General features: G+C 41.7%; 2 protein-coding genes and 1 long non-coding RNA gene across 7 annotated transcripts; 1 reads left to right on the plus strand and 2 right to left on the minus strand.

The window, feature by feature from the left end:
* Positions 1 to 20,565: 20,565 nt before the first annotated feature.
* Positions 20,566 to 54,990, minus strand: MND1 (meiotic nuclear divisions 1). The gene is made up of 8 exons (XM_083756061.1): positions 54,831 to 54,990; positions 50,117 to 50,182; positions 48,992 to 49,049; positions 45,592 to 45,740; positions 33,922 to 33,996; positions 32,677 to 32,791; positions 22,299 to 22,343; positions 20,566 to 20,799 (listed from the first exon to the last, which is right to left on the minus strand). Exons 1-8 carry the CDS (start codon positions 54,831 to 54,833, stop codon positions 20,693 to 20,695), a joined length of 618 nt encoding a protein of 205 aa, XP_083612187.1. The 5' UTR covers positions 54,834 to 54,990; the 3' UTR covers positions 20,566 to 20,692.
* LOC310852616 lies at positions 47,921 to 48,202 on the plus strand. The gene is made up of 2 exons (XR_014568323.1): positions 47,921 to 48,073; positions 48,108 to 48,202. It is a non-coding gene; the product is annotated as an uncharacterized lncRNA (long non-coding RNA).
* A 1,371-nt stretch (positions 54,991 to 56,361) lies between the features above and the next one.
* Positions 56,362 to 109,155, minus strand: TRIM2 (tripartite motif containing 2). Of its 5 annotated transcripts, none has more exons than XM_083755637.1 (12): positions 108,865 to 109,155; positions 77,873 to 78,054; positions 75,592 to 75,829; positions 72,436 to 72,587; positions 71,380 to 71,560; positions 69,836 to 70,559; positions 68,491 to 68,594; positions 68,045 to 68,212; positions 67,175 to 67,343; positions 65,549 to 65,619; positions 62,272 to 62,412; positions 56,362 to 60,818 (listed from the first exon to the last, which is right to left on the minus strand). In XM_083755637.1, the coding sequence occupies exons 2-12, from the start codon at positions 78,004 to 78,006 to the stop codon at positions 60,666 to 60,668; spliced, it is 2,235 nt and encodes a 744-aa protein (XP_083611763.1). In that variant the 5' UTR covers positions 78,007 to 78,054; positions 108,865 to 109,155; the 3' UTR covers positions 56,362 to 60,665. The 5 variants fall into 5 exon arrangements, with proteins under 5 accessions (XP_083611763.1, XP_083611765.1, XP_083611761.1 ...); XM_083755639.1 differs by lacking the exon at positions 108,865 to 109,155 and adding an exon at positions 108,253 to 108,540; XM_083755635.1 differs by lacking the exon at positions 108,865 to 109,155 and adding an exon at positions 95,648 to 95,957.
* Between the last annotated feature and the right edge of the window lie 35,024 nt (positions 109,156 to 144,179).

Consider the following 144,179-nt stretch of genomic DNA (forward strand, 5'->3'; position numbering starts at 1 on the left):
TTTTTTTCCTTCTTTTTTAAAAAGCAATTATTGTTTCTTCTGCCAAGATATATTAGAATTGTGGTTTCTTTTCTATACACTGCGTAATTACGTCGTATTTTTACATATTTCTTAGACTTTTTGTTACATATATGTCTCTCAAAGTTTGCAGAAAGTAGTTCATATGATTCTATTTTTGTGTGCATTTGCCATTTTTAAAATGCAAAGGATAGAAAGAAATAGAGGGCAGTCACACAATTAGGTGTTTAGAAATGTTTTTTAAAATAATAATAATATTGTTTTACTTAGAAAAGCATATATAAAAGCTCTATTTCCCTTCTTTAAATGCACCCATTATCTGATAAAAGAAATGCTTTGTGCTCTGTTTTGTGAACATTCTGTATATTTAAAAATATAGTTTTGCTTCAAGGTTTAGCCAGGGAGCACCTTGCTTTCTGCAGAGTAGCGTGCATCAAACATATAGCTGTTTCCATCCAGTATCGGGGATTCCCCTGACTGATTGTGGAGACTTAACTTAATCAAGCAAGGCACAACCTGCAGGCTAATCACTTTCCCCCAGCCTAAAACAGTGTCTCAATTTGTATGCACCTGCAGCAATGCAAGAGTCACTTCCCCATTACATAACTCCACATCTCTCTGAGAGCCTAACTACATGCTACTTTAACAATCTGATTAGCAATCATGGCCTGGGTGTTTTGAAATGAAATACTTAAGCATGGGGACCCCCAAGGAATCATCATCTGCTATACTGTTACCACCAACATCCCCAGAGTGGCAATTAGAATGGGAGGGGGCTCCCAATGACATAATTTTTCCTGATACCAATTGCTATGGGGGATTTTTTTACTGAGATCACAGCAGAAGAGCGGAGGCTTAAACTACACCTCTCTATGCACTGCAGTACCAATGGCTGCCACTTACACCTAGTATTAAATTTCAAAACACCCGGGACATGATTTCAGTGTGTGATTGAAGCACATAGGTTGGGGCGGGGCCAGACCTCTAATTATGTGGTATACTCACATGACTGTCTACTGGCCATTAGTGTATTTATGTTTACTGAAAAGCTTATACCCCATGTTTGCATTCAATTTACATCACATTCCAAAACAACAATAAAATTGACTGACATGCCACACAAACCCAGGGCCAAAGAGACATGCAGTCAGTAACATCACAGGAAAGCAACTAAAACAACTGGCAGTATTTGGGAGAAATAATAGTTTTCACTTGAAGATTTAGGAGTAAGAAAGTTCTGATTTGCAGAAGACATTGAGAATTTGGATGGGGAGCCCATGGAGTGGAGATGCTTTCAGTGGGGGATAGGAAGCACTGTTCACATTAATGCAACAGCGGCACTAAGCAAACGTGTGGAGAAGGCTCTCTACAAGGTTGCCTTAACTGACAAGGCAGTGTTCCTGGTTCCACAGCCCTCAAATACCCTTTTAGGATTTTAAAGGCTAAATCCAGGACTCGGAATTGTGCCAGTGGAGGCTGGTCCATTAGAGTAAATGGGACACAGTCCCACTAACCTCTGCCTGTCATCAGCCGGTCACCACCTGCCTGCCTTCTTACTTACTTACAATCTAGGAGGCGATCCTGCTTGCTGTCTGCTTCTCAGTTTTGCCCTTGTTAAACTCAAAGGGAGTAGGGTGTCCTTGATTCTGGCACCAAGGGTTACTCCCCTCCATGCCTTCCACCCTACTGGTCCCAGAAGACACCCAGCCATCATTGGTGCCAAGGAAGAAACAAAAAGCCTGTGGTTAACACTGTGTAGACATGATTGGTGCAGCACAACCTAGTTAGTACCAGGGTGCTGTATCCTGAAAAACAGCTGCTTTTTATAATGTGTGACAGTAATTAGATATTCCCAAGGCATGTACGGCTGTGACCTCTTAGCTCTATTTTATTTATATTACAGTGGTACCTCAGGTTAAGTACATAATTTGGTATGGAGGTCTGTACTTAACCTGAAACTGTTCTTAACCTGAAGCACCACTTTAGCTAATGGGGCCTCCCGCTCCTGCCACGCAGCCAGAGCACGATTTCTGTTCTCATCCTGAAGCAAAGTTCTTAACGTGAAGCACTATTTCTGGGTTAGCGGAGTCTGTAACCTGAAGCATATGTAACCTGAAGCGTATGTAACCTGAGGTACCACTGTATTGTTATTTTCTTTATAAAAGCACTAATTAATAAATAAAACATTGAAGCTGTTCATGACAACTGTACATGAAAACCATACAACTTTTTGAAAGTAGAATATAGTGGTACCTCAGGTTACATACACTTCAGGTTACAGACTCTACTAACCCAGAAATAGTGCTTCAGGTTAAGAACTTTGCTTCAGGATACGAACAGAAATCGGGCTCCGGCAGCACGGCAGCAGCAGGAAGCCCCATTAACTAAAGTGGTGCTTCAGGTTAAGAACAGACCTCCGGAACGAATTAAATACTTAACCTGAGGTACCACTGTACCCTTTGACAGTTAAGAATGAATTCACTGCAATTTTATAATCTTCGTAGCTTCAGACCATATTATCTTGCTTTGGTACACACACCTACTTGCACACGCACCGAGGGCTGCCTACTCACTGTAGGCACTGGAAAAAACAACGCCTTCTGCTTGCAAAAAGTTATCTGCTCGCCTTTTGCCTCCTGCAAAGCATACAGCATTGGGCGAGCCTTTAAGAACTCAGGTGTGACTTCCTGTTGAATTACAAGATGAACTTTCCACCCCTTAAGTAACCCCCAGTTCACTAACCACTGAGTCATGTTTTATACACAATGCTTACATGGCATCTGTCAATGCCTGGAAAGCTGACCAGTCCAACTGGAAATATTTGAGTCAGCCATACTCTTAAAGAGCCTGGTCATTCCTGAAATCGTCAATTAAAGCTTGCTCTTTTCATCCTGAGGTGAACGTCTGCTTGCTGTTTCGCTAATAATTGCACGATGTGTCAGGTATGAAAAAGCAAGGGAGTATATATTGTTGAGCATAACAGGTGAAACTTAAAGCCTATAATACTTCTGTGAATACCATTCTTCATCGAAAAACACATACTGAAACCCCTTTAATATATGTCAATATCCATTATGGTGGTATCGCTGATGCTCCTACCAACTCATGCAAGGCCACTGTTCAGGGCCAAGAAAGACAAACTGTCCTGTTCACAGTGGATATGTCCTTGTGCGTACCAGTCCTTTTGACGTTCCCAGGCTAGGTGTTCCCTTTCTCTATAGTTGCTGCTGACACATTTGAGAAAACAGCAGCAGTCTGACCAATTACTAATGTGGCATAATTTGATTATTAGAAGAAAATGCTGATACAAACACACCATGTGTTTTTCTTTCTGCTCAATCTACATTGTTCAGCATAAGTAGTCCTCTGCTTAAGTACCACAGATACTTATCCAAAGCATAATTTTGGAGTCCACTCCTGTCAGGCCTACTGCATGATAACAGCGTTCCAAGCTTTGTAAGCTTCGTTGAGTTTTGGGAAGCCTGTTTGAGCATTGTCCGTGCTTAAAAAGGCATTTAAAACTGAATGCAAAGCTTTGAAATCTTCCAAGACAATGAAGCTGGATGGATTCCCTGAAGTCATAAATGATCTCACAGCACTTTTAAACACAGCAACAATAAGCATGGAACTGAACTGAACCCTGTAAGACATAGGTCCAAAAAGACTCTCAAGAACTGACAGGTAAGAATGGATAAAGTTTCTTGCTGGATTTAATTAAGAGTTCTGTTTCTGCTAAGAAATTAAACAAATCCAAGCTTGAATTGTCTTTTTTAAAAAAGAATTCTCCTTATTCATTCCAGAATTCTAGATGAGGTGCTAGATTGTTGCAAAGCGTCCCGTGGCAGCTTAAATATTGAATAACGTATTGTGAAATGAGCTTTTATGAGATGTAGCCACAGAATCGTAGCGTTGGAAGGGACCCCAAGGGTCATCTAGTCCAACCCCCTGCAATGCAGGAATCTCAGTCTACTACTTCATCATAACAACAACAACAACACACACAAAAAACATGGTAGTCTTAGGGTTAAACTAGATCTGACATGGAGGATATATGAATGCATCCTCAATAGCTTAAGAAGGGGTGAACAACATAGGGGGGCAATATGCATTGGGGAATTAGTGTAGAAGAAAACGATTAGACTCACTTCCAATGCCATAGTCCCTATTCAAATAACAGAGCTGCTTTTAGCCATACACAGAGATGTCGGAAGATGCATTCATGCATCTTCAACGTCATGTCAAGCTTGGCCCATGTGTACATTTAGTGGAGAAACCTTTCCAGCGCTGCATATAAAAACATTTCTTTCACTGTATCTAAAAACTTACCAAAATTCATATTGGAGGAAGCTGAAGTAACGTCCAAAGTTCATGGTACCGTAACTCAGCAATCCTATCCAGGTTTAGTCAGAAGTACTGTATTTTTCGCTCCATAGGGCGCACCTAGTTTTTTTTTGGGGGGGGGAAATAAAGGGGGGGGAATTATTCCCTCCGCCGCCCCAAAGAGCAAAGAAGGCAAGACAGCAAGCAGGATCCGTCCCACTGGCTGTCTTGGCTTCCTCTTTAGCCACGCGCAACCTCTCCAGCCAGAAGAGGCTGCGTGCGGCTTCGTTTTTAGCCACGGGGCTGGGGACGAGGGAAGCCCGAGCTTCCCCCGACCCCAGCCCCCAGAACAGGCTGCTATCCGCAAGCCTTCGGAGCCCGGCGGGAACTCCCGCCGCGCTCAGAAGACTTGCGGATAGCTGCCTGAAGCCGGGCACCGACCCCTCTTGCTCTCCAGGCTTCAGCGAAAGCCTGCATTTGCTCCATAGGACACACACACATTTCCCCTTCATTTTTGGAGGGGGAAAAGTGCGTCCTATAGAGCAAAAAATATGGTATGTACCACAATGCTAAATGAGGCTTTCTCCCAGGTAAGTATGCATAGGATTGTAGCCTAACTTTTCTCCTGTCTTATTTCTATTCCACCATTCCTCCTAATTCCTCCTTTTACCTTTACAGTAATTCTGGAAATAATTCTGGTTGGCCGAGGTATAAGGACCAGTCAAGGTCACCTGCTGAGTGGTGTTATGATCTTGCATCAGACCTTCCAGGTACAAGGAATTCTCACAGTGGAGCTCACTAACCACATTGGCTTCGGCTACTGCAGCCATAACAAAGATAAGTGAGAAGGACTGCATCGAGGTTTTTACTGAGGCTGAACAGACCAGCTTGCCTATTTCACTGGCAAACAAGGACAGTAAAAATAAATAAGAAGATTTTGCTAGTCATCTAGTTAAGAATTCTAACTTTTCCTCGCTCCCATGGATTTACGCGTAGGGGGAAACATATTCTTTCACAAGGATCTCAAAACAAACAAGCTTGTAATTTTAAATAATCTAAGCAGGAGGTCTTCAAATATGTATGACTTTTCTAATACATTGCATTCTTTTTTCCATTTCCTTTCATTTCAACAATCTTGCAGTTATATGCACATTAGCACAGGCCCAGAACTCCTGAGCCTATTCACTGGCATTTCTTGTCGACAGTTGAAAACCAGCAGCTGGGACAGAAACAGTCGATCTTTAACACAGCACTGGAGGATTAGACATGCAGCTTCTGTTCCTAAAAAGAGCCATGTTCATAATGCTTAGCATGCCGCACGGACATTTTATTCAACAGGGAGTCTGGAAGTCAAAACAATTGTTTCTTTTTAATGTTCTTCCATAAAACCAGAAGAGCAAGAGAAACAGTTGTGATATTGCTATAAATGTGGCAGTGTTTAAAGAGTTCCATTAAAAAAAACAATAAGGTTTGGAAACCTTACTGATTGCCATGTCTGCCCTGAATATCTATTTGTTGTTGTTACAAACCATTAGTTTAATTCTTGACTGTGTGTTTTTTTTTAAATGAGACAGACAAACAAAAATCCCACTAACACCTCTGTGCAGGTACTCTGGCATAATGTCTCAGCAAACGATAAGCAGGTAAGATTGAAAATACCTATTCTTCTTTCTTTTTTGCAACACAACTGTATATTTCTCTAACGGTATGCAGGAATGCTATTGCTCTTTTTGCCCTGGACAAATATTGGATGCCACGGCTAAGCACATAAAGGTGGAACCAATGGATACTGGATCCAGACAACACAGAGTTGATGCTGGTATAAAAACCTAAGACATAAATATGTCTGTCACAGAACGGGTTAAAATATCTCTATTGAAGCAAGTTTGAAGCCAAGGGTTTCTCTCCTAGATCAGGGGTAGGGGGTCATTTTCAATCTGAGGGCCCACATTGCCTTGTGGGATCATGAGAAACAGTTATCAGAGTTATCCCTGCAGCATTTAAATTTGAATCAGGCTCTACTGTGTGTATACTCCCAGTACATTTGATTAGAATATCTACCACCAGGACCATAGATTTTAAAATAATTTTCCCAAGGGTTATATAACTAGTATTCCTCACTGTGATGGGAGGCTATTTGCATATTTTGAAAAGGTTGTAAGAGTCTTCCCCCCCCCCTTTGGTCTTAATGAGCCTTTGGTGAGTCTGCTTAATGTTGCCCACCTGCATACTGAATTTGGTTCAATTTGTTGATCCTTGCTGCCTGATGTTCCAGCTTATCGTTTTATTACATTTTGCATTTATTTTATGTATGTAAGCAACTCCTTTGAGTAAGTTGCATAACAGTTCAATTAAGCAGCATGATATTACAACTTTGGAGCTATTCTCTGCAGAGGCAAAAAACAAAAACAAATAAACAGGGTTGTCTAACCTCATTGCAAAATTATATTGGAAGAAACAGAATGATGGAGCGGTTCGAATGTTGGACTAACGTAAGAAGATAAAGTCTCTGCTGGATCAGGCCAGTGGCCCATCTAATCCAATATCCTGTTCTTGCAGTGACCAATCAGGTGCCTGAGGAACTCAGTGTTACAGGAAAATGAGTGAATTCGTTCATTACTCCCATTCAGGAGCATGTTCCAAACCCAGATATTAATTTACTCCCAGATTCAGAATCCATATGCAATAGTAGATACTATAAAAACAAGTCCTGCGGGACTTGACATCTTTCCGCAGGGCCTGCAAGACAGAGCTGTTCCACCAGGCCTTTGGCTAGGGCACAGCCTGACTCCCTCCTTCGGCAATCTTCTCGGAGCTCCGGCCCAATGGTTGCCATTGGTTTGATTTGAATTAATTTTATAATGAATGATTTCAGAGTGTTGTGTTGTGTTGTGTTGTACTGTTGTACTGTTTTATTGTGGTTAGCCGCCCGGAGCCCGACTTCAGCTGGGGAGGGTGGGATATAAATAAAATTATTTATTATTATTATTATTATTATTATTATTATTATTATTATTATTATTATTATTATCAATGGAATGTGCAGCTATATATTCCTTGTTGGTTCAAGGTGCAGACAGTTGCCAACAAACTCCTCGTACAGAATATGAGTTGTGGTAGGGGGTACTATATCTCAAGGGAATTGCATGTATTTTGAAAGGATCCCTGTTTCAATCCGCAGAATTTTCAATTAAAAATGGATCTAGGATAACAAAACTGGGAAATACCTCTGACAATCAGCACTGTACTTGGCTAAAAGGACCAAGGGTCTGATTCAGTATGTGGAAGGCTCATATTATTTCTATATAGGACCAGTTTCATAGCATCTTAGACACACTGGGCCATTAGCAGCATACAGTATATAAAACCTGGTGCTGACCAGGAACTTAGGAAAATGCCTTACAATCAATCCTTCTTGCTCAGTGTAGTCAACTGAACTGGCACCACCACTCTAGGAATTTAAATATTTAATTTGTTTCTGGAGATGCTGCGGGATTTAATCTTGTGCATGCAAGCAATGTGCTTTACCACTGAACTATAGTCCTTACTACATGCAAACTAATTAACCACACACCATTTTTTAAAAAGAATTGTTTTTTAGTTTTAAATGAATACTACCAGTAAACTTGTAAGCTTTATTATGCATGTATGCATTTTGCATATCCTCCTTATATATCCATAAATAATTGATCAAAGGGAAATGTAACATCTGTTCTCTATCTGTTAACCTTCAGATACACATTTAAGCATATTTATAAAAATCCAACACTTACTCTTTCCATACACAAACCCACCTTTTTATATTAACTTTTGGAATTAAAATCAGCATTATAGGTGATTCTGACTACATCCTTGGACCTAAACATTTGCTGCTTCTTTTTTGCTTGCTAGAGCAAGTAATTTTGCTCTTGCCTCATTTTGTCTGTGAGTTATGTTGTAGTATGCGTCTTTGCCCAGTGTCTCATCAAAATGCATATTTTCAAATTGATATTCACCTCAGCAAATAATTGTGAACGCTACTTTCCTTCCTCTGCTTTGTTAGGTACAATGGACAGATAAGAAGTTTGTCTATCCCAAAATAAAAAAATGTACTGCATGTTTAATATGCTTAAGCTTTTCTGACTAATTGTAGCCACCTCTCTCTTACTGGTTACATACACAGCAATTCATTTTTAATTAGATATATTTATATCTTTACCCTGATGCCAGAATTTCTTATAAACTGATTGTTAGAGGAGGTAGGTAAGCTTCAGTGGAAAACATAATACAGCTGCAAGCATTCCCTTGCTGCTGATTCAAGACATATGTTCTCTTCTCATACAGCAGACTCCAATTCCTGCTAATGGGGCACAGCTACTTTTCCAGGCATTGTATGAAAATAATCAAGTAGTGAGTGAACTACAGATTAAACCTTTGTGAGCCTTTTATCACAATTTAGCCACAGACCTAGAATTCAGAACCTGTAAGTATACCAACACAGTAAAAAAAATTCCTTCCAGTAGCACCTTAGAGACCAACTAAGTTTGTTATTCATATGAGCTTCCATGTAAAGAAGTGTCCATGCACACAAAAGCTCATACCAATAACAAACCTGGTTGGTCTCTAAGGTGCTACTGGAAGGAATTTTTTTATTTTGATTTGACTACGGCAGACCAACATGGCTACCTACCTGTAACTATACCAACACAGACATTGTAGAGTTCCTCACTATTTTGTTTGAAATGTGCATGTTTTCCTCTGAAATAAATATTTCTCAAGCCGATCAATGGTCTTTAAATTTTAGTAAAAGGTAAAGGTACCCCTGCCCGTACGGGCCAGTTTTGACAGACTCTGGGGTTGTGCGCCCATCTCACTTAAGAGGCCAGGGGCCAGCGCTGTCCGGAGACACTTCCGGGTCACGTGGCCAGCGTGACAAAGCTGCATCTGGCGAGCCAGAGCTGCACACGGAAACGCCGTTTACCTTCCTGCTGGTAAGCGGTCCCTATTTATCTACTTGCACCCGGAGGTGCTTTCGAACTGCTAGGTTGGCAGGCGCTGGGACCGAGCAGCGGGAGCGCACCCCGCCGCAGGGATTCGAACCGCCGACCTTTCAATCGGCAAGTCCTAGGCGTTGAGGCTTTAACCCACAGCGCCACCTGCGTCCCCCTTTAAATTTTATGAATAACTAAATTCAGGCTTTTTTTTGGGGGGGGGGAGTAGGGAAACAGTAGGGTCACATGCCCAGGGCTCACACATGCAGAGAGAAACATAAGTACTGACAAAAAGTACATTTTAACTCAGAAGGAAAGGACAGGGAAGGGTCAAATGGACAGAACAGGGGCAGCCAGAGAAAGCACTGCTCCAAAATATTGTGGAGTAGACCTGATATTTTGGGGACTTTAAGGAGAAACTCTCCTGCAGAACATAGTGACGTACTGAGTACAGTGGTACTTCGGGTTACATACGCTTCAGGTTACATACACTTCAGGTTACAGACTCCGCTAACCCAGAAATAGTACCTCGGGTTAAGAACTTTGCTTCAAGATTAGAACAGAAATTGCGCAGCGGCAGCGAGAGGCCCCTTAGCTAAAGTGGTGCTTCAGGTTAAGAACAGTTTCAGGTTAAGAACAGACCTCCAGAACGAATTAAGTACGTAACCAGAGGTACCAGTCAGTCTCTCAAGTAACCTAGTCCTGAGGTGTATAGGGATTATTATTATTATTATTATTATTATTATTATTATTATTATTATATTGAATACCGCCCTATACCTGCAGGTCTCAGGGCAGTTTACAGAATAAAATCATATGTCAGTACCAAAACCTTGATAAGCAGTGGAAGTCCCACAAACAAAGTGTTATGTGCTAGGAGTAGTTTATCCTCTCAGGCAACCTAGCAACCATGTTCTGTACCAACAGCAACCTCCAGACCAACCTCAAAGGTAGCCCCACAAAGAAGGCATTGCAGCGGCCTAGTTGACATGCTCTATATTAGGAGTGGGGAACCTGAGGTCTAAGAGCCTAATGAGGCCCTCCAGGACTCCCTCCATGCCAGCCCCCTCACCAGCCCAGCTCTGCATCCTCTTCATGTGCTTCTGCCTGACTGAATTGTGATCTGTCTATTTGTTTGCTTTAAATTCATCACCAGTCTACTTAACAGATGAAAATATTGAACAATAAACAGTACAATAAAAGCTAAGATACAGTAAACAGTATTATATGAACGGGGGGGGGGGGAATTCCCAAAAATCTTTTGCTTGCCTGGATGGAGAGATGTGGGCAGAAATCTCTGACCAAATGTAACCTACTATGCAAAATTCAGATCCATAGCTCCACCCATGTTTGCCTCTGCCCCCACCCACCACTGGAAGGTTCCTCACACGGAATAAAAAGGTTTCCCAGCCCTGCTTTATGTTCCCAAACTTCTCTCTCTCTCGCCATCCTTGAACTGTTTCTTCTTCAGACCATAGTTCCTGGCTTTGCAACTTCAGTATGGAAGGAATGCTTGGTCCCTGACAACAAACTAGAAAGCGCTATTTTGAAAGAGAAAGAAGCTCATCAACTTTATGCTTAAGACTGGAGAAAGAATCCAGCATGCACACTTCCAGAGCTGGTGGAGACGTCACGTCTTTATAATAAATAGAAGTACACACACACACATCTATATAAACACACACATATACATATATGCAAACATACGCACAAACACCAAAGGTATGGCAAGGGAACTACTATATTCTCTAGACAGCTGTAGAAATGTTATGACTGAGTTGCTGGGGTTGCCATGATATTGGTAACCTTCTCTTGGGTAAGGTCAGACAGCAGTCTGACTTCGAGGCTTGACACAAGACTAAGCACATTACATCCAGTCGTCATCAAAGCCCCACAGGCCTAGTGCTATGTTCGACACACTAAATAAGTCAAGTCAAGATCATGACCAAAATACCAGCTGTAACGTGCCTGGACTTGTTGGGAGTTAAGAGCACCGACATTGCAGTCTGAGAGGAAAGATTGACAGGGTTGGTGAGGCCTTTGTTTTTATTCCTCCCCCTGCCCCACCCTGTCCCGGGAGGAATCCGAAGCCCATCTATAACACTGAGAGAAACTGTAAGGAGCAGTTTCAGAGACATGGTGCTATAAGGCCAGTGTACTTGTGTAGAAATATAGAGCTGAAATTACATGGCCTCAGAATTCTTCAGTCTGTAATATATTTCAAAGACTCTCTGCTAGCAAGAAAACAAGCCTTCGAAAGGTACTTAAAAAACTTATCATCCCTGTGGACCATGGGGAACAGTAAACGAGAAGACCTCAGCCTAACAGCACAGAGGGAAATAATTAGTGAAACTGAAACAAAAACATACAGAGGCCGGGATCCAAAGAGCTACTTGAAAGCATGCCCAGCAAGAGGCTTTTCTTTTCCTTTGAACAGTAGATCCCAAACATTATCTGATAAAACTGCTTTTGAAAGGCCTCTCAGAGTTAGAGGGACACTGATAGTGTACTGCACTCCTTGGATGTCCTACTTTCCTAGCTTACGGCCAGCCAAATAATTAAATTTTACTGCCCAAAGTGAAGGACAAGACAGCACCCCACACTGTTAGACTTTGAAACACCGGTGAAGAGACAGCATTTTCCATCACATTTGAGAGCAGCAAACTACCTTAGCAGACACAGGGCAAACTGCATGGCAAACACAGCTCCAACAACTCACTGCTGCTCGCCACCCAGCATCCACTACTTCAGATGGTCACCTCGCTGTGCCTGACCCAGACTGCTTTAGACAGTAAAGGAAGCAGGCATATCATGGACAGGCTAGTCCATCACTCAGAGATTATTAAAGCTTCATACAGAAAAAAGAATTTGGGTTGTCCGTAATGGAAACCCACAACAGTGGTGGAAATTATGAGGGTGAATGTTGTCTGCAGCAGCAGAGGCCCTAGTGATGGGGAAGAAACTTGGTTGAGTTTGCAATTTCATGTGTGCCTACCTAATCTGCATGTACAAAAACAGGACATGCAGTACAGCCAACTTGAGAAATTCACACTTTCCCCAATTTTGTAACGCAGCTCTGTGAGGTCAAAAAGGGGTCTTCAAACCACTCTCAGCAACTGCAAGAAACAACTGCGCCCTGGATCTGTTGGCTCTTCAAAGTGGCATGATACCACTTTAAATCTATACAGTGGTACCTCGGGTTAAGAACTTAATTCGTTCCGGAGGTCCGTTCTTAACCTGAAACTGTTCTTAACCTGAAGCACCACTTTAGCTAATGGGGCCTCCTGCTGCTGCCGCGCCGCTGCTGTCCGATTTCTGTTCTCATCCTGAAGCAAAGTTCTTAACCTGAGGTACTACTTCCGGGTTAGCAGAGTCTGTAACCTGAAGCGTCTGTAACCCAAGGTACCACTGTAGTGCAAATAGGGTCAAGATGGAATAATTGTGCACCACAAGCTGAGTCAGGACTGACAGATCTAGTACTGCCACTTCCAACACCAGTGAGCCACTTAGGAGATAAAAGGAAAGAGGGCACTCGTTGGCAAAGCACAGATATGGCTCAGTCAGCAATGGAGCGCCAGGCAACAACTTACTCTGAAGGATTCCTTGAGATGTATGGGAATATCTTCTAATGGAAAAGACAGCCTTTTAAACTAAAATAGCAAAAAGGGGAGAGGCCCAAACAGAAACTGTGTAATAATGTCTTATTTTTCCCATGTTTCTTTCTGCCTAGTGATGTGTGTGTGTGTGTGTGTGTGTGTGTGTGTGTGTGTGTGTGTGTGTGTGTGGAGTTTACAGCCAAAACCTGTATGAGCCTGTATCTACCAATTCTTTGCCATATTACATAACAAAACCTGTGGTTTTTCTATTCAAAATGTGCCATTAAAACGGCATTTTTGCCTATTAGCATCAGCTTTCTAGCGTGGAGCCAAATAATCTATTTTTTGATTTTTTTAAAAAAAATACTGCTGAAAAAAATGTAATCACCTGTATACACATATATTCACCATCCTTGCAATTATTTAAAATCAGGAAATAATGAAATGCTTTAGTGAGTAATAGTTATTCAACTGACAGATACAACAGTCAAGTACACAGCCATGTATTTTAAGATGAGGGGACAATTTCCTAGTAAGCATTATTTATAACAAGAGAATGGACCATCTTTCATGCTTAAAAAATAAGGATTAGGGTTCTTGCCCACACCGATGCAAGATTCATGGCTCACACAAAGAAAGAGTGCTAAACCTGTAAACCACAATTGGGAATAATCTTTTTAGCAATTTACTATGTTTAGGCTTAATGTTGTTAAGTGAGGTCTGTGCTTTCTTAACATACAGAGAATAATCAAAAAGAGCTTAATGTTTTATGGAAATATTCAAGTTAAACGTATGTAATTTAGGGAGCAAGAGGTCAATCTCTAATCAAACATTTGATACTTGGGACATTTGGATACAGTTAAGGACTGTAACCTTGATGTGGGGAACACATATGGAGCTAAGCAGTAAGGAACTTTTAAGGCTCCAATAAACTCTCTCTCACTCGTGACTTACTAGTGGGATTTCTCTATTTGCAAGACGCTGACTGGAGGGGCAACATCCATTTGATCCCCATAAACACTCCTCTATCCATCATTAGTAAGATTTTTTCCAACCAAGAACTGGTCAGATGAAAGAGTGTTAATTAGTGTTTCATATCACTAGTTAAGAGAAAAGAAAGGGATTTGGGTGAAACATGAGGTAGATGAAGCAGACAGGAATTCTAGTGTGTCCTAAAGACAATGAAATCTGTGAGATTAAATTCTTGTATATATATAGGGGTATATGAGGGTTTTGCTTTTGTTTTTTGACTGTTATTTCTTCGTGTGTGTAGATATGCAGTCAGGGGAAAAAGAAAGTACACCCTCTCTGAATTCTGTGGTTTTACATATCAGGACAATAACAATCATCCGTTCCTTAGCAGGTCTTAAAATTAGGTAAATACAACCTCAGATGAACAACACCACATGACATATTACACCGTGTAAATAAATAAATTGTTAAAACACTGTAAATGTCATCCTAGTAAACTTATATCTGGTTTGTACTTATACAAACTTAACGTTGGCACATTAAGAACAACATGTAGAGAATTTGTGAGAACACTCATGTTTTGAAGTTTACATAACTTTTATTTACTACTGATGTTTATAAATGAAGTAATTTATAATTAAGATGTGTGCTGCTTACAGTACTTGACAAAATGTATTTTTAAAAGACCAGCATTTGCAACATATTAGCTGTTTCTGAAGTTATTGCCTCAACTGCACTGTAACTCCATCAACTGAAGAACCTATTATAAGTCAATAAGAATCTGATTCTAGTGATTTGACCAACTCCGAACCAGGTGTGAAAGTATCCGAGGATTTTCCACATCCACGCTAATCTCCGTGTGAAGCATTCTTGCATCAGGAATGTATTTTTTTTTTATGGATAACATGATGTGTTACCTGGAATCCATATGCACCTGCAGCTTCCCAGAAACCGTTTCTGTGACCATATCAGCTGAAAAGTCTGCTACTGTGAAAATGGAAAGTGCCATCACAATATCCAAGAACAAATATTACGTTTTTTCCAGGGACAGGTGGGACACTGAAAGAACTGTACCTAAGTATAAAAACATGAGCAGACATGGTAAGCCAAGAGAGTATTTTTCTTTCTCTTTATGATCCTTTCAGAAACTTATTTTATCAGCAGACGTGTGGGATAGTTATCACTAACCACACCTACTGAATCAAACGTGGTCCAGAGGGCTCTTGTTAGTTTACGATCCCTAACTAGGGAGCGAGTGGCGCTGTAATCTAAACCACTGAGCCTCTTGGGCTTGCTGATCAGAATGTGTGCAGTTTGAATCCCGGCGACGGGATGAGTTCCCATTGCTCTGTCCCAGCTCCTCCCAACCTAGCAGCTTAAAAGCATGCCAGCACAAGTAGATAACTAGGTACAGCTGTGGCAGGAAGGTAAATGGCATTTCTGTGCGTCATAGTGTTCCGTTGCACCAGAAGTGGTTTAGTCATGCTGGCCACATGACCCGGAAAGCTGTCTGTGGGCAAACGCTGGCTCCCTTGGCCTGAAAGAGAGATAAGCACCGCAACCCCATAGTCACCTTTGACTGGACTTAACTGTCCAGGAGTCCTTTACCTTTTTACCTTTTACCTTTATGATCCTTAACGCTTTGCAGTGCCAGGGAGAGGTATCCAGATATGGCCCTTGACCACTGATGGTCAAGGGCCATATCTGGACAAGGAGCATCTTTGGTATCTGTACTTTATTTGACTATCTTTTGACTATCTTAATCCCCTCCCCCCAATCTCTAGCTCATTTCATCACACTGAAGCACAATCTGCATGCATGATTTATCTCTGTCCTGTAAGATGACAAATTGACAAGCCTGGATCTGATCACAACCACTCACACATGTACAGAGTTTGTTGAATGAACACCAATATAAGAATATCCCCCCCCCCCCGCCCCAACAGTAACAAACAGAACATTAAGGGAACACTAGTCTCATGAGTTAGTCTGCCAGCTTTGCATGAGAAGATAAACTGGCTGAGTTCTTTGTTTCAGCAGTTAAGTGAACAGGTAAAATCTGGTCATGGAGTTAATCCTTCAAATTATAATTAAACAGAGTATCTATCCAAGAAGGCACATAAGAAATGGTGTGAATTCAGGCAATAATTTACCAATTGGCAATTTTATAATCATTGGGTAAGCCAGCAGAAATTCACTATTTCTCATTTTCTGCAGATATCTGGAAATGCAGTAGATTTCTCACCATCTCTTTGGCAAGATACGGCTGACAAACAGCTTACCGCATGTCAAGTTATAATTTGGTACATGGCCATCTGTATCCAACCATCACCACCAGATGTTAAACAAGCAGCAAAAAGGCAAAACATCTGAGAGCTCCAAACAGAGGGCAGCTAAAAGCTGCATTTTTCTCACATCTGGCACTCATTTATATTTCCTGTTGGTTTTTGTCACAAAGAAGCTGAAAAAGTGGATTTTACAAGTTCATCTTAATACCCATACTTCCTTTCCTTGCATGACCAACTAGTAGTGAACTGTATGTGCTTACCCTAGATAGATACTTATGGCAGCCATTTGGAAGTATAATAACTATGCTTCTACATACTGTTCACAGGACAGGGGATTCAGTTGTAAATATTGTTAGTAGATAATCATGAACGACAGTCACCAGTTTTTAAAAATATTTTAAATTTACTGAAAAACCTACATGTGGAATCAACATTATTTAAACATAGGACAGGTGAATATATATTTTTGTGTATGAACTTTTTGACAAGCTAAATGATTCCCCAGTGATATAATAATAATAATAATAATAATAATAATAATAATAATAATAATAATATAGCTATACCCCGCCCATCTGGCTGGGTTTCCCCAGCCACTTTGGGCAGCTTCCAGCAAAATACTAAAAATACAATAAAACATCAAACATTTAAAACTTCCCTAAATATTCCACAACGGTGCAAGGACTTGATTTAAGGATGCAAAATCACTAATATTTGGATTAAAACGATATCAGAGTACCGATGAAATATATCCCAATTAGCCCTGAAACTTCACACACACACACACCCCTGCACAAGAACAGATCATGTTCTGTATGTCTATGCGTCTTAGTTTACTTTTCAAATTCAAACTTCAGGTAAATAGCAATTTGACACTGATATCAGTTTGACACTTATGCGGTTACACTTTAAGTTACACTTCACCTTTTGTTATTTAACGAACAGACCTGAGGATAATTTTGCTGCAACTTAATTCATATGAAACTGAAAAAAGAACAAGACAGTGCATAACTCAAAGAAAGATAACTATGAAAAGAGTTAAATAAACTGCTTGTAAAAAACCCCCCACACCTGAACAATTAACAGGACTTTGAAAACACAAGAAATCAAGTTATAGCTTTAGAAGTTGTCCAAAGGACTTGAGTAAGACATGTAGACTTTCATGTTTAGGGCTGCTTTCACTTTTATCTCTCTTTAAAAATATAGTTAAGCACGATTGTACAATGGAATTTTAGCAGGAAGACTTATTATGGAGATACTCTAGTCCCTGCCCCCCTACATTTGTAGTTGCAAGAGTCAAGCAGGAAAAAGCCTATGAGTAAGATAAAAACTGAAGATAGTGCAACAAAGCCACAACAGAGGAAACATATATATTCTTTACCAGCTTTTCTACAGTTCTGTTGCACAGAATTTTATAGTACCTTTAGCCTGGCTCCAACTGGAGGATTATGGTCTGTGTCTTTATATTGTTCTACGGATTATTTTTCTAAGTGGTGAGGCTGCAGTTTAGTTATAGTGTTTTGGTTAGATATGATTAATGTAATTAAAGACGCATCTAGCTTTGACCCTTTGACCATTTTGCTAATTTGTAATTTTATGTTTTCAAGCAAGATACGAAATTGATAACAAGTTTCTTCGTAACTGCCAGGCTAGGGTTAGCATCTGCATCAAAATCAGGTGACTAGTTAGATTTTTTGAAAAGCACAGAACATATTGTTAACATTAAGTTGTGGGAAAGAATACAAAAAATAAATAGCTTCCAGGAAAAAAATGTGGTCAGAATGCATATTTTGAATTATTGCATTATTAAGGCTTCAGTGGAGTAATATTGTACTATGTTTTGTTTACGTTTTGGATGTCTTTCATCTCCTTGCTCTTAAGGAAGCACATATATTACTAGCATTTATCATTTCACAAAGCACACTGCAAATCAAGAATCTGAATTGTTTATTTTTCACAATAAACACAGAGCCTGATAAGTTACAGTTGGGTGACTGAAGCTGAAAGACATTTGACTGGTCCAAGGCCAAGGTATATGGTCAATGGGAGAGATGAGACTTGTTGAGGGTTTTCAGGATTACATGCCATTTTCTCAATAATAGCTAAAATGTTGGCATGCAAAGATAGGTTTATTAAGAAAAAATACTGCAATTTTTTTTAACGAGAGAGATCCCTGATGGCCTTGTGGTGGTAGACTTCCCCTATTCATTCAGTCCGCTCTATTTTGCCCTGTTGTTGCCACCATAAAGTCCACTGGGCTCATATCCTAGGGCTGCAAAGAAGGGACAATATTGGGAAATGTGCATACACATCAGCACTCGGTCCACAGGCGGATGCCTGGGAGCTGTGTATGCACACATCCAACCAGAACCACTTTCCACAGATCTAGCATGTGAAACCCAGCCAGCTTTGGCAGCAAAGTAGCATCAATGGGAGAAATGCAGGGGGGCTGACCCAGATGAGGTGCAGCTAAAGGCAGCTGCCAGGTGACTTCAGTGCAGGTGGTGCTGTTTGCCGTGGGATTGTGAATGACTGAATGAATGAGAAGCAAGAACTTGAGGAAGATGCCACAGCTGTGTAGCAACTGTTTATTTCACGTCTTGTAGAAAGGCCATCAACGAGTAACACAATATTACAATGACTGAAACTGAAGTCATGGTGGGTGTGAGGATAATTTCCAGCACTTGTGTTATTTCGCACTATTGTCAGTGAATTGTGATTGCTACATTTTACTAATCTGCTGCCTCTTCTGCTTATCCTAGGAAAATATTGTTACTGGCCACCCCAATCTCTGCCAAGTGGTCTTAGCACTCAGTCAGGGTTTGGGTTTCCTTTGGGAAAATGTGGCACAGCAGTTTCTGCAGTGTCTTTAGGAGGTGTGGTTTATTCGCACATATATACACCTGAGGTTTATGGAGAGAGAGTTCACAGCATTCACATCTAAAGGGGCTTGTCCTTCCCAGCTGTGCAGTCTTGGATTCAGAGGCATCCTAAGCATCATCCCCATGTCTCTCTGTAACAACCTGCTTCAGCCAACCAGGATGGCTCATGCCCTTCAGCCTCCATAGATTTCTCCCCACTTCCTCCTCCTTCCCAGCAGCACTTGGGAGAAAACAACAACTCCCCTTCTGCTTCCAGCATCGTCCCCCACTCAGTCACCCTGGCAAGCTGTTTCTCAAGCCCTTAGCAAAATGGGCAGAGTCTGATGTTTTCCTGATGACTTACCTTTATCAAAGGCCTTTTTAAGTCTTTTGTTTCTTCAACAATACAGCTGAATTCATGAATTTGCTCAAATTCTAACCCTTCACTGAATGTAGAGATTATGGGGGGTCTGGTTCCCCCACCCCAAATTTTAACAATATCTTCAGGATCATGTACAGCCCCATTATGCCTTTTATTTGGGTCTACCTGGTTTTTCAAAATTGCTCAGTGATCCTAGACCATAGCTTAGGAAATCTGACTAAACCATCAAGAGATTACCGTATTTTTCGCCCTATAGGACACACTTTTTCCCCTCCAAAAATGAAGGGGAAATCTGGGTGCGTCCTATGGGGCGAATGCAGGCTTTCGCTGAAGCTTGGAGAGCGAGAGGGGTCGGTGCGCACTGACCCCTCTCGCTCTCCAGGCTTCAGGAACACATCCGCAGCCTAGGCAGCCCTGCGGGAGTTCCTGCAGGGCTGTCTAGGCTGCGAATAGCAGCCTGCTTCCCGGAGCGCTGGGCGCGCTGAAAGCACAGCACCCAGCACTTCGGGAACACATCCGCAGCCTAGGCAGCCCTGCGGGAGTTCCCCACAGGGCTCCCCACGCTGTGGATAGCAGCCCGCCGGACAGACATCGGCCAGCCCCACAAGCTTGGGGGACAGCAACGAGGCGCAGCAAGGAGGCGCCGCCATCCCACTGTTCCTCGACCTGGTTCGGTTTCCCCGACCTGGTTTTGGGGGGTAAATAAAGGGGGGGAAATTCCTTTATTTTCCCCCAAAACAACTAGGTGCGTCCTATGGGACGGAGCGTCTTATGGTACGAAAAATACGGTAACTGCATTGCCTATTATTTGCGCATATCTAGTGCACTGCATGAAATGAATATAGCTGTTCTTTCATATCTTCCCCCAAAACTTTTAATTACAGATGTAATTTATTTCACCGCCTTATTTATTTTCCAGCATAAAACACGGTTTCCAGTTTCTCTCACCCACGTTTTTGGCCTAGGCCGCAACACTTTCTGACATAATGCAGCTAGCAAAATGGACATTATAGCATCTACCTTAATAATAGATTATAATTAGCTCTCATTTTGCATTGCAGGAGGTTGGACTAGTTGACCCTTGGGGTCCCTTCCAAGTCTGCAATTCTATGATTCTATGAGATAAAATTACTGGGTCACAGAGTGAAAGCAAAAATATATTTTCAATATATTTTCAGATTTTATTAACCAAAATACAAATAATGGTAAAAGAAAAAGAAACTTCGGAATGAAAACAAAATCTCTTGAACAATATTAAATTACTTGCCATTTTTACTAAACCTTTCTAATTGATGTAGTCAAAGTCTTCAGGAATGCCAAATGTTTTGTCAATTTTACTCTCTTCAAATGCAAACTTCCGTTTGGCCCAAGATTTTGCTGCAAAGATATTATCTGTGGACAAAATAGGGGTGGGGGGAAAAAATTAAATAAGATGGGTTTTTGTTTTCAAGAAATAAAGTTTTTAGAATTTCAATGATCAGGGATTTCTATTTTATTTTTTTAAAGAAGACCCACTGCCAGTGTGAAACAGCAGGGCCAGTCTACACATTACCATTCTATGCCAAGGTCTTCCTCAAAGTGATTTTTCTGCCTTTCTGTTGCAACACCTAACACTGGTTACCATGAACTTGTCTGTATGTTACCCATAGAGATTTTTCACCAGTCTCAAACCTCCAACAGGACATCTGATGGGAGGAAACTCTCCACAACAGGAGTTGTCAAGTGGTAACTGGTATCAGATCTTGCAACAGAACTGGAAAATCACAAGGAAAGGGACCAGGGCACATTAGTAGTCAACACATATCCAGTTCTTAAAACAGCATTGCTTGCAAACACTTAAAGCGGCGTAACAGAGCAGCTCAACAAAAAACAAGCAAAAAGGAGATTTGTTATTTTTATCCTGCCCTTCAGCATTGCTGCTCTGAAGGTGGTTTTAAAAGGTCTAGGAAAATAAACAAAGAGTTGATGCCTGCTAAGCTTTCCTGGCAAGGACATTCCAAAAAGTGGAATGGCCATTCTCCAAGAGCCACCTGCCTAACTTCTGATGGTGGGGGCAGGGGGCAGCTGGAGAAGGGCTTTGGAAGATAATCATAAAAGAGAACTTTATGTGGGATAAGGCAATCCATCATATTTAGTTATACTTTGCACCTTCTGTGATGCATGTTCAATAGATCAATTTAGTGAGTGGAATGTGCATGTTTTATTTTCTACTGGACTTTATCAGGGTGAAGAAGTGATGCAGCTGAATCCTAGACAAACATCAATTGCTTTAGACCTGATAACAAGGTGTCATGTGAAGCAGTTGTGAAGTGCAAAATTACATTTATATGGTACCGTTGATCCCCATAAACGTGGATATCTGGTGATAACGAATAAGAAGAGCTTGCTGTAATCTAAGATATGCTGTGGAATCAAATTTAAAAGGCACAATTGTGTCCTCCAGGCTCACTGCATCAGTCTTTTACTGGCTGAAAGTCAAGCACTTTGCTAGTTTGCAGAGAAAGAAAGCCCCCCATTATAGGCTGTGCAGAAATGAAATGCAAAGAACAAATTCTCCTACTGCGCACATTATTTGCAGACTGGGTTTGCTTAACATATACAGTGATTTGAAACTGAACAAAAATGATAATGATATGTGGCAATGACTGCAGCTGTTAAGAACACATGAAATAAATTTATAATGATGAATACATGAGAAGTAGCATTCATGTGCAGTATTTTCCTGAGCAATGGCAAACACTACCAGTTAAATAATATTTTATGAATTGTATAGCAGCTCTGGTAAGAGCTAACAAATGGCAAGTTTTATGAATGATTGCTTCTTCTCTTGAGTTTATTTTTCCTCAAGGAAGGGACAGGGATGTTGCTAAGGAATGCAAATGCAGACACACCAGTCCATCTGTTGGCTGCTTCCTTAGCCACTTTATTTGCTTGACCTGGAAAAAAAAAAGAAACAACAGGAAATCAATACCAGCAATTCCTACTCATGTAATGCAACAGCCTTAAGGGGTTAAAATGGCATTTAAAAGTGGTTTTGTAAACACATAGCACAATTCTTATTTTGCAACAGCTTGAAAATGTTTTATTGTTGAACTTATTATTCCACCAAACCTTCAAATAAGATTAACATAGCTATATCAAACTGAATCAGCATGTTAAATATGTGGTTTCTACAAGTATGCTAAAAAATGTCACGTAGCAACTTTAGAACTGCAACTTGCTATCATGCACCAGAAATGGCTCTGCACACAGGTTGGGAAAAATTGGGCTCAATAAGATTGGGATCTAACTGTTCACATCCCTCTTGCAGTTCTGTTGACCACATCCCCACCTGCTTGCTCAGCTTGCTTTTAGGACCACATATTTGTGGCCCTCAACACATCCTATTCCAGAATCATGGCACCTGACTTTTGTGGTGCATCACTAGAAATGTCTGCATCATCATCTCTCTTGATGCAGCCAAAGAAAATTATACGGTTGAAAAAAGGAAATCATGCACGTGGTTTCTCTCTCTCCCTCCCTCTCTCTCTCTCTCTCTCTCTCTCTCTCTCTCTCTCTCTCACACACACACACACACACACACACACCAACCACAAATTCACACAAAAAGAAAACATGGACAAATTAGAGATTCTTTCACCTCCTGGCGAAATTTCTCTTTCTTTCTTTTTAAGTGATTGGAGTGACCTTGCTCATGGGCCACTTCACATGTTCTTTCCAATCACCTTCCTCACTCATGAGGGCAATTTATTCAAGTGACCAGCATTATATGGGAACCAGTTGCTATCAACAACAAGGACTGCAACTTTCATAACGGAAGAATATGCTTCCTAGACTGAGGTTTATAAGTTCCATGCTGACACACTAGCCTGCTTGTGCAAACAGACAACTTGTGGAAGTAAGGCAAGCACTCCAAGGAATGTATAAAACAGTAGCTTAAACATTTACCCAAATAATCCTTTTAAAATAGTCTTAAAATCAGTCCACAAACACTGTGAAGCGGGATGGTGGTGGGGAACTGTATACAAAGCAAACAACTCTCTTTCAGATCTTTCAGCTTTCCCCCTCTGGAGTGTATACTGATGCAGACTCAGATTCCCATACTGAAAGCCTGAAAGAGCTGTCATGTTTCTCACACCCACACACACCCCTCTGTCTTGCCAGTGCTTGCCTATATTATTTATTGGCAGTGGTCAATGCACAGCCTACAGCTTGTCTCCAGGGACGCTGAGAAATTAAAGAAACATAAAATGTTTCATTGTTAGGATGTTTGCACCGTAGGCAAGACTTACTCAACTTGCAAAATGAGCTGCCGTCAAACTCAAGAGGAAGGCTAATGTACATTATCTGAGTCTAAGTACTGTTCTCAGCTCGGTTCACAAGGTTTTTGCATTTTTTATTTCTTAAAAAACCACAATGAAAATGGGCCTCTGCGCTTTTGTGTTTTCCAGGACATAGAAATAGGACGTTTAGATTATCTTTCTACATTTTTTTATTTTAATTTTTAAAAATAAATAAATAAAATAAGCTCAATATAAAGAGCATAAGGAAATACTGTTTCAGCAGGTTGAAAGGTTGCACGCATCAGACTTGTTGTTTCAAAACAGTGGTTTTGATCCCAAACATTTTCTTTTAAATCAACTTTTTTTTTTACCAACACTTGTTTTAAGTTTTCAGAGAGGGCATAAAATAAGCTTACTTTTTAATGATGCTGCAAAACATTAAAAAGTCTCCCAGTAGGCCTTTATTTTCAATGTGATTATTAGATAAGAAGGTGGTACAGTGTGGGTCCACAACTGAATCCGACAAAGAGTATAATTATGCACTGCAACTGTCTTTAGGGACATGCGGCATCTAAAAGACAATACTTTACCCCAAGTATTTCACACGGAGGTTTTGGGTGCACCCCAAACTGTGCTTTAATAGGAAAAAATATTAAATGATTTCATACTCTCTAGTCTAAATAAGGTTCTAAGAGCCACTGGAGTTTTAACTATGTGTCAGAGCTGCCCGAAGTCCCAGCTCACAGAGGACCAACGCCAGGTCGTTGTTATATACAAAAGTCTTTATTGAAGTTCAGTCTCTATTTCAAAGCCGTGGCGCGCAGCTCTACGTCTTAAACCCTAGACCGCCGAAGCTCCGTCTGAATCTCCTCCCCCCAGACACCAGTTTAAGACTCTAGCCCTGCTCCACCTCTTCCTCTGCTCTCTCCTCCTCTGGGTCCTCCTGTCCGCTGGGGCATTCCCCTTTCTGGACTCTTCTGACGCTGAGTCCCCTGACTCCTCCCCCTGCCTCCGGCGGGCTTTAGGACCTGGTTCCCAATCCGGGTTCTCTGCTGTCCCGCGCGCCTGTACATTTGAACTTGGCACTCGCGCCAATCCAGTGACCTTCCTCCTGACTGTTACACTGCTTCTGTCACTGCTTCCCTCTTCCAGGAGGCTAGCTGGACCTGACCTCCCCTCCGTTCCCTGACTCTCCGATGGAGGCGTGGTCAGCCCTGACTCATCTTCTCTCCCTGCTGGGGGAGACGCTGGCCCCGATACCTGGGACTCTTCCCCCCCACTACGCTCTGGTGGGGAAGCTGGTCCTGATCTCCAACTGCTGCTCTGGGAGTCCCCGCTGGCCCCTTGCTTCTGGAGTATCCCCCTTGGGACCCCCCTTGCCCTGGCCACCGGCGCCCCCTTCTGTGAATCTTCTGATTCGCTGGAGAGGCTCATGGAATCTCTCGGGCCACTGTCATCTTCTCCTACGCTGCCCTCAGATTCTTCCCCTTCGCTCTCCATTTCCTCTCTTCCCGGTGCCTCTGCTCCTGAGCCCCTGACACTATGTTTACCTAGTTGCTATCTTACAAGTTTGGAGACATGGGAAGTATCAAACCTTTTCACATGCTGCTGCCAAAACAGTGACATTTCTTTGTAGTCTTCACTCCCTATATTTTACACAAGCTCCCATAATTCTCTCCCCTACATACACACCATTGTCTTATATGCATCAGACAGATAGACAGATAGATAGATAGATAGATGATAGATAGATAGATAAAAACAACATTGCTACTATTTTCTGCACTTAGTCTGGAACAAACACTGCCAGCAAAACATTATCTGTACTACTCCAAGGCACACCTGCAACTTCAGAGAAAAGTCTTGACTCAAAGAAAAGATTGTCTAAGGCACAGACGGAATCACTGCCTGCAAATGTGGACAGGATGGAGTAGCAGACACCAAACTCAATAGAGCAGGAACCTGTAGACCCCCAAAGGCTGTTCGATAACACCTCCCACCATACTTAACCATGCTGGCTGGAGCTGATGGGAGCTGGAATCCAATAACATTTAAAGAGCCACAGGTCAGTCATCCCTGCATTAGAAACTGAGAGTACTTCTGTACAGGGTGTTTCTAGGTTCACATCATTTGGTGGAGCTTAATGGGAAGTTGCTTGTAAATGGCCTTTTGCAAACTTAAGGGATGTAAATTCTGGGATTTGACTGGGATAATTGCTGAGAGTAAAGCAGTAAGCATTTCGCAAGATCTAAGAACTGGATACCTTGGAGTAAGATAATGTCTCAAACTGTTTGTAGAGTTGATATAAAAGATCAGAAGAAAATATTGGGAAAAGTTCAATAATCAACGGTTATAAACAATGATAGGACTCTTAATCCTCAGTAACCTTATTACTTCGCGTTGAGGATTTGACAGCCTGGGTTTTTGCATAGTCCTACTAACAGCAAGCATCATTTGAATTTTCAGCAAGAAGTATCTGCAAACAATACTAGCCCTTTCATCTTTTAAGGCAACTTGACAAGATGTAAAATGAAACCCTTTAGAAAACAGGAACCTCAAGTTCTTGACCCTGAAAAAAGCATCAAGTATGTTCAGATAGAAAGAGTATCTAAATTTACAAAACAAGAAGTGGCTCAGGCCAGTGTAAGCTATCAGGTTTCAAATATCTACCAGCAAGCAGGATTTATGGATTTCTTTTAGCCAGCAATGGTCCAATCTCCTAGGAGAATTTCAAATTAGTTACTGTTAAAATAGCACATAGTAACTCACATTTTTACTCTGATATTCCTGAGCAATTACTTCAGCAACATTTGCAAAGGCTGGAATGACTGTATTCCAGCACCGTTTAAAATCAGGGTGGAAGCTGTAAAATTGCAGCTGTACAGTTCTACTGAATCATGCTTTGCACTTAAATAGTGAGATGATTACAGTAAAAAGCAAAGTATGTTCTGCAAATCATGAGAAACATAACCTACTCTACAGGCCATCACTAACTTCTGAAACAGAGAAATTACTATAGCAATTCTAGAGCAGAACATTTTCCACTTTCAGTTACTTATACATTCACTCAATATATGCCCACTTGACTGCTTCAGTCTGAGGAACTGGCATTGTTACAAGTGCCACATAATACTTGTTCCACACTTGGAAGATTTTCTCTCTTTTTAGCTTGGCAGCACCTACACTTTGGAAAACTTTGCCTATTGACATCAGACAGGCACCTTGGCTGCACACTTTTTGGTGTCTACAAAAAAAAAATTGTGCAGACAAACCTATCCAGACAAGTAGAAGTTAGCATGTGTTTCAATTGTTTTTAGCTTAAGAGCTGGTATTCAATTACCGTATTTTTTGCTCTATAAGACTCACTTTTCCCTCCTAAAAAGTAAGGGGAAATGTGTGTGCGTCTTATGGAGTGAATGCAGGCTGCACAGCTATCCCAGAAGCCAGAACAACAAGAGGGATCACTGCTTTCGCTGCACAGCAATCCCTCTTGTTGTTCTGGCTTCTGAGATTCAGAATAATTTTTTTCTTGTTTTCCTCCTCCAAAAACTAGGTGCGTCTTATGGTCTGGTGCGTCTTATAGAGCGAAAAATACGGTATATTCTGATTTTTTAAGAATACATTTGTCTTTTATTGATGATTTCAGTATGTGGCTTTTTTTGTAAACTACTTTGATGTCCTATTTACAGTAATAAATTTTGTTAAATAAAAAATAAAGATGTAAAATGAGTTTCCTTGACAGCGTTCTTCAGATCCACTGAAATTATTGAACATAAGTTAGTCATATACATCAACTTAAACAGGTCCAACTTGGAGTAGAGATAGCACTGGCTACCACTCCCAAATAACGTGTGACAATACAAAACAACATGTGATAATACTACTACATCTCTGCTTTTGGAAAGAGCTCTTTCATGACTCCACACTTGAGACATACTCTGCTTAAGAAGGAATCAACTTTCTATGCCAATCTGCAGTGAGGCTTCTTTGTACACATTCGTTACCGCAGTACAGCATTTTCTAATCTGGGGTCTTAAGTGACTGCTCTTTGTTTCTGCTATATATTATGCTACATACATCTTATATTACTCAAATGTGATGTTAACTCTATCCTTTTGGTAGCTGGGTGAAGCACCAAGTTTCTTAAATATCAAAGCTATGTTAAAATTAAGAAAGAAAAGAAATGATTAATTCTGCATCAGGGTCAAATTCTGTTACAGGAAAAAGAAATACAGTGGTGCCCCGCAAGACGAATGCCTCGCAAGACGGAAAACTCGCTAGACGAAAGAGTTTTCCGTTTTGGAGGTGCTTTGCAAAACGAATTTCCTATGGGCTTGCTTTGCAAGACGAAAATGTCTTGCGAGTTCCTGCAGGGTTTTTTTCCTCCCCCCCCCTTTTTCTAAGCCGCTAAGCCGCTTATCCGCTAAGCTGATAAGCCGCTAAAAGCCGCTAATAGCGCTAATCCGCTAAGCCGTCAATGGGCTTGCTTCGAAAGACGAAGAAACCGCTAGACGAAGAGACTCGCAGAACGGATTCTTTTCGTCTTGCGAGGCACCACTGTATGCAGACCATGCCGATATATGCAAATATGTTTTGCATCATTCTACAATAGCATGAAAATAACAAACTGAAAAGACCTACTCTGACTGCTAACATGTCACTAAGCATGCACATAACTTTATCTTTACACAGGAAATAGGAACCTTTAAAAATAAAAACCACTATTTTTAGGATGCTAAATTCTTTGACGATACCAAGTGTGGTCATAAAACATGCAATGGCTAGATCAGGGATGAGGAACCTGTGGCCCTCCAAATGTTGTTGGACTCCAACCCCCATCATTCCTGAGAAGACCAGGAAAGACCTTTCTTCCTGCCCTCTTCCATTTTTGGGATGACCAAGAGGCAAAGCCAACTTATGTCCAGTTGTTCTGCTGTCCACACAACAGAAAAATCTGAGAGGCGGCTACGTGAAGACGACTGGGAACTGCTGTGGTGGGGGAGAGGCTCAAACTACAAACAGCAGATTTTCAGCCCATCTTCTAGTGCTGACTGTGGAGCTGAGTTAGGAGCAAAAAGCTCTTTTATTTCAAGAGCGAGAAAGAAACCCCAAATAGGTCAATAGTGTGTGGGCAGTACAACTAAGCCTAGCGTATGGTTGTAGACAATGTATTTGTGTGGAGTTGACAGAAGTCTTTTGTTACATAGTCCTGACAAACCCTATCAGACACTTTTTGGAGAGACAGTACTTCTGTACTGATGAGATTTGGCAGTCTGACCTTTCCATAAGGGACATGGGAAGCCTGCATTGATGGGACTTGACAGATTTCTTTTTAAAAAAAATTAAAAAAACAGTTCACAAAGATCTAATGCTTTAACAATGCAGCCCCACAAAGGCACAGCTAGCACAGTAGTCTTTAATATGCACTGTTCTTAAGTGTAAAGGCAGATGCAACATTGTTTTATGCACTTCCTTAGCTTTACAGAAGGCCTCTACAGATGTTGGGTCAAAGGAAATGCATAATTAATGTGCACAATGGCATTTGTTCAAGGATTTAACTAAGACACAGTCGCAACAGAGATCCTCCAAAATTTGCATTGCACAAAAAGCTTTATCGCATTGCAGAAGCGGAAGCAGCCCTCACTCAAAAGGGCAGGCCAATTTACTCACATGCTGGATCAATGCAGGAGGTACATTTTAAATGGTCAACTCATGGACTTTGTGTCTGTCCAGAAGATCACACCATGGGTATTTTGTCTGTATCATACCATGCTGGCAGGAAGGATGTGTGTTATCAGCATTCCCTCCATTTCTGATGTTCGTTTTCAAACCTCGATACTTATGTAGCCAAAACAGCACCAGCAACATGCAACAGGGAGGCATCAGCAGCCTCATGAGAATTGAGAGGTTTGCAAAAGTATGTGTGTGTGTATATATATATATATGTGTGTGTGTGTGTGTGTGTGTGTGTATGTATTTTTAAAAACAGCTTTTGAAAAAAACAAAGCGAAGAGTGTGAAAGTGTATATGAGTAATCTCCAGGGTGGGGGCAGAAAGAGAATGCAGATAACTATCGCTCTTCAAATTGTGTGGCTTTCCTGCTCTGAGCAACCGGACTACTTTGAAGATGCAGATTCTATCGCCTGACAGCCAGCCTGATCTGCATTTTCAAGGTCTTCCAGGTGTTCCCATTCAGGAACACCAGCTGCCTTTCTTTCTGATAAGGGAGAACTTTGAAGCCCGCCCCCCCCCAACAAGTTGTTGCTGGGCCCCATTTGTTTATTCAAATACAGAAGCATCTGTGTATAATCATTACCACCTTCCTGCTATGAGGAAATTTAAACCTCCAGACCAGGGTTTCCCAAACTGTGGGCCACAAGCTTCATTCAGGTGGTCCACAGCATGCCTGTAGATGTTGAAGATGGGAGACGGCACATACATTGCCCTGAACATTGATACTGATTTCTAATTGTATTTCAGTTGCTTCTTTTAGTTCTTATATTGTATTTCATTTGAATTTTGTGGAATTAACAATTGCTACAGCAGGCAGAAAAATTGTCATATGGTTCGCTAAGACCCTCAGCAATTTTCATGTGGTCCTCAGGGGAAAATGTTTGGGCTACTAATCTAAACAAGCAAAGGTAAAATAGGGATGGGCGGAAGTAAAGAAAGACAACAGTTGTGGAAAAAACAAAAAAAACAAAACTCTAACAAAATAATGGCAACTAGGGAATAAGCCAAAGAGCAAATTCTTTTCTGAGATAGATGAACAAACACTGAATCTTGTGCTTTCCTATTCAGTAACTATTATTTGACTCCTCTCCTTCTACCAAAGAACTGAAAGCAACATTTTTATCTGTACCACTAGCCTGTAAGACAGGTTAGGTTGAAAGAAAGTGACTTCGCTAGGACTACCCAACAAGTTTAAGAGATGAAATATCTTGTTTTTTAATCCAAATCTACTCTTCTACTAACTGTACCATAGTGGTTCACACACATATTCAAGCAAAAAGTTCAAAATATATGTACACACTCACAGAGTCTGAACTGGTGGTGATTGACTAACAGGAAAGGGTCTACCCTTTCTACTAAACAGGAAAGGATCAATTAAGTAGGTCTACCAGCAGATACTTTGTCTACACAACAGAACTTTTCTGTTTTCTCTTTGGCCTTTGCCCCCAACCATAACCCCTATATCTATTCAAGGGGTTCCTCCCAATCCTAAGGAGCAGGGTTTTTTTTTAAGTGACAACCCAGCAGAAATATATTCTATAAGGTTATAAAATTATTCAAGGAATATTATTCAAGAAATTATTCAAGTAAGTGGCAAGAGAGAATTTTGTCTCTCTCATTCATGATACTAACATTTGTGGACATCCAATAAAATTGATCAGCAACAGTCTCAGGAGGGGAAAAAATCAAAAGTGCTGTATTTTTCGCTCCATAAGACGTACTTCTCCCTCCTAAAAAGTAAGGGGAAATGTGTGTGCATCTTATGGAGCGGATGCAGGCAGGAGGCTCTGCTCGGCGCTCCCTTTAAAGAGCCGTGTGGAGCGTGTGTGAGGCTCTTGCGGGCTTTTCCCCGAGGAGGGAGAAAAAGGGAGTGTGGCTCCCGCTGCCCGGGAGAGGCTGCATGCGGCTATCCCATAAGCTAGGACAGCAAGAGGGATCGCTGCACGTGGCTCTGTCCCTTCCCCCACCTCCCGCAAAAGCCCCCAAGAGCCGCGCTCCCTTTAAAGAGAGCATGGCTCTTGCAGGAGGTGGGAGAAGGGACAGAGCATGCAGCTCTGTCCCTTTCCCCACCTCCCAGAAAAGCCACCAAGAGCTGCGCTCCCTTTAAAGAGCCGCGCGGAGTGTGTGTACGGCTCTTGGAGGCTTTTCCCCGAGGAGGGAGAAGCGCAACTCGTCAGTGACAGGCTGCCCTTCTCCCTCCTTGGGGAAAAGCCTGCAAGCACCGCACACACGCTCCACGCAGCTCGTGAAAGGGAGCGCTGAGCAGAGCCTGGGATGAATACAGTCTCTGCTCGGCGCTCCCTTTAAATAATATTTTTTCCCTCTGAAAACCAGGTGCATGTTATGGTCAGGTGCGTCTTATGGGGCGAAGAATACGGTACTTCTTCACACAGCCCATAAGCAGTTCATGGCATTCACTGCCACAGAACATGGCAATGACCACTAGCTTAGATAGCTTTCAAGGGGATTAAACAAAACGTATGGAATCTGCCAACAGTTGTTAGAACATGCTGCGTGCCACTGAATATCAGCTGCTGGGGAGCAACAGTAGGAGAGGGACATTGTCTTCATACCCTGATTGTGAACTTCTTAGAAGAATCTGACTGGTCAATGTGGGAAACAAGATGCTGGACCAAATGAACTTTTGGTTTGATCCAGCAGGACATAATCTTTTTTTCATTTATATAGCGCTTTCTCTTCCCTTCCCATGTCACAATCCACTCATACTATGTCTACAATATTTATCACCCAGCTACGTGTAAGTTACTTATCTAGATTACTCGTGGTGGGCCATTTTTAGTGGCCTGCCAACCTCTTTAAACAAGGCACTTCTTACCCTTTGAAAATCACCACATCTCACCTTGGTGTGGTGCCATTGTTAGGTCTTAGAGAGAAAACAGGAAGGAGTGCTGATAGGCAGCCACCAATATCACACTTATTTCCTAAACAACCCCCCTGCTCTGCTGAGTGTGCATGTGCATCTGCCTGCCTGGTGAGCATGTGTGGAAATGTGCAAGTGAGCATGTGCTGTCAGTCGCGGTCACCACTGGAGGGGTGGCCAACCCACAATGCAGAACTTGGGCTGAGAAAGGTTACCCACCCCTCATCTAGATATTAGTTTCCCTGCCATTGACAAGCTAACTGAGTTATTTAAAAGTTTTGCTAATGACTGAGGTTTCAGACGACACACCTGATATGTTCCAAAATTTCAGTTACTACACAGTGTGCTAAAATAACTCTAGACACAACTTACGGATTTCTTCAACAATATCCGGATCACATTCTTTGTATTTATCTATTTCTGCCTTTAATTGGTCTCTCTTCTGACGAAGGGCAGTAAGTTCCTTTATGAGTGCCGCACGTTCTGCCTGTGTTCAAAAATTAACCGGTATTCTTAAAAGGTGTCAATTACAACGTAAGTGTTTCACTCTACCCTCTTTTCTCTCTAAGGATGCAAGCACCAGATCTAGAGCTATGACACTGATTCAACAAACCAGACTTTATACATATTTGGGCTAAGTGGCATTGCCTGTAAAAAGTTCAAGCAGTTTTCAGTACAGTAAGGTCTTATCTTAAGTGTGATTAACTTGTGTGATTTCAGCCTTGCATGGCTGAAATCCCAGTGATTAACCGAATGCAAAGGTGGAAAACTTAAAAGCTCCTTTTGAGCTGGGTTTTCCCAGCACAGAAAGAGCCTTCCAGATGGTCACACAGAGGTGGGTCCAAGGCAGTGGTTCAGGTATATATGATTTTGCATATATGTGCCAACCCTGGAACCTAACTCCAACGCAAAACATCATCATACTGCATTATACTACTGCATTTGCCAGCAACGTTGAAATAGCATCTAATAACATCATAGTTGCGAAAATGTTCTGATGCAGAAGTGGGCATGTCCCGCCCTGAACATTTAACTCTTATTTGCAAGTGCAGTAAACCTTAGTAAGAAAAGCATTTAAAAAAAATAACAAGATCAATACAGTGGTGCCCCGCAAGACGAATGCCTCGCAAGACGGAAAACCCGCTAGACGAAAGGGTTTTCCGTTTTGGAGGTGCTTCGCAAAACGAATTTCCTATGGGCTTGCTTCGCAAGACGAAAATGTAATGCGAGTTCCTGTGGGGGTTTTTTCCTCCCCCCCTTTTTCTAAGCCGCTAAGCTGCTTATCTGCTTATCCGCTAAGCCGATAAGCCGCTAAAAGCCGCTAATAGCGCTAATGGCGCTAATCCGCTAAGCCGTCAATGGGCTTGCTTCGCAAGACGAAAAAACCGCTAGACGAAGAGACTCGCGGAACGGATTAATTTTGTCTTGCGAGGCACCACTGTACAAGACTTCCCCCCTTTCTTCCTATGCTTCTGCCCCCAATACACTACAAAGTTTTGCCTTATGCCACCTGCTGCCACAAATGCACCCCAATTTAAGAAATAACACCCACCTTTAACACCCCAAAGTTTTCAGATTATGTTTTATTGTGGATACTTCAAATTCAGTAAAACTTACAGTGTCTTGGCGCCCAATTTTTGATTTCTCAATGCTTTCTTGTAAGCTTTTTTTCTTTTGGCTATATTCTGAGAACTGAAGGGAGAGAAGAAACAGAAGTCAAAACAATTTATTTTTAGTAAAAACGTCTTCATCTTTATATTTGACTGTACTGTTACAATTTTTCAGCTCAAGAAATAACAGAGTAAGTCTGCTACAGGCCTAACCTTCAGTGATAAATCAGGATTCTGACCAAGACATGACTATTTCATAAACTCTCTTTAATCTTGAAGCATTTTAAATAGCAAAATAGGGTACAGGGAACATGACCAACTTCTTTTTACACCCTCCTAAAGGAAAAGGCAGGGATATTAAATGGGTTAATTTGATGCACACCTAGTGTCAAGAAACAAGGCTAGATAATCCCAAATTCCAAACACCCATCCTAGAGCTTGAGGAGCACTTCATTTCTTATAGATCAATTTCAGTATTTTGTCCTAGTTCTCACAAACAGCAGATGAGGAAGGAAATCTAATTCTGGACTGTAGCACTTCAGACCGCAAGTGCATCTTTAAGTTTCCAAGCATGCAACATCAAGTCTCTTGCAGTGGTGGTGGTGGGATACCCTCATCTGCTTCAGATCAAGTGGTGGATCACGTAGAGATTTGCCATCACAATTTCTTTTCATGAAAACTCCAATATGGGAGGAGGGGGTTTGCCTCTCCCACAATGTGAAATTTGCACATATAACCATTTATGGATATGACGGGTCTGCTACACTGAAGCAACACATTTGTTCTGGGTGAAACAACAAAGATACCTACATACCAAAGGGGTACAACAACTGAATCACCAAACTGAATACAACCCTCCAGCCATGTACTTAGGCCACTGAGCTTTAAACTTCTTGCTATGGTATCTTCAAAACTGCATCAAGGTGGTTTATGAAACCACTGAAAGGTCGCCATAAACAGCTGGTGGGTGTCAAGCTGTGCAGGCCTTCCAGATACCATGCAACAAAGACAGACAGGGTTTAATGAAATGAACAGTGACTATATTTATTATGAATTCAAGTAGAGTTCATGTGAATACACTTACACAGCTCTTTCCAACATTAAACAAAAAGACTAGATGGGATTCCAATGCACATTCATAGTTTATTAGCAGCTACTGTCAAAAAAGCACCATTGGCTAAGCAGTAACCTTACATGCTCCTAAGTTGCCCAGCAATTCAATTATCAACAAAATATAGTGAATATAATACTTATAATGCAGAGGCTATTGTGTTTCTAAGGTCTCAAGAAATCCTGCTTACATAGCACTTTTTCAGATTCATTCTTCCAGCACGACTAAGAACAGTTCGCAACACATTATTCAAATGACATTGCTAAGGTTCTCTTTTGCTGACTCACTGACAAGTACTTACAGCTCCCACTCTATCCACATCGCCTTTTATGGTGAAGCCCTTTTAAAAGGTGTCCTTCCACTGCAAAGATTTGCAGACCTCATCTCCTGTTTTTTTTTCTAGTCAAATGCAGAAACTCAGATACCCGCTTTCCAGATTCCAAAACTTTAAAGCAGACGAACATGAAATCTTCCCTTAAACTTGTTTTACAACTCTGTTTAGTAGTACAGTGGTACCTTGGTTGTCAAACTTAATCCGTTTGACTCCTGGAACCGTTCAAAAACCAAGACGCAGCTTCCAATTGGCCGCAGGAGCTTCCTGCATAATAATAATAATAATAATAATAATAATAATAATAATAATAATAATAATTTTTATTTATACCCCGCCCTCCCAAGGCCGGGTTCAGAGCGGCTTACAAGCAATAATAAAAACAAGTTGAATGATTACAACTTAAAAACAAAATTAAAATACAACATTAAAATAATGAAACATTAAAATATTAAAATGTAGCCTCATCGCAGGAGGAGAAGGAAAAGAAAAAAAGAAAGAGAGGGAGGGAATCAAATTGGCTCCAAGCCAAAGGCCAGGCAGAACAACTCTGTCTTACAGGCCCTGCGGAAAGAAATCAGATCCTGCAGGGCCCTGGTCTCATGAGGCAGAGCGTTCCACCAGGCCGGAGCCAGAGTTGAAAAGGCCCTGGCTCTGGTAGAAGCTAATCTAACTTCCTTAGGGCCCGGGACCACTAGGGTGTTGCTATTTATGGACCTTGAGGCTCTCCATGCGGCATACTGGGAAGAGGCGGTCCCGTAGGTACAAGGGTCCTAGGCCGTGAAGGGCTTTAAAGGTCAAAAGCAGCACCTTAAATCTGACCCTGTACTCCACTGGGAGCCAGTACAGCTTGAAAAGCACTGGATGAATATGCTCCCATGGCAGAGACCCCGTGAGGAGCCTCGCTGCAGCACTCTGCACCCGCTGGAGTTTCTGGGACAGTTTCAAGGGCAGCCCCGCGTAGAGCGAATTACAGTAGTCAAGCCTGGAGGTGACCATCGCATGGATCACTGTGGCTAGGTCGGGGCGGGAAAGGTAAGGGACCAACTTCTAGTGGAAGCCGCGTTGGAAGTTCGGCTTCCAAAAAAAGTTTGCAAACCAGAACACTTACTTCTGGGTTTGCGGCGTTCGGGAGCCAAGCCGTTCGACAGCCAAGGTACCACTGTAGTAGAAAAGTTTCTACAAACCTCACTGCAGTGCTAAGAACACATATTAGAAGAAGAAAAAAGTTGTGATGAAATCAATGACCCTTTCTCCCAGATAGCCATGTTTACAATCATGGTGTTGCTCACGCAAATGCAAGCCCTAATCATAAAATATGCACTGGCTAGAATTCAAACCAATGTCCTTCAAAGTGCAGGCACTGAAAAGTATTCCTTGCTATAATGACCTTTTAATGCTGTAACACACTTAATATTTTATAGCCAGGAAAACAATGTAAATATGGCATAAGGACATATTAAAAAACACACAAACTGCAATGCTAAAGTAATCACAACTGAGTTCTGACCACTGCTTTTTTCTCCAGGGGGTACTCATGGCCACGCAGTACCGGCACTCCCCCCCCCCCAAAAGAAAGCTCTGGTTGAAAGTGTGGCATTTATTGTAACAACTTCATGGTGAGTACTGGCACATTTTTTTCTAGAAGCAAAGCACTGGTTCTGACCACCATACAAATCCTATGTTCTTAACCACTTATAATGGTTTGCACACCTGCAATCTAGAAAGGCATGCACACATGCATACACCATAGAAATAAAATTAAAAAACTGACTGTTATGCCATGAATCTGGCCACATCCTCAGGAACAGGGAAATGTTAGTAGCCTGGTTTACACATTAAATCTAAACCACAGATAAAGCAAACTGGTTTAAAGTGAACACACAGGGAAACAAGCCAGAATCTGGTTTATCATGATGTCCAAACGTACTCCTAGTTTGTTTCTCTCCAAATAAACCATGAACGTTGCCAAAGTTTGTTCTTGGCTTAATGTTTGTGGTTTGTTTGGGGAAAACAAACCACAAGCCCAGGTTCCAATGTCACAACAAGCCAGACTCTGGCTTGCGTCCTGGAATTCCAGCAGAGGCAGGGAAGGACACATGCAACAAGTCTTGGTGCAACCCAAATAACATCTAAGAGTTTCATTTTCATGTCCGCTGCTACTTTCCCTTTCCAGCAGACTCCACGACTTCAGTGTCAGTCAAAATCCCTCACCCCATTAGCTTCGGTTTATGTTCTATCTAGCCAGCTAATGCATTCTGGAGAACTCAAAAGCTTGCACACTATTTGTAACATTTCGGTTGCCCTAATAATGGTAATGCCCTACCATGTATTCCAAAAAAGAACCTGGCTTCAGTATTTAAATGCTAGTTGGTAAATGTAATCTGGTTTACAAGGAACTGTCTGGATCTATTGGGAAGAATTCAGTGCATTCATTTCATCAGCGCAAGGACTTTTGGCTGCAGAACAGACCTTTCCCCCTCTCTCCTCTTCTCCCCCCCCCCAATCTGTTCCGTTTTGAGGGGTTGTCAAGCCTCTGGAGCAGATTATGGGAGGTTGCACATGGAGAGAGCAAAATAAAGGAAGTTCCTGTTGCACAAACAGAAATCCTTGCGACAATGGAGCAAGTACACTGGATACCCATAGTTCTGCAAGTAACTCTTAGACACCAGCTGCCCTCTACTTGTAGCAAGCAGACAATAACATCCAGATTGATACACTAGATTTGATGAGCGGTTCTGTCATAACGCAGTAAGATTTTTGATTAACTATATAGTGATATTCTACAACAGATCATTTTATCAGTGCAGTGTATCTCTTATTTTCTTATTTAATTAATTCTGCTCATGGCAATATATATGCAATTGCAAAAAGTGTGTGTGTGTGTGCTTTGCTTTGCCAGTTAGAAAACCTTACAGCTAGCAAACAGAAACTAATTAATTCAGGCAAAGTACTGCTTTTTATAGTAAGACAAAATTGGAACGGGGACATTTTTGTATATTGAAAAGGCAGAGCAAAGCCTCAGTGCCTCATAACTGAGCTCTCTGGCTTGGCCTGAGGGACAGATGGTTGGCTGTGGAATTCTACATACACCAATTCAGTTTTAAAGGAGGCAGCAGAGAATAAAAAGGAGAGCTTTAACTGCATCTACCCAAAATCTGCAACCATGTGTGATTTTGCATATCCATAATCCTCCCACATGCTTTACCTGGCACCAAATCCCATTTAGCATTTTGATGAGCTATTTTCTGTTCACTAGAGTTCCATAATCACCAGTCCATCTCCTCAGAAGTAAATCCAATTCAAGCTGCTATGGACTTACAACTGAAGACATTTTTGTTTCAACAACCTTTTTTCAGCTGGATTGGGGGGGGGTGTTGTTTTTAAAACCTATTTCAGTTGTTTTTATTGTAAATCACCTTGAAATCTATATATGAAATGTGATTCATAAAATCATCACCATCACCATGAGGATGGCCGGCTAGTTCTTGAAGCTATGCATTGGAGCAGAGGTCTAAGTCACAAGAGGTCTTAATGTTAGGAGCAAAGTGAACAGGTGTAGAACTTAAGCAATAGATATTATGCTAGAATTTTGTTAGGGGAAGTCACCTTTGTCTAGGATTATCAGTCGCTCTACAGTAGGTACCCAATTTACCAAGCAACCTGGAATGCAGACTGTGAATGAATTAAGCAATGTCTTCTAGCTCATACTGACAGCTGCAAACATGATGGAATTCTGCAATCCTAACTCAAATTGTCTATTCACAGTACAACTATTACAGACCAACTAAACAGAAAAGTTTCCTATACTCTTGGGCTTGCTACTTTCAACATTCTAGACATTCTGGCCCAGTTCAAAGCCCCCTTGAGAGTGAAAAAAGAGAAGCAAGTAAGAGATCTTGTATGTGAATTAGGCAAGCACCACGAACACAAATGTTAGCTGCCCAGCTGTCATCTAACTTGAGCTTCAGTTCCCATGTCCTCCTGGGCATCGTCTTCTCTGTGTCTTTCAATGTTTGGTTGCAGTGCTCCTGATCTGCCCCCTGTTTATGGTTCATTTTCACACTGGTATATCTGCTTCTACTGAAAATGTACTTGCTACCCTGCACCCCAAACCTACAGCTAATCAGTTCACTCAAGGCTGTTCATGTGCTGGCTAGCCTCAGCACAGTCTGCTGTTAACTCCAAATGCCTGGGGGCAGCCCTCCTTTTCCACTTACAAACTTTTTTTTCCTGGCAAAGCTCCTGTGCTTTGAGAACTACAATGCAGGCAGAAATCCCACAATTAAACCTGTTCCCAGCATGAAGAAGCTATGACTGGATAAACATGACCTGCAAAATGTATGCCTGCGATGCAAGTGTTAAAAGCACAGAAACAGTGCGAAATCAACGACTGACAATACATTTTGGCATCTGAGGTGAACCACAAAATGGTCTTAGAATTAAACCCCAAAGTATAATTCTAAGACCCAAACAGGCTGTTGGCCAGCTATCTACACTGATTACAGTTTGTCGTCATTCAAAAGTAGAATAATCCTAGGTTTTGTCTGGTCTTGGGTGGAATTGTGTTGAAGTATCTCATCTGCCAAAGGCTCAGGAAGGATGATTTGAGCTTAGTCACTTTCAGTCTCAGTTTCCTGTAAACGAAAGTGATTGTAATGTTTCTGAATACTCTTGAGAAGAGAGGCAAGATAAAGGTCTGAAAAACACATTTGTAACAAAAGTTCCATGTAAATTAATTAAAATGGATGGATGTTGTTGCTTAGTTAGTCGTGTCCGATTCTTCGTGACCCCATGGACCAGAGCACGCCAGGCACTCCTGTCTTCCACTGTCTCCCACAGTTTGGTCAAACTCATGCTGGTAGCTTCAAGAACACTGTCCAACCATCTTGTCCTCTGTCGTCCCCTTCTTCTTGTGCCTTCAATCTTTCCCAACATCAGGGTCTTTTCCAGGGAGTCTTCTCTTCTCATGAGGTAGCCAAAGTATTGGAGCCTCAGCTTCAGGATCTGTCCTTCCAGTGAGCACTCAGGGCTGATTTCCTTAAGAATGGATAGGTTTGATCTTCTTGCAGTCCATGGGACTCTCAAGAGTCTCCTCCAGCACCATAATTCAAAAGCACCAATTCTTCGGTGATCAGCCTTCTTTATGGTCCAGCTCTCACTTCCATACATCACTACTGGGAAAACCATAGCTTTGACTATACGGACCTTTGTCGGCAAGGTGATGTCTCTGCTTTATGGGTGGATAGGGTGCTATATTTCTAGAGTAAGGCTCACTAATTACCAGAAACACACAAATCAGGTGTTTTTTTGTGCTATTACCTTCCACATCACAGATGGCTTGATATAGGACATAATGCTCCAAAAATTGTGATTCTCCAGGAATATAGGGGGCCATTTCACTAAGTCAGAATGCACCCAGGTTTAGTCATACTGTTAAAAATTCCAAGGAGCAGAAAAAGTCTTGTTTTCCTGGTTGGGTGCAGATGAGTCAGACACCACTGCTGGTCCAAAATGTGCTGGGTGTGGTTCAGCAATTCCTCAAAGGCTAAAAAAACTGTAGGGTTTTATAACAGCAGTTGCTGAATGGGTGTCTTTGAATACTGACAGAACTTTCTTTTGAGGAGAGAAAATCTTCCCAGTCTATGTATAAAGCATGAATTTGGTTGCATGTGGATAAAAACACATTTTAGCACATGTATCTTCTAAACCAAAGGCAACACAGAAATTTGTTGGTATGCCAAGCAGAACATTAAGGCCCAATTCAAATGTGGGGAATTTTTATTTTATTTTATTCTGCATATTGTACAGTCCTTTTTGGACTGCCACTTCTGATTGTGAACTGCAAGATCACATGTTTGAAAACTACCTTACAAAAACGATTCCCTGTTTGTTGAAAGCTTGCACATCAGGGCAAAACGAGGCCAAGGGAATCTCTGACCAGACACTCTGGGAGTTTAAATATTTCAGCCCCACACCCCCAAACTCCTTGGAGCCAGTTTGAAACCTTCTCTGTAGTTTAGGTCCAGTTTGGTTTGCCAAGTCTGCAGCTCTCCTGGCTCTTTAGCCCACTAAATAGCATTTCCATATTTTCCTACATCCCAAGGCCTCGTGCACAGCAGCAGCATCTCATGTGCCTGAACCTCTGCAAAATGTACCTCCAAGGGATCCTGGGTGTTTACTAGTGTTGTCAGGAATTCTGGTGCTTGGGATTTTGCACCAGTGTTCTAGGACAGCATAGAGACTATGCTGCAAGGCTCTTCCAAGCTCCTGTTTGGACTACTGCAATGCACTGCAGGTGGGACTACCTTTGAAGGCTGCTGACAAACTTCAATTATTTCAAAATAGAGCTTTGATTTTGCTAATTGGGACTGGAAAGTAAGAGTATTTATCAACTTCACTACTCCCACTCCACTTCCAGGCCCAATTTAACGAACTAGCTTTGACCTTTAATGCTTTGGGGGAGGGCCATAGGTCAGTGATATTCACCAGCAACTTCAAGTAGGCCTGGGAATGTCTTCTGGATGAAATCGCAACATCAATACGAGGAACACTGATCTAGAGCAGGCATGTCCAACCGGTCGATCACTATCTTGGTTGATCGTGGGGCATCCCTGGTCGACTGTGTGATCCAGATCAATTGGCCAAAAAAAAGGTCAACAACTGTAGGAGTAGATCGCAGTCTCTTGGGAGTTGGACATACCTGATCTAAAGAGACTAATAGGTCTGATTCCATATAAAGCAGCTGCCCGTGTGACAAAGGTACCTTAAAGATCACCTGTCTCCACCTAATCTTCTGTTTAGCGAAGTTTTTTAATGTTTGATGTTTTATCACATTTTTAATATTCTGTTGGCAGCCGCCCAGAGTGGCTGGGGAAACCCAGCCAGATGGGTGGAGTTTTTTTTTTTTTTTTTTATTATTATTATTATTATTATTATTATTATTATTATTATTATTATTTTACTGAGGTCCTTCTCCAGGTGCCATCAATGGATGGCAATTGGTATAATACCCTTTTTAGTGGTGGTACTTTGAGTTTACTTTGTTGTCATTTCAGCACCAGGTAATTTTATTCCAGCCCAGGTTTCTATTTCCTGATTTTTTACAAAATAAATTGTTTTACCAGAGCCCATTCCAAACTGACCTGTGAGAAGGAGGGTGATTTAAGCATGCCTGGTTATAGAAACTGGTTATCAACTGACATTTATTCTGATATCAATTTACTATGACAGCACACTTCAATAAAGACACAACCAGCATACTAGGTTGCTTGTTATGTCAACATGCATTGCTTTAAACTCTCACTCCTGCCTTTGTGACTCATACACAGCTGTCCCCACTCCTAAGAAAAGTTCCTTTTTCTGTCCTTTAAGCAGTGCCCTATGAGTGGAGACTAGATTGCATTCTGTGTTCTGTACAGCATGTTGTTTATGAAAAGAAGTGGTAAATAATAAAAGCTGCAACAACGGAATCTTTGGGGACACCTGTGCCATAAATCCAATAAGCATTAAATAGAAAATAACACAGTCACTGACATCTCATTAGACTATTTTACAATCCCGTAAGCCATACTCAAATGAGGCACACAATTAAGTTACTTTTCTGAAGAATTACATTGCGAGCCTGCAGGCAACACCAGTTGTAAAATTATTTTTGTACAAGGCTTCGTTAGAGCCCGTATATAAATATTATGACAATCTCCTCCCCCACACTAGTAACTAATAGGTATACCTTAAACCTTATGTAACCTGATAAATACATACTTAAGAAATGTTGTAACACTCCTGTCTTCTTGAACTCTGCAGGATAGCGGAGGTAGGTGGGGGTGGCCAACTGTTCTAACACAACTCACTATTCACAATGAACAAATCCTATATGCATGAATCTAATACAGGTTTTGCAGGAGCTTAAGGAAACCTTTAATCAAGAGAAACAGCAATATTAAAACAACAATGACACATTGGTCGGAACATTTACTCTTGAAGCTATAGCTGATCAGGCTGATCCACAACCTGCTGAAACTAATAGCTGAATACCTAGTCCTGTTCTGTTAAATAAAATAACTTGAAGTATATACAAAGTAATGCATAAATGTATTTGGCATGTATTTAAAAAGCACCTGCTGCATTTATATTCTCCAACGTTAAAGAATGATTAGCCATGACAGCCCACGGTTGGTACCCTATCCCAGGCATAGGCAAACTTGGCCCTCCAGATGTTTTGGGATGACAACTCCCATCATCCCTAGCTAACAGGACCAAGGAATGATGGGAGTTGTCGTCCCCAAACATCTGGAGGGCCGAGTTTGCCTATGCCTGCCCTATCCCAACACAATCTGAAAGCATGCAAGACCGTAAGGGAGCAAAAGAAGAGCCTTGCTGGATTAAACCAATGGCACCATCTAGTCCAGTATCCTGTTCTCACAGTGGCCAAACAATTGTCTACAGGAAGCCACAAACAGGACACCAACACCAAAGTACGCTCTTCATTTGTCTTCCCCGGTTCCTGGTATTCGGTCATACTGCTTCAAAACTGGATGCAGTACACAGCTATCATGGCTTGCCTTATCTTCTCTGAACTTGAACCAATACATTTTGTTCAATACTCTGAAATGAACCAATACATTTTTAAAGCCATCTAAGTTGGTGGCCATCGGTACATCTGAAGGGACTGGATGCCATACGTTAACTTTGCACTGTCTGAATCTTTGCCTGTCCTGAATCTTTAATTTGTCTGTCCTGTATATATTTCAACATTTGTGAAATTTTCTTTTTTGTTGCAGTGGCTGCACTCTACATTGACATTTTCATTGGGCAGCCACCATGATCCCAACATCTCTTTCTTGGTGCAGTCATGATCAGGATAGGTTTTATAGGATGTAAAGTTCAAAGATTTGCAGCGAAAGCGCACTACAGCAAACACAGCAAAACCTTCATCAAATTCAATCAGTCAAATTTAAATCTCTCACTTTTTAACAATTAGTCAACTAAAGCTTAACATTTAATCAAACAACCACCACGAAGCTTTTTGTATCCAATAATCCTGTAAAAGAAGACTGGAGAGTGGAATAATTGTAGGCTACAGGATGGTGGTCTCTTCCCCCACTCACAGAGAACAAGAAGAAAGACCCCTAAAGCATACTTTCCTCCAAGTTCAGAGCACTAAACAGATCCTCGCCTCCCTGTGACCAGTATCCCTTTCCTCATTTTGCCACAGACAGTACAATGAACAGCTGTTAAAATATAGAAAGAAAATTCAGATTTTTTTTCATTTCTGAAGTCACAAGAGATTTCTAAGTTGTTAGGAAGTAGTTTGAGCAAGCACTTAAAATGTCCCATTCTACAGGGCATTCATTCACTGAAAAATTAACTGTATTCATTCCATATGAATCTTAGAATTTCATTTCCTTAAAGGAACCAATACACCCCTGTATATTTTTCACTAGATTCTGTGTTAGTGGTGCTTTGTAATTACCAAAGTAATTTGGTTTAAGCTATCAATGCTTTACTTCAGCTTGATTAGATGGCACACTATCCACGACAGGGGAAAATACGAGTCTGAGATCATTTCCCAGAGAGAGGAATATTTTAATTTAATAATTATTTCATTGAAGAATCAACTAATTCTGTAGAAGGGTCAGCACAGATGGAACAAACTGTTGTTCCTTCACAGTAGTAAATAAATCAAGAACAGACCATGGGATTGTGTATTTCCTCCAACCTTCCCTAAGGTACAAACTCTGCTTTTTGAAAAGAGACCATACATTGGATTATTCCTCCACCCCACGCCCTGCTGCCCTTAACTATGTATGCATCTAAGTTAATCATAGTTAAGGCTATGAATGCTGAGGTCATAATCTAGAACTTAAACATCTTGGATGCAAAATGATTATTACGCCCAGTAAATATTTTAAGTGCTATCTATTAAGCATACAGCTCGAAACATATGCCTAGGGCCAAAGAACTAGGTTACATGTAGAGACATTCTGAAAGTCTTTGTGCCCTGAAGAACGGATTATAAATAGTTGTAATGAATAAATATTTGAGAGAAAAGGCCAGTGGCTTCAAATTATGTAACAGGCCAGGTTTACAACCACCAACATGTTGGTTTATTAACTGCGAGAATAGAAGAGGGGGAAATGTTACTTGAAATGATGCTGGCCAACAGCCATGGATGGAGGCATCCCTCCATCCATGTGTGGTGGATGGCAGGTAGACTACAAACCTTGAATTACCTGATTCTGCAGTTCCTCCAGTTTACGCTTTCTTGCATGAAGAGCTTTACTTGGAAAAGCCCAAAAATAATTTGAAGTCCCAATCCTGTCCGTGTCCACCATACTATCATCGACTAAGCTCTGTAAGACCTCCTTCACCGACATAGCAGCTGTCAAGGACACAAACACTGCATTACAACACTTTTACTGGACATTGAGAACTCTGGCTAATTCTGAAACCATACTAAATACTACAAGTATTGTACTTGGGAAAATTCTGCCAGTCACTGCAGGACAGTATGGATTAAATTAGGGTTGCTGAGCATGAGCAAATACAGGCCCTACTCTTGAGCTTCCCATAGGCTGGCAACTGTGAGAACAGGATGCTGGCCTGACCCAGGAAGCTCATATTGCACTTCTAAGAGAATCTCTGCCACAAGGCATGAAAATTGTCACGTGATGGGAAAATATTCATGTGACATATTCCTCAGAAGATGACATAAGACTCTACTCTAGCGGAATAACTGAGGGTGGTTCTATAGGGTATGCTACTGTCAGTACCAGTACAGTGGTACCTCGGGTTGCAGACGCTTCAGGTTACAGACTCCGCTAACCCAAAAATAGTACCTTGGATTAAGAACTTTTCTTCAGGATGAGAACAGAAATCGTGCTCCGGCGGCGCAGCAGCAGCGGGATGCCCCATTAGCTAAAGTGGTGCTTCAGGTTAAGAACAGTTTCAGGTTAAGAACAGACCTCCAGAACGAATTAAGTTCTTAACCCAAGGTACCACTGTACCTTCTTTTTAAATTAATGTTTATTAAAGATTTCTTAGTGTACAAAAATATGTGCATTGTCTCTTTTTTCAAGTTGTGTTTTCTACAGATCACTTACATTTGTTGTGAGACATTAGTGTTGCATGCAGTATTTAGGTTGGGAAGAAAAGAGGGGGGAAAGAAGGGGAGGGAGCAAAGGGTGGGGTGGAGTGGCAAAGCTTCTATTTTTCTACTTAGTGTATGTGTGGGGTTCTGTGTCAGCGTCACGTGTGTGGGTTCTCTTTCTATTCACCTGATATATTTCCTTGGTGGTGAAAAAGGTTGGGGTGGCTTAGGATGTGCTTGGTTGTCTTTGGTTGGCTTTGTTTATGTGTGTGAGTGTGTGGGTTTTTGGGTCAGGCTAGACCTATTGATTTGTATGCTGACAGTGAATTATTGTTGTTGTCTTCTTGGGCTATGTATGTGATAAAGGGGAACCCAACCAGGGTGAAGGTGTCTTCTTCTATTTGTCCCCATGTCAGTTATTGGTTAATTTTTCTTCTAATAAGGCTGTTTCCTATACTATTTGATACCATTGGACCATGTTTACTCCTGACAGGTCTCTTCAGTCTGGCTATGATGCTTCTGGCTACTGAGAGTAGATGGGTTATAAGCTCTGTATAATGTGAGTGGGAATTATTATCCTGGAAGATGTCAAGAGGCCACGTCTGTAGTTTCCAAGGGACTTATTGAACTCATTCAACAGCCATCGTTGCGAGGTCATGGTATTATTATTATTACTATTATTATTTATTAAATTAAACTGGAAGGGGTATTGTTTTTATATTCTACCTGTTCCAAGATAATTCTGAATAGTAGCATGATGCAAGTTTTATTTATTTGGGTATCTAGCCCTTGCCATCTTAAATCTCACAGCTCATTATAATTTCTAAAATAAACTAGTCAAAAGGAAATGCACACAAAGTCTCAGGCACAGAAAACTTAGCTCTAGTCTCCAAAATCAGCCCAAATAAAAGTTATTTAGTGTATTGAATCAAGTTGTACTCGGGGTCGCCCACTAAAATGAATGATTCTACATTAGTAATTTTTAATAATGTCAATTGGATACAACTCATCATATCTAGAGCAGGTTTTGGGAATTTCTGGCTCTTGAAATGTTGTTGGCATACAATTCCCATCATCTCATCTCTGACTACTAGCCATGCAACCCCTGATTTAGATGTTGTTCAGAATACAGAAAATTTGTAGAGTAAAAAAATTTAAGACTTGTTTAAGCATTGCTGAAATTGCCTCTCTGTGTCCCCCTGCTGCCCAAATCTGGCACACAGATGGCATAACCACAGCTGACATATTGCAGAGGAACACAGGGAATAGAACTGGTCTCTTTGGCAGGTATGTCAGAAACAATTATACTTTGAATTCCTAAAATGGCTACAGAACCAAAAAAAATTAAGCATTCACCTTTTATAAAAAAATAAATAAATCACTTGTCTGGCCAAAGAAGAAAACAACTCCCTCCCCCCACAGTCCATTTTTAGCATTTCAATTATATATTACAGTGGTGCCCCGCAAGACGAATGCCTCGCAAAATGAAAAACGTGCAAGACGAAAGGGTTTTTCGGTTTTTGCGTCGCTTCGCTAGACGAATTTCCCTATGGGCTTGCTTCGCAAGACGAAACGTCTTGCGAGTTCTTGCGAGTTTTCTTCCTTTTTCTTAAAGCCGCTAAGCCGTTAATAGCCGCTAAGCCGTTAATAGCCGCTAAGCCATTAATAGCCGTGCTTCGCAAGACGAAAAAACCGCAAGACGAAGAGACTCGCGGAACGGATTAATTTCGTCTTGCGAGGCACCACTGTAATTATGGAGCAAGAAGTGTTATATGTGTGTAGAAATTCCACACAAACAACAAGGTCAGTATGTTTTGATTCTCCCTTGTTCCTCCCTTATCAGCCTACAGCAACTATGGGGAACTGTCCAGCTTGCAGGCCTAATTCAGTCCACTGGGTCTCTCCATCTGGTCCATCAGGCTGTTCTAGCCAAGCCACACCCACATCAGGTATGAGGCATGCAAATAAGTGGTTGGACCAAAGGGAGTCTGCAAGCACCACAGACCAGCAGATTGGCAACTCCTGCAAATACCTGTGCATAGCTTTCTGCAAGCACCGACAACCAGGTAAGTGTCAAGGCTTGCATAACTCCATACATGGTGCTGTGCAAATCCCAACAATCAGCTAATTGACACCAACACAAAAATGGGTTTCCTGGTGTGATTGTGAAAACAGGTGATTGATATGTGGGCACCCACATCAACCTGCCAAACGTGGCCCATGGGGCAAGGGGTGGAAGGAAGAAGTAAGGATCTGCCTGATGGTCAGATCCAGTTCCCTACCCCTCACCTACACCATGAAGAGCACAGCACTCGTATAGTTCCTTACAATACTGCTATTTAGATCACGTTCTTAAAGTTTATGCGTGAACAGGATGTGATACATAGCTGTCAACGTTTCCACTTTTTTAAGGGAAATTTCCTTATTCCGAATAGGATTCCTCGCAAGAAAAGGGAAAAGCTGACAGCTATGATGTGATTCCCTGGCAAAACTGTTTGCTATTATGAGTAAAAGGTTGGTGGGAAATAAGTCTAGGTACTCACTGATTCCTTTCTCTTTTGGAGCAATTTTCTCAATGTCTTTTAGTTGGAATACATCTTTCTGTCACAAATAAAATAAAAACAACATACACATCATCCATAATCATACAGTGACTCTGAAATTCCTTCAATTAATCTAAGGGCTTGTGGTTTTAAGAGTAACATTTATGACTCAGTGCTCTTTGCAGCTTACATAAGTTACTGCACCACATTACTGCTTTCACATATGGGAACTGGTTATCCTTCTGATTAATTTCCTACCTGCGCCTTTCTGGGAGCAACGAAAGCTCCCAGGAATTATCTAAGGTCATATTCCATACCATACTGTACATTGAAAGCACTCTCACACCATTTTAGCAGTCATAGCTTTTCCCCAAAGAACCTTGAGAACTGTAGTTTACACACATACATACACACACACACATATATATACATATGCATACATATATATATATATATATATATATATATATATATATATGAAGTCTCAAGCATGAAGACATTTCTGCATTTTGGACAAACACCGACTCCCTTGGCCTAAAAAGTAAGATTAGCGCCGCACCCCATAGTCACCTTTGACTGGACTTAACCGTCTAGGGGTCATTTAGGTTTATGCAATTCAGAGCTACATACAGATTGATTTCTGAAAACATCTTGGAACATCTTACTTTAAAGAAAGAATGGAAAAGCTGCATCCCTTCAAAATGCTGCTGTACTCCAATTCCCACCAGTCTGTCAGCATGGCTAATGGTTGGGGATGATGGGAGCTGTAGTCCAAGAATGTGTGGGGTTTAAACATCTCTGCTTTAATTAATGCGGTCCTGGTTGTCAACCACACAGGTAGCCATCTTCAATAGGTGCTCACCATACCAGAAGGAGAATGCAGGTCAAAGGCTCTCATACTGGTTTTGATACAGCCAGCTCTCTGTGCAAGCTGAGAGTACACCCCACTGTAGTACACATCCTTTCTGACATTATGGGGGCTTCTGGCACAAGCATTCAGTTTGCAGCAATCAGTTCTGGGCCAGCCCTACACACATTTGGCAACTGTATGTTTCAATTCTGGGTCAATACATGCTCACTGTGAAACATTCATAATGTTACCTACAACAACAAAGTATTACTTACTGTTTCAAAAAATATTTCCATCATCCGTGTTCTCTTCTCTTCAACACTCAGCCCCCTTTTCTTTGACTGAATAGGGGGGAAAACATGTTATGTTGTTGTTTATATAAACAGAGTGCTTTGGCTCAAAAGCCCCCAAAGCAGTGAATAGAATATAAATACAAAAAAATAAAAGATACAATAAAAGATACAATAAAAAACAACAATCAAACTGCTCAGTAATACACATTAACTTCCTATGCCTCCCATATGGACTGTAAGTAGTGTTTTAGTTTGGGTTATAGTTATAAGCCTACTATGCAAGAACCTTCCACCTTGGCTTGAATCCAAATGAGTGAATTGGCTAAATCTCTGCTGGAAGGATAAAGGTCATAAATGGTGCTGAATTAAAAGATGGGAAAGAAAGGTGGCATGAAACGTTATGAGGTCATGGTGTTGCACCTGGTATGGGTCTGACAACATAAGTCCATTAAGACTTTAATTGGTATTATTAGATTATATTGATTTTGGCCTATGTAGTCGATGAACTACTAAGACCTAATTACCAGGATATGCAGAATCAGTTTCTGTTCATGTTCAGCCCTTCAGAAGAAAAGCCTGCTGTGACAACCCCCCTTGAATAAAAATTGCATGCAATTCTGAGAATATGAGTGGGAATGCACATTCAGAGCGATCTCCTGGGTTTTATTTGCAACAGTTGTTGGCACTTTTAATTTTTTTTAAGAAGCTTAGCAATTAGCTGTTACAGGGAAAGTCAAGGGTCGGAGGGGAACCCATAATGGTATGCCCAGGACTCTTGCTGCAAACTACATAACCTCTCCTTCCAAATACATTTGAATGAATCCTAAATATTCCTAGCCTGTCCTACACTCAAACCTATACATGTCTATTCTGAATTCTGTGGGACACTCTTTCAGGTAAGCATATGATTCCACCATTCATTATGCACCACAAGCATTATCAAGCATGATGACCCACATTCAGAATATTGGCAGGCAGCACATTTAGGATGAGTAACAACATTTGAAACAATGACTAACACCACCTGCAGTATAAGCTTCTTCTTTTTAAGTAAACTACCACAGAAGTAATTGTTTGCTTACTCCAAGCCTCTCTTCCCTTGCCTTTCTCATCTATGCCATGCCAAGAGATGGCATACAGTAGGAAAATCTGAGACTTCCCAGAATAATCAATACATTTTGAATACTTGATACTTTTGCATCTACACGTCTCCTTAGAAGTCACACTTCCTTCAGTTGGATATATTCCAAATTAAGCATGCACAGGGTTGCTATGCACAGCTCATTTCCAGTACAGCGGCACCTGTTTAGAACTTAATTTGTTCCGGAGGTCTGTTCTTAACCTGAAACCGTTCTTAACCTGAGGCACCACTTTAGCTAATAGGGCCTTCCGCTGCCGCCGCACCGCCGGCGTGTGATTTCTGTTCTCATCCTGAGGTAAAGTTCTTAACCTGAGGTATTACTTCCAGGTTAGCGGAGTCTGTAACCTGAAGTGTTTGTAACCTGAAGCATTTGTAACCCATTGTACCACTGTAATAGAATGCATATTTTTTAAGCAAGAGGGCTGCTCCCCCCTCCCCCAGCAGCAACATCCTTAGTAATACATAAATGTGTGTCACAGTGGCCTTGTAAATGAGACCACAATATACTTGCCAGCAAACAAAACAAACCATAGCCCTGAAAGAGCTTGTATAGTCTGTGTTTCCATCCTGCTTGCAGAGTAGGTGGAATCCCTTCTCTATGACCAGCGTGGAAACACAAAATAATGGCCTTGGCTATTTTTTTATTTAAAAAAAAAAGCTTTTTCTTAAATAGGCTTGGAGAAAAGACATAGCCGAGTCTACTTAATCCACAGAAACCAAGTGGACTGGAGGAGAAGAAATGGAGAGAGATCTACCCCTCTTCCATCAGCCAATTCATTCACCTGCACAAAATTCCTAGTTGCCCGTGGCTACCAGGCAAAATATTAAATACATGGCTGGGACACATGCTCTGTTATATGTGTTATATCTGGGGAGCATAACACAAAGACTCAAATGCACATGGGAGACATATTGCATAAAAAAGTCTCAAGCCACAGTGTGGAAAAAAATCCTTTCAATCTCTTGGGGAAGCACATTAGGTAAGCATGCCAGGACATGGGTTTCCAACTCAAAGCAGTGACAAGATGCAATATTAAGTTTCTGTCCTACAGAGAGTTCTGTTATACATGCCTGGAAATGCTGACATCTACATGCTCTTTAACCCAGCGTGGTTTTACTTGTGATTCTCAGAATGTGTGAGAAGCAAAAGGTGTTCTAAGTGTTAAAAACTCAGCAGCATGAGAACTTAAGCGGAGCTGGAAGAGAGGTTGTGGTAACTGACCTGCTCAACTCAAACAGAGGTTTTTAACCCCTCATTTCATTTACTGAGCGGTGCTAGTCTGCAAGGTATTTCCTGCAGGTTCGTGGCACTGCAGTGTGGATAAGCAGCTGCATCTCTACTAGTTGTGCGCATGAAAGCCTACTACTGGTACTTGCAAACCAGACAAAGAATAAGAATTAAAGTTTATCATATAGGATGCTGGTATTGTAAGTCAGCTTCCCACATCTTCCTGCGTGTCTTCCTTTTCATTGAAACTTACTTGTTGAGTATGTGCACTATAATCAAAGGCTATGGAGAAATGACCAACTGGTCATTCAAACTTATGCTATAGTCCATGCACAAAGACCAGGAGCTTGCTGCCTTTCGCTAGTATGCAAGCAGGTTTTGGGAGGAAATTTAAATATTTAGCCCACTCCCATCTCAAAAGCTTAACGTGAAAATATCATTAGAAATCCATACGAACATTTCACACATTGGATGAGCAGTCTTCCAGCCATAAATCCACAGACCTTCCGGGGTCCCTCCAAATGAAACTAACTGACTGCTGGTGGTCCCCTGACCCCTTATACCTTGTCTGGTATAAACCACTATGAATGCCTCAATGGCACACTGCTGAATACAACTACAAAAAGGACACCTATCTCACCTGTTTATCTAGCTAATGTTTGCTTATCTCCCATCAAAATCAATGGCTGTCTTCAGAGAGACGTCACCCCCCCCCCGCCATTCTGACCGCAGGCACAATGACACAATTCACTATCACTTTCAGCCCTAGCCTACCTCGAAGGGTGGTTGAGAGGACAACATAGAAGATAGTTCGGGGGGCTATCTTGGAAGAAGGGTGGGATAGAAGGGGTGGCCGGCCGCACCGGGCGCAACATCTGGGGGGGGGCGCGCTCACACTCGCAGCTCTCTGCCCCTATCTGGCTCACTCACTCTCTCTCGCTGCAATGAGCCAAGAACGACTGAGTAATCTAGCAAAACTGTCCATTGAGAGAGACTTTAATGTAGATTTCAATTCTGTTGTTGAAAAATTTGCGCTAATTAAAAGCAGGCGAATTTAAATTAATCTGTATATACAGATTGATATCTTGCACTTCTATTAAAGAATTACAATTAGAGGTACAGGATTGAGGAAGTTGGCTCCACCTAGCCCAGTCTTGGATCATCTCCAGGGTATGGTTCCATTTTGATGTTTAGTTTTTGTTCTTGATATTTTTTTGTCGTTTACGATGGTTGTGAGACGACATATAATAGCATGGCCCATGCTAGGTTACTACATTTGTAGATTTGTATTCATAGACCTGCTGAAAATGTGGAGAATGTGTAATGCATGTTCGCACTCAATAAAGTGTTTGAAAATAAACTTGTATTTAGATGCATTTTACTTTAATTACATCAGTATTTTCATAACAAACAATACATGTGCTTAGGGGGTAAGGGTTTCTTTAACTAATCTAGTGGAAGAGACCCGAGTGCTAAAATCCACGGGTTAGGGGGCGCAAATTACTTGCCTTGCCCCGGGTGCTGACAACCCACGCTACGCCACTGGTGGTACCTGTTTATCTACTTGCACTTTGATGTGCTTTTGAACTGCTAGGTTGGCAGGAGCTGGAACCGAGCAACAGGAGCTCACCCCATCGTGAGGATTTGAACTGCCGACCTTCTGATCGGCAAGTCCTAGGTTCTGCGGTTTAAACTACAGCGCCACCCACATCACTGCACACCAACCTAGATTGATTTAAAAAAAGATTGGACAAATTCGTGGAGGACGAGAGGGCTATCAATGACTACTAGCCACAATGGCTGTGCTCTGCCTCCCGGTATTCAGAAGAATGACTATTCAGGAACAGAGCAACGGGAGCTCACGATCGGCAAATCCTAGGCTCTGTGGTTTAACCCACAGCGCCACCTGCATCCCTTATATATACAGTGTGTGTGTGTGTGTGTGTGTGTGTGTGTGTGTGTGTGTGTGTGTCTATATATATATATATATGTATGTATGTGTGTACACACAGACACTATATATGGGATAGATGTCCCACAAATATATGGGAAAGAAGTCCATTAACGTGGACTTTTTCTGAGGCAGCTGTGCTCTCATATAAAGCAAGGGAGCAGGAGAGCTACTTTAAAGGGTCGCCCCCTCCTCGCTGCGCCTGCCGAATAGCCGCCTGCGCCGACCCCGCGAGCAGCGCATTCCCCCCGCTCCACTGCAACCTGAACCCGCCCTCAGCCACAGCATCCCCGCCGCACAGGGAACCGGTTGGCAGCGCGGGAGGAGCCCGGCACGAGCGCGGAGAGCCCAAGAGGCGGCGGCGGCGATAGCTTACCATGTCTCTTCCTTCCCTCCCCGGATGGCGGGAATTTGAGTTTGAGGGGGAAGAGACGCCGACGCTGCTCCGCCCCCTCCCTCCCTGGTAAGCTACCGCCACCTGGCGCCTTTAAGGAGGTACTGCAGCCCCGCCGAGCCGGCCCTGCCCTTTATAACTCGCCGCCGCCTCTCTCGCTCCACCCTTATCTCCATAGAGCTAGGAGACAGAAAAGTGGGAGAGGCGCGCGCCAGAGAACACACTTCCGGGAACGTTTTCACCTGCTTCCCTTAATCCCCCGCCCTCCCAAAATGGATGTCGCTGTAGCCAAGCTTTTGGCATCTCAGTTGCTGGGTTTGGATTGCAGATACGTTTGCTTGCTTGTTTTCCGTGGAGGGTTTGGGGGTTTTTTTTCCCGTTGTTGATTTGCTCTTTATTTGTTAGTACGTTTTTAATGACCGCTGTTGGAACACAGTATCTTCCAAACTCGCAGCGTTAGTTAGTTAGTTAGTTAGTTAGTTAGTTATCTAAATAAAGTTATCAATAAGCCCACAATATAGACGTCTGAAACAAGGAACAAACGCGCAGCAAGATAAAACAGTAGCGCGTTTTCAGTCTGGAAAATAAAAGGACCACGCTTCAGCCGGCTTCCGGGACTCTAATCTAACCTCCCCCCCCCCCCCCCAAGTCTATGTTCCGCAGCATTTTTTTGCACGGGGCTTTCTCCCTGCTCCTCACTCTACATCTGACAAGAGCGAGAAAACCTATCTGCAGTATTCTGCTATGCCTCCAATGCAATCCCGCATAAGTAGTATGTCTACCTGCAAAGATTATGAAACACAGTTAATTCACACGAGAACCTTTGAAAGGATGTGGTGCTTCTTTTATTTAAAGATATTTGGATACCACTTCACTGTAAATAAAACCTCTAAACAGCCGCAAACGCAGCTTGCGTCACTACCACAAATCATGCAGTAGGTTTTTCTGCATTTGGAGAACCGAAGGGGTCGCTTAGTCAGAATTAGCAATAGTACTATCTACAGCATAAAAGTCTGTTTCCACTACATGCTTCCTGTACATTGGTAAACCAACAAAGTAATCCTAAAAGTCTCAAGTGCTACTTTACTCTTATAAAGAAAACTGGACTCTTGCAGAATTTTCGCTACTTGGGCAAACAGGACACATAAAAACACTATCAGCTACTTACTGTACTATAGACCTCCAGTAGGTGCACTGGTAGCAGAGTTTCTCAGCCAGTTCACAGCTCCTATTTCAAATTTCATGCTGAACATGTGGATATCAGGGCCTGAAGTCGGGATTTTAGCACACCCTCTATGCCTTGGGTGTACGTATGTGTGGAGATGACCTAATGTTCATTAGAATGCCTTCCCCTCTGCTTCTTTGTATATGTGTTATAAAATTATGTTCTTCAGTATACTGTATATTCTTCTGCCCTATTAACAAGAAGTGCTCAACAAAGCAATACAAACAAATCAATACAACATTGTAAAAAAAAAAAAAAGGAAATGTGGGGGGAAAAAGGAAACACACATTATTCATTTATTTTTATTTCTGGGGTTTGTGCATGATAAAAGATACACATTTGACTGAATTTTCCTATTGTTCCAACACAAGGTATTTTCTTTTCAGCTTTCTCTGTTAGATAAAGCATAAAAATACCATGGCATACACAAAGCTAAACCTACACACAAACACTCTTCAATGAACACCTTTCATCCTCAGCCTTAACTAGACATAGTTTATATTTCTTCTCATCAAGAGAGGGTGCATGGCTGTGGTGGGAAAGAAAGAAAAATTGACTTAAGATACTTCAGCATCGTTTTCAGAGAGTGCAAGACTTTATAGCATTCTTTAAACAAACCATATGAAACTGGCTTACAAAGCTGGAATGTACAAAAAAAGTCGTTCACTCCAAGGACTGGAAAGGTACAACATATTGAACAATTCAGTTTCTAGCGCAGGGAGATTACAATACACGATGCACATTATGGAACATTCCCATGTCATAAAGCAAGAAAGCAAACCACCAGGGTTAAGGCTGTGTTGCTCACAAACATCCACTTAAGCGTGGTACATTCATCGGAAACTACCACCATTTTGGAATCATCCTATGCTAAATACAAACATCTCCCATACATTCTCCAAACACAGACCTTGAAAATCATTGCTCACAGTTCATCTTCAACAGCATTTTCAATGGACATTAACATTTTGTTTCTTACTGTCATCCATTAAAAAGAAAATTAAAATAGTCATTTCCTCACACAACAAGCATAACTTAATGGGCACTTGTTTTCATTATGGCAACACTAGATCCTTAGTCATCAAAGAAAAAAAATCAGCTGTAAAGTTGAAAGCCCTGTAATGTTTACGAAGGACAACAACAATAGACAATATTTTTCTTGCTACTTTGCTGAAACTTTAAATCAGTGTAAAAACTTTACTAGTATTTATCAGTTTTCCTTTTTTACAGTTTAAAAAAATCATTCAATGTACAGTTTGCGAGTTTATTGAAAAATGAACTGACAACATTTTTAGGCTTATTTTTAGCAAGTGTTTACCTTAATAAACACATGTATTTGCACTGCTCGTGATGCATTTACTACTTATTACTCTATCTTTGGGCACCACTTGACAGAAGATGGACACTGCAAACATAAACCAGAATCACCAAAAAAACACCATGGGGCAACCTTTTACTACTAATCCATTTTAAGTCTGCAGTGCAGCTGTGTCCTAGGGCTGGGGGTTTGGCAGTGTAAGTGGGGATGGGTCATGCCTTAGATCAGGGATTGGGAATGTGTGGCCTTTCATATGTTGCAATACAGATTCCATCATCTCTGATCACTGGCCCATGGGGCTGATCGAAGTTAAGAGTCCAACAATATCAGCAGAGCCACAGGTGCCTTATCCCTGCCTTTGTAAACTCTGTAATTCTGGCAAATGTTTGCCCGGCCCCCCAAAAATGACTTTAAAAAAAGAAGTTACATTTATACAATGGTTATTTTTTCATTTCTTCCATCAGCTAACCAGGTAAAGGGCAACAATTGTGAACAACTGGAAATTGGTGAGCAAGAAACATTTTGATTATTGCTAGCTAATTTTCAAACGCTCATTTTGCCCCCTTCTCAGTTAGCTGATGTTGGTAAGCTTTCAAAATATCATCTGGCAAAAACATGAAATTCAACAATGCTCCAGACTAGCACCAGTTTGTAAATAGTGTGCATCACCAACAGATTATAAATCTTAACAATTCGTCAAGGAAGAACCAGGATCTTTTTTATATAAAAAAAAGTTTGATATTGAGGGAAAGGCCACATTACCCTTAACATATGTTAGCTTTGTTGTAAAGGAAATAAGCAATCATTAAAATTTGAGTTGGTAGTACATACAACATTACTAAGGTATTACTTACTAGGATTAAGAAACAATTACTTTAGGAAAGCATTTGAAGGACAATGTCCGCATGCATGAAATGGTCTCCAAGTGTGAATTTATAACAATTTAAGTTTGGATGCTTCCCTAATACAATTCACTGGGAAGGGCTCCTACAAAAATTCCATTGAGATGTGAGCACAGATCTTCACTTGAAGTGAGAAGTTATCATGATGGACAGTTGTGCTCCTAGATCCAGTTTAAGAAATTGCCGAACTAAGAACAGTAACATTCAAGTGAATATTTCCTTTTGTCACAAGAACATGTTTATAAAAGCATAAGCATCTAAAATTTTAAGCCAGATTGGTTTGACAATATGTCGTGAATTACGTCTATAGTAATAACATACCTAACAGTTTGTGAGTTCCTTTATATTAAAAGTTCAATAACAATTACGAGACAGCTTAAGGTTTTTTTGTTTTGTTTTTGCTTGCATGGCTTAATAAATACATATAAAATTGTAAATAGGATATCCCTTTTCACAAAGAATTTAAATAGATTTCAAGGTGGTTCAGTGTCTGAGACTAACAGCATGTAGTGTCTGTCTATTGCCTTTGCAGACACTCAAAAATATTAATCCAGGAACCATAAATTTAGATTCTTAACATTACTCATTTAAGATGTTTATTTTATAACAGTAAGTGAGAAGGAGTAAAAGCCTTTAAACAGTGTTTATCTATTCCTTAGTTTAAAACAACCAACTTTTTAGTTACTGTATTGTGGGAAAAAGTAGGTAATAATCTTCATTTTTGCAAGTCTTCTCATTGTACTCATTATTTAAATGTTTTAAGGCTCTACCCACCCCAAAAGTGCAGGCTGGCTGATATTAAGATTCCACCCTGACAGGTCAAACCAAAGATCAAGAAGAAAAACGTAAAATTTGGGATTCATGAACCACACCATCAGGAATCTTCTTGCATAAGGCCGGAGGCAATTCGTGACCCCACACTGCTGTCAAATGTATTTTTCTTCTCACTTGATGTAACAACGTAGGCAAACGTGTATTTGATGGAAATAACTTAAGCAAAAGGAGAAAACACATTGCAAGCACTGAGGTGAATCTGATAATTATAAGTTGCAAGACTTGTATGTGGGAAGGGGAAGAGAGGGAAATAGACCCTTTCAGAACATTCTCTCATACACAGGGTTATGCACATTCCTGTTTGTTATCACCTACATTTATGCTCCTTGTTCTTTTGTTCCCCACACTACATGCGCATATGATGGAGGAACTCATGAACAGTTTTTGAAATCCCTCTGTAGAACACTCTCGCACTCATAAGGATCTTCCAAGACTTGTTCAATTAATTCTGGTGCTCAGTCTTTCTGGAATTCAAACAAATGCACACCTGCTTTGGTAACCCTTGGTTTTACCCAAAATGAAAGAAACAAACAAAATAAACTGTTGACCACCAAACTCTCCTTTGGTTGCACAAGGCAGGCCCTCAGATGTGGTACATGTGTGGCTTATTATCCTATGTGAAAACGGGCAATTGGAACAAAGCAGATTGCTTTCATAAACCATAGCAAGAACCTGTCTGAAACATGGGTGTCAGGTGTGAAGCTAGCGAGGTTGACATAATGGCAATTAACTTCCTAATGAATCAGTACAGCGCTAATAGGAAACTGATTTTATGAAGTGCCAGCAGTAATCTATCCCTATTGGAATATATTCCCATAGCTTTTTAGAAGTTTCAGGTTTCTGGAAAAATCCCTACAACACACACTGAGCAATAGGAAAATTGATAAACATGTACATCAATCCCACAGAGGGCAAGAAGTTTGCATTGATTTTTGTAGTGCTAGAAGTTAAGCTGTGTTAGGTCTGACAGGAAGGGCTAACCATATCTCTTTACTAAAAGAAACTACTCATTACAGTTACTAAGACTGAAGTATGTTACAAGTGTAATACTTACTAGCGCTATGCGATCTAGAAGACTCCCAGACTTCCTGCTGGGTTAAATAATGCTCTACATTAACAATTTCCAAAAATGGAAGCTTTAAACAAGTGCTCCCATTCACATGTTAAATAAACGCTTTAGATCATGTTGCTTTTAAAATTATTTTCCCTCCTTCAGAACCTCACCCCCCCCCCAAGTCAATTACATGAACGCCTGATCTACAAGCCGCAGTTCACATGTCTAGTATCCCATTGTCTCTAAATTCAGTGGGGAGGGAAGAGGGTCTTATTTGTTAATCCTTATAATCAGTTCAGTGCGTAACGTATGAGGTGCAAGTCCTATGTAAACAAGGTAGGTTTGGAAATTAAAAAAAACAAAAACTGGAGACTCCTTCAGTATTAAAATTGAAATATTTAAGAAGTAGACATCCTACACACAAAAAAGATCTATGTTGGCCCTCAGAGGCTAGTAACTTCTTGAGCAGGAGCCGCCGCAGTTGTTACTGTAAGTATCGATAGACTTTGAAGCAGTGATTGCCAGAGTCTGCAACTACAACATGACCATCTGAAGTAAGGGCCAAACCTTGCGGACCATAAAGTGGATCGGCAGATGTGTTAATATAGGATAAAAAGGATCCACTCCCATCAAAAACCTGTGAAAAAGGCAAAGAGAGAATGTCAGCCAAAGACAGTGAACTGTGGATACCTAGAAGCTAATATGCATAAATGCAGGCAGCCACACAGATTCACATGAAGTAGATAGAATTGTAGAAGGTGGCAAAGTCACCAGCTATGACCCTATCTGCTGAAAGTCTGCCATGGTCACACCCAGACTAGACTGACATAATTTAATCTGCCGGAGGCTGTAGAGATAGTTCACAGCCACCCAGAGTGGCTGGGGAAACCCAGTCAGATGGGCGGGTATAACAGCAGCAGCAACAACAACAACGACAACAACAACAACAACAACAACAACAACAGGAATGCAGCTGCAATGATGCTTGCTGGGACCTAGGCTCAAAGCATAGACACACCAATACTTTCTAATCATTTTCAGGCTTAATTTAAAGCACTGGCATTGCTCTTTAAAGCTCTAAACATTTTGGGAACAGGTTACCTGAAGGGCTGTCTGCACTCATAGAAAACTCTCAGACCTGCCTTTAAGAGCCACCAGACTGGTGGGCATCAGAGAAAGAGCCTTTTCAACAGTGGCCCAAATAACCTTGGAATTCTCTCTCAGTATGCATGGCCCATCTTTATATAAATTTTAAAAAACTGTTTTGAACTCCATTCTCTTAAAAGTGCCCTGGGTTGGGTACTAAATTGCTTGAAACAGCTGCTGTTGTTCTTAAGTTTTTCTGTAATTGGGTTTTATAGGTATATTAGAACTTGGTTTATGGAGTAATTATCTTTTGTAAATTGCCTTAGGAGGGTTTTGTCCTGAAACGCAAAACATCCAAGTATTTTAAATTGAATCAAACTATTATCTATGATCTGCCCTATCTAGTTGTCTGCTACCAGGTTAGAACAGGAAACACTTCTTGCTGTTGTTGTATTTAGAGGCTTGGGGTTCTTAGAAATAAGAACCTGGACTCAGGTTATGCTTGTTAAGACTTAAGAGGTTTATTTTAGAATTCTTTCCTAACATACAGGCTGGCATTCCCCTTACGTTAAATCATTCTTTAATTCAGATCTTGTGTGTGAGTCCTTTTATTGGGTACAAGGGGAGATAAAGGGTAATCATGCATTCAGACAATGCTTTGGGGTTTCCACTCCTCTCAGAAGGATGTGTTTAGATCCTAACATGGGCACACCTTTAATCCTGACATATGCTTCTTACCAGCTGAAGAGCCACAAGTTTCCCTTCCCTTAACTACACAGCTACTCCATTACTCATTGATATTTTATCTCCTGAGCACAATAATCTCAGAGGAAGACTGAGTTGGAAAGTCAATGGGACTCTTACTTCATTTGTAAATATGCAAGAGACTGTGTTGTAGTTGAACATTTTGGAGATGGGATGCTTGGACCCGAAGATGAGGAAACATCCTCATCCAAACAACATACATCATACTGAGCCAACTGACTTAAAAATCACTTGTTCACCTGTATTCGACTGTTTCCCCAGTCTGCTACAATAATATTTCCATTAGAATCTACAGCTACTCCTGTTGGAGCGTTGAACTGTCCATTCCCTTCTCCATTAGATCCAAATTTCAACATGAATTCACCTTCCTGGTTAAATACCTGAATAAATTAAAAAAAAATAAATCAAGACACAAATTATATAGTACTTGATGATGAAGGTTAAGAGCCTAAAGCCAAAACTAAACAGTTATCATCCTCAGACGTATAAATCAAAACTTAATGGAAGACAAACATTCCCTTTCTGAGGCAACAGGAAGAAACCAAGTCATAGATAAAAGTATAGTTAAACCAACCAAAAATGACAGTACTGTCTGCAGAAGAAAATTATAGCAATCTGTGCAAGAAGGAACCAGCAAGTTGTTGTTTTGTAAAGCCTAAAATATTAAAGCCATCCTAAGCTGCTGACACACAATGGCTTAGCTGAACAAACAAGGGTCTTAAGTCTACTGCTGCTGTGCTACTGGGAGCTAAGCCATGGTGGCTTCTGAACCCAGACTCATTGCTTATCTCTCCCAAACAAAGCATGTGTGGTAAGCCACAAACAAACCCTGGTTACAGTTCATGATTTGCTTGCAAGAAGAAATTATTCTCTCACACACAAAAATCATTTTTTGTTTTTCTGTAACAGGATCCTATTGCAAACACATATAGGATTCCACTGCACATCTCTGGATCAGGTCACATGTAGCAGAAAGCCATTGTTTAGTATTGCAGGCAGAAGCTGGAATAAGCCATAGTGACTCAAGCTCACGCATTCTCCCCTCCCCTCCTTCTGTGTGGCTGGGAGAGTGGGTTTCCATCAGAATTGACTTTCACTTTCTCCTAATCTTATCATTGCAAGCAAACCAATGATGGTGATTCAATGAGGGTGGGGAGCACCCAGGTTAATTTAAGAAGCCAGCTTCAAAGGAGCAGAGTTTATAGCTGGCTTGTTTTGAAACAGGCCAGAATTAGATATCAACCACTATCTTTGGTTTGCATACAATGGCAACCCAATTTAGGGAAAGTAAAGCTGCCAAAGTCCTCCTCCCAACTGCATATGAAGAGGGTGGGCATACAAGCCACTCATGCTCACTCCAACTCATGTCCATAGTGCTAAACCATGGTTAGCATTACACAGTCATTTGTGCAATGCAGTTCCTTCTTATTCTCCTCTTCCCAACAGCTCTCTGTATGCTCCCAACATCTGTTCTGGAGGGTTCGGGAGGTGTTGGGGGGCCTGGAGGGTGGGAAGAGAAACTAGAAGTCCCATCATGCAAACATTTTTTTTTCAGTTCCAAAAATTGAAAGTGTGTGATGCCCAGTACTACAGAATTAATGTCATGTATGCCCATTTTTAAACAAGAGCCCCAAATCCAATTTCCTAGTGCATTCTCCCTCCCACGTGGGGGTTTCCTTTCACTGTAATCAGTAACAGTCCCACGCATGGAGAGCTGAAGGGGGGTGAGGATTTGCTTTCCTAGCAATTTTAAATTAAACTGTTTCTGTTAGCTAATTGTTTTACACACACACACGCACACACACACACACACCCATAAGTATGCTTGAAAGCTTGGCTTCATGACAACTTTATAATACAATCCATGCTTTTCAATAAAATTATATTTGCATGCTTCCATTTCCTTGTATTTTGGGCATGATACATAGTAGACTGTCCTGTGTAAACGAAATGTGGCAACATTTACGTAGGAGTTAGCAGAAGGTCAAGGCCATTTTCTAGTTATACTACAAATCAGTGTGTCGAAAATATTCCCTGAGCTGCAAGGCCACAACAATTACAGAGAAAGGTTTGGAAAGTTGCCCTTGCCCATTCCAGTATTGCTAGGGAAGCTAGAAGGAAGTGGGGATGTTAGCTACTATCCTGGCCACAGTGTATTTTGAAAACTATGTGTTGGGCCATACTTTTGGAACCAGGAGCTTAATCCAGATTGGCTTTGAGTTCCCTTCCATTTTATTAGCAGGATGGCAATGAAATTTCTTCCCCATTTTCAGTCAAGATTTCTAACATATTTTATTTCCTTGTTTGCCAGAGCCTGGCCATAGAACTGAAAACCTCTGTTGTCATTAGGAAATCCTGCATTGCTGAACCATTGCTGCTTCTCAGGGTATATGTTTATTAAAAGAGGAGCCCCCCTGCTGCTAAACAATGCCAACAATCCACTTAGGGTCTCCCCTGTGGTCTTACTTCCTTAATTGTAATACAAAACCACAAGAACAGTTATTTCCTGCCTAATTCCAGAAGCCTATGAAAAACAGTCTCAATTCAAAATTGCCCATTTAGCTCCAACTTAAGAGTTATACTTCTCAGCTGTATGTACAGTGGTACCTCGCAAGACGAAATTAATTCGTTCTGCGAGTTTCTTCGTCTTGCGGATTTTTCGTCTTGCAAAGCACGGATGCACCCTGGTATTAACGGTTTTAAGAAAAAGGAAACAAACTCGCAAGACGTTTCGTCTTGCGAAGCAAGCCCATAGGGAAATTCGTCTTGCGAAGCAACTCAAAAAACGAAAAACTCTTTCATCTTGCGAGTTTTTCGTCTTCCGAGGCATTCGTCTTGCGAGGTACCACTGTAGATTGAAAGAAGCCCTATAATAGCCCAAGGCACATTTCACTTGCCCACGTGGGACTTGTGCCTTCCTGCTGCTCTTAGCATTGTTCTACACATTACTTTTGTCACAGAACCCACTTGGAAAGGTCTCTATACATCTTCTGTAGGGTGTAGCAATGGTCACTGAGCGCAGGGTGAGCAGAAGGCAGACTGAGATCTATTCGTAGATCTCTGGGTGATTTGCAGTAGATGGACCAGGGTCCATCAAATTCCTCATTCCAGCTTTGTATAATGTAGCTTCCTATGCAGTCAATGGCACACATGGCTTACTTCTAAGTAGTAATTTTGCAATTATGTTAAGTGACCCAGAGTATCCTGAATACTTGGCACAAGAGTAACCAGGGAACAACTAGCATGTCAAAATGATGGTGTGAAAAGACTCCAAGAGCTCCTTTCTAGAGATCCAACTTCGTACTTCTTGAATCAATTTAAAAGAAGATACACAGTTTTATTTTAAAAGAGCAAAGCAAGAGACTTAATCCAAGTATTTCCCCACCTCTAAACGTAAACAATTATTTCTTGTTGGCTGATGCACAACACCTGTGAATTTAACTACATATTGGAGTAACGGCTTCAATGCATTGTCAATGGGATTTTACAATTTATGAAGAAGTAACAGCATCGTACCTTGACTGAGTGGTTGTGGAAATCGGTAATAATAATTTCATTATTGTGGTTGACGGCTGCAAAATGAGGCCCTGTGATAAGGGAAGGGAGGAAGTTCAATGCAGGAAGAAAGATAAATCATGACAAGAATATTTCAATCCATGTGAAGTAGCAGTTTGCATGCGGGTTCTGATCAAAATGGTTGATGTGGACTAATGCGCTAGCAGCATGCCTGACTGGAGGTGGCTCTGGAAAAGGCAACACCAGGTGGTGCTTCAAGGTTCCATTTTGAACTCTACATGTTGCTGCATTCACTGTCACACGTTAATGGCTGAAGAAGAACATAATCAGCTATGAACTCAATAAAATTATGAACTTGGGCACAGTACAAGTACTCTAGAGAACAATAAATAAAAAGGTTTCTATCTGGCCAGCTTCAAAACCAGTTTGACTGGTTTCCACCCACTAAATGTTTAGTACAACTTTCAAGTTGAACAATAGACAACTTAAAATTTGTTTAACATTTGCAAGTGAGCATGCTTCTTGTTCTTGGTCATGCTGGCTGGGGCTGATGGGAATTGGGGTCCAGCCAGATGTGGAGATCATCCCATTGACTCCCTCCGTTTTAAAACGTGACATGATCAGCAAGCCACAGGAGTCAGACCAGAGGAGTTTTGTTGTTCCTGAAAGACTGCCTCCCCTCACCCCAAAGGCCTAAGGAACAACTAGAGTGAAAATTACACCCACATTTCAGGGTTTTCACTGATTTTATATGTACTGCTTTTTGTATTTTTACTGTTGCTATGATAATTGCTTTTGTTGCTGATGTTTTTGATCTGTTTTATATTTGTTTTATGGTTCTCCTTTGCAGGCTATCTTGAAAATCCAGATTAATAAAATTGGGGGGGGGGGGTTTACAGTTCTCAAGACTGTTTGGGGAAAGCAGTTTACCCCCCACATAACTACAATTCCCAGCATCCTTAATAAACTGCAGTTCCCATTATTAGTTAAGCAAAATAATGTACTTTAAATGTATGGTATGCACTCAACCCATGTGTTTACTGAGCCCCTGTAGTACCTTTTTTAAAAAAGAAAAAGCAATTGTATGTCTCCTGTTTAGAAAAGCAAATACAACAGTCTCATGACAAACAAATTTATATACTATTTTTGTACTGTGTATTTTGGGTCTGTGGACCACAATAAAGCTGTGTGTGTTTATTACTACATAATTGTTCATGTACTAGAGCAGTGGTGTCCAAACTTTTTTCAAAGAGGGCCAGATGAAGTAATAGGCTGTGAGGGCCAACCAAAGTTGAAAGTTCAAGGGTTTTTTTGGATTTCACCCCAGGAAATAGACTGCCACAGGGGCCAGATTAAACTGACCGGTGGGCTGGATTAGGACTTTGGACATGCCTGGACTAGAGGGTTGCCATATTTCAAAATGTTGTTGAGCTTTTCTTGGCAAAGCTGTCAAAGTTTTGGCAATGACCAAGAAATTATGGACGTGTGACAGCACTAATGCACTACAATCTACTTATTGTGTCTTGCTTACTGTGGTGAAGTTAGAGTGATGCTTTTTCAGCATGCTCAAATACACACACACAAAATCTGGATAAAAGAAAATGCATATTAGACAGCAACTGATACCTGCAAACTGCTTATCTCCATTGCCTCGGCTTCCAAACCTGGTTACTATTTTTCCATTTGGCTGGAAGATAAACACACAACATGCTTTGTTGTCCACCACAATGATGTGCCCATTGCGATCCACAGAAACACCTTTTGGTCCCATGAGCTTTCCAGATCCAATTTTTGTCTACAGGAGCAAAGAAAGAGATTAAAGTTGCTTTAAACATACACTCATTTGGACTGCTGTAATGTTCTCTGGGTTTTTAGCATTGCCAATATTCATACTTGGGAGAAGATTCTGTAGTAAATTAGTGCAAGAGATTGGTAGTAATGACTTTCATTGTGATCTATATCAGGAGTGGGGATCCTCATGCCTCTCTGCTTGGCCCTCTGAAATCCCCTCAGGCCACAACACTCAATATCCCTGCTTTTGCACCCTGTTTTTTTGCCTGGCTAAAACACAACCGTGAACTCTGTTAATGACTCTTGTGGGCCTGGATGGAAGCAGAGAGGGGTGTGAGAGTGTTGTAGAAAGTGTCCTAGTATACAAAGGTAAAAATGTATATTTGTTACATTATCCACTTTTGTTTCTGGCACTCAGAAGGTTGCCCAGAACGGAATGAGATTCCCACCCTCTATGATTTTAAGTCAATACCAGAGCAAATATTTAGAGTCTTCCCCCCACCCCACCCTTCCCTCCATCTCAGAACAAACAAAATAATTTCATCTGCATGAATTTGTCCATCCTTTCCCTCATCACCAACAGTTAGTTCTTCAATCAAGAAATACAGAACCAATTCCCCAAGCCTTCAGAAAAATCATTGGTTTACCAAACTATTAATTTTAAAATGGCAATGAGTTTCCTTGTATTTTTCTATTTGTACTTACCTTAAATTTTCCATCAGAGGAGAATATGCTAACCCACTTATTGTCATAGTCGGCAATAATGATGTCACCACAAGGATGCACAGCCACTCCCGTAGGCCGCTGCAACTGACCAGGGGACCTTCCCCGGATACCAAAACGACTCTTGAACTGGCCATCAGTGGAAAATATCTGTAATTTTCAAAAACAGTTTTTTCACATAAGGTGTATCCATGTATACACATCCATGAGATTAAAGGTGGGGTGCAGATTTAAATAAATGATTTTTTAACTGGAAAATGGCATTTGAGTCATTGTGTGAACTTAACGTAGAAGCAATTATGAATCCTTCACTATCAAGATCTTATAATCTTGACACTTCCGAGAATATGTTTCTTTTCTACATTTGATCAATACTGTGTCTTTCCAAAACAATCCATTATGGGTAAAGAGAAGAAAAACGAGCATACCTGCACACACTGATTATTGCTGTCCGCTATTAATATTTTTCCATTTGTAGATGCAGCTACTCCCTGAAGATTTGTAAACTCCCCTTTGTTTCTCCCTTTGGTACCTAAAAGGAGATGTACATATAAAAACAATTAGGAAAGAAGTCAAGTACATGGCTACAAAAACTCATTTCAACTCTCTAGGTCCAATCAGCAGTTTCATCATTAGGAGTCTAGTTGTATTGCATGGAAAGGGGCTTCACAATGGTTGGGGTAGAGAAAATAAACCATTATCATGAATATACAATATAAAGATCAACAGGGGAAGGTCCACAATCTCCACAGCAGGGGTGTCTGGGACTCTGGGGGAGCTGAGTGTGTTGCTCCCTCCTTTCTCCCCCACTATGGGCAGGGACTTCTGTGTGCATGAATGTCCAAGAGGGAATTCCAGCTGCCTTTCAAGATAATAAGGTTTTGGAATACGCCTTTGAGGGATGAGATAAACAAGCAGTCTCGTGACAGAAATATTGTTTTTGAATTATGAACTCCATAAGCAATATAAATGGGATGATTTCCCCACCCATTCTCAGAAGTGCATACAGCAATGACTAAATACAATACTGTTGGCACAGAAAATTAGAGGGAGGGCCATCTAGTTAGAAAAGTCCAACTACAGTATGACTAAGGCTCACTTACAACAAGCTTAATGATATTATGTGTACTTTAACAAATCAAATAGAGTGAGATTACGATTTTAGGGGAACATGAAGAGTGTGTGTATGAACTTAACAGTGCTTAGCTTACTTTTTGTTGCTATTTTTTAATGTTGTTAGTATTGTTTTACAGATTACAAAAGCCATACTGATTTGTTAATTATTTGACTTTTGCTGTAATTTTGATGTTCAGCTTCTTTTTTAGTTGATGTTTTGTGAGTAGCGTTTTGTAGATTGCATCTGTTTTATTGATGATTTGTTAATTATTTTATATGATTCACACTGTATCTGTGGTGTGCTATTATGTTTTATTGTGTTGTTGTTATTTATTGTTTGTAGGCCACTATTCATGTCTATGCCACTTTTCATTCAAATGAATATCCATCGATCAACCAACACCTCTGAGCTAGATAATGTCCTAGGGCAGGGATGGGAAACCAAGGACTCTCCAAAGGTTGCTGGACTACAGCTTCCATCATCTGGTCATGCTGGTTGCAGCTGATGGGAACCAGAGTCCAACAATTGCTTGAGCGCCACAGGTTCTTCTCTCCTACTTAGTGTTGACATTTATCCCAAAACAATACAGTTTCACACACTCTGTTTGCAGCTGGACATTGCAATCCAAATAATTTAGAAGGAAATGCACTCCATACCTACTCTGAAGATCAGGTCATCTTCAATGGGATTCTCTTTCCTTTTGCCAGTGCTGTACATACTAGCTGGTCTTTTCACAGCTTTCTGCTTCACATGTCCACTGCCAGGAGACTTCACACGCCTCTTAACTCCTTCGGTGGTAGGAGACACATCGGCCGACCTGATTACCTTGAGTTTGAACGGGCTGCCCCTGATATGCTGATCATAGAGTCTCAAGGAAAGGGTAAAGTCCCCTTCTTTCTGGACAGTATACAAAAATTCGTAAGTGCCATTTTTATTGTCAAGTATTTCTCCGTCCGCCACACTCCCATCGGGCGTGCTGAGCTCAGCTGTGAGGTAAGCGTTCCCGGATTTACAGAGCTCACCATCCTTGTCCTTGGTAGTGATGGTGACCGACATAGGCTGTCCTATCACCGTCTGCTTCAGTCCTTCACCCGTGGCCACTGTTTCAGAAGCGACAGCATTTGTGGTTAAAATAGTACCAAGATTATGAATGGACTTCTTCAGCCCATCCGTTTCCACTATGAAGTCCAGTTGATCATTCTCACGAGGCTGCAGTGGGAAGTCGCGGACAGCCAGCTCATTCAGCTTATCACTCATCTGCTTCTTAACAAGCAAGACTTCTGTCTCGGTTCCATGGTTGAGTGCTTGGGCTGTAAAGTTGCTACAGCTCTTTATGTTTTCCTGTCCTTCCAATAGGCTATCAAGCTGAGTCTGCAGGACCTGGATAGACAGAATGCTGTGGTTATATAGATTTGAGTTTTAAACCAAGTAGCCCAAAAAATAAATGAATGAATTCCCATCTATCGTGGGAAATGTAGAGGTATGACCTTGAACGGAATAATGTTGCAGAAAATTTGTTGGGCTCTATTAAAACAAAACAAAACAAAACAAAACACATGAATAGCATTGATCAAATAAGTGCTAAATTCTCTTGGATGATTTTTTTTTTTAAAAAGCTTCCAGTTTGGAGAGCTTTTGTTCATGACATTATTTTGACATAAAACTAAACTGTTGTTGTTTTTTTGTATTACATGAACAAGCCTTGGGCCAAACTGAAGACAGATAAACTTTTTCATATAAGGATATATGGAAAACACCCAGAACACTGTATTTCCTCCACTCCCCAAGATAGGGACACTTAGCTTTTATAAGATTTTTACAACTATTTGACTAATAATATCCAGAAAAGAAAAGTAAAAAATGAAAATACAACCAATAACTATGAAACAATGATGCAATATAAAGTTGTTGTTGCCATAGTTTTTGTTTTTTTAATAAAAAAGTTCGTAACAATTAAAAATATATCTCTGACTCAAGTGTTACATATCACTTCCGCATTTTTGTAAGGAAATTTTGTTGGATAAAATGAATTTGTTCAAGGATGTGCTGAATTAATTGTGTTCCCAATTAACCTTACATGGCAAACATGCCATTTCCTAGCCTGTCTCTCAGCTAAAGATTAGATTTCAGACATTGTTTCTCCCAGTAGCATTACCCCACAAATGAAATGAAATATGACTGAAAAGAACAAGGGTCTTACTTTATGTTTAAGGCCATAATTCACTTCCAATTCCATGAGCAACACACTCTTGCGGACATTTAAAGTCTTCTGAAGTTCATCAAAAGTGGAATGAATTTCATCTACGATGCTGGTCTTTTGGTTGGTCAGCTGATGTATAATTTCAGATAGGAAATGAAGTGCTGTATCTATCTCTGGAAGCCTGTTGGAAGCGTAAATCACAAGTGCTGTTTGAAATAGAATTGCCATAGTTTTTCCTTGTGACATCATGCAACAAGATTTTTATTATTGGTGATTACAATGGGATAAAGATACAAATCAGATTTCAAGTGTTTCTTAGAAGAATTCTGTTACAGAGACTTTATAGCACAAGGAAAAGGATGGGGAAAGAGGCAAGAGAAAGCAAGCTCAATCACCCCTTTTGAAATTCTTTATATAACATAGTTACAATGGTACCGCAGGTTGCATACGCTTCAGGTTACAGACTCCACTAACCCAGAAATAGTGCTTCAGGTTAAGAACTTTGCTTCAGGATAAGAACAGAAATTGTGCTTCTGCAGCACGGAGGCAGCAGGAGGCCCCATTAGCTAAAGTGGTGCTTCAGGTTAAGAACAGTTTCAGGTTAAGAACGGATCTCCGGAACGAATTAAGTATTTAACCCGAGGTACCACTGTATATAGTTCTCTCTACAGTGGTACCTCGGTTTTTGAACGTAATCCATTCTGGAAGACAGTTCGACTTCCAAAACATTTGAAAACCGAAGGCGGTCTGCAAATTTAATTGAGAAAATTGAGAAACACTCAGTGGAAGCCATTTGACTTCTGAGGCGCATTCGGAAATGGATGCATTTACTTCTCAGTTTTCGGCAGTCGAAAACCAAAATGTTCAACTTTTGAGACGTTCGAAAACCGAGGTACCACTGTATTCTGCCTTGGAAAGCAGAGGCCCCTGGGAAGAACCCCTCCCTTGGAGATCTCAGAGCAGAGAGAGCAGGTGACAATGTCTGGGGTGTGAGGTCGGGGCTACTCCTACCACACTGTGTGTTAAAGCATGCACATTGCAGAAGAGGTTCCATACCTTTTGTTGACAGCATCTAGCTGTGCTTGAAGCGAAGCCTTGTGTTGTTCTACTACATCTTTGAGAGGTACCGTGGGGTGCTCTGCATGCTCGCCTTCTGTACATTCCCGGCACATGGCTGTCTCACAAGACTGGCAGTAAAATTCCATCAGCTGATTACAGAGAGGGAGAGTGTGACTATCAGCAGAATACCAGTTTTTCCAAATAGAGACACACCCTTTTGAATACTGAGCCTGTCTACTCAGATACAAGCCCTATTGAATTCCCAGGTAAGCAGGGCAAGGATTGCAGCCTTAGCCCCACAGACTTCCATGGGCTTGCTTTTGAACAAATGCACATTGGATTGTTCTGCTAATGCCCTGTGCTGGGGAAAAATTCTGCTACAAATCCTGCAAGCAAAAAAAGTCAACAGAATGGGATTTATGTGATTAATAGCCATGTGAGCTGATGACTGGAGTTCAAACCTATTGCACCATCAGACAAAATGTTTGCTTGTGATTAAAATGTTATAAAGCAGTGATTATGTTTAATGCCATGGATTTATAGCTGTGGTTTGTATGAACCATTATGTTGAATTTTTCCCTACTTTTAAGAATCACAAATAAATACATACACAATTTAGGGTACTTTAAATTCCAAAAGGTACACTCACGGCTGTCATGTTCTTTCTCATGGCTGTCATTTTCTCACTATTTGGTTTCAGATAAAACTGTCATGCCTTGTGCTTTAGGAGTATTAAGTTACTTCACAAATGCCTAAGGCATTAGTGATGTACTCTGAATTACAAAACAGAATGGCATCAGGTTTGCATATAATGAGGGCCATATTTTTGGCAGCCAAAAGCTTAACAGAGAGTGATCATTGCTGCTTAGGCATTTAAAAGTTTACCAGAGGGAGAGGGCATCAGTTATTTTTCAAACTTAGCAAGAGAACATTAAAAGGAATTATATAAAAAGGACTCGGTGAGGCCAAGAAGCTCTTGCAGATCCACACAAATAGAAGCTTTTCATCTAACAAAGGATAAAACATTTTCACTTTCTTATTACTAGTCTGCAACCTACAAAAGAAAAAGGACTGAAGACGTTTCCACAATCTGTTTAAGGTCATTTTTGAACGGCACTACTGTTACTTAGTGGAGTCTGGATACTTCAGAAAGATAAAGATATTTTGCGCTCCCAAGATGGTTTGGATACTTCTTCAAGAAAGAAAGAAAGAAAGAAAGAAAGAAAGAAAGAAAGAAAGAAAGAAAGCAGGCAAACTCCATGAAATGAAAAACTGTCTCATTGAAGGAAAGCCAGGAACTTATTGCTTAAAACTAGGGTGTCATGGTCACAACAAGAATATATAGTTTGTAAGGAGTGGACCTTACTGATCATAAATCTTCTGTTTTGCAGATGAAAACCAGGTACATATGCTACCAGCTTACCTACAAAAATGTGTATTTTTGTCTTGTAATACTGGATCTGTTTTTTTAAGTCACGTTCATAAATTTCATACACTATTTAATTGTAAAAAATGGTTTACCGAAAGATTAAAAAATAAAATCAAGAAAAAATCACAATCCTGCTTTGAGTGATACATTAGCAGAAGGGGGGGGGTTTAGGAACAAAGGAGAACAATGATCATAATTGGAGGAGAGGAAGAGGAGAGAGCAAGGGAACATGGGGCTCTCCAGATTTCTGGCCTACAGTTCCCATCTTCCTTGACTGTAGGCCATGTTGGCTGAAGCTGATGGAAGCTGGAGGCCAGTGACATCAGGAGGGCCATAAGCGTATAGCACCGTGTGTTACATCCAGGAGTCATGCTGCCAAGCACTTGATTGCATTTCAATTTTACGAAAAGCTTCCTAATCAAGTGCAGCAATGCTTGCAATGCCGTTCACATTATATTGGCACACATTGAATGCAAGATAGTGCTTAGTGATGCAACAACAAAGATGCCAACCCACCAGTTCAAGTGGAATAATGACATAATTCTGCCCATATGCTCCATTTATTCCCAAGGACCCTTTTTAGCATATGTGCCCTATGCAGATTTTTCATCTTTCAGTGCCACTGATTACCATAACCGGAAAACAATTGTGCCAGGTGGTGTAAAGCTGAATCTAATAATATTTCTCTTGAATGGTTTTTGTCCAAATGCAGGCTATGACCTGCTATCAGAAAGGAATACACCTCCCAAACCTTGTACCTAGGCCAGATTAGCTAAGAACTTGCTGGGAAAGGGAATATTTTAAAATATGAGCCCAAAATTGGCACCCCCAAATGGATCTTCTCAGTTATGGAGCTTATCAATTTTTCATGCCCTGTACTGGTGAACAGCCCACCCTAAATCTGATGTTGTTCTGTTTTGTTTGCTTTTTTGCTCTCGAAATATTTGCTCTGTAGACACCTCCTGCAGTTCATTTGCTCCCTAATTTACCTATTATGATCTGGATTGCCTAGGTCAGCCTTCCACAGCAAAGTGCTTTCCAGATGCTTCTTAGGGTCCCACCTCCACCCACCCTGATGACTGGCAATGCTGGCTGATGGGGAGTTGCAGTTCAACAACATCTGAAGTGTACCAGGTTGGTAAAGATTGAAAATACACTGATGATAGGAAGGGACTCACAACAGTGGTGGTAACGGAGAAGGAAATGGAATTTCAACTCAATGAATACTTGATTTCATTTATGGGTGAAAAGAAGAGCAAAAGTAGCAATACACCTTCTGGATTATAGACAGCTGCTTTCACTTAAAACTAAAATGGATGTACAAAATACAGCTTAAATGAATTATAGAACATTAACATCTCATCTTGATAGCCAGAAAGCACATTTACTAACCACCATGATCAATATCATGACATGTCAATGCAGTGCCCTACAAAACAAAAAGATAACCAAAACTATCAATATTGGGCTGACTGAGAGTTAATTTGATGTCACACACAAATTCATCCCAATTCACTCTCTCTAGTACAGTATCCAATGAAAGCATTCAATCGATTGAATAAAATTTATCAAGCAAACGATTTATGTTGACATTGCAGAAATTAATAAATCATTTGCAAGTCCAATAGTCCCCAACTTTCATTTCAGGGGGAGCCATTGAAAACTGCCATTTCCCTGCCAAATAAATTGATGAAGCCGTATTTATAGGCGCCTAATCCACTTACATTTCCTTCATGATTGGGGCAGGAGAGTGGCTTCCCTGCAGCAACAGCTGTGACAGTCTCCAAGATGGAAGACTCCTCAATGCTATTGTCTGGAGTTCGCTGCAGGACATCCATCAGGTTGGTGATGAAGAAGTTGTTCTGAAGAGCAGAAACCCCTTTCTCTGGCAAGATGGACGTTTGGCGGCACACTGGGCAAGAAAGGGTTAAGCTGTGGGCTGGAATGTAATTCTGTAGGCACCTAATGAGGATGGTAAAAAGATAAGCCAGTATCAAAAGCAAAAAGTAAACTGTGTTGTTTGCGATTTCCTAGTAGGGGAATAGAAGAGTAATCATGAACACAGCTTTACTTTTTCACATTTTGCAACTCATATCAAGAGGGAAGAACACTCTGACAGCCTTCCCAACATGTTGCCCTCCAGAAGTTACAGGATCCCAACTCCCATCAGCCCCAGCCAGCTTGGCCAATGGATGGGAGTTGTAGTACAGCAACAACTGGACAGCCACAGATGGGGGGTGAGTGCTAGAGGGTTCTACCTAAATAAAAAGGCAATGATGTAGTGAAATGACTGGAGACAGTCTAAACCAGAGAAAAGGCAGGAAGGCATTAGTGCAAGAAGAGACTGCTTCCAGGCTGCACTATCAAAACAACAACTTTTTCCAGAGAGCAGATTTTGGTATGACAGAAGCTTTGTTTCTTGCGGTGTATCCACTCATTCTTATTAGGACACTGTCATCTGTGGCTTATATATATACCACCTAAATCTGCACAATCTGAGAACAGAGATAAGTGTGCAGAAAACAAACAATGCATTTTAAACACTCCTTTAAAAAACATGAATGATTATGACTCCTGTAGACAGCCTTAGCTTCTGCTCACAGGAATTACTTCCTGACCCTACAGTCTTGCGCTGTGAAGTGTGCTCTTCTCCACAACCATTATAGGTTACAAGAGCATCTTTTCATCTGCTTGTTCTCACTCTCTGCTCCAAAGCTTGGGGGGGAAACACTGCAAAGTATCATTTGCCATTTTCATCTTACGTTAATAAAAGCAACAACAGCATTATGGCTATTCAAATTGTTTTCCAGGCTCCACGTCACAGAGGTTGATGAACCATTCTGGAGTGTTATTCTTACAGTCACCTTAGCTTTTGTGAGGGAAAAGCCCAGCCTTTACTGACTTCTAAGTGCTGCAGCCCATGGTGAGGCAATTATGTGCATCTGTCACCACAGGCTGTTTTAAGCCCAGGTTTGGCTTGGGGCCCATCACTCTGAGCATTTGCACTAGCGTGCCAAAAGATGAATCCAGACAAAAATCAGCCCATGGCGGCAAATGCATATGACTACCTTTCAGGCTGAAGCAGATTCTAATGTAATACACCAAGAAAACATGAGCTCTTTCTAAAATGTATAGAAAGATAAGGGTCATTAGCAGCGCTGCATTTGAAACATTAAAAAAGAACAAAGCAAATGCTTATGGAACATGGTAGACTAAGCAGTTTAACAAAATGAAAACAGACAAACCATGAAAAGCCAAAAGCAGAAATGGTGGAAATGTTGTTTCCACTTTCAGACAGCGCTGCAGCATTTTTTAAAATGACAAGGCTTCTCTGCTTCTTTTCCTGGAAAGGAAATGCAACGTAGGGAAAAATGCCACCGGTTCAAGTCCTGCATATCTTCTAGCTGAAACCTGGTGCCCTCAATATGTTGTTGGATTACATTTTCCATCAGCCGCAGACAGCAAGACCATGCCAGCTGGGACTGATAGGAGTTGTAGGCCAAAGTCCTGAATCATCTAATCTCTGGCACGTTATGTTCAGATATTGCATCCTTCAGTTCTGAACCTTTTCCACTTAGAACCAAACTCTACTCATGCTGAAGAAATCTAGTTTTAAGCTAAATGGGCTAAGTTTCATTGCCTAAATTCAGATCAAATATCCCAGTAAGAAATTATTGCTACCACCCTTTTATGTATAATTGTATTGCTGACATGAAAGGACATATCTTAAAAATAAAAACAGGCTGAACATTCACAATAAAGACAGAATTGTTTACCAAAAGAGCACAGATTACTTTTGCATTACAGTAGTATCTGAATCCTGTCTTTCTTCTTATAAATCAAAATGAAGTTTGTATTTCAGGAGAACTTGTTGACTGGATTGAGGGGTTCATTGAATTAACAGTGTAACCCTAGACATCTGGGAACAGATCACTGTGGCAATCCAGACAGACAAGCCAGCTGTAATGCACTTTTGGCTGGGGGAAACAGAAATCATCCTCTTACCTCTCACAGAAAGTGTGCAGACAGGGGAGTACTTTGGGGTTCTTGTAACGGTCCAGGCATATGCTGCAGATCAGAAATTGTTTGTCAATCTGACGCACCACAGGACTTGGGATGTTGGTGCCTTCACTGGCCATCCTAGACCACTGACATGTGGGTCCTGTTCTCTTTTGCCCTGCACACTGCTGAAAGGTTCAAGCAAACAACAGCATTTTAGAAGCCGTGGGGAATTGACTTCCTGTTAACAATGGGTCCCAGTGGGTTTCATCCCAATTCAAGATTTATAAGAAGGCAGTGCGTAGTGCTTGGAAATGCTACACTAGAAATACTTGCTTTAAAAGCATCTGGGCAGATTGCCAAGGCAAAAAACCTACTACAATGCAGTAGCTTCTAAAATTCATTCTTTATATTTATATCCTGTTCCCACTATCTTCCCATCCAAGAACTGACAGGGCTAAAACCTGGCCATACTTTTGTGATATCGAGTATAAGAAAAAGGGTGCCCTAACCAACTGAACAAGCTTTCAGATCGGATGGGTGTACATTTCTAATGCTATAGAATGAGCATAGCTCACTGGTGGAGCACATGAGTTGCATAGAGTAGGTTGGATTTCTGCCATCACCACTTGAAAGAATCGGGTAACATGTGCTGCAAAATACACCTCTCTGTTTTTGACCTTCCCATATTTCTAAGACACTCTCACCAATATAATATTGCATACATCATCAGCTACAGCTGTACACCAGTGGTTGGCCATGCTGTTAGACCTCATAGCCTGCAGTTAATAGGAAGAACATAGGTAGTCAGACCATCTATATCAGTGCAGTCTAAATCTGAAGTAAGAAACCATTTTCATGCTGAAAATCACATTACTGCCGCTGTAGAATGTATTTGAGGGCCACATTCCATTAGCAGGAAGGTAAGACTCAGTCACACAGAGTTAAAACACAGATCTCTTTCTCACACAGCTTTTGCCCATGGAAACAAAGGCATATATTTGACTAAGTAACTCCACTCATATGCTATCTTTCATTTCCCCCATAAACCCTTCTTTTAGACAAAGCTAGTTAAAAAATAAAGGCAAAAGCTGTCCAACAGCCTTTACTGCACAAAAGCAAACAGGACTCAGTAAGAAGAAAGCAGAAGAAAGAACCAGCAGAAGAAAGCAACATCATCTTTGCACATATGAACTGTAAGTTGTTCGTTGGATTTATAGAAAGCCTCAAACTTCAAAATGCAATTGCATCTCAAAAATTGCATGCCTGCAATTGCAAAGCATCAATTGCAAACCACATAAATATTTCATTTCCATTCCACAGCAAGTGCAATTAAGCAAAATAGGCATAATACCGTACATTCAGAACCTAACAAGACACATAATGCTTTTCAACAAAGACAACATAAATTCCCTATACCAGCTAGTGGTTAGCATGTTGAACTAGGAATGGAGAGAGAGACGGGTTCAAACCTCTACTCAGCCATCAAGCTGACTGAGTGGCTAACCTCTTGATGTTGTTGGACTCTCAAGTCCCATCAGACCCAGCCAGCATGGCCAATAATCAGGGATGATGGGAGTTGTAGTTCAAGAGCAGATGGAGGGTCACAGGTTAGCAAGGGGAAACCACATATGCCACTCTGAGCTATTGGAAGAACAAGATAGAAATGAAATGAATACTTTTTTGCCTGTGCACAGAAGCCAACACCTTTTTCTATTTCCTTCTACCTAAGTCACATTCAGGTTTTGTTTTAGCTGCAGTTGAAAAACTTGAGTAGGGAAATGAATGGATGCACATGCACCAGCCACACCCCCAAAGTCCCCATTGACTCAGCTTTTGACCTTTCCACAATCAGCTTCACCATACAGCATAGGTTTTCATGCACATTCAACTGAATTACTTAGGAGCCTCCCTCCAGGGAACCCTGAGAACATAGAGCTACCGATTAGAAGGATGCTTTTAAGCACACGCACCCAAACATGCCCAGAATCCTCTTTCAGACTTGAATGGATTTGACTGGGTGGAGACGTTCAAACTGTTCAAGCCTAGTGACTAGGGTGTTTGTTAATGTCTTTTTCTTATTACACAAAGAGGATATTATATTAGGCCTCCTACTATACTGCTGTTGGGGTCTGCGAATGTTCTGATACCCAAGGTCCCAGTCCAGATAAGATTTATACATACTTAGTCATGTATGTAAAAGAAGAAGGAAGGTAAAAGACAAAAGAGTTACAAGTGTTGCTTTGTTCTCTGGGCAAGGAACTCTAAAAGGTTCCCACATCCCCACTTAAATTTCTATTGGCTAGCCCCCTCCTAAGCATGTTTAACAAATAATAATAATAATAAGTTCAACCTGGTTAATGGGGTTTACTCCCAAGTAAATAGGTGTAAGAATACAGAAAGCGAGTTGTTAATAGCTACACAATGGCTGCATCCTCCAAACAGGGTGTGTGAGAGAAGCCATGAGCTCAAACACTCCTTCCTGCCCTGACACATGTGGCTTAATAGGCAACCTCCAGGTCTAATCAAACCATAGTTGTGCATCTTATCAACACTACAAAAATATGGTTTGAGCAAGCTCTGGTTTGGAGGATCACCTGAATGCAGTGAGTGAGACCATGGATTGCACAAACTAGAACCCATGTCTCCTTGTCCCAAGAAGTCTTTCTACTGTCTATAACAGATTGGTTCTGTTTGCTGAAACTCATCTTAATGAACTTCATATGATAAAGCAGGTAAGTTTTATGTTCAGAACACAATTTATTTTTCCAGATGTTACACAGATTCACCTGAAAAGCACATACTGTATATAATGTAGTATGTTGCAGAGGTGAAATAGATTTGGTTTGAAAGGGCTCTGTAACAAGGAAGGTTTATAAACTGTGCTAAAAATTTAGTGCAAAGCTATAAAAGACAAGCTGTTATCTTTAAGTTGGGAAGCAAGTTCTTTTCATCCATTTTTAAGACAGGCAGAAGGGGTGACACGTGCACTCTCTGGATGAACAAACCTACAAAAATTCTCACCACTGACTAAATAAATGCCTCCAGAGAAAACCAAAAACCAAATCCAGAGTTCAAGCTTTAAATACCTAGCAGCCTTTGATGAGAGATCAATGCTTGCATCAAGCAGCCTCTCAGAAAAATGACATCATCATCATCATTCCTTCTTGCAGGTTTCTAATTACAAAAGATGTACAAAGCAGTGCCCAATTTCTAATCAAAATTGTCTTTAAGAAACACTGCATAAGCGTGTGCACATACTGCGAGAACACTAATATTAAGTGTATATCAAGAGAGAAAGGAGGGAAGAAAGAAATCAGTAGTGTGTGCAGCCACACCCATCTGAAACAAAACTCCTAATAAAATAAACCATTTTGAGCTTTAAAAAGAAATATTTTACAGAGTTTTAATAAACATACTTATCTCAGAATTATGGCTTTACACAATGAAAGTATAAAGAAGATTGAGGGCAGCCTGTTCAAGAGGTATAGGGTTTTCAAATAAAGGCAGTGCTCCACCCAACCAGAGCTGTGATTAGACTCTGAAAGATCAGACTGAATCGCCTACGACTTATCAATGGTGAGCACAACCCAGAGGGTCTAAGCCATGCATTATGAATGAATAGGTTTCCAGTAGCAACGTTTGCAATGGAACTCGCAAGCTCCAGAACTGCAGGCAAGGGTGGGACTCCGGCTATATAAATGCTGCTTCAAAGACAGGATAAGCGATAGGTAGAATTACTCAAGCACAGCACGGCAAACCCAAACCAGAGAGACAAGGCTATAAAAAGAGTCTGTTTCCTCTCAGAATCAATTATATATTCAAATGATTATTATTATTAATCATCATCATCATCATGAAGTAAGACTATCTTGTACATATGTACACGCCCCTCCGCATTTTTGCTTTCTCACATTGTTTTTAAAATCATCTTGCTCACATATGGTTTAAATAACTTTTCTAGCCTTAAAGCATGCATCATCATCATCACCATCATCATTATGTAAAGCAAGGAGCTGCAATGGGGGATGGGAGCAAAAAGGCATAACATTACTAGCCACCAGGCACAATACTGAACAAACAAATGCTCGAGACGTACCCATCTTCACGAAAAGAAGCTTAAATCAATGCACTGCCAAGTGAAAAAAGGGAAAAGCCTTTCCAGGATGGAGTTGTGTCCTGCAGACGTCCAAATGAGCCAACCATAATTACAGTGATGTATCACATCTGAAAGCCTCACGTGTGAAACTCTTAGAGAATTCCTGTTAGCCGTTACTAGAGACGCAGCGTTATTTTCTTGCTTAAGCTAACAATGCTCCACCACTCCATGGAGAATCCTGGAAGTAATAAAAGGAGGCCCAGCCAAGCAGTCATTAATTTCCCTCCCCCCACTCTCCGGGTCACTGACAAAGTGGGAGACCCCCCCACCACACCCCCCGAAAGGATTCCAGCCAATCAATCTTTATTTAGTACATCTTTCTCACTCAACCCGTAGCTGAAAGACTGCAGCAAACCGTGCAAGGGATTGTGGGATAGGGATGCAGCATAGAGCTGCAATGAGATTCGCCGGGTGGATTTTTTCCTTCTTCCTCTTTTCTAGTCAGCAATCAGCTGTTTCAGGGCTCAGATGCTGGTCCGCTGAATATGGTCTATATGGAATGCTATTACAGGATTAGCAAGGCAGGGAAAGCTACCATTCTGGTTCGGCAGCAAAAAACACACGTAAGTATTTTTCTCTCAACACTGAAGTATAGATCCAGTACTGATGCTCTAATTCAACACACATTTATTTGGAAGGAAGTGTTATTGGTTTTTAATGGGATGTAATCAATGAAAATGAGAGAGGGAGAAATCTCTAATCGGCCTCTCTCTGCTGCTCATATTTTTATGTCATGACCCCCATGTTTAATGCGATAATCCTTTTGTATCTACTTAATGTGTAATGTGCAGAATGAGATGAGGTCACTAATCTGCCCCAAAGTGTACTAAGTTTCTAAGTACCAGAACCATCCCCTGAAATCACCTAATATTTCTCAACTCAGAGAAAGCGAATAAGACTTGAGTCTATTCAACTTCATCATAAAGTAGTAGTTGTTGCTATTATTATTATTATTATTATTATTATTATTATTAAGTTATGCACAGGTTGCCTCGTCTCAGGACCCCAAATTTAAGCAGCCTAATTTGAACACAAAGTATTTGTCAATTATAAAAAAAAATTAAAGTTCCTTTTGGCAAGTACTCAACCAAATTGAGCAAGGAAAACAAAAACAGTGAGTTGTATCCAAGGCTATATGAAATTTCAAGAGTGAAGTGGGACTTTCATTTCCTCCCCTGCTTTTGTGCATCTCAGATTTGCTTCCCCAATTTCTAGCCTGTGGGTCTAATGAGGCGTGGCACAGGTCCTAATTTGTCCCATGAGGCAGTTTTCCTGAAACCTGTGGCACTAGGTGAGAGGGTGGTTAGGAGATGGCTACAAAGTTGGGAGATTAAAATGAGCTCCCAATTGTTCTCTTGTAAGCGACACTCACTGACAGCAAATTCCAATGGGAACTCCCTAACACATGGGTAGGCAAACTAAGGATCCGGCCCAATTGCCTTCTAAATCCGGCCTGTGGACAGTCCGGGAATCAGTGTGTTTTTTACATGAGTAGAATGTGTGCTTTTATTTAAAATGCATCTCTGGGTTATTTGTGGGACATAGGAATTTGTTCTTTTTTTCTTTCTTTTTTTCAAAAAACAGTCCGGCCTCCCATAAATAACACATTCTTTCATTTATTTAGCAGGCACAATTATAATTATTCACACTATACAGTGGACGCTTGGGTTGCGAATGTGATCTGTGCAGGAGGCACATTCACAACCTGCAGCATTCGCAACTTGCAGTGCCACGTCTGCACAGGTGTGGGTCGCGATTCGGCACTTCTGCACATGCGCAAAGCACAATTTAGTAAGTAACCCAAAGTAACCCGTTCCAGTACTCCCAGGTTCGGCGCAGTGCGCAACCTGAAGCATCTGTAAGCAGAGGTATGACTGTATTAGTGACTATGTTCTAGCTCCAAAGAAAAAAGAAATGAAACCACACACCCCACAACCACCAATGCATATACACTGATTGTTTAGGCATGCTTTTCTCAAGCTTAGGGATTTGCCTTCGTGCAGAATACTGAACGTGCTTTGCATCCCACACAACTAGTAGGGATTCCAGAAGCATATGGCTAGTGAGAGCTAATCCCATTTAGAGTTACACCATCAGCTTGGGTGATGAGCTGGGTGCACAGATCAGGAAAGAAAGTTGCTATGTAAGGATTGAAGAGACCATTCACAATAAGTGTTTCTATTCCTAAAGCTGGGGGAGAGGAAGAGGGATATTCAAAAATCTCCCTCCTGGCCCTATTCCTTCCAGCAATACTCAGCAATCTTCCTAGCTCTGTGAATTATTTGTGGACATAACAAACAGTGAAGCATCCCGCGAGGCAGAAAATAATTGCATAAAGTTTGAAACACCAAGTTTTTGCCTGGTAGCAAGACTTGCGTGGCCTTCTGAAAATGCTTGTTTTGTAAAGCATTTTGAGTTGCCTAATGACATATACTTTGACCCAAAATACCTAGAATGCTAGGTAATACAGTCACTTGATAGTACTGAGAGTTCAAAGAACAGTTCCTTGAGTAGCATACTACCAAGTAGAAAATAAGGGTTGGGAAAATTCTTCTTTGGTGATCACTCATAGCCGAGTAAGATTGTCTTCCATAAACATGGTTTTAACAATGAGTCCATAATTGACTGTGGAGGCCAATTCTGATCCACACGTCCTTCCACAGTGGGGACATTGGTTTCTGGGCGGGAGTTGATTACAGTGTGGATTTGACAAGCGTGCCTTCCTCTTAGCACGTTTCTCCCTTGCGTCTTGAGTTCGAGTGTCTTCAAAGCCCATGACACCTTTGGTAAAGGCTGTTCTCCAACTGAAGCGCTTGCGGGCAATCTTAATTTGGACCCATGTCAAAGACCAAATAATTTTCATTACATGTTACATTAGTGCTCTGGGACTTTCAAAAACAGCAAGGCACAATGAACTAGTTAAGGCAACCCAGATTCCAACATTACGGCAAAAGGCCAACAGCAGTTATTAAAAATAGGACTCTTCCACTCCACTCCACATGAATGAGAGCCAACCCACCTCCCAGATGAAAACTGATACAATTAGCAAACAAGCAGCCCGAAGCTACACTACATGTCACAGTTCTAAGGTTAGGCACACACTTTCTGTTTTTATTTACTGGGTCTGTAAACTACTTCAGAGGCTAGGTCAGCAAGCAAGGTAATAGCAACAACTGTTTAGTTTCTCAGTAAAGCAAAATCTAACTAGTTCTCTCTATACATATCTTATGTATGGATATAAAATAACCAGAATAGGTAGTTATGCCAATTATAGAGGCTCCAATTCAGAGTCCAAAGTGAGATGATGAAGAAGAAATAAACCAGGAGGTAATTATATCTGCATCTTAAAAAGCAGAGACATCACCTTGCCAACAAAGGTCCGTATAGTTAAAGCCATGGTTTTCCCAGTACTGATGTATGAAAGTGAGAGCTAGACCATAAAGAAGGCTGATTGCCAAAGAATTGATTCTTTTGAATTATGGTGCTGGAGGAGACTCTTGAGAGTCCCATGGATTGCAAGAAGATCAAACCTCTCAATTCTTAAGGAAATCAGCCCTGAGTGCTCACTGGAAGGACAGATCCTGAAGCTGAGGCTCCAATACTTTGGCCACCTCATGAGAAGAGAAGACTCCCTGGAAAAGACCCTGATGCTGGGAAAGATGGAGGGCACAAGGAGAAGGGGATGACAGAGGACGAGATGGTTGGACAGTGTTCTCGAAGCTATAAACATGAGTCTGATTCGACTGCGGGAGGCAGTGGAAGACAGGAGTGCCTGGCGTGCTCTGGTCCATGGGGTCACGAAGAGTTGGACACAACTAAACGACTAAACAACAACAAATTATATATATTTTATGCTCCGTCATTGTGATACATGATAGTATAACATTGACAAACAATGGCATTCATTCGTGGAACAGGAGACTATTTTAATAGCAGAAAGGACGCACAGGATAATTTGTCTACATCTGGTATATTGCTCACAAACCATCACCACTATGAAACTGACAGGCAGGATGATGCAGCAGGAAATTCAAAGTGAATTCCATGCTGCAGGTTGGAATTAAAAGGTGACTCCTGAAAAGGCAGATGATTACTTGACATTCAAGTAGCTTCCAACTCTACAACTCTCCAGTTTGTTTTCCTGTCATGGAAAACCAGGGCAGACTATGAGCCTTTTGTCATCTGATGCCTCCCATGACATCAGAGCGTCAAAGAAAGCATCATGCCTGCTTGTTTATAAACTCACCCAAGTAATAAAACCAGCAGCTGAGACAGGAAGTTCTAGATACATCCTGCATATTTTGCATGTCCTGAGATTAGCCCTTGTCTTAATTTAGCTATGCTTAAAGACACTGCAATAGATACACAAAAATACAGTGCTCACTCACTCAGTGTAACAATTCCTAACGCAATGCCAAGTACTATTCAGAAGGCTTTGGCACTTTTCTTCGCTTTAGATGGCTTAGCATTAGAGTCTGAGGATTCCAGGCTTAAATTAAGACATTTGCTTTTTATTTGCCTTCACATCCACTGGGTTATTCATCATAACCACCTAGGACTCTAAATCTAACAGGTTTGGTTTACTTATTCCAGAAACCTCTGTGTGCTTGGGACTGACAGTGTGAATGCACTCCAACCTCCTCTGTGTCCAAGTGTGTGCAAATGTCAACGACAGGATACAATTTCTATACTACGTTAAGTTCCTGAAAGACAAAATAGGCTTAATCTCTGTATTTATGCCACCATATTGCTTGATTTTTCATAAAGTTTGTTGTTGCAAAAATGTAAACCTGGCCAATAATTTTGTGAATGCTGTATTGTTGTTGTATCAGTTATTATGCCAGCTCTTCCAATCACATTTGAAAGCGTTTCACTAGTAAGTGAAATGGAGATGAATTGGGCTAAAAAGGAGATAATGTGGGGAAATCTGAGTTTTAATAGTGCAACACTAACCTAGTACAGTGGTACCTCAAGTTAAGAACTTAATTCGTTCCAGAGGTCCGTTCTTAACCTGGAACAGTTCTTAACCTGAGGCGTGCTTTCGCTAATGGGGCCTCCTGCAGCTGCTGTGCCGCTGGCATGCAATTTCCGTTCTTATACTGGGGCAAAGTTCTTAACCTGGAGCAACCACTTTCTGGTTAGTGGAGTTGTAACCCAAAGTGTCTGTAACCTGAGGGACCACTGTACTGAAAAGGACTAGTAGATTTAACGCAACTTGCAGCAATTGGGAATAGTGTGACTCACTTCTGAGCAAGCATGCAAAGTATAGCATAGTCAGGCCCAGTTCACACACATTACTTGGTGTGCAGACGGCTGCAATGTCACTATTCCCAATCACACAAGGTGGCTGAACAGGATTACAATTTTTGTCTCTACCAAAGCAAAGTAATCTCTACTCCCCACTTGCCTTTCCCAGCCAAGCAACAAGAGGAATATACCAACATGGATGCAGTGCCATAGCTACCCGGGGGATGGGGACTAGTGGGGTTCTTTGCCCCAGTGAATCCTCCAGAGGGGCGTCATTGAGGCTCCCAGCCAGTATGTGTGTATGCAAATGTGTGGGGTGTGTGCCAATCTGGGTGAAATAAAGCCTAGTTTTGCCCCTGATGGACAGCACTGCTTGAAGGCATGCTAATCTCATGGCCATTGCATTTTGCCTTGCCATAAAACCCCCAGTTTTTCTTCAATCTTTGGAGCTGGGAATGTTGTGGGGATCACCACACAACTGCCAGTGCAGCTTCCACCTACTTCTGCACCTTCAAAGTTGGAGGGGAGAGCTGCAGATTTACTGAAACCTGACCATTAGACTTGACCATGGTCCATGACCAGCTTGACACACACACCCCCCCCGGCAGGTGGCGCTCACATCCCCGGCGGGCAGTTTTATGCGATCAGTGGTCGGATTTTGGATTTTTGCGATCGGTGGGCGTCGGTGGCACACCCAGCAGGCAGTACTTGTATCCCCAGCTGGCGGCACTGACACGGTTTTATGTGATCGTTGTACACTCCCTAAAAAAAAGGTCAACAACTTTTGGGGCATCCTCCCTAAAAAAAGCTCAAAAATTGCAATGTGGGGGTGGGACACAAAAAAAAATTCACACCGGGTACCACCTGACCTTGCTACACCTCTGGGAGAAGCAGCCATGATACAGCAGCTGACATGCAGCTGAAAACAGTATCTGGACTAGGCCTCACTACCTATTAAACATGCATAAACAGACCTTCCTGAAACCATCCAGCCCCACCCCATGTTTCATTCTCTTCTAGTAACTTGGGCTTTCAGTGTGTGCACTGAAAGTAAGAAACGAAAAGTGATTTCCAAAGTTGTGGAAACAGGAGAAGCAGACTGTGATAAAATAGAACAGGGCAGACTGTGATAAGCATATCCACCTCCTAGTTTGGTTCCCAAGTATGGGTAATTATTTGGCATGATAAAAAGAAGCATTCCTGCGATAAGTGATTGCATAGCAATGCACCACAGTAGTTTCACACATTCTTTATAGCAAGCAATAATGACACTGGTCATAACAATCGCTTAACCTTTATATCTGGCCGGATAAGACAGCTCCACCCCCCACTGCAATCTCAAATGAGCCTAGTATTCTAAAGGCCTAGTCTTTGTAAGTTGCTTATAAGGTTACATTTTGGCTAAACAAAAAAATTGCACAGGTTGTTTGTTTTAAAAAAACCCCTCATAGTTCCCTAGAACATTACAAATTATATTAACTGCTAACTGTGAATATCAGAAACTTGGGGTTTCTCACTCACTGACTTCACCTGATTCAAGTATTGTCAACATTCAATGAATGCCAACAGTTTCCAGTTGCCATCTGCAATAATATTACTGCTTGTACAATAAGGTTAACGCAAGCAATTAATTTACAGATTTCATTAAGGCTATGTAATGTGCTCACAGATATTTTTTTTAAAAAAACCTCTGATCCAAACACATGAGAACACCAAAACCTTCTTTCCCCCACCTCTCTCTGTGTGCCTATAATCCTATATGTGCTTATCATTTGAGATCCAAACCCCTAGCCTAAGTAATAAGGTGTTATTGAATAACTGTACAAAGACAAAAGCAGATCAAACACCTTTAAATAAAGTCACTACTTCCACACTCAGCAGACATGGAATCATTTCCTAACATTTAAAATGCAATAAGCTTTTTAAAAATAAAAATAAAAAATCTTGCACTTCTAGTTTGCTGACTTACCTTATCTGTTGAACATCTTCTTTCCACCAAAAGAAATAGAAGAGGGGTTACCACGCTTGGGTTTGGTTTAAAAACACGCACAACAGGAAATAACAAATGATGAACAAACTTAGAAAAAGTTGTTTAAAAGCAATTATGTTTTTTTCTCCTGGAAAATTTGACTACATTCCTCTTTTAATAAAGACACTTTTCCACATTTCACAAGCAAGAAGCCTGGCATTGAGCCAGGATTTTTAAAAAAAAAAAAAAAAATCAGGAAGTATTTGTTTTCTTTCTCATGGCTCTTCCAGCTTACAGAGTATCCCACAATCTCTTCCGAGAGCCAGACAACTCCTGACATAGAGAACTGGGCAAAAGTCCTTTTTCCTTTTTGTAACTGTCAAGCTGGTATTCTGTACTCTCAAGATGCAATGACTGAAATTCTAAAATAGATGTTCTGCAGGCAGCAAGCTATCAAAATGCCAGCTGTTGACCTCACACATGGCCAACACCCTCTCCTCCCAAAACAAACTTGGGGGGAGGGGCACTGTGCTCCTTCCCCCCTCCCTCCCTCCCTCTCTCATCTTTCACACTCCTGCATCAACACAGCAGAACTGCTGTTAAGAACACACTTCTGCTGAGATTTTTAACACTTCAACAGAAGCTTCGTAATGAAAATTAATGCAAAGAGTTGTAGTAAAACTTAACCAGTAAAAAACAACAACCCAGTAAGAACTTCCTTCCAAATACCATTGCTCCACTATTCCATGGTGGGCTATACGGAATGTTACGACATTATCTCAAAATTCTACAGATTAAAAGGCTGCCACCACTTTCGACGTGCACCAGTGATGTAGTGAAAATGGAAAAGGAGAAAAAGCAAACAATATGGATAAAACTTATTTACTCAAGAGTTCTTCTAGGGGTAGAATATATTGCGTTAAACAGCCAGACTATTCACACACCAGTTATTCGTGAACTATCAGGAACACAAAGGCACATTCTATCCGGTTGTCAGTAGAATTTCACAAGTTTAAGTACATGTCCGTTTCAAACCTGCATTTCTTTAAAAAGAAAACGACATTGTTTCAAAAAGACGACTGCATGTTTAGCTGACTGCCAGGGAAATATATCTTAGAATTTCAGCAGTGCACCTTGAAAGCAGCATTAGATCTCACCAGTGGCAATGAATATATTCCTACAACCAGACCCAATACAGATCCACAGCCTGTCTCCAGTTTTGTATCAGTATGCAGGTCTCTATGCCTGGCAAACCACGCTTGGGGAGGGGCGGGAGGGAATTGAAAGAACCAATGAAATTCATGCTGAGAGGGATCAAGTGCATGGCCTACACACCACGTTTCAAACTGGTCAAAATGCCAGGATGACAGAAGCTTACTCAGAAAGCTAAATCCCGCACACCCTCCAGCCCGGCTCCAGCTGACCTGATTCATAGTCTGATGTAATCACAGAGGAGAGAGTGAAGCTTGCAAACACCACATCCCCCTAGCTGCAGATCATACAATTCACTGCAATGACACCAGCTGACCCAGGTGGGGCGTTAGGACTGTCACAGGCAGCCCTGTCACAATATTATTCCTTCCAGCTGGACTGGCACATGCAGACCCAACATAATTGTGCAGAATTTTGACACAGTTCAGTCAGTTTCTACGTGGAGATTTGCATGCAGATGTGCAGAAAGCGACCAAATAAAACACACACAGACACTGAAAGTGAAGCATGCCCACTTTCAAGCCAGACAGGGGCTTCGTGCAGATCTTTGTGCTGCCATCTGCTAGTCCAAACCGCAGATCACGGACTGGCAGAATAAACACAGGTGGCCCGGCTCAAATCAGCAACTGTAGCTCAAAGCCCATCAGATTAGTTTGCATTCCAACCCCTCCCGATTTAACTCTACAGCACCAAATTAGCGCATTATCTGTCATCTGAGTGCAGTAGTGAAACTGGAAGCAAACAATGGCTTTGCAATCTCAGTTTATTCCTTGCATACACCCTCAGCTCAGTTCTGAGTGAGCCCAGGATTAGCTTTTCCTAACTTTATATACTCAAACCACGAGCCATAAGAGTTATCCTTGTTATTTGCCATGCTTTCCTATTTTTCATCTGAAGAGCCCAGTTCACACATGCACATAAATAGCACCCCATCACATCATCACTCTTACAGCACCATCCACTAGACATTTACTCAAAAGTAAGCCATTTAGTTCTGTGAGTCTTCCACCTAAGAACCTGGGTACAGAATTGCAGCTTCATTGTCTGAACACAGGAAGTGCTTTCATTGAAAAGTACTGTCTTCAAGATATTATGAGGCAATATGGAAGCCCTCCAAGATGATGTCTGATTTATGAGAGTCTTATCACACATCATCAGTTGATAGTCAACGAAGACTGGGTAGGCATGTTCTTAACTATGTGCCCAGACATAATCAAGTTTTTAAAAATTATTTGTAAGCTATGTTCTTTTATGCCTTGAACACTATTCTAAATATAGCTCACACAACTGCAGATTATTCTAGTGAAAGAAAATCTCTCTTGCCAATCCTAAATATCACCAAGGAGCAGAGAAAAGGACAGGAGAAGATATAAAGAGGGTAAGGATAAAGGCATTCCTCCCTGGGCTGCCAACTCATCCTTGACAGGGTTGCAATAATTTAGAAGCCGGGTTATAGGTCGTTCACATTTATAAGACTGTCCAGAGTTCTGTTTGGATACCTGGAAGATGTCAAACTACAGATGTTGGGTTAGATCAGATGATCACTCTTAGTACCTCCTATTCTAAGGAATGAAATGTGTGTGTGTGTGTGTGTGTGTGTGTGTGTGTGTGTGTGGTTATATGAGCCACTAGCAGTTTCTGATTACAGTATGTACAACAAAAGCTTGCTGACAGCAGCCATGACTTCAATAAAAGGACATAAAGGAAATGGGCTTGCTTTTCTGACCTCCATCTGGGCATGATGCAACAGCTTTGGTTGCTAATATGGGAAGGATTTTCATCCCAACTCATCATCACCATCATTTTATTAGTATGCCGCCTTTCCATAGTTAAAACCACACATGTCTCCACAGGCCAAAAGGATTGTAATCAAGTTAAAAGTGAAAGCAGCATTAAGGGGCAAATACACTTGGCTGACTTACTCCTGACAGACACCGCAGAGAACATCTTTAAGAAAAGTACTTTCCACCGGACACACCCTCACACTGATACTGGGAACCCAGAAAAGTAGACAACACTTTGGTGACAGTGCTGCAGAGGTGACACAGAGAATTGAGGGAATGGAAAAGTTGACATTTTCCTTCAAAGCTTCAGGACTAGGTGCCTTCAGATACTTTGGACCCCAACACCCGTCAGCCTCTGCCCCTGTGGCCAAAAGTCACCAAAGGTGGGAACTGTTGTCCAAAACATCTAGAAGGCATCACATTGCCTATCCTTGCTTTAGGACTTTCTATCAGATTAGCAGAGAGAGAGAGGTGTGCTTTAGGCAAATTTTCCAGGTGATATGTAGACCCATTTTTTCATTTCCCACATGTACTAAACTGTGATGGTAAAAGTAAAGGGACCCCTGACCATTAGGTCCAGTTGTGGCCGACTCTGGGATTGCGGCACTCATCTCGCTTTATTGGCCAAGGGAGCCGGCGTACAGCTTCCGGGTCATGTGGCCAGCATGACTAAGCCGCTTCTGGTGAACCAGAGTGGCGCACGGAAACGCCGTTTACCTTCCCGCTGGAGTGGTACCTATTTATCTACTTGCACTTTGATGTTCTTTTGAGCTGCTAGGTTGGCAGGAGCAGGGACCGAGCAACGGGAGCTCACCCCGTCGCGGGGATTCAAATAGCCGACCTTGTGATCAGCAAGTCCTAGGCTCTGTGGTTTAACCCACAGTGCCACCCGCGTCCCACTAAATTATGATAGCCACTTTCTATTAACAATGTTGACATTCCAGGCTAAAAGATACTAAAAAAAGATGTTCATTTATTTAAGAACAGAAAAGTGTACAGGTTTATTTGCTGGTGTCCTAACAAATAGGATTGCTGCCAATGAATTTTGAAACGATCCTTATCAGATTCTCTTTCCCTAGGTCTGTCTCCATTCTTGTCAGTATAAATGTTTAAATACATGTTGTAGTAGCTGCCGCAGTTACAGATGGCAGAGACAGAGAAAACTCCGGTTCAACTGGCAAAGACAGCAGGACTAGATTAGGGTCAGAAACATGTGGCTCTACAGCTGTTGTTGGACCCCAGCTCCCATCAGCCTACGGTGGTCAAGCATAATGAGAATTGAGTCCAGCAACATCTGGAGAGCTGCAGAATGCCCATTCCTGCTCCAGAGGGAAAGCAACCTAGGAAATATATGTAACTTATGGTAATATGTTTTTTGGAGGAAAAATATTGCAACATGTATTAAATATTCCAACAGCTACTCCAAAATATTCCAACAAATATTGGACTAATATTACCATATGCAAGTAAGTTACACCCAGAGCCTTCTTTTGGGAGATATCTCAAAACAGAAGCAAAAGTTATTATACTGGTACCTCGGGTTAAGTACTTAATTCGTTCCGGAGGTCTGTTCTTAACCTGAAGCACCACTTTAGCTAATGGGGCCTCCCGCTGCTGCCGCACCACTGGAGCATAATTTCTGTTCTCATCCTGAAGCAAAGTTCTTAACCCAAGGTACTATTTCTGGGTTAACGGAGTCTGTAACCTGAAGCGTCTGTAACCTGAAGCTTATGTAACCCGAGGTACCACTGTAGTGTGTTTTCAAAAGGACTTTCTCTTTCTAAGTAGCATCTGACATATTAGATACTACATAAAATACCGTATTTTTTGCTCTATAAGACTCACTTTTTCCCTCCTAAAAAGTAAGGGGAAATGTGTGTGCGTCTTATGGAGCGAATGCAGGCTGCGCAGCTATCCCAGAAGCCAGAATAGCAAGAGGGATTGCTGCTTTCACTGTGCAGTGATCCCTCTTGCTGTTCTGGCTTCTGAGATTCAGATATTTTTCTTCTTGTTTTCCTCCTCCAAAAATTAGGTGCGTCTTGTTGTCTGGTGCGTCTTATAGAGCGAAAAACACGGTATTATGAAATTGAAACTCAAGGATGCTTGAGAAGATTTCTCTGGAAAGCTCTTCCATTTCTTTTCCTAACAAGACTACTGTTATTCTAACACCTTCAGTGGCTGATGGAAATTCAACAGGTGATGTTTCACTCATCACTTGGAAAGCTGCAGCTATTAAATGTTAGCCTGTAAAGCAGCTGTTAAAAGAGCAGGGAACTGCCAGAACAAGAGGAGTCTGCTTTCTTGGTGGCTTCACCTGATATTTTGCATGTCTGATCGCTTTATGATGTTTGGGTAGTTCTTTTAACCAAAGCAAACTCCCTCAGGAAATTTACTCCTTATTAGAAGAGACTGTTGGGAGGAATTTTGCAATTAAATGAAAGGCAAGGCAAGATATCAGTTGTTGAAGTTATAAAAGTTAATTACATCCCTTGCAGCCTAGGAGACGTAGTTTACATGCTATCTCTTTATCTTCTCTATTTAGAAAGCGGGGTCTTTATGATTCAGGAATTGAGTGACACTGTGCTAAAATCAGCTCTCACAACTGATACTGGTGGTAATATAGTGAAGTTTACCATTCCAGCATTGGGTTTTGAGGATCCTCTTTAGAAGTACTTCATGCCTACACAATAACTTATTTCAAGTTTTTGATTAATTTTACCATTTTATCTAGAGGCCAAAATTTGTTCCATAACTTGTCCATGGAGGCTGGGGTGTTTAATTCGTTCTTCCATTCTGTGAGCCTGAAAATGCTTCAGCTGATTAGGCAGACCAGTTATTCAGACACCGCAGAGCACAACCTATTTATTCCTAGAAATACATCTTGGAGAACCAACAGCACTTTTCTGAAGCATTGTGTTCTACCCTACAGCATGCCTCTTTCTAAAAAACATTGTTTTCAAAGAAGGGTGTTCAATATCCCCCCCTCCCACCTCACATCTTGTCTACTTTCGGATGAATTTCTGCAGCTTAATATATGTTTTAATAAGAAGCACTTAGTGGAGAATAAAGTCATAGTCATGCTTCTTTAAAAAAGTCTTAAAAGATCTTCTTCAACAAGTTTGTCTGGTTAACCTTATCCCGCAAGTTGTTCCATCTGTTTCTATTCCTCTCCAGGATGATCTCACTCTCATTTGAGGTATGAATAGAGGAGTCCTCAGAAGCATGTCGCTGAATACAAAGTAGCTGCTGTTCATTCAAAAGATTCAACCTTCCTTCCCAAATACACACGCACACACAATACTTTTTTGAATCATAAACACAAGAACTGTACTAAATAAGGATTTTCTGTAATCCTAGGATATATATATATATATTCCCCTAAAAGGTGGGACAGTTAGGAGCTTACTTACAGGCGTTCCATTATGTCCTTCCAGGCACTGAAATGCAGCCTCTTTCGAAGAGAGGAGCCTGCTCCCTGCAGCATTCAGACAATTGGTCCCATTATAACCACCAGGAGGCTGAGTTAAAGGGTGGCCTTGCAAAAACATAAACAGCTTGTCAGCACAACCAAAGAGGCGGGACCCGTGCTATCAGGGGACAGTGCCAGCCAATGATGAGCCTCTTCGGTATCTGTTTGGTTAAGATATTGTGTTTCATTCTTAAAGAGGAGAGTGGGGCAGTGTGAAAAGCTGACAAGGAAAAACTAACTGTGCTGGGAGTGCTCACAGCTGAACAGGGCAGGGGGGGAGGAATGCTTAGACCAGGGGAAAATATGTATCAATAAGGCACTCCAGGAAAAAGCACATTTGCTGTGTGTGCCAAAAGCTCACAAGCCACCACATATTGTTTTGTTTGGTCCTGCTTTTATGTTAAATAAACACACACACACACACACACACACACACACACACACAGAGCAAAATTTTGGATAAATTTATCTTGCACTAAAAGCAGCATGATATAGGACCACCAAGACGATCTTGGGTTCATTTCTCTACAAAAGTCAGCTTGTCATTATTTCTCAGCCTGTTGTTGTTGTTTAGTCGTTTAGTCATGTCTGACTCTTTGTGACTCCATGGACCAGAGCATGCCAGGCACACCAGCTTAGCCTACCTCAAAGGGCTGTTGTGGGAATAAAAAAGGGGTGAATATGGACCCTTAATCTCAGGGTTGTGGGTTTGAGCTCCACTTTGGGTGACTGATTTCTGCACTGCAGGGGGTTAGACTAGATGTGGTCCCTTCCGACTCTACAGTTCTGTGATTCTATAAAAAGGTAAAGGTAAAGGACCCCTGGACAGTTAAGTCCAGTCAAAGGCAACTATGAGGTGGCAGCACTCATCTCGCTTTCAGGCCAAGGGAGCTGGTGTTTATACACAGACAGCTTTCCGAGTCATGTGGCCAGCATGACTAAACCACTTCTGGCACAACAGAACACTGTGAAGGAAACCAGAGCGCACAGAAACGTTGTTTACCTTCCCACCACAGCGGTACCTACTCATCTACTCGCACTGGTGTGCTTTTGAACTGCTAAGTTGGCAGGAGCTGAGGCAGAGCAATGGGAGCTCACTCCGTCGTAGGGATTCAAACCACCAACCTTCTGATAGGCAAGCCCAAGAGGTTCAGTGGTTTAGACCACAGTGCCACCCGCGTCTGTGATTCTATACCAGGCTGAGGTCCTTGTGAAAAGGGGTGAAAATAAGTGTCTTAAATACATGGTGAGAGCGGAGGGCCACAAGGAGAGAACTAGCCTTGAAATCTGTATAGGGGCCTTCTACACAGCTGCTTTCAGTGAAGTGAATAAGAATGAACTGTGATCCAGGGGGCTGCAGGTCCAGATTTCATGTCATATCACAAATTCACAAGGTGGCCTTAAGCCATATTGAGATCATATTCCTGACCTGCCTCTCAGGACTGTTGTAGTATGCATGCGAAGCAATTTGAACACTGAAGTGATGCATATTATTTTAATGGACATGATCCTAATAATATTTTCCTGGTCAGAATGCCTTAAGGAAGCAAGTATGCCATCTTGAATTCTGACAGGGATCCCAACACCACAAGGCAAGCGGAAACTTCAGCAGCTACTGTTTTCCTTGGCATGTGGTTCCTGTATTTTTGCAGAGCATTTTAAATAATGCTAATACTAATTTCTATACCATTTACAAAGGACACAGCATACATTTGATCATAAAAGCCACGACAATCCATAGGGTTGTCCATGCATGTAACTTCAAGGGCCATTAAGAGCCAATATTTTGCTGTAGATACTGTTTACCATGAAGAGAGTCATATTTCTTTGTGATAAAACTGCCAAGAATATAACAGTTGCTGTTATGCTGAAATATTTTGTCCAATAAAGTTTATAGATCATCAAAATGAGTATTTAATTTCCAGATTCTCCACATGCTGTCCTCTAGTCTTTCTGTTCACATAGAACTATGCATCTTCAGTACTAGTCTGCTATAGAACAGCAGCAGCAGCAGGAGGAGGAGGAGGATTATAGGAATCTGGCACCCATTGCCAGGATTGAGTGGATATTTGGTCAGTTGCCCAGTCGCTAGCATCAGGTCTGCTACTACATTAATACTGCATATCATGGTTTAACCTGAAGCTTTACTGCAATGCAAACTAGTAAACTACAGTATTGCCTTTGACTTATAAGGTATCAAGAAGATGATGGCATTAGTCTAAGTGAAAGTACAGTGGTACCTCGGGTTACAGACGCTTCAGGTTACAGACTCCGCTAACCCAGAAATAGTACCTCAGGTTAAGAACTTTGCTTCAGGATGAAAACAGAAATCACGCAGTGGCAGCGCAGCAGCAGCAGCAGCAGGAGGCCCCATTAGCTAAAGTAGTGCTTCAGGTTAAGAACAGTTTCAGGTTAAGAAAGGACCTCCGGAACGAATTAAGTTCTTAACCTGAGGTACCACTGTATTATTCAATGGCAGAAACATGGGTGTGGGAATATCTATGGCTGTGCTGGGGGCGGGGGAGGCCATATGGTCCCCGGTTGGGAAGCACTGCTTAGACTGCACACTTACTCATGCAGGTAAGTCATATTGAACATAATGGTACCTACTTCCAAGAAAGTTCAGTGTCACTATGCAGGAAATACAACAAGCATTCTTAAACTACCATGTAGCACAGGGGTCAACAACGTTTTTTGAGGCCAGGCCAGTCCACTGCCCGGCAGTGGGTGGGTCAGAACATGCGCACCTGTGTGTGCCCGTGTGTGCATTCAAGTTATTTTCGGCGCTCTTCCATTAGGAGCGCCCGTACACATGTGCACATGCTATTTCCGGCACACTTCCGGGATGGAGGAGCGCCCGTGCACACACGCTATTTCTGGCGCTCTTCCAACCTGGAAGTCGGTCCCTGCGGCGAGGGGGGAAAAGCATGGAATCCCCACACCAATCCACAGAATGGCTGTGGGCCGGTTCCAGGAAGCTCATGGGCCGGAATTGGCCCATGGGCCTTAGGCTGCCGACCTCTGATGTAGCACCACAGAAATCCTGGACTGATGATGAACTATGAAAATACAATACTGCTATATGGAACAATTGTTTGGAAAAGGTGGCCTTCAGATCTAACAAACAATAATTGGGTCAAAATCCTATGAAAGATCTTGTTCTGAATCTTAAAGGAGTTTTGCTTCCAGCCCTGGTGCTGTCATGTTATTAACAGAGATCACTAGTAATACAAGCTCTGGGGGACTGACAAACAAAATCGATTTCTTCATCCAGAATGTCAATACTAAAATTTAAAAGAAGTCTTTCCTTTTCCTAGGTTAACTTTCTCATACTTATATGCAGTTCTCATAATCTTGAAACATGCCTATCAAATTATAAATCAAAACTATTATCAATGTCAGCCAAACACCACCAATTATTAGGGGAGAAGGGAAGAGATCTTTCATATGTTTAATTTAGAAATATGTTCCTTTGAAGTGTTTATAATTAAAGCAGTGAGCTGTTTAAGCAGCAGCAACCAGTACATATTCAGAGCCTAACTGGGAAAGAAGAGGTGCACAGATATTTGCATTTGGCAAATATTAGCCATTATTATAAAATTGCGTCAGTAATGTGGGTTTTCTGGGAAATTCTCCAGTGCAAATTGGAGTAATTTGCAGAGAGTAATTTGCATTAGGGAAAAAAAATAGAGGTTTTTTTGATGCCCTAGAGAGCGATCTTATCTTGCATGCTTATTTTACTTGTAGTTAATAAAGATAAAAACTTTGGAACTGTCAAGCTTGCCTAACACTGTATTTGTAACATGCATCTATTCACTGTTGCCAATAAAGATATGAAGTGGGATATTTTCTGTGGAAAATACATATCAGTGGTGGGTGGGCAGAGGCAAAAGGCAGTGGAGCAACAAACATAAAATTTGTACAGCAGGTGAGTTTCTACATCTGCCCCTTTCTATCCTTCATCCAAACAATCAGGAGAAACTATCAGATTTCAAGGTTGCATTCCAGTCATGCAAAAATGGGGCGTGGACCCATTAAAGGGTGTTTTGTCTGGTGAGTGTTTTGAGGACCTGACAGAGAAGTCTGGAGGGCCACATTTGGTCCCTGGGTTGAGGTTCTACATCTCTGAGCTAGCAAGGTAAAAAACAGTGTTTCTGAAATTGATTTGGTGCAATCAGTTGGTGGCACTAAAACATTTCAGTGGCTGCTCTATAGCTGGGCTGTATGGTTTGTGTACATCAGATGTCCTTTCATCACTCAACCCAGTTCCCATAAATTCCCAGTGCTGATAGGAGCCCGATGCTGTAGGCAGGCTTCTAATTCAACAGGTTTAACTACATAAGCAATTCAAGTTTCCCTGTATACTATACTGCAAATGTGCTACATCTTATCTCCAAGACTCAAACTTTTGTCAGATTTTATGTCTCTCCCCCCACCCCCGCTGCATACAGAAAGGCTCTTATGCCCAACACAGAGGCAGAGCTATTATTCTGCATTTCATTCTGTCTGCTGGTGGGTGTTCTGCTTGATTATAATTGCTAAATTGATTGAAAACAAATGGTGTCCATGGAAAAGACTGGACACACCAAGTGTGGGAAAAGAGAGACTCCACTGTGTATCATTGCTTGGCATGTCTAAGGACCAGCAATTGTTAACCACAACAATAAAACCTTTCAGCAAATATTTTGCAAAATGTCATCTGGAGTTTCTGGTACCATCCACGTGCCGTTTGTGCTCTTTATCAATTTCTCCTCAGCTGAGATTTTATTACTGCAGTGTTTGTTTGGTGGAAGCAGGCAAGCCAACAACACCAGAATGTGTTTGCATATATGCTTTGCACACACAGTAACAAAAATGGAAAACATGCTTCAAATGCTCCCTTGAAAATGCAAATAAACTGAAATAACTAAGGGCGGTTTGAAAAATTATGCTTGGGTTTTTTTCCCATTTTACATCCCACCTTTCTTTTGAAGAGATAAAGATAGTGTACTTAGCTCTCCCTCCCTCTCCGTATTATCCTCACAAAAATACTGTGAGGTAGGTCAGTCTGAAATATGGTGACCCAATGAACTTCATGGTTGAGTGGGGATTTGAACCCTGGTCTCTACCAGCAGGTCCTAGTCCAACACCTTAACCACTACACCATGATTGGATCTTCCCATGTCATTTCCTTCTCCTAAAGCAGCTGGTGGTGGGTAAGAGAGAAGAGAGAAGGCCTCTCCTCCTCCTCCTCCATCATCCATAAACTGCTGATATTAGCTGTGGGCAGGAAAGCACATAGGGAAAGAGACTCAAACTTTAGAAGTTGCAAAGAGCTAAACTCTCCTTCCTATCCAAATCAGGCTCCTCTCCATGGCTTTAGGAGAACCAGGATGATCTAAGCAGGAATGTCCCACATAAAAATCTAGTTTGATGACTTGCACAGCTGAATTACAGAGGTTTTTGGAGGCAAACAGAATGGATATCTGCTGGCCAAGCCAAGAACAAATCATGACTTGCTGAACTTCAGAAGGAAAAAATCCACAATTTCCGATTCAGACAAAAAAACCAAACAAACCAAGTCTTCAAGGTTTGTGCTGGGCCAGGGTTGAGGGGAGAAGGGATCAAAGCAGGAATGATCAGACAGTGCGCAGTAGCATGTTATTCAAACCCAAAGAGCTATTAAACATGGCTTGTTGCTATGTAAGAACTGAGCCATGGCCTCCTTTTCTAGATATGCTCTCTCCCATCATCAGCATATGATCAGGTAGCAGAAGCTGCTCTAGAAACGAAACCTGGGAGGAGGAATGAAGATCCACATTAGAACCTAACTTGCCAGGCCAATTTCCCCAAGTGCAGAGTGTTAGAAAACTCTAACTCAGTTCTAGGCCCCTGACAACCTTTGAAAACCTCCTCCTAACAACAAAGGGAAATGGTAAAGGGACGGTATCCGCAATATACAAAATACTACTCCAAAATCCTGCAAATCCCCTAGACGCAATCAAAAAACAATGGGAGAATGACATAGGCTATGAGATTAACCCCACTCAATGGACCAGAATGTGGTCTAAACCCCCCTTTAAATCCATATCAACGAAAAGAAAAGAACTCACACTGAAACTCACCTACAGGTGGTACCTAACACCAAGGAAACTAGCGCTAATACACCCAAGAACCTCACCAAAATGCTGGAGAGGGTGCACCTCCACAGGCACATACCTTCACATGTGGTGGGAGTGTCCCAAAATCCAACTATTCTGGACAACAGCCATACAAGAAATATGTAAAATAACAAAGCAAGTATTAGACCTCACCCCAGAATTGGCCCTACTAAACATCTTCCAAGACAACAATGCCCATTTTCACCACAAAGAACTCATAACCCACCTACTTTCAGCAGCCAGAAACACCATAACCAGACACTGGAGAGACCTGTCAGGAGTAAGCATGGACCAATGGTACCAAATAGTATGGGAAACAGCCCTACTAGAAAAATTAACTAACAAACTGAAACTGACACGGGGACAAACAGAAGAAGACACCTTCACCCCGGTATGGCTCCCCTTTATCACATACACAGCCCAACAGGACAATGACAATAATCCACCAACAGCATACAAATCAGTATGGCTAACTTGATCCAAAACACCCACCCACCTCACTCACACACGAAAACAAAGATCACCACAACCAATCACAAACAAACAATCACATCCTAGGCCAACCCCAACCTCTCTCACCACCAAAGGAACACAAGTGAACAACACAAGCACGCTGACACCAAACTACATACATTAAGCATAATAGAAACACCGCTACCCGACTCCACCCCCATCCATCTCCCCTCCTTCCACCCTCCTTTCTTTCTTTCTTTTTTTTCTTTTCTTTTTTCTTCTCCCCCTAATGCCTCAACAAATGAAATGGATTTGTAAAAATGTTACACGGGGAAAAAAAATACGAGGCATTACACTTACACTGTAAAACAAGAAAACCCTTAATAAAATATTTTTTTTTAAAAAAAAACTCTAACTCAGTTGAGCAGGTCACCAAACTACATTACATGGGACACCCATGGCTGGCTCACCCCACATCAATTCTTCTCATAATGCAGCCAATTGGAATTGGGGCTGTGGGAGAGGAAGGACTAACCTCAGCCTTCCCCAACCAGGGGCCCTCAATACATTTTGGAGTACCAGTATATCGAATGATCAACGATGATTGGGACTGAGGTCCAAAACATCTGGAGGGCCTAAAGGTCCCCATCCCTGTTAGGAACATAGGAAGCTGCCTTATACTAACTCAAGCCATTGGTCCATCTAGCCCAGTACTGTCTGCACTGACCAACAGCAGCTTTCTGGGGTTTTCTCCCAGCCCTACTTGGAGAGTCAACATGGGACCTACCGCCATGCACAACAGATACCCTACTACTGAGCTATGATTTTTCTTCTAGTCCCTATTCCAGAGGCTTAAACAGTGTGAGAGTTTGTGAAAACAGGTTTAGGCCCTTTGGGGGTGTTATGAAGTAAACAAAGGGTAAAACAAAGAAAACTGTGCATTCCTGTTTACCTCAAGGGTGCTCATCTAGGGTATTCAGACATGGGGTTTATTGCATTTTTCTTCATGATTATAATGCAAACAGTTCTATGTTCCTTTTACACTGCATTATCTGTTGTATTATGGAACTGTGGCTTTTGATTGACATGCCACCACATTGCGCTAAATTTTAAAATGGCAGGGAAGACATGTATTCCACGTACACCCAAAATTTTGTTAGGTGAAATTACAATGCAAAACTCTTGCAATTTTCCGCAAGCAAATAACACAGAAATTAGTGCTAAACTTCAGATAGATTCTGCCAGTTTCCCAGAAGTGGCGTTTGTGTTATGTGAAAGAGCATGTTAAACGTGGAAATTATAACGTAAAGAAACATTGTGAAAAAGGAATAAAGTGCTGTTTGAACACAGCCATCATCAACCCCAATAGCAGACTTGAATGGCAGTGCAATTTGCGCAATATACAGAGTGAACAAAATATACCATACTTAGGTCAAACACCACAATAATAGCTGTACTTGGTGAAGAAAGGGGGGGGGGTAAATGTTCAATTTTATTTAAAACATTGACTCAATGCAATTTCTTTCTGTTCACATTTTCATGTCCAACATTTTACCTCCTTCCTAAAAAAAAGAAGCTCAACAACTTTGACCTGAACCCCAAAAAGGGGTAGATCACTGCCAGTTTTTAACTCTGTGAGTAAATTGCAGTCTCTTGGGAGTTGGCCACCCCTGAATTAGAGGCAATTATTTATTTTCCTCCATGCCCAAAATGTCAAGGTCAGCACTAAATGGAACTACCACCAGCATCTCTGTAATTACGCTGTAAATAATTGCTTCTTTTCTCATCAATACTTATTGATTCCTAAGTACTGTGTTTCATGGCTGATAAAGCCCATGTAGTGGTGTTCACAGCTGGCCTTACACAAGGAAGCTATGTTACATGCCTTACCCTGCTGCTTTAAAATGGCCTTTTGATCATCTTGACTTTTATTAATAGACTTTAAAGCATATTTTTTAAAATCTATCTTCAAACTGCAACAGCGGTTATTTACTAAATGGCATTGCCCATCTCAGCAAATAAATAGAATGAGCTAGAAAGTGTAAGATGGCAAATTCTGCTTTAGAAGAAACCATTTTCTGTACCCAAAGGCAGAAATTTGCTTGCAGTTCTAGAATACGTTACAGAAGGAATCTGTCCATGTGAATCCATATTGGGCATTGTTTCATTTAAGTCCTTAACCAGTTTTAAGCATCACTGGTTAGCTTTTGCTTACTAATTACCTAGTGCCTGGACAGTAACTGATTACTAATTTAAATTTTATCTGTAGGCTAAAGAACTGTCTGAAATCCATGGCCACCTAGGGCTTTCCAGTTTTCACAATTCATTCTGACATAGCATTTTTCATTCCTACTTCTCAGTATAATCTTCTGTGAAATTTTTTGTTTGTTTGTTTCAAGCTGGTTCAATTGCAGAGGAACAGATACTACAAGCCCTTTCGCATTGGTCAACAGACCGCCACTACTGTGATATTAAAAAACAACAGCCAGAACACAGCTCAGTCAGTAGAGCATTTTTGGGTCATGAATTCGAGTGGGTGAAATATTCCTGAATTGCAGGGGGTTGGACTAGATGACCCTCATGGTCCCTTCCAATTCAACAATTCTATGAATCTATGTGCATAATGGAACATACCAAGGAGTGTAATGAAAGTGCAGCAAACAATCAGATTTTGGGTATCATGAAAGTGCAACAAAGTATTATTTAATTTATTACTGTACTGACTGCCAGGGTGGGACAGGGAGGTGCTTGTGGGATATGCTGTCTCAGGTAAACGTAGGATGAACATTGGTTCAACGAGCACAGTATTATCAAGACTGACTGGTAGCAGGTGGGTCACAGAGAGGGTTTTATCCCGTGCAAAATGTTCCCAGTTCAATTTCTGGTTTTTCCAGGTAGAGATGGAAAAGACTCACACTTGAACCCCTGGAGAATCACTGCCAGTCAGTGTTGACAATGCTGACCTAGCTGTACCAAACGTCCAACTCAGCAGATGATCACTTCCTGTGTTCCCAACACTGTGTTCCCTTGGACACTGTTGCACACCTTGACTGGAGGGGGCCTATTTCCTCTCCTGTTTCCTCTCTCCCCCCTCCCCATGTTTTTGGCCAACTCTGAGCTTAACTGATTGATTCAGACGTCATTGTCCAAAAGCTAACAGCTCAACACATGAGACAAAAAGCAAAGCCCTGTCTCAGAGAAGCATTTTAAAAACAGGACGACATTTCATGCATTCAACAAAAAATAAATAAAACAGAATCACAGTCCAGATTTTGTAGCAATTTTCACTAAGCTTTTGCCAGGGATGGGCAACCTTTTTGAACCCAAGGACCATATCCAGAAGTGAATGGGTGTTTGGATGCCACATACTTGTGGAAATCCCCAATACTGACGAGTGCTGCCATCACCTCTCTCTCTCTCTCTCTCTCTCTCTCTCTCTCTCTCTCTCTCTCTCACACACACACACACACACACACACACACACAACCTTCCCACCCACCCACACCCACCTTTCCCCATTGCCCACTGATTTTGGCAGGATTGGAAGCAAAAGCCTCCCACAACATTTCTGGTGTTCAAAAGATGGCTGATTAGCAGCATGAAAACAGCTCTCCTATCCCCTGATGATGGCTGATCATAGCTGGGCAAAGGTGGGATGTGGGTGGGGCTCCCCAGACTACAAAGAGCAAGTGAGCAGCCAAGGACGCTAATAGGGTCAATTTGCAGCCAGGAGTCTGAGCCAGACATCTGCTTAAATGGAACTAGTGAACTAACAACAGATTGCATCTGGACATGCACAAAGTGCCATTTTTGCACAATTAAGTAACCAAAGGAAGTCAGTGAGCTACACAAATTATGGACCAGATTTTCTTAAGAGAGAACATTACTTCCAGACAGATTGCCTTTCTTTTTGGCTCTTAACCACTAGATGTTAGATACAATATAAAGCATAGTTGAAAAGGCAGCAGAAGCCATCACGTATTTGGAATCTTAAATGTCTCAACTTTTAGCCATTTTTCAAAACCACCCCATGCAACAACATTAAAGTCAAATTCATTATAGCTTAATGATAATCCTTTTGATTTAAAAAATGCCGTCATATTTCTAAATGCAAGACTTTAATCCAGCCTGATCCTGGATTAGACATTTTCCACCAGGCACCTTTGCCAGCTGGGAAATCTCCTTCCTTCACCACGCACAAATGGTGCCCAATAGCATCATATTCCATTTTATTTTATTTTTTTGTGATGGATGTTGCCCTTGAAACCACTTGTCTCAGCAGTTGGTTTGTTAACAAAGCACTCTGGGGGAAGCTGAAACCCGTCAGTTGTCACCAAATAAAATCATTTTCACAGATAGTGAAACAGGGTGTGGCTATTTCAGGAAAAAGGAGAAAGGAGAGCATTTCCAAACTGCATTTAACTTGTTGGGATGCCAAGCTATATTTTTATACAGAACACAGCTTTCCAGGTTACACAGAAACAAATGCACAGCATTCCAATTTCACTGCAGTAAAACAGGGGATGCATGTGTGCTTTTGCCTGGAACAGCAGAACAGGCTCAATTTCAGTGATACAGAACATTGAATCCATCCCTCCTTTTCCATGCAGTTTCTCTTCTCCATTTCTGTACTTGTAATAAACCAGGCTGCCAAGACATTAGGATTCAGTAAACTATAGTTAGTGCTAAGCAGTCCAACCCATGGTTTTAAGTGTGTTCGCAAACCATGGTTTGGAAGTTAACAGTAACCACAGTTGCCTATACAGTAATTGTCTATTTCTGAGGTTACATAAAACTATGATTGTTACAACTTGGAAAAAGGAGCTGGGAAAGTAGCATGCAAACCATTTCCCAAGCTTCCAAGCCACTTAAAGGAACACCCAAATTGAGACATAAGCAGCCTTTTAGTCTCTTCACGCTTCCCTCCTATAACAAGCATGTGAAAGAATTGCAGTAATAAAATTGCTACATAGATAGAAATGGGATACCGTGACTGAATCTCTAGTAAATAACACATCCTGGAAATAAACAAACGAGACATGACAACTCAGACAGACTGGAAACGGCAGGCATTTCTCATGCAATTATCTGATTTGAGTATGCATAATACCAGTTGCACCTTTTCTTTTCTTATGCAAGTTTTATTTATAGCAGAATGAGAGTTGGCAAGTTGTACTCCAAAAGCCCACATTTCTGCAGTCTTATATATTAAAAGGAAAAAGTGAGATAACTTGATTAGGTATGAAATGAATATTTTAAAGAATGGGAAAAGAATATTTGTCAAAAAAAAAAATCTAAACCTTCAGCATTGAGAAAACCCTGAAGCTTAAAAATTTTCAGTATTTTATGCTTCAATGGCAATAAAAGATCATCTTTCTACATTACAAAAGGCTATTTTTTAAAAAAAAGAAGAAAGGTGTTGCTCAGCATTTTGCTGGTATTGCTGTTTTCCTTTCTAGCAGGTTTAACACACCCTGCTCCAGCTATTCCAAACAGATACCTGCAAAATTTCTCAGCTACAGGTTTGGGTTTATTTCTTAAAAATTAACCAGGGATGCCAGATTAACAAAAAAAACAAACCTTTGTTTCGAGGAATAAGTAGTTCCTTACATCTCTCTAGATGAAACACTTTAAAGCAAGCATGGTAAAAAAAATAAATGCTTGAGGTTCTGATTTTACCTCTCACAGAAAACCTGCAGTCACTAGCAGCTGCAAAACAGGACTTCCCTAGCCACCAATCTTTCTCTCCCTACTTCCTTTAACCATTCAATGTAAAGTCACTTCATTCCTACAAAGAAACATTCCTGCCCGATTTGGTCTTTGGCTTTCATCTTGTTGCTCTTTCAACTAGAACACTGCAGCAAAAACAAAACCCAACTCCCCCCCCCCCCGAAACCCCTACCCTTAATTGGCAACCTGAAAGCAGCAAACAAGCCAAGCCAAGAATACTTACATTTGCAATTGTTTGCGAATACTTGTGCAGTGATCCACCGATTAGTAATTACAAAGAAGAGAAAGAGCCTTTTGAACCGTCTCTCAAGCCCAGGAGCAGCGAAAAACAGAGACTGCTCTCTGAAAGCCACTCATTCTCTTACATGCTCTGCGTGCACAACCCAGCTGCCAGATTTAATAACCATGTCAGGCTGTTTTCCCCATAAAGAGGAAAAGAGGTGACAGCAGAAGATGAAACAGGCTGCATGTTAATCCGCAGTTATGCCAGCACTAAGACTTCCATGAATGCCACAGTATAACCCTCCCCGCCTCCTTCTTAACTATAACTATAAAACGGTGCTATGCTTTTTTTAATGAAAGGGTTATCATAGTCATATCTCTTGGAATCGTTATTTCACACCCTGTTATTTTAAGACACATTAACTCCCTGGATTCACCAGGGCCAAAAACACACACACAAATGCACCTCGTATTTCTTAGCCCATTCATTTAAAAGGAACTAGGATCGCTGAGCAAAAGAACAATCCGGAGAACGGGCTTCCCCTCACCCCCTTCCTCTGTTTTCCAGCTCTTTAAGGAAAAGGAAGTAAAAAGAAAAAGAGTTTTCATTTACCAGTGAAATGTTCCCATGCAAAGTGACTCTGCAAAGGCTGGACCTGAAAGGCTGAAGTGCCCGGATTCAGTGTCCGCGGGGTGAGTGGCATTTCCAAATCAGGACCACCTCCATATAGGCCCAAGGTCTTGTGATCAAGAGATGTGCATTACAGGATGCAGGGGGCGGGAAAGCTCCCCACCCAAGATCCTTGCAAGGGAGAGAGGTGAGGAAGGAGGAGGAGGAGGGAGGAAGCGCACCGTTGCATCTGCTACAGCGCCTGTATGCTGCAGAGGTCACGTGATCCTTCTCATTCCTCTTCCCTTCCCTTCCCTCCGAGGCACCTGTCTCAGCAGGGAGCAGTTTCTGTGGAAACTGCAGACAGCTAGGTTTCCCCTCAGAGAAACTGTTGCCATGGAAACCTTACATAATGTATATGGCCCAGATTATGAGTGGCCTCCAAAATGGATGTGACATTTACATCCGAATAGTATTTTAAAAACACACACACAGAGAAAGAGAGAAAAAACTGACCTTGCTCTGGCAGACTGGCTGAATAAATTTAATTTCAGTCTTTAAACACTGGCAGAAATCCACATTGGAAGAGATTTTCAAAATGACACTACCAGTATAATGAGGCTGCCTGATATTTTGCTCAGAATGACGGTTTAGGAGCAATACTTGCCCGTCAGATTTTATTAATGAAGGAATCCCCCCCCATCCACCCCCACCCCCTTTGCTTCTATAAAGGAAATTAATTTCATTCTCCGGTTAAATACTCCATTGCAAAACCATTCATAAACGCTGGGAGCTTTACACCCAAGTGTTGTATTACTGTCTGCACAGCTACTTTGCGAGATGCCTTCTCCCCTTAACAAATTCTGAAAGTTAATAACTACTCCACCCCACTGGCTGATGGGACCTGTAGTCCAAAAGGCATCAGGTTGGCAGGGTGGGATGGGATGGGGAGAATACCTTGAAAAGCATATTGTTGAGAAACAGTTCAGAAAATGACAACCGTAATGATCAAGGGGATGGAGCAATTCCCATATGAGTAAAGGCTACATTTGGGGCTCGTATATTTTTTGGAGAGCCACTGAGGGCTACCTCTGCCTTAGCTCAGGGGTAAAGCACCTGACTTGGATACAGAAGGTACAAGGTTCAATCCCCAGAATCTCCAGATAGCACTTGGAGAGACCCCCAGCCTTGAAACCCTGAGGAGCTGCTGCCAGCCAGTATGGACAATATTGTGCTAGATGGACCCAATGGTCTGATTCAGTCAGCATAAGGCAGCTCCCTATGTTAAGCTCACCTGTCCGTGGGCCCTGGCTGGGTTTATGTGATTGCAATGGCAGCACTCTAGTCTGAGCAGTGCTAGATGGCTTTGTCTAGCCACCCTTTGAATTTCCCACAATGCCCCTGAACAATGTTATTTTACAGATACATAAAGTGGTACCTCGGGTTACATACGCTTCAGGTTACAGACTCCGCTAACCCAGAAATAGTGCTTCAGGTTAATAACTTTGCTTCAGGATGAGAACAGAAATCGTGCTCCGGCAGCGCGGCAGCAGCAGGAGGCCCCATTAGCTAAAGTGGTGCCTCAGGTTAAGAACAGTTTCAGGTTAAGAACGGACCTCCAGAATGAATTAAGTACGTAACCAGAGGTACCACTGTACAAGATTCCAGGTGAAGACAAGTCTCTGACAGAAAATAATATACAAAATATAGAGCACATCAGTAGATTTGAAAATGAAAAAAATCAATCATTTAGCAAACAATGACAACCACACCATAATCTAGGCTTAAGTACAGTGGTACCTCGGGTTAAGAACTTAATTCGTTCTGGAGGTCCATTCTTAACCTAAAATTGTTCTTAACCTGAGGAACCACTTTAGCTAATGGGACCTCCCGCCATCACCACATGATTTCTGTTCTCATCCTGAAGCAAAGTTCTTAACCCGAGGTACTATTTTTGGGTTAGTGGAGTCTGTAACCTGAAGCGTCTGTAACCTGAGGTACCACTGTACACAGATGCACACTCCAACGCGCCCGGCTTAAATTAAGTTCAGTTCTTACCAAGCTAGATGACATACAGCTGGCTCCCATATCTTTTACTCCAGAGGAGACCGGCAGAAGCAAAAGGCAAATGTTGGGGAGAGCAATGATGGCCAGTCTCTTCCCCCAGCCTCTTTGAAGTACCAACTGCTGGTGCTGGTCTTATTGCACATTTTCTTTCTTTTAAAAAAAAAAATCCCCCACATGAGCAAAAACAGTTGGAGAAGTGGGTTTGATTGTGGGCAGAGGACCCTGAGAAAGGGTTAAGCAGCCCCCAGTGGCGTAGCGTGGGGGGTACAGGGGGACCGGCCGCACCAGGCGCAACATCTGGGGGTTAGGGTTAGGGGGCGCAAATCCATGGGTTAGGGGGCGCAAATCCACGGGTTAGGGGGCACAAATTACTTGCCTTGCCCCGGGTGCTGACAACCCACGCTACGCCACTGGCAGCCCCTCCCCTGCTGCTATTCCATTGTGATCACAGTCTTCCATGGCTTTTTGGGGGAGGTGGGGGTGGGAAATCCACATGAAACTCTTCTGCCTACGTACATGTAAAATTCAATTTGACCCTCCAGGTAGAGCTGCTCCGTATGTGCTCTTTTCTGTAATTTGACACTGTGAGAAATTAAACTCATAGCTTCATTGAACATTCACAGCCTCTGGGCCATGTGCACATTAGATTTCATGCAACACTCGGAATGTATTAAAAAAAAAAAAAGTAGCTAAGCTTTGACTGCCCAAAATCCTGAAGTTAAAAATATTGGCTGTATTCATATTTCAGTTTCCAGTGGTGGGATTTTAATCCATATTCACATGACATATCCTGTACTTTGTTATGTATCCTGTACTTCATACGGATTGAATAGACAAATTAGGAATGATTTAAGCACTCCAGAGTGAACATTTTTCTACATAGGATAAAGACTTCCCTGTCCTGATTTGAACAGCTGAGAAGAAAGGGAAGAGCTGCGAAATGCACCAAGAAGCAACAACTTCACTACACTCTAAGGTGGTAATGTGAACACATCCTAAAATAGTTGCTGGGTCCAAATGCTTGGCAATGCTCAGGATGCTGGCCTAGAAAAAGTACAGTGGTACCTCAGGTTACATACGCTTCAGGTTACAGACTCCGCTAACCCGGAAGTAGTACCTCGGGTTAAGAACTTTACCTCAGCATGAGAACAGAAATCGCACAGCAGCGGCATGGCGGCAGCGGGAGGCCCCATTAGCTAAAGTGGTACCTCAGGTTAAGAACAGTTTCAGGTTAAGAACGGACCTCCAGAACGAATTCAGTTCTTAACCCAAGGTACCACAGTATTATGAGGTGAGCAGCTCTCAGCTGTGGGCCCTGTTTGTTGCTGTAGACAGTGTGTGTGTTAAATTTATGTAACACCCTTCATCCCAAGATCACAGGACAGTTTACAGCCTATGCAACCATTTTGTGCTGGGGTTTCCTTTCCTGCCCCCTGCCCATGCATTGCAGGAGCGCATCTAAGTGCACCATGCACCGCCCTTACCCAATCTGGTACAATGAGAAAATTGTACTTTAAAAAAAAAAAAAGTAAGTGTGCATACACTTTATGAAATTCCTGTAGACATGCACACAACAGACTGCAGGTTTCCTGACTTGAAATGATAAAGACATTCATCATCATCATTACTATTATTATTAACTGCTCTTTAGTGAAAATCTAGTATATTTAAAAATCTAGTATATTTAAATAAACAGGTAAACAAAAATTTGCACACAGGTTTCCAGCTTCAGGTTTCCAGAACTTATGGTGGGTGAGGAAATATTAACTGAAGGGAGGAAACAACAACACACAGTGCGAATACATCCCATCAAGGACGGCCCACTGGTGTAGAGAGGAAACGTTAAGATAGATTTCAGTGGCATAAGATGGAAAGTGCTCATGTGTGCACCCACATACAAATTAGCACCTTGTGGACACAGCCATGTTATTTTATTTTATATTGCAGTCATTGTTTGCATTCGTTGTGTATATGGCGTTGAGGATTGCATTTGAGAAGCAGGCTACAAATTAACACCTTCTTGTGGACACAGCCATGTTACAGTATTTTATTTTATATTGCAGTCATTGTTTGCGTTCGTTGTGTATATGGCGTTGAGGATTGCATTTGAGAAGCAGGCTATGCGTTAGTTTGCTTAGAAATAATTTTGTGTCCAACTTCAAAGCACCACTAACTCAAATGACAATATAGCCAAGCTTGTCTGGTTTCCGCAAGGTCAGTTTTACTTTAAAAGAATCCAGAAAATATGCTGAAGACATTGTGCAACAAAGTAAGAATATCAGAACACCGTTCCAGAATAAGAAACAGTGTTGTTAGTGCAACATTTTATTCAAGCGTCACATTCAGAGGAGGATTTAACATTCTTTGTGATCTCGGCATATCAAGGACCTGTAGAACAAGCCGAAAAGATCCTTATGCAGAAAGAAACCAGATTTATTTTTCTGCTTGATTCTTTGCATCCCTCATGTTTAAATACAGAAATAGAGTATAGTTGTTTTCTATGAGTTATTATTAATATGTTGATATACCATTGATAACCTTAAAAAAATTACATTGAACATGGTGGTTTCTCATTAAGAGAAAAAAACTTTGCTGTAGATCGCTGCCACCTGTAATTAGAACATTGTCTCTTAAACGAATTTTTGAGGGGGCTCGGGCCCCCTCAGGCCCCATGGAGTCGGCGCCTATGCAGTTACGTTGTGGGTATATTTGTTAGTTGAATTTACATAACTATCAGTTTGATAGTGTTGTGTAAGAAGACATTGTGCAAACAAGTGAGCCATGCAATGCAGTGGGCGTAAACCATCCAAATAACATTACACTATTCCCCCAATTCCAACCTCTCATCAAATTAAGAAATATTTTATATTTCCTAAATACAGGGAAGGAGCAAGGAGATGGTGAGATTTTTTAAAAATCAAGTATCCACATTTTCCATGTTTGTGTATTTTAAAGGTGGGAACTGATAATGATTCGGTTCATTGACCAAGATCATTCATCTTTGAAGCAACACAAGTAGGTCATATTCTAGCCCAAGGTGGTTGAAGCATAAAGTAACACTAGCAACCATCTGACAGATGTTCAGTGACCTATGTATACAATGCCTATATAGCTGTCTTTTTCTTGGAGACAGGAATGCACGCCGTGAAAAGAACATATAACCATAATTATGTCTTATTTTCATTTTCTTTGTTGAAACTAAGCAAGGATAGAAAAAGACACTTTCCCATAGAGGATACCTCATATAAATAAAACTACCCACAACAGGGTAATTTCTTATAGGAAATGGGTGTGATTTACCGTATAATACTGTTATGAGTTTGGGGTGTGTGTGTCAGTCTGGATGATATTCTGGGCCCCTTCCAAAACCTGTGATCATATAGCTGTAAGGGTAAAATGTGTATAAGAACGTATAAGAACTGCCATACCAGTTCCTTTGTCAAAGTAATGACTTTGGCTAGCTAGCTAAGTACCACAATTTAGCATATCCAAAGAAGTTGCTGTGTGCCATAGAAGTAAACCGGTGGACCTTTCCCCTACCTCCCTCACCTACCTGGTACCAAGAGTATGTATAGGGTCATTAATTTGGATCATACTGTGGTATGATTTCTGCCCTGTTCTGTAGCAGCCATCTTTTAGTGGGCTGAGGTACCATTCACGCTTAGTGTTGGAAGAGCACTTTTAAGAATTTTGTTTTAATGTATTTAGTTTTTCATTTTTTATTGTGTTCTGTTTTACAGATTTGTAAATCATGTTGAGACACCTTGTAGAAAATGGTTAAAAATGTAATATATGCCACCTTTTTATTCTAGTCCCATAGTTATCAGTGCATATTTGAATCCTTGCTCCGTATATAAAATTGATTTGAAAGATTGGGGGTGTGAGAAAGAACGTGAATGTTTACCTTTTCTTCATCTTCCCCCCACCCCATCCTGATTGTGATTTAGTTATGTTAAGGCATAAATAATCTGTTTTAGAAAAGACTAGGAATTTTTCCAGGGAGACAATAATAACCTACTACGTTTCATTGCTGCCAATGTCATTTTACCTACTTTTCCTAGATATGAGCAAGCTGTATCAAATTAGCCCATAAAATTGTTGCTTGGTTTTGGGCCTGAAAACCTAGATATTTTCAAAGGCAAAAGGGGGGAGGGGGGGAGATGAGAGAGATCCCCTGAGAGGGTTAGGAAGAGTTGAACTGCCACTTCAGTCCTGAAGCTTTGGCAGATTTACAGCGTAACGCCTTGAACTTCAAAGGCACATTGCTCAAAGGGAGCTAGGAGAACAAATCGAAAAATGAATATTGTATATAATACAAGGCTTTCTTAAGAAGGCAGGAACACTGTTGCCTAGTGTGGGTGATATTTCAGTGCTTTTAAACATCTACTGCAGCTTCCCCAAAATGTTTAGAAAGTACTTCAAAATGAAGCGTAATATCCATTGTGAAAGACCAATCTCTGGCTTTTCCAATTAGGATACAGTGGCACCTTGGTTTGCAACTGTTTTGGATTACAACCATGTCAAACCTGGAAGTGTGTGTCCCCTTTTTTGGATTACAATCCATTTTTCCTTTTTTTCTTTTTGGATCATAACCCATTTTTTGGGGGGGAGGCCATTTTTGGATTACAACCCACTTTGGTTGGCAAAAGCGTGCCTTGGGTTACAACCTGTTTTGGTTTACAACCGGACCTCTGGAACAGAGTATGGTTGTAAACCAAGGTACCACCGTAAAGTTAAACTGATGGCAATAGATTGCTATCTTGGAAGATACGGTAGTATCCATGTACTGTGATATGAAAGAACATAGTTCCAGTTACAGATAGGTAGCCGTCTTGGTCTGCCATAGTCAAAACAAAAAAAAAATTCCTTCCAGTAGCACCTTTCCAGAAACTTCTGTTTCAGTGTATCTGAAGAAGTGTGCATGCACACGAAAGCTCATACCAAGAACTAACTTAGTTGGTCTTTAAGGTGCTACTGGAAGGAATTTTTTTTTGTTTTTTTGTTATGAAAGAACATAATGAGCTTTTTTCTCTAGTGCAAAAATTAACTGAGGCTGGTGGATGGATGGGCAGCGAATGGTACATTTGAGGTTGCATTGTGGTAGCCAATTAATAATTTACTAAGCAGTTTCTTGTGAAAGCTGCACATGCCTAGCAACTGAGAGGAGAGGAAGCAGAGGAGATTAGCTGAAGGAGACAACAGAAGTGAAAAGCATGCTTGCCAGCAGTATCCCCCTTCCTTTTTAATTCAGCCTTTGAGCAAAGCCCTGCACCTTTCCCCAACTAGTGAGAAGGAAACCTCAAGACTTGGGGCAGTCAAAGGCTACGCAGCACTCACCATGTAAAAGGAAGCTGAAATTTAATGGGTACATAACCCAGAGGCTGTGAATGTTGAACGAATCAATGAGCTTCATTTCCCACAATGACAAATGACAGAAAAGAGCACATATTGAGCGGGTCTGCAGTCTTTACACAGGGCAAAACTGGATTTTTTGTGTATGCAGATAGATAGGTGGAGGAGGCTCCTGTGAGGGTGGGGGGTTTATTTGGTGGGTGGATCCCAATGAAAAACAGGCAGAGACAACTGATCAGAATGGAAGAGCAGCAGGGGACGGGCACCATTTTACCACTCAAGCCCACCTACCCAGTTGTGTTTCATGCAGGTGGAAATTATAAAGAAGGAACCTTTGTAGGGTGTTAAGCAGAAAACAGAAAGAGTTGTTCTCTCTTGCTGCTCTTCTCTTCCAGATCTCAATCTCCTGTATGTATCTACATAATTACATCTAGTTGGCCCTGTCCGTCTTACAGTCCCCTGTGCATCCTCTGATCTCTTCACTCATTCAGTCTCCACCTAGGTCATCACCATTTACCTGCCCTGCCCTTCTTAATGCCAGCTAGCCTAGCAGCTTTGTCCTGCCCAGAGAGCCACTTCTGGGTGCTCTTTGCAGTGGCAGTCATTTGTGCCACCACTGGAAGTGGTGGATCCAGGAGCAGCCATAAACAACGCAGCCACTCCTTTAGAGGGAATGCAACCCCATCCAAAATGGACAAGCAGGTCCAATTCCTGGTCCCAAAAATTACTTATCCACAGTGCTTCAATCAGGATTCAGCTTCGGTTTTGTCGTTCTCCAGCTCCCCAGTGCACTCATACATTTTTCTCTGGAACCTGCACAACCTCTTCTACTCAGATGATATGGAGAAAAGAGCTAGGTGTCATCAGCATACCGGTGACACTTTGCTCCTAACCTCCTAAGGACCACTTCCAGTGGTTGTTTAACAGCACTTTGGATGAGATGAAGCTCTGTAGAACCCTACAGCTCAGCTTCCATGAGGTCATGGAGGAGTCTACCAATGCTACTTCATGTAGAGGAGCCTGAAGGCAGGAGTGGAAGCATCATAACATGTTACCTCTGTCACAAGAGACTAGGGCCCTGCGGGACTTGACATCTTTCTGCAGGGCCTGCAAGACAGTGCTGTTCCACCTGGCCTTTGGTTTGGACTGACCCTTATGTTTCCCTCCCCTTATGGTTTTGATCTATGGGCTATTATTAGGCTGCATTTTAAACTGTATTTTTAACCTGTATTTTAAATTGTTTTTTCCCCTTCTCTATTATGTTTTTATTGTAATTTTACTGGTGTTAGCCGCCCTGAGCCCGGCTCTGGCCAGGGAGGGCGGGGTATAAATAAAAATTTGTTATTATTATTTATTATTACCTCCAGCTCCCAGCCCACAGAGCTGATCGAGCTGGAGACCATGGTCAAAAATATCAAATGCCACTGAAACATCAAGAATGAGCAGAGACATGCTCATCATGCCCCTCATCTGATAACAGGTCTTCCATCAAGACAACCAAGCCTGATTTTGTTCTGAAGCCAGGCCTGAAGCCAGAATGGAATGGGCCCAGATTATCAGTATATGGTGCTGAGCACCTTTTCATAACCTGCACATGGCACTTCCTGGTCCAATATGGGTTTCTTGAGGAATGGGCACCCTGCCGCCTTCTTAAGAGATGTAGACACCTATCTCTCAAGGATGCATTTACCACACACTGGGCCAACTTGGTAAATCTCCCCCGCCATTCCAGCAACTTCTAACCAACCATGATGGACAAGGGTTGAGAGGAGGGAGGGCCGGGCTCAGTGGTGCAGAGTGTAATGTTACCTAATTGAATCACTTTTATTTTTTAAAATGAAAGCAGATACCTGATGTTCATTATTTATATATGTAATAATAGAAATACCCTGCTAGTTTTGTGATCCTGTAGACCACAGGATCAAGCCTCAGAGCTCAGTTTCAATTTTCTTGCAACCTCTTCCACACAAGGAGTTAAAGAAACGGAACAAAGTGATTGACAGTCCAAAATCAGTCTAATTCAGCATTTGGTTAGACTCCGTTGTGATTTAACCTTCTTAGAATAAGTAAACCACTGTTCTGAAAGGCCAAGAGTGATTGGAAAAGATGAAAAACCTTATTTAAAAAGCCCACTATTACCACTATTTTCCAGTTCAAACTAGCTATTTCAGCTAGTCTAATCACAGGCTCTTTCCAAGGAGGGCATTAAACTAGCACAAATATGTCTCTGAAGCAGAGTAGTCCATTTTTCGTCTCTCCTGGAATCCTTCTCTATATATTTTAGCCAAGAGGAGGGGAGAAAGACTTTTTAAAAGCATATACAAATTACCTTTAGCTAAAATGTTTAGCTGAGCACATTATTTATAAGCTATGGTGATAATAGAGACAGAAATGAGGTGGCAGAGAGAGAGAGAGAGAGAGAGAGAGAGAGAGAGAGAGAGAGAGAGAGATGGGGTGACAAGAAAACACACACACACACACACACACACACACACACACACAAAAACACACAACTATGCAGTGCTGCAAATACCAGCCCACTTATGGCTCTGGGCCTGTTCACCACCAAGTTTACCTCAGGTAAATGTCACGCTCAACAGAAAAACAAAAGGTTCCCTACTGATGTGTTAGAGAAACCTTCAGTGGCTGAACCCACCCCTTTCTCATTCCTTCACCAAAAATATTATCTTTTGGATCTTGGGGTTATGGCTCAAGACATTTTTCTCCCTGAGGCAAAGGGCAAGATGGAATATATCTACAGAAGCCAACTGGACTGGCAGAGAATCTTCCATCACACCTGAGGGCAGCAGGCTAGCTTGGAGAATGCAAGGCAGCACAGCTTATGGGGCAGAGGGCAGCCCGTGTGGCACAACAGGGGAAAATAGCTGGAGAGGGCTGCAGCCGCCTACCAATCTCCTAGCATCTGCTTTCTGAGGTGGCTGCCTCATTCTGCCTAATGGTAGGACCAGCCCTGCTTGGTCACCATTGACAGCTCAAACTATGAGTCTGCTGAATATGGTAGGAATTTCTAACTTCCTTTGTTACAAAGATTACTATTTGGATGAGAAAATTGTGGCTGGTGCAAATTGTGGCACTTACTAGGAATGCTGGTGAAATCTGCTTCAACCAGATACTTATCTAAATTGTTCCATATTTTCAAGATTGATTCAAAATGGGAAGTGAGCCAGGCACACTCTAATTTCAATTCAGAAACTCCAGGCATGTTTTAGGATTGATTTTTTATTTTTTATTTGTGAAATTGAAGTATCCCACCTTTTTTACGTTTTAATAACAAATTGACAGTGTCGCTTTTTCCAGGCTGTAGCCACTTCAGACATGGAACAATTGGGGGGAAATGACTAAGGATCCCAGCAGATTTCACCAGGCTTCAGTTTGGAAATGGACCAGAGCCAAAGGAGAGACAGATTAACCAGAACCCAAATTTACCTTGGGCATGGATAAAATCTAACCCCTAAGAGATTGCCTGGATTGCTATTTCCTACCCACCCTTTCAAGAAGATGCCATTGTCAATGTTTCACTGCACATGTGATTATGCCCCAGGAGTACACAATCTCTAGCCATCTAAAGAGTTATGCAAACTGAGTGACTGCAGTTATCAACAATCAAATGGGCTATGCCTGCCAAGGACACAAACCTTTGTGTGTTGGAAATTGTGACTCTTTGGCCTGCACCGATAACACTGCTGTAATAGTGAAGTTATAAGGTATTTAAAAAGAACATAACTGATAGACGTGTTCTCAGTACGTGCTGCCTTTTTGCATTTCAAGGTCAGTTCAGTTTGTCATTTAACCCTTGTGAAGATTGCAAACCTATAGCATCAGAATCAGTAATTAGACTTACATTCACAGAAATTCTGAAGACTGAACAGGAATTCTAAACGCTTAACATTTATCTGAAATTTTAACGTTAGCAATTTTGGATCGGCACCAGTAGCTGAAATACATCCAAAGCCTCTTCATTTCTGCATTGGTTCCTTTACATTTTCCACTTTGACTCAAGTCTTTGTTGGCACTATACCACACGTTTAAACTGAGCAACATAAAGTTGTTGTGGAACTGCTTTAAATGCCAGAAGCATGTGCCAGAATATTACAGAGACAGAGAGCAATTATGGAGAAAAGTCTCTTTTTCAGCACTGTCTGTTAACTGTTAACCTTTCCTTGGCTGGACATCAGTACTTCTTTGTCAAGGACTGCTTTGTCACAACTCTACTACTTGACCATTACCATATTCATGTGCACCCAGGGTCCTTCTCACTGATTTCCATACAACTTGCTTCAAGATAGGCAGCCGCTTAAGGCAGGAGCCATTTAAATTCTACACAATGCTTAGTTTTGGTTCCTAGTAACCATTTAATTGTTGCAATAAAAATAATATTAATGGAAAAGAGCCAGTCATTGTATTATCCTTTTTGTAACCCTCACAGTTATGTTGTTATTACCCCATTTTAAAAATATACAGTAACCTTTAGATATTTTCATATGATGTGAAAGTGGGATGGAGAAGGAAGGTTGTTCATGCAGGAATAACACTATAATAAAATATAATAATAATAATAATAATAATAATAATAATAATAATAATAATAATAATTATTATTATTATTATTATTATTATTTATTTATACCCTGACCATCTGGCTGGGTTTCCCCAGCCATTCTGGGCGGCTTCCAAAAAAATATTAAAATACAATAGTACAATTCTAAGTTATTATAACTGGGGTATGCAGTGTGGAGCATTCATGTTCAGTATTCCATACCACAAATACTATACACCATTCCACATTCCCAACCAACTTTCCATTTCTTATTCCCCACCAACACACACTCAGCATTCTGAGTTTACTAAGCACCCTCAGTTCTCACTGAGTTGTTTTGGAACCCCTGTCCCTGCCCTGGTTAGTTCCTCTCCTTCTAAATATATTTTGTAGCTCTGCAAACCTTGGGATACCTCCAGTCATGGTGATGCCACCTATTTTTGCAATGTAAGGTTACAGTGTGTGTATTATAGCCATCTAGCCCATAACATGCACAATATGAAACCACAGCCCCAGTAACCCTCATTATACTGGAACTTTTTGTGCTTTTAAAATATTGTTCTGATGCTTCATTAAAGCAATTATTAAGAACAGATGAAGATTTCGGTTTTTGTAAAAGCAAGAGTTTGTTTTACAAAACCTGACAAGAAAGAGCAAAAAATATATTTCTGTCTCGTATATCGCTGGAAGTCTGTCAGTCTTGATAAGGTTCTTCTCTAACCAAAACCAATTTCCTTTGCTGCAGTTTTGTAAGCAGTTTCCTGTCAAGCAATATTTATATAAATCCTATAATCCATCTAAGAAGCACTCAACTATGTGAATTTTACCAAGCCTGCATTGCCCCACAAGACAACTGAGAGGAAGAAATGTGCATAGAGATTCCTGCTGCTTTAACAATTGTGTGTTTGTGCACACAAAGGATCGGAAGTTGTTCTTCTCTTCCCAGAACTTTCTGAAGCATGGGTAGGCAAACTAAGGTCTGGGGGCTGGATCCGGCCCAATCGCCTTCTAAATCTGGCCTGTAGACAGTCCGGGAATCAGCGTGTTTTTACACAAGTAAAATGTGTCCTTTTACAGTGGTACTTCAGGTTAAGTACTTAATTCATTCCAGAGGTCCGTTCTTAACCTGAAACTGTTCTTAACATGAAGCATCACTTTAGCTAATGGGTGCCAACGCACCGTCACTGCGTGATTTCTGTTCTCATCCTGAAGCAAAGTTCTTAACCCTAAGTACTATTTCTGGGTTAGCGGAGTCTAACCTGAAGCGTATGTAACTGAAGCGTATGTAACCCAAGGTACCACTGTATTTAAAATGCATCTCTGGGTTATTTGTGGGGCGTAGGAATTCGTTCATTTTTGTTTTTCAAAATATAGTCTGCCCCCCCAAGGTCTGAGGGACAGTGGACCGGCCCCCTGCTGAAAAAGTTTGCTGACCCCTGTTCTGAAGGCTAAAAGAAGCAAGGTTAGGATCCCAAACCCTCTCAGTACACCAGGGATCATCAATGTGGTCATCCCAAATGTTGCTGGAATAACAACATATGGCCAAAAGTTGTCGTCAGGCCATATAACACCAGTCCTAAAAGATCTACATTGGCTTTCACTTTCTGAGCACAATTCAAAAGTGCTGACCTTTAAAGCCTTAAACAGCCTCGGCCCTGGATACATGAAGGAAACCTTTAAAACATCAAAATGCAGAGCATGTCAGTAAATTTAAAAATGTCAAATCAGCAATTCAACCCACACAGAATAAATTCATTATTTAAGTACACAAAACAAAGCAAGAGAGTTAACCGACAATAAAATTTCTGGTTCTGGTCTTCCTGCACTCCAAGAAGCCTTGCTTAGATACCTTTCAGAGGGGAGAGTCATCTCACATACAGCTGGCTCCCACTTCCTTACTCCAGAGAAGGCTGGCAGCAGCAAAAGGCAAATGTCAGGGACAGCAATAAGAACTAGCCTCCTGGCAGTACCTACTGGGCAGGTATACTTATTGGAGATACTGTATGTGCTATATCTCTTGCAGAACCAAGAGAAGAATCAAGACAATCAAACAAAAACATGATGTAAAAATAATAGCTGAATGGAGAATGTTCTGAACAAAGCATTAACTACTGCAAAAATGTACTTACTGTAATGCTACAGAAGTGAGACTGGGTTGGATGTGCACATAAGAGCCCTGGGATTCTAGAATGGTAAACCTGGCGTCTGTAGAAGGAGGTGGACTGCAAAACAAAGCTTCTGGTTCTGGTCTTCCTGCACTCCAAGGAGCCTGGCTTAAATACAGTTCATATGGGAGGGTCTTTTCACTTGCCTAGATGACATGCAGCTGGTTCCCAGATCCTTACTCCAGAGAAGACTGGCAGCAGCAAAAGGCCGATGTTGGGGAGGGTGGTGGGGGCCAGTCTCCCAGCTTCTTGGAAGTATTAGCTGCTGGTACAGGACTTATTGCAGTTATTGGGACACCCTGCCTGCTGCAGTACAACAGATGGCCGCCAACTTTAGTTGTGCTTGGTATCTGTTGAAGATTTGTTTATTCAACCAAGCATTTGCAGATCCTAATTCCTAGCATTTTAGTGATATGTAGTTACTTAGTTTCCTGTGGATTTGTGTGTTTTTGTGGGTGGGTGGGTGGGAGAGAGAAAGAAAGAGAGTGTGTGTGAGAGACAGTTTCTAATATGGTCTTATTTTCATGTGTTTTGTAAACCACCCTGGCATTTGATAGTGAAGGGCAGAGGTTTATCTTATGTATCTAAGTAAGGAAGTAAATAAAGCATGACCCTGTTCTCAGCTCACCAACCTAGAGAAAGACAGTGCAATACAAGAAGTCATTCCCCACTCTGAATTTGTTGTGCTCGCCCTTAGAGACTTGCCACAATAACAGATCTGATTGGCTGTTTAGCTGGGTGACATTATCGCGTGTGACCCCCAGGATGGTAATAGTGGTGGGGAATGGTTTTGATGCAACTGTACAAAGGGTGGTGAGCTATGTTGTTGTTGTTTTTTAAAAGTGTCTTTCAGGGAACACGTTGGATGGATTTTCATGCTGAAAATTCTCTCCAAAAACATCCAGCAGACAAGAGATTTAGGTCTGCTTTAAGATTACCTTGGCTGTTAGATCAAAAAGCCTACTTCTTCAAGGTCTGAAATCTCAAAGGAATTGGAAGGCAAGTGGCAAAAAGCCCTTCAGCGTGTTGCTGCAAAATGGGCTTGCAAGTTTTCCAAGCAGTGAACAAGCCCCCTGCAGCCCAGGTTGCTTCCATCACTTCCCATAGGGTTTGCATGGGCTGAGACTGTGCTCATCAAGAATACAGTGTTACCTCGGGTTACATACGCTTCAGGTTACATACACTTCAGGTTACAGACTCCGCTAACACAGAAATAGTACCTCGGCTTAAGAACTTTGCTTCAGGATGAGAACAGAAATCATGTTCCGGCGGCGCGGCGGCAGCAGGAGGCCCCATTCGCTAAAGTGGTGATTCAGGTTAAGAGCAGTTTCAGGTTAAGAACGGACCTCCGGAACGAATTAAGTACTTAACCCGAGGTACCACTGTAGTCCCTTTTAAACACAGATTTCTCCTTCCCTACCACCAATTTATGATGTGAAATTGCTCTCATTGATGAGATAGGTATTGTTCCCACTGGAGGAACATTAGGTGCTATTTTGAGTCATCAGAATCTTCTTTCCCAATCTTCTTTCCCTAGTTAGTAAGTAATAGAAAGCTTTACAGCGATACTCCAGATCCATCTAAAAATCCACTCTACTTTCTATGAATCTAGTTAATGTACATACCCGCCCTCCGTTTCCAAAACTTTAGCCCTGATTCAATCTATTGGAATCCCTTCCAGACCACACCAGGCCCTGCAACTCCAAAGACTGTTTCAACCTAAAGCATTACCGCTGGCATCAGATGAGTCAGAAATGTTTAATTTTTGCCGTGTACAGGCTGAATATATCCACTTCTCTGCACATCCATGCTTCACCAAGTTAATGTATTTGAGTTTCTGGAACAAGTTTACCTGTAGATTTCTATGCTTTCAAGGTCTTTTAGGATACATCCTGTTATCTTTGTCAGTGTACTAAGAGGATTTTAAGTCTCCAAGTGATCCTTTAAGCCTCTAATAATAGATTACTAAGGCATTTTCTGCATATCAAAAGATAATACATATAATGTGTAAAGTAATATATAATGGGCATTTCAATAATATATTAAGATTGCTAATGACTTTAATTTCTGGGATCTGTATCAGATAAATGTTTATTTCCCCTGGCCCTTGCATACTTAGCATGTTTGTTCTGGAAGATGAGCACAGGGCCCTGCTTACGTGCAATTTTTAGGCAAATAAATTAACACACACAACAAAGATATGCTAGATAAGTCAAAGGCTTGGGTTATATATGCATCCCTCCCTATGCATAGAATTCAGAGCAAAATAAACATGAAATTCTTACCAGCATCCTGGTAGAATAAAATCTATAATAGGAAATCATGGTTAACCCTGAAAGGACACCATCACAGTGACTTCAAGAGTGACAACTTTTTGATAATTTAACCAAAAGAATAAAGGTACACCATGACATACACTGACTTGCATATGTATATATTAGTGGCTTAAAATGCAGTAAAGTAATTTTCTCCTAAATGACTTGAAAGGTCATTAAAAGTCACAATTTTACATGGCTGCACACACCAAAGAGAGGGTGGGGATTTCTACACCCCATGTGTATTACCTGATTTGTTTCTCCATGCCTCCGCCAACCTATTCAACAAAGATTTTGTCCTAGTCAACAAAGCTTTTATCTGCGCATGCACAGTACACACCTAAGGTTAGCCACCACTTGCATTTTTACAAAGGATGGAAGCTAGTTTGAGGGGAAACACACCGATCCACAGTATTTCTCAAGAAACCACAAGGATACATATTGTGGCCTGCATCATGTTAACTCAGCTTCGAACACCAACAGCGGGAACACACTGGAGCTGCAGTAAACAGCAGTGTGCGGCCAGCCTTAGTGCTTTCATACACGGATGACTCCATCTTGGAAATATCATCGCTCCAACTCCACCAGGCCAGCAACTGCATGTATCACAAGTGTGGCTAACATAATTTTTTTTTTCCTCCACCAGTCAAAAGATTCAGCAAAAGGCTACAGACCTATCTGCATCAAACCATTGAATCAATCATATGCTTAGAAAATAAGAAGCTGCCTTGCCCCAAGTGAAACCATTGGGCCATCTAACTTAGTACTTGAAATATACTTGGAGTCGAGAGTGGATTTCATGCTCTTTATTCAGCTCATAACTCAGTACATAACAGCACTGTCAACAGGCAACAGCTCTCCAAGGTTTCAGGCAGGAATTTCTGCCTGGAGACACCAAGGATTGAACCTCAGGCCTTCTGCATACAAAGCATGAACTCAGCCACTAAGCTATGGCCCTTTCCCTACTGAAAATACCTGTTTAGTAGTCCTAAGCTACTGCCTGCTGACTGCTGCTGAAGCCCACACAGTTCTTACAGACCATGTCCCACCCTTTGAGAATTTTTCAGACCCAGTATCCTACCTTGTTCTCATGCTCTTTGGGCTTGTGTTCTTGAGCCTCTTTTTCAGCTCTGCAGCATTTCCATACCGCCAGCAGCCATGCGGCACAAACTCAAGAGATAATACATTGTGACACAGCGTCGGCTCGCCCCGTCTGCTTAGCCCTGATTTATATCTGAAGACTTTCTAGCTGTTTTCTGCGGACAGCAACAAAGAAACAAAAGCTATTGGGGAAAGCCAGGCTGCGGATGAAGGCACACCGTGTTCCTCCAGCATGTTGGAGGTGGTTTTCTCTCCTGCTCGACTGGTTGGTAGGGCATGAAGGAGGCTGAGGCCAAGTGAGGCCAAGGGCTTGATAGGATTTAGAAAGTAATCCTAGGAAGAAGTAGTGAGAGCCCATGTCACTTTTGCATGAGGGAGAGCTCATCCAAGATCAGGAAGTAGCAGTGGCGTAGCATGGGGGGTGCAGGGGGGGCCCGGCCGCACCAGGCGCAACATCTGGGGGTTAGGGTTAGGGGGCGCAAATCCACGGGTTAGGGGGTGCAAATTACTTGCCTTGCCCTGGGTGCTGACAACCCACGCTACGCCAGTGGGAAGTAGGAGTGCTCAACCTTTCCTGATCAGGATGCAGTTTCAATGCTTTGCATACTTCATGGGAGCCATTGGTCCTAGTATTATTATTATTATTATTATTATTATTATTATTATTATTATTATTTTATTATTTACTTTTGGGTTTCTTTTGATCTCTCTCTCCTGCCACCAACTTCTCTCCACTCTCCATGCCCAGTGGAGGTGAATGGGGCACTGCCCCACCAACTTCAGCCAGCCCCCCACCTGCCTACAAGGGGTCTAGGGGGTGGCACTGGTTGTCAGCTTCCGTCTCCTTTAGTGCTGCCCTTGCACAACTCAGCAGGGAGGAGGATGGGGACAAAACTGTAATTTGTTGGCTCAGCCTATCATTGACTCCAGCTCCGCTAAATGTTGGTCTCCTTGCCTTCCGCCTTGCCACTCTGATTCAGCATGAGCTATCACGGCCCGAACTAATCTTTCCTCTTTATTTTTCCTCCCTTAAAGGTTATGCTGCTACTTACTAGAGAGAGTGCGCACCTTTTCTGGGGTGGCACTGAGCATTCAAACTCCATAACTAGACCAGTTTGCCGAGCACCATCATTACAGTCCTTGAGTCACCCAGTAAAGATAGTTCTGTTTTCCTGATCTTTCCGTTAACAATCATGGTGTTTATCACTTAACACGGTTTGCTAGTTTTAGGCCCCATCTACACTATGTATTTAAGGCGGTATAATACCACTTTAAACAGCAATGGACATTCCTCCCCCCACCCCCCAAAAAGAATCCTGGGAATGGTGATTTATTAAGGGATACAAGATTTGTTAAGGGACACGGGTGGTGCTGTGGGTTAAACCACAGAGCCTAGGACTAGGTTGGCAGTTCGAATCCCCGCGGCGGGGTGAGCTCCCGTTGCTCGGTCCCTGCTCCTGCCAACCCAGCAGTTCGAAAGCACATCAAAGTGCAAGTAGATAAATAGGTACCGCTCTGGCGGGAAGGTAAACGGCGTTTCCGTGCGCTGCTCTGGTTCGCCAGAAGCGGCTTAGTCATGCTGGCCACGTGACCCGGAAGCTGTATGCTGGCTCCCTCGGCCAATAAAGCAAGATGAGTGCCACAACCCCAGAGTCGGTTATTACTGGACCTAATGGTCAGGGGTCCCTTTACCTTTACCTTTACAAGATTTGTTAGGAGATCCCTATTTCCAGAGTTTCCAGGGAAGAGGGATCAACTGTTAAACCACTCTGACAATTGTAGCTCTCTGAGGGGATTAGAGATCCCCTCTTATAACCCCCAATAAACTACAGTTCCCATGCCTACTCATGTACTTTCTTTTGCTCAAAAAAGTTGGGAATATTTATTTTATTTACCTTCAGAGGCTGAAGGTGGCACACATGGGGACATCTCATTTTATCATCAAAAAAATCCATGCCGCAAGTTAGGCGGAACAACACTGACTTGTCCAACTCTGACTTGCAATGCAATTGCGGGGGGGGGGGGCAATCTCCTTCCACACACATAGCTGTTTGTAGTTATAAAGAAACGGCCCTTTGGGGTGATGTGGTCCTATAATAATTCATAAGCTATAAATATTGTTATAAATGACCTCTGTGGGAAATTTAGCTGCTGAAAATCAATATTACATTTCATGTTTTTTTGTCTTTATTGCATCTTGTGGATTGCATATATAGGAAAACACATAACCACAGAAAAATAATAGGAAAAAGTTAGTTTGTGGCAATGTTCCCCCATGAAAAATGAACAGATAGACTCACGCATGGAAAAATCCATACCCACAAATGATCAATGAGTGAAGTTTTGGTTTTTTAAATGTTTAAAAATTGTTGCTGGTCTGCAATTATTATCTCATTTGAAGTGTTGCTGATCTGCAATTCAAATCTCATTTTAAAAATAAACCATAATTAATCTTGGACTCTAGGGTGTAGAGATAAAATCACCTGACTGATGTAATAGAATAAATCTTTAAGTTCTATCAGGTTGACAGGCACAAGAAGTGGGGTCTTCTCTGTGGTGGCCCCATCCTTAAGGAAGGATGTACCCTTTCCAGACTACATTTAAATTAGACTGTTGTTTCAGTCTTGTCCTGGCTGGCTCATGGAGTAACAGAGCTATCAGGGCACAGGCAGCACAGATGTCCAAGGCCAGCCCAAGGAACAATTGCAGGTAAGCAGTAGGTCAACCAAGGGCAAGGGCACATAGAGGGACAATCTGTGGCCTAATTCCAGCCAATGAGAGGCTCCAGAATAGAGCACAGGTTTGGTAGAAAGGCATTGTCCCAACAGCTCTTCCAGCCTGGTTCTGAGGTATCTAGTTGGAACTACTGGAACCACACCAAAGGGCCTGCTGAGTTCTGTCAGTGGTTGTCAGTGATAGGTCTCCTTAAGAGGAGGGACTTGCTCACAAGGAGACTTTAACTCCTGATGATTCTTTCCCTGAACTCCGCCGCTTTTCCTTATGGCGTGGGATTCAGCCTGCTGCTTAAAGTGCAATCACTCCCACAGGCTCAAGGCCCATTTAGCCTCAGCTTCTGAGAGTCCCGATTTAATAATAAGAATAATTTATTATTTATACCCCGCCCATCTGACTGGATTTCTCCAGCCACTCTGGGTGACTCCCAACAGATGATGATGATGATGATGATGATGATGATGATGATGATTAATGTGATAAAACATCAAACATTAAAAACTTCCCTAAACAGGGCTGCCTTCAGATGTCTTCTAAAAGTCAGATAGTTGTTTATTTCCTTGACATCTGGTAAGAGGGCATTCCACAGGGCGGATGCCATTACTGAGAAGACCCTCTGCCTGTTTCCCTGTAACCTCACTTCTCACAGTGAGGGAACCACCAGAAGGCCCTCGGCACTGTACCTCAATGTCCAGGCTAAATGATGGGGGTGGAGGTATATTGGGCCAAGGCCATTTAAGGCAGGAGCCAGAAAACTTTTTCAGCAGGGAGCCAGTCCACTGTCCCTCAGACCTTGTGAGGGGCCAGACTATATTTTGAAGAAAAGATGAACGAATTCCTATGCCCTACAAATAACCCAGAGATGCATTTTAAATAAAAGGACACATTCTACTCATGTAAAAACTGATTCCTGGACCATCCATGGGCTGGATTGAGAAGGTGATTGGGCCAGATTGGGCCCCTAGGCCTTAGGTTGCCTACCCAAGGTTTAGGGCTTTGAAGGTCAGCACCAACACTTTGAATTGTGCTCGGAAACTGACTCTTGTCCCTGGATCTAGTTGGGTCCTGGGGTTTGCTAAGTACTGTGGGGTCGTCTAGGTCACTCTGATAAGAAATCCTCTAGTTGAGGCATAACACAGGGCTACATTTTATCAACTCATCATCACTTATTTATTATTATTACCGGTACATTTTTGGCCTGTAATGAAAACAGCATTTTGATGGTGTTGCTTAAACAATTAATTGTATGTTATATAGATTGATTATATGTGTGTGTGTGAGAGAGAGAGAGACAGACAGACAGACAGACAGAATGATTGATTATTGTCTTCCCATTTTATTTTGTAAGCTACCTTGAGATGGCTTTCTACTTGAAAGCAGCCCTAAAAATATTCTCAATAAAAAATGTTAAATAAGATTGACAGGAAGGCTGGTTAGGTGCCCAAGCACAGTTTCTGCAGATAACATATATTACTACCTGCTAGAGAGGGTTTTTGCTTATGAATCTTTCCTGCCCTGTCAATGCAAAATCTGAGCATTTGGATACTCTGCTGTGCCTGACATTTAGCCAACAATCTCCTATCACTGATGTCATGGATGTTCTAAATAAGGACAGAACTGTGCGCTTAATCCTAGGAAATCTCTACTGAATTACAAGCTACGTCTCTAGTTTCCAATCCAAATGCTCTAAATGAAAATGAAAGAGGATGACTTGTTTACTAAAGACACAATAGGCTGTGCTAAACCAAAGTGGGCCTTCTCCATTGACCTGAGAGGGTTACCAACTTGCAATTTCTAGCAACCACAACTCCTTGAGCTGGGAAAATGGCTTGAATGGTGAAAGAAGAAACCCAAACTGGGGTGGGACTGCTATTGGGCCCTGCATTAGGACTGCCTTGAAACTCTTCACTCCTGAAACGCTTGCTTGTTAATATGGGCAGATTTACATGTGGTGCCAAACCATGGCTTGTCATTTCATGAGTAAGCAAAAATAGTAAAGGCAGATCAAATAGCATCTCTGTGAAAAAGGAGACATCAGCTTTTATTAATATTTTGCTAACGTTGACACTGGCCATTAATAATCATTATAGCTGCCACAGCCCTAAACGGGAAAGAATGTTAAAATAAACGAATGAAAACCTGCGAATGATCATTTCCATGAGCTATCTATAGTCTGAAGCTGTCCTGATTTAGAAGCATTTGATGCCACCTAGTGGGGAATAGAGGTATGTCCTGATTATTTTTGACCAGGAACAGAATGGATACATATTTCCTGACTTGTGACCCTGAGCAGAGGTCCTAGATCTTTTAAGAGAGAAAACTGGTACAATACTGTACTTCAGTCTCTCTCTGGACAGCATCTGCATAGACGCCAATGCAAAAGCAGTCAAATATGGCAATATCAGTTCATGCAAGACTACACTTGCTGCTTTGCAAATCAGTTCCCATTAGCCAAAAGCAGCGGAGCATGTTTTCACCATTCAGTTTCATCAACAGAAGAAGCAGCGAAACAGAAAACGAGGGCTGATTCACATTTTGCGCAAGAGTGAGCCCATATATGGCACTGCAAACGCTTGGATTGAGGAACTTTAGCCAATCCACACTTTCTATTAGATTAATCTGAAATTTGAAACTGTGCCCTGCCTGTCAAGAAGCAGGAAGAACAAAATAAAGTAATCGGTACTCTTGGAGGGTTTAGTTGAGCAAAGATTGTTTTCTGGTGAGGTTGAAATTGGCTGGAAACAAAAGAGGTTACTCAGTGAGTTTGTCACAGAGTCCTATCAATTTCTCAAGCCATAATTCCATTTTATAGCATGTAATGCTCCACAGTTACAAAACTATTAAAAACCCAGTATATAATGTGGGAACAAGCCTCTTGCACAGACAGTTTTAGGCTTCTTTGTATTGCCTTGTAAAATGTACCCCAATTCCTCCCATCCCTTTACTCAACTCTCCCACAAATTACTTAAGAACAACTATCTGAGGCATGCAGACTTGGCCAGGAGAATAATTGTGTTGATGTGAGTCCGTTTAAAAAAAAAAAGTGGGAAAGGGAAGAAGGAGATTGTCCTTCAGCATTTAAGATGGGAAAGGCGTCTTTTATTTATTCATTTCGAGATCAGGTGACAATACTGTGACTGGGTGTTTAATTTATTTACCTTCTGCTATCAAAATCAGCAAAGTGTCATTGACAAGTCCCTTTCACAGTGCAAAGTGAAAATTCCTAGAGTTAAGGCTTTCTGGGAAATGATATATAATGAGTTGAAAAAGGTATTTAAGTATACCTTCCCTAAGAAACCAGAGGCCTTTCTTTTGGGCATCGCCGGCCAGAGGGTGTTAAAGAAGGACTGAACTTTTTTTATGTATGCAACAACAGCAGCAAGGATACTCGTCGCCAAGCACTGGAAAACCCAAGATTTACCCACACTGGAAGAATGGTAGATGCAACTGATAGACTATATGGAGTTGGCAGAGATGACTGGCAGAATCCGAGACCTGGGAGAAGAGGCTGTGGAGGAGGACTGGAAGAAATTCAAAGATTACTTACAAAAATATTGTAAATTGTATGAATGTTAAGAAAGATGTAAGATTATTAACAATATGGCACCAATAAGTTAGTTAAAAGGAGTATGAAGATAAATGAAAATATAAGAAAAGATAAATTTTGGATAAATATTATGTTAAAATTAAGCTTCTAAGCTGGGGGTTATACTATCTAAAATTAGGGATAATATTGGAAAATTATAATATATGAATTGAAACAAGGTGATAAATTGCTGGGTAAAGATCGAAAATTTGGAACGCAGGAACGAGAGATGCGAGGAAGTCCAAGGAAGTGAAGAAAGTATGGTCATTGTAAAATTATATGTTATGTTCTTTGTTTTTCTTTTTTATTGTATTAAGAAAATCTTTAATAAATATATATATATATTTTTTAAAAAAGAAAATTCCATGGCAGAGCTAAAATGAGGAGGTTACTTTTACTAGGCCAAGATATGAAGTTAATTCTGTGAATGCAATTAAAGTGTGTGTTTTTATAAGAAAGAATCTGGGGTTTTGAGGGAATAGTATGAGGCCACAGGTGGAGAGGATAGTTCAACCCTTCCGTCCCACTCCCACTAACCTCCCCTTTTCATTTTCATCAGGCTGAAGTCCCTGTTCGCACCAATGTAGGCTTCCCTCTGATCCAAAAGCAACTGGGGTGATTTTCATCAGAATCACAGAAGGTGGCAGGGAAGCATTGGACTTCCCCTTCCACCTCATATGGTTCTGATGTTGCTTAGTCCCCACCCCACCCCACCCCACCCCATGGCTTTACATTTTTTAAATATTCATATTAGGTCCATTTCATTTTGTCAATTTATATGCTGCTTAAATACACTCATCTCTAAGGGGTGCATAGAAAAAACAATACAACGGTACAAAAAAAGAGTTAAAATAATAAAATCATAATTCAATGAAAATGCCTGCTGAAACAAAGAATAAGTGTTTAGTAGGCACCTGAAGTTCAAAAGGGAGAGGGCCTATCTAACCTCAACTGAAAGAGGGTTCCATAAAATTGGTCCACAGTACTGAATGGACAGCTCCTTGTGGATGTGAGCCAGGTGTCCAAGCCATGCGGGGCCACTCACAGTGACTCCCCCAAAGATCTCAGTGATTGGCAAGGGATATACCCAATACAAGAACCTTGAACCTGCATGAGCAGCCAGTGCAAGGTTTTGAGCAGATAAGTTAGGTGCTTGTAATAGTCCGTCCCCATCAACAGTCTAGCGACAGTGCTTTGTACCAGATGGAGCCTCCAGACGAGGCTCAGGGGTAGCTCCACATGGAGCGTACTGCAGTAATCAAGTCTTGAGGTTACCAGTGCATGAATCACCACAATGTATGTGCTAATTGTATTCACACGGCGAACATCATGTCTAGTTTGGCCCTTAAGTGGTGGGAAACCTCTGTGGCCCTCCAGGTGTTGTAGTAATCCAACTCCCATCATCCTCAGTCAACAAGACCAACAGTCAAGGGGAGAAAGAGAGCCAAAGGGATGCTGGGGGATTTCAGTGGGAACAGAAACAGGAACAGAAATTGCTAGTGTTTGCTAATTCACCCCAATTCCAGAACATAATAAACCCAGTGAATATGATCGGTATTTGCTGTTGTTGTTTTTTCCATTCTGCAAACAATACATAATGAATAAGTTCTCCTTTGCTATTTGCATTGTGCTTCCTTTGCACTGAAATGAATGGTGTGGAATAATGTAATAATAATGTGATTAATTATATTATTCCATAATGTTTTTACTTTTTATTGCATTAACAAGCAACATGTTTCACACACAAAAGTACAAGAAAATGATCCGAACATAAATACAAATGATCAAATAATAAAAATATTCTAAAGGACCTTAAGAAATCATTTACAATAATATCCCTTATCAACAGTCACATACCTATGTAATTAGTTGCATAAAATTCAACCACAGCAGGCAGCGAGACAAATAATATAACTTTTGTCAGAAGCTGAACTGCAGCAAAATAGAAACAGTGACGCGACAAATATAGGTAGGAACAAAAATTGGTGTCTTCCTGCCTCCCTGGCCACTGGTCCCTCTCCTTTGCCTTAGACTCAATTAAGCTGGGAGAAAGGCAGAGGGAGAGACCACAGGGGATTCAACAATGACACTTGCTAGCTTTCTTCAGTGAAGACATCTGGAACCCTTGTCATTTGAAAAGGAATTCAAATTATTCATTTATGGTGCGGAAAGGCTTTTAGAGTAATTGTTTAAGTACCCCTGTACAGCAGCAACATATTTTGCTATCTAGCCGTAAAATTCAATTACACACTATCAGGTAGATCTACGTCCTTTCCATGGGAATATGTACAAGTGCTTATACAGGACAGACAACAAGCAAATGCTTCTTTTAACCATGAAATGCAGTTGTCAGAGAAATAGTTGACATGAAAATAATTGTGAAAATTGCATATGAAGAGTTAAAATAGGAAGCAGTTGTTTTGACTAGGCCACAGGCAGTTCCTGTCTTTTCATAAAGCCATGCAAATGATTGAGTCAAGCAATGCTAGGTGGGGTACGTAGTGCAAGATTTGTTTGATTTGAAAATGCCTGTTTAGTTTTCCATAATGAAGACTGATCACATTTTCATTTTCTTTTTTTTTTTTAACTCTACACTCCCAGCATTTGCCGCTGGAGGCAAGACATACACTGTGTTATTCCTGCTTTATTTTTCAAGTGGAAAACAGGGTGAAAATTAATTTACTCTCTGTATTTATAGTACTAGAGCACCGCTCCTCCCTTCCCTGACAACATCCCTCGCTCCCTAGCCTCAAGCAGCAGGGTCTAGACCTGAAACTGTGCCAGATATACCTTTTGATTTTATATTTATTTTTTGAAAGAAAAAGAAACAGTTTTATTCTGAGGGTGGCTGCCAAAACTGAACTCAAGGACCACACCAGAAGTGGGTGTAACCCCAAATCCTAGGAGAGCCTCATACCTCAAGCTACGTGTGTTAGATGATGACAAGAGGTTAAGCTAAGCAAGCTCTATGCATGTGAATGGGATAGTCCTTTAAGCAGGGTTTCAATGCACTGTATGACAAGCGAAAGAGAAAACAAATCCTTGCGATGAACATTGTGCTTTGTTGCATTCTCTTCTAAGGACCTGGCCCTAGGAGTGAACTCTTACCTGGCAACCTCAGCTGTTGGTTTGACACCAATATACCCCCAGCCTTGTCTCTAAGCAAGAGGAAGCAGGGTCCAAAGGGCAAAAACCTACCAGGGACCTCATCTTCATTGCCCACTACAGGAACAAAGGAGCACTGCTCTTCGCACAGCTCCTATACATTTCAATGGGGCTTACTCAACATTCTGAGGGATTGTGCCCCCAAAAATATGCCCATAAGAAAAGCTCTCGCGTGTGCCCTAAAATGTGTTTTGGGGCTCTGCGTGAGATAGCAGTGCCCAAAATGGCCAACGTACTCTCATGAAAAAACGGGACCAGGACACTTGTAGGATATGCTATGTGCTCATCTATGTATGTGTATAGAGCATGATAAGGAGTCTTCCAAAATGTGCCCTTTGGCATGACCCAGCCCTCAAATGTGCCAATTTTATCAGGTCATCCCAAATTTACAGAACTTACCCTGGCTTCTGAACTCAATTCGGGATGCCCTGGTTTTCCCAGAGGCCACTCTAGGCCGCGTGGCAGGGCCTATGGCGTGAGTGGGTGAGTGGGCAGGCAAGGAAGGGGTCAGCAGTAGGGAGGGGGCGAGCAACGGAGATGGTTGCCCTGTTTTTTTCTTACAAAATGTTGGAGAGTATGGGATTCCTCTTGCAGGAAGTCACTGTATGAACATTTATCAGTATACACATAGTGTCACTGCACACTCTCACTCCTCCTCGTGAGATTTGAGTTTGCATTGTTATTAGCGGCATCTTTGGGGATGGAGTGTGTTGGCCAACATTAACTATGTGAAGAGTTAATGAACCACCCCAAAGTCTGCCTCATTCACTTTATGGGAGTACAATGCCACTGAAGTGAATGAGGAAGCTTGAATTCCGTTTTCTTCTAAATAACCACCACGCAGATGCAAAACATGATGATTTCACAGGTCTCAAGCCTTATGATCAGATACTAGCAATCTGTTTCCACTCATGCGCTATGATAATAATGGGATGTGGAATCCATTTGAATCATGCCAACCTGGATTTTTTTTTTTATCAGACTCATATTTGCAGAACAGTTTCATTTAAGCATGTTCAAAGTCACATGCTCAGAGATTGGCTTCCTGGCACCTCCTCAGAAACTCTGCTTGTTCAAGGTCAGAGAATTGCCTTCACATTCCATGTAAATTGCTCAAGCTGAGCATTTATCATATCTGGGAATAAGCATCAACAAATTGTTGGAGCCTCACATGCATCAGAAAGGAAGTGAGAAACTGTGCCAGGGATAGGGACAAGTACATTTGATTAGATGCCACTCAAGATCACATGACATAAAGCTGTGCCTGTAGTTCCAGGGTAGACAAAAATAATGATGTTCAAATAATGTGGGTCAGATGGGGGGATTTTTTTTTGGGGGGGGGGAGAGATTAATCAATTTGTTGTGAAATAAGCTTTCAAAACATAATGCAAAGGCATCAGACTTTTGTAAGCATGTCAAAGATAAGAAAGATAAGAGAGATTGCTGCGTGCAAATAATGCATTGCATGGCGCCCCGTCAAAGTCACAATGTCACAAACATTTATCCTGGAGTGTTTGCCTGGAACAGCCTTTGAAAACAGTTGTGGTCTAGGAATGCAGGGGTCAACATTTACATGAGCCTACATAGCTCAGTTGGTTAGAGCAGTGTTTCCCAACCTTGTGCCTCCAGATGTTTTTGGCCTACAACTCCCATCATCCCTGACCACTGGTCTTACTAGCTAGGGATGATGGGAGTTGTAGGCCAAAAACATCTGGAGGCACAAGGTTGGGAAACACTGGGTTAGAGTGCAGTGCTGCTAATGCCATCTGACCCTCATATGGGATAGTTACATATTCCTGCATTGCAGGGGGTGAGACTAGATAGACGATTCTCCCTTCCCGGGTGCCAACCTGAATAAAATATTGGGAGGGCAGGTAAGCCCTGTCGTGAATAATCGATCACATGATGTGGTGCGCACACACCATCTGAATGGCAATGCCCATCAACTTGGGGGACCCAGCCCTCTCAAATATTTTATTGGGGTTTCTGAAGGGACCCTAGCCCCTCAAAGTTGGCTCCTTTGCTCACTTCCAGCACTACAATTCTATGATTTATGGGCAACAAAGAGATGGAAGTTCTGCCTGGATTTTTTTTTTACATGGTCACTTACAATAAGAATTTTTTCAAAATAGCTTGCTTTAAAATGAAATCCAGATTTATTACAGCCAATGGTGTTGCACACATCTCTTTAAAAAGATTTCATTGGAAACTATGGCCACTTCCAGATGGAGTGTATGTAGAAACAAGCTTTGTACATTTTCAGCGTGGATTTGTATTGGACCATCTGCTCTTCCACTCTCTACATAAACGTTCTTCAATATTCCCAAGTTTATTATCAACTCCACCCAAGTCTCCTTTGACTCTCCCCAGGTCATTATTTCCATCCTGCCACCCGGAGGGACTTGCGGGCTATTGGTCCATCTACCGGTATCTGAGTATTGTCGTAAGCCAGGGTAGGTAAAAATTTTTCACCCTGAGAGCCACATTCTCATGCCAGTGGTGGGCAGGACAACAAAAATGAATGCAAACACAATCAATCCAGCAACAGTCGGCAGGCAAGTGTTCCAAGATGAAGTAAACAATATAGTGAGCCTCTGCTTGCCTTAAAGCTATAATAACACACTGTGTGTGTGTGTGTGTGTGTGTGTGTGTCTTTCTATATATATATATATATATATATATGCAGGTTTTGGTGTCCTCGGGTGTCTTCCCGTGTAAAAGTTGGGGTGTCTAGGCGACGTTTCGACGAGGTCTCACTCGTCATCTTCAGGCTGGTGCTTTCGGCTTCTTGTTACTGGAACAGAGCGGGATCTCAATGTTTGAGTTCCTATAAATACTGTAGAGGGGGTGTGGTGTCTAGCCTCCAATGTTCTGGGCAGAGAGGAAGTTCCCAGGCTAGTGTGCCTTTTCTTCTTTTGTTCCTTAATTACTTGAGAGATACCTTGAGTGATTTCTTGAGTGATATCCTGAGTACCACTTAGGTGGGTCATTAGGTGTGGATTAGTTGCTAAAGTCTTTGTGTCTTGACCTCTTGAACTTTGTGAAGAGTTTTCCTGAGAAGATGGCTGTATTGCACTTAGTTGTGCTTTGGCTTGGCTTCGTGTATAGGGGCGAGCTGTGGTTTTGTGGCTTGTGTCAGCCAGATCTGTGTAGGGATTGCAGGGGGGTGCAGCATCCGGAGGTGCCACCATGGATTGGCTACTGGATGGTGTCAGTAATTCATCTGTGGAGAGGGTCTGGGTTTGGGTCTGGTGTGGTTGATTGGTGTTGGCGTTCTGTGTGCCTCTGGATCTGGTGTCAGAACGCCAACACCAATCAACCACACCAGACCCAAACCCAGACCCTCTCCACAGATGAATTACTGACACCATCCAGTAGCCAATCCATGGTGGCACCTCCGGATGCTGCACCCCCCTGCAATCCCTACACAGATCTGGCTGACACAAGCCACAAAACCACAGCTCGCCCCTATACACGAAGCCAAGCCAAAGCACAACTAAGTGCAATACAGCCATCTTCTCAGGAAAACTCTTCACAAAGTTCAAGAGGTCAAGACACAAAGACTTTAGCAACTAATCCACACCTAATGACCCACCTAAGTGGTACTCAGGATATCACTCAAGAAATCACTCAAGGTATCTCTCAAGTAATTAAGGAACAAAAGAAGAAAAGGCACACTAGCCTGGGAACTTCCTCTCTGCCCAGAACATTGGAGGCTAGACACCACACCCCCTCTACAGTATTTATAGGAACTCAAACATTGAGATCCCGCTCTGTTCCAGTAACAAGAAGCCGAAAGCACCAGCCTGAAGATGACGAGTGAGACCTCGTCGAAACGTCGCCTAGACACCCCAACTTTTACACGGGAAGACACCCGAGGACACCAAAACCTGCATTCCTGTACCCGTGAAAATCTACGAAAGCAAATATATATATATATATATATATATATATATATATATATATATACACATTGCTGTAATGCTGGGGCCTGGAGGCAGTGGGAAATTGCTCTGTATACTTGAGCCATTCTTCTTATAATTTATCTGATTTTTGCCACCCAGCTCATGTTCTGATGTGATGAGGGAGTTTTTTTTCCTCTCAAAAAAACACACAACATCCCAACGTTTTTCAGCCTACAGGGTCCATTGGAGGAGGGTGGTTTTTTTAGTTTCCAAGGACTGAGGTCAAGCATTTTTAGCTACAGCACAGAGGCCGTGTATTTATACTTATTATTGTGTGAAATGATCAGTACTGGAGACTGGTCCATTCGGACAACCTGGGCAGTGCCCCACCATCCACAGTCTGCCCTTAGCCAGTCCCCAGCTGCCTGCCTTCTTATTTATAACCAGCCAGGGCATGGCTCTGCCTAGCATTGGTGCTTGCGCCACCTACTGTTGGCCTCCCTGCATTCTGCCCTACCAGTCACAATCAGCACCATCCACCACTGTATATGACTAATAGCATGGAGTTTCTATATCACGGAGCACCATGGCTCTGCCCAGTAATTAGAAGCACTTGCTTCTGAAAAGGTTCTGGCATTCCTGGCTGCAATCCAGGAAGCCCAACACTGCCCTCAGACGGAGCCGTTGTCTTCAAGGCAGGCAGGGATGACCTATAGTCTGGGATGATGAGAGTTTTTAGTGACAACTACATTTGGAGTACCACAGATCCCCTCCCTGAAATAAGGGATCTTGCTCCCTTTCATGTGTTTAAAGAGAGCCAAACAATTAATTTCTGTCTGATAACTAGGCAGATATAATTTTGTAGCATAAAAGGAAAGAGGGAAGATGTTTTGGATTCTGCTTCTAGAAAGTAAAAAGCACCGCAGACCAATATACAGTGGTACCTCAGGTTAAGTACTTAATTCGTTCCAGAGGTCTGTACTTAACCTAAAACCTGAAGCACTTAACCTGAAGCATCACTTTAGCTAATGTGGCCTCCTGCTGCTGCCACGCCACTGGAGCATGATTTCTGTTCACATCCTGAAACAAAGTTCTTAACCTGAGGTAATATTTCTGGGTTAGTGGAGTCTGTAACCTGAAGCGTATGTAACCTGAAGCGCATGTAACCCGAGGTACCACTGTATGTTGTAAGTGTTTTCGCAACTAATTAGCATGTACTCTTGTTCAGGGAACATATGAATGAAAAATGGGAAATCTGATAAATTAATCCACCCTGTCAGTAGATGGCCATGATAAAACCTAAGCAAGATTACTGTAAGTTGGAGTCCATCTGTCCCAAACAGAAGCTTCACATCTTTTCCCAGACCTACAAGGCTGTACTGTACTAAAAGCAATAACATTGAGAGCCTTTTCACATTGCCAGGAGAAAGAGCTGTTATCAAATGGCAAGCTTATCATGTGATAAGCTTGTCTCCACTGCATGTATTATGATAGTCATTTCATGCAAACAAGCTGCCACATGTCAGTTGCGTTGCCGTGCGAGGGGCAGGAGGAAAGGGTTATGCGAGAACCTGAAAACAAGAATAATCTGAACTGCAGACGATTCATTCCAACGTACAACACAGCCCTATGGCTGCTCACTTAGAAGTAAATTAAGTAAAGTTCAACAAGACTTAGGACCAAACTGCACATTAGATTGCAGCCATTGGTGAATGGCTTGATGGCCTCTTCTCAGCTACAAGGTGTTCTCTCAGCTACTTTCATTTCTGTCAGAGCCAACATTTACTTAGCCAATGAATGTGCCAAACCCTCGTCAAGGAGGAGGAAGCAGCTGGGGAACGATGCCATGCTCGGAGGCAGTATGCTTCTGAACGCTAGTTCTGAAGACCACAGGAGAGGAGAGCACTCTTAGCGTAGGTCCTGCTTCCTGGCTCCTACAGGCATCTGGTAGGCCACTGTGAGAACAGGATGTTGAACTACATGGGCCATTGACCTGATCCAGCAAGCTCTTTGTATGGTCTTATGCAGTGACCTGATGGTCTTATTGGCCGTCAGGGAAACGGTTTGGCCAACCTTCCCTTCCCCCAGTGTTTCTTGACCACAAAGAGAGACAGTGTGGTGAGTGTCCAGGAGTTCAAATCCCCACTCAGCCAAGAAACTCATGGGGTGGCCTTGGACCAATCACATGCAAGCATGGTAGCTCAGTTGGTTAGTGCTGAAAATCCCAAGGTTGCAAGTTCAAAACCCGTATGGGATACCTGCATATTTCTGCATTGCAAGGGGTTGGACCAGATCATCCTCAGGGTCCCTTCCAACTCTATGATTCTATGTCCACTCACTCTCAGCCTAACCTACCTCAGAGGGTTGACGGTGAGGATAAAATGAGGAGAGGGAGAACCACGTATGATGCCTTGAGCACCTTGGAGGGAAGAAAGTAGGGTATAAACACAACAAACAAATGTGGGCCAAGTCCCAAGGTGGAGAAACTGGAGCAAAACAATGATTTGGGGGGAAGGAATTGAGGCTGCATCTCTACCATACATTTAAAGAACATTTCCTTCCCTCAAAAAAACAATCCTGGGGACTGTAGTTTGTTAAGGGTGCTGGGAAATGTAGCACGGTGGGGGAACTACAGTTCCCAGGATTATTTGATGGAGGAAGATGTGCTTTAAATGTATGATGTACATGCAGCCTCAGTACATCCTTTCCACGTCAGCATGTCCTCTCCCCAAACTGCTTTCTGGATGCGGGGGAGAAAGGTTTATCGATGGCCTGTTTCATACTCAGATGTTTTGCCTAACTCAGCCCTTAAAACTAGTTGACTTTGCCTACATTCTGCCCCATCTACAAACCACCCCTCTGTGTCATGCCACAGGGCAAACATGCACCTCTTGAGGTACGCCCCTCCTGCCACTCAACAGAGTATTTAGGAGCTGGGGATACAACGCGGACACGTGGACCAGCTGTGTGAGTCGACTCCCTAGCCAAGCGCAGCACAGCTATCGTTAACCTGAAACCTTGACAGCAAGCCAAAGGGAACAGTTATATAACCAACTCAGAAAGTTAAAAATGAATGGGACAAAAACAAACAAGTAAGAGCCACTTTTGCTTGACAGAACACTCACCCTGACTTACTACACATTTTATTATTACACCGTTGGGCAATCAGGGCCCTCACATAACTGACTTTAAGGGGGAAAAACATACGTACAAACAAATGATAGAGGGGTAACGCTAATTAAAAAGTACGGGCAAGATGTTGAAAGGCAATAAATTGTTTTAACAGCCACCGTAACATCAGTGCTTGCAAACATGTTGCTTATTTGCTACACCTGGGCTTTCAAAATGAGAAGATTATAATCTTGCTGCTTCTTTTTTGGCAAAACAGCACGGAGCTGTTTTTACCAGTCAGAAGTGCAACCAAGATGGTGGATCAACTGCTAAATCCAAGTTGCTCAGTGCCAGCTGTTCCTCTTCCCGATAGTCATCTTGCATCTCTTTTAAAAGCTGCTCCTCCATATTCCATTTGCTCCATGACTTCCATTTGTTTGTTTCTCTCAGTTTCCTGTTTATTTCCTTCAGTTCCCAAATACATTTCAGGAAGAGTGTTTTTAAGGGGTTCCCTTAAAGGTGGAGGACATGGGTGACGCTGTGGTCTAAACCACTGAGCCTCTTGGGCTTGTCGATTGGAAGGTCAGCAGTTCGAATCTCCGTGACGGGGTGAGCTCCCATTGCTCAGTCCCAGCTCCTGCCAACCTAGCAGTTCGAAAGCATGTCAAAGTGCAAGTAGATCAATAGGTACCACTCTGGCGGGAAGGTAAATGGTGTTTCCATGCGCTGCTCTGGTTTCCAGAAGTGGCTTCGTCATGCTGGCCACATGACCCGGAAAAACTGCGGACAAACGCCGGCTTCCTCGACCTGTAAAGCGAGATGAGTGCCACAACCCCAGAGTCATCTGTGACTGGACTTAACTGTCAGGAGCCCTTTACCTTTAACAAAGGTGGACAGCTGAGGTGTGCTCAGTTACTATTTTACAGTCAATATCATTATATATTAAATATATATGGGGACTGATATGTAGCTCTGAATTGATATTTCATATCACACCCGTATCATGGCTTAGCATAAACATAAGAGGTCATGCTACTCCTCAGTAATTTTGCTGAGTCGTTTTGCTGCTGTGCCTGTGTTGAACTAAGCAATAGATTGGCTTAGCATGTTATCTGAACCCAGGAGTCATGGTTCAGCTCTTCTGTACAAACCATGAGCGAAAACCATAACACAGACCCTGGTTACAAGCTCATGGTTAATTTGAAGACGGCAAACAGCAAACCCAGGTTTGGACAACACTCTAAGCCAAATCAGAGTCTG

The sequence above is a fragment of the Podarcis gaigeae genome (genome assembly GCF_964106915.1).
Source record: "Podarcis gaigeae genome assembly, chromosome: 9".
NCBI classification, from domain to species: Eukaryota; Metazoa; Chordata; class Lepidosauria; order Squamata; family Lacertidae; genus Podarcis; species Podarcis gaigeae.

Excerpts from the sequence above, each read along its gene's own strand:
- TRIM2 (XM_083755635.1), bottom strand. The coding sequence starts at position 95,785 with ATGTTTTTGCAAGGCCACCCTTTAACTCAGCCTCCTGGTGGTTATAAT. Across the intron at positions 78,055-95,647 it reads AAGGACATAATGGAACGCCT|CAGTGTGCAGGGCAAAAGAG; the intron begins GTAAGTAAGCTC and ends TGAACCTTTCAG. Across the intron at positions 68,213-68,490 it reads GCAATAATCAGTGTGTGCAG|ATATTTTCCACTGATGGCCA; the intron begins GTATGCTCGTTT and ends TGAAAATTACAG.
- MND1 (XM_083756061.1), bottom strand. Across the intron at positions 33,997-45,591 it reads TGGAGGAACTGCAGAATCAG|TTCTCAGAATATAGCCAAAA; the intron begins GTAATTCAAGGT and ends CTCTCCCTTCAG. Across the intron at positions 32,792-33,921 it reads AAATTGGGCGCCAAGACACT|GCAGAACGTGCGGCACTCAT; the intron begins GTAAGTTTTACT and ends TTTTGAACACAG.